General features: G+C 41.8%; 3 protein-coding genes across 7 annotated transcripts; 2 read left to right on the top strand and 1 right to left on the bottom strand.

The window, feature by feature from the left end:
- Window positions 1–4,451: 4,451 nt before the first annotated feature.
- Window positions 4,452–13,274, bottom strand: bmp4 (bone morphogenetic protein 4). Its single transcript, XM_061062821.1, has 4 exons — window positions 12,981–13,274; window positions 8,900–9,022; window positions 7,862–8,226; window positions 4,452–5,649 (listed from the first exon to the last, which is right to left on the bottom strand). Exons 3-4 carry the CDS (start codon window positions 8,217–8,219, stop codon window positions 4,796–4,798), a joined length of 1,212 nt encoding a protein of 403 aa, XP_060918804.1. The 5' UTR covers window positions 8,220–8,226; window positions 8,900–9,022; window positions 12,981–13,274; the 3' UTR covers window positions 4,452–4,795.
- Window positions 13,275–69,695: 56,421 nt separating this feature from the next.
- ddhd1a (DDHD domain containing 1a) lies at window positions 69,696–92,001 on the top strand. 2 transcript variants are annotated; one of them, XM_061063445.1, is made up of 15 exons: window positions 69,696–69,779; window positions 70,192–70,965; window positions 72,716–72,892; window positions 78,208–78,309; window positions 81,662–81,790; window positions 82,624–82,771; window positions 85,727–85,836; window positions 86,607–86,713; window positions 86,800–87,062; window positions 87,678–87,753; window positions 88,772–88,921; window positions 89,222–89,286; window positions 89,389–89,561; window positions 90,188–90,385; window positions 90,477–92,001. In XM_061063445.1, exons 1-15 carry the CDS (start codon window positions 69,743–69,745, stop codon window positions 90,662–90,664), a joined length of 2,697 nt encoding a protein of 898 aa, XP_060919428.1. In that variant the 5' UTR covers window positions 69,696–69,742; the 3' UTR covers window positions 90,665–92,001. The 2 variants fall into 2 exon arrangements, with proteins under 2 accessions (XP_060919428.1, XP_060919429.1); XM_061063446.1 differs by lacking the exon at window positions 78,208–78,309.
- A 4,705-nt stretch (window positions 92,002–96,706) lies between these two features.
- On the top strand, window positions 96,707–135,751 carry fermt2 (FERM domain containing kindlin 2). Of its 4 annotated transcripts, XM_061063450.1 has the most exons (17): window positions 96,707–96,900; window positions 98,641–98,798; window positions 111,980–112,213; window positions 119,412–119,540; window positions 122,076–122,108; window positions 123,799–124,024; window positions 124,172–124,274; window positions 124,667–124,774; window positions 127,250–127,384; window positions 128,220–128,269; window positions 128,860–128,984; window positions 129,123–129,229; window positions 129,316–129,534; window positions 131,762–131,782; window positions 132,903–133,027; window positions 133,160–133,301; window positions 134,160–135,751. In XM_061063450.1, the coding sequence occupies exons 2-17, from the start codon at window positions 98,642–98,644 to the stop codon at window positions 134,331–134,333; spliced, it is 2,088 nt and encodes a 695-aa protein (XP_060919433.1). In that variant the 5' UTR covers window positions 96,707–96,900; window position 98,641; the 3' UTR covers window positions 134,334–135,751. The 4 variants fall into 4 exon arrangements, with proteins under 4 accessions (XP_060919433.1, XP_060919435.1, XP_060919434.1 ...); XM_061063452.1 differs by lacking the exon at window positions 122,076–122,108; XM_061063451.1 differs by lacking the exon at window positions 131,762–131,782.
- The last annotated feature ends 8,428 nt before the right edge of the window (window positions 135,752–144,179 follow it).

Below are 144,179 nucleotides of genomic sequence, written 5' to 3'. Positions count from 1 at the left end.
AGTATGAGTGGGAGAGTGAAACAAGAGGCCGTGACCTGGAGCAGCACTGACATGAGCTTTCATCACAGCAGCCCCTCCTGATTCTCCAACGGACGGAGAGAGCAGAGCACCAGAGCGGAGACTCACTCTTTCCAGTTTGAAGCACAGAGCTGAGTGATGCATGCTGGTCCATGGACACTTGTTTCTATACAACAGAGTATCACTGCTGTTTGCTTGATAATATTGGTGTCGGATGACTCGATCGTTCTGGTTCGTCAGCCAACTTAATGTGATGGAAACGAGCAGAACTTTCTTACTTTGGTGCTCTAGGAAAAAAAAGGGCACCAGTAACAGAATTATGGTCTTATTTTTATTTGGACCTTCTACAGTTGTATCTCAAAACTTTGGCAACCTCCAACATTGTGCATTGCCAAGGTTTGCAGTGAGTTTTTTTTATTTTTTATAATACTCAGTTTGATCTCTGTAGATGAAACCTGCATTTTTTTGAGGGGTTCTAATTGAGATGAAAACACAACAGGTGTTAGGTCACCTTGTTTGGCACATTCATCTGCACAGTTTGAAATGATTATGATTCAATTGTTGGACAGCTGTGATTGCTAAAGTACCTCAATAAGAATCAATGAAATCACTGTTTCAGGCTTGTAAAGTCCCACAGGGTAAACAAATCTATTTAATTAGTGAAGCATGGTGAATTAGGCTTATTAAGGCTGGGTGAAATCAACTGTTTCCCCTCTATTTTAAAGAGTAAAAAAACATGGTTTGATGTGAGTGAGAGAAGATAAAAGATTACTCCATCCAGCTGGGACAAGAAGTGTGATACTTAAAATACTTTGTGAATTAATTTTAGTTTTCTGTCCAGCTTTTCATTTCTGAGGAGTTGCAGCTTATTTCAGTTTGAGCTTGTTTGAATGTGATATCGTCAAATTCAAAGAAGTTGCGTGGTTCGTTCACAGCTGGATACATCAAACAAAATGATGGAGAAATTCCTTGTAAGCAATTTAAAAAAATAGTTTTAGTATTTTTTTGAACCTGGTCTGGGAGAAAGGATGAAACTTTAAACTTGTGTACGGGAATGAAGCAGTTTTAAAAAAGAAGACCTAAAGGAAGAGAGACCTCACATTTGTGTGTTAAAAGAATGAAAACGGCTTCAGGACTTACCAAAGTGTTCCAATCCAGTCTATAAAACTATAAAATATTCAGGATTTTTTCACTCTAAAGTTTAATATATATTTCAGTTCTCTAAAAAAAGTTCAAAGAGGGGGCGGCGGTATCTTAGTGGTAACCTGTGGCTCCGTTCCCATGTTTTGTTCCCCCCTCTCTCTCCCCGGTTTCTCACTCTATCCCCTGTCCTGTCTCTAAATAAAGGCATAAAAAGCCAAAAAAAAAAAAGATCAAGTCAGCTATCTGCTCCAACACTGAGCCCTACCTTTGCTCACAGGACTCATCTTTAAGCTGAACCAAAAGGTAACACGTTTGTGTCTTTGTCCTATGACTTACTGTCGAGCCTCATTCATGGACACAGCCACACAACCCGGCCTCTCACATCTGTTGAGTCTAAAGAAGAAAGGAACCCAGGCAGATTTGAGATAGAGGTATGGAGTGCGCCCACTCAAACAGGGCGATGCAAAGCGAGGATCATCTCCCTTTGTTCCTGAGGGGAGGTTCGCTGTCTATAAACACTCGGCTTTTATGGCACAACGTCCAAATAAAAAGCTTTTTGAAGACTTCCCCCGGTCAATTAGTCGAGCAGTGTCAATAGAGCCGCTGCATAATGACTCACCTGTAATTGCGTGAGAACGAGCACTTGCAGGAGACTGAGTGGCACGTCACATAGGAATGACAAAGCCCTCGATCTGTTTTTAAGGACTCATTCTGTAATTGACCCCAACTCCCCCCCTTCACAGACACTTACTCACTCACACACACACACACATTTATCTTTCTATTTCCTGGAGTTCTTCACCATCACGTGGCTGAGGACAATTTGAGGATTTAAGACTTCAGGTGTGAGGCTCGCTGAGGGATCGATCTCCTCTGCCTCCACACAAACTCTAAAGCCGGATTTTTACTTCTGTGTCTAATCACCGCCGTAGGTTCACTTCCCGTCCTGTACCTGTACGCAGAAGCCTGTGTACGTGCACCTCGTCAAAAAATGTAACAACTCGTCGAAATGAAGCAGATCACGAGCCCTGTGATTGGTCTGGTTAGCGTCGCGATTTCCTGCGTTTACAACATTTCCGTTATTGCCGCCATTTTCAAAATTCTGCAGAAAAAAGAACGCTTGAATGCTACTTCGCCAACATAATACGCTCTGTTCTAGTCGCCATGGTTTCCTGTACACAAACAAGGAGAGAATGAACCCGACACTGGCGATACACTTTGCGTATGTAGTGCTCATGACGGCATAGCTACGGCAAAGATTTATTTTTGGGCTTTTATAGCCTTTATTATAGAGATAAGACAGTGGCCAGAGCGTGAATTCTGGGAATAACATGCAGGTAAGGAGCCGCAGGCTAGACCTGGAGGACTACAGCGTCTGCACATGGTGTGTGCGCACCAAACACTAGGCTACCGGCCGCCCCAGCTATGCCGTAGATTTTGCCGCAGAAGTGTACTCCAGGTTTTTAGTTTTGACTTGAGGCTTGCCAGATGTTTAAATAAAAGGCCGACTCACTTTGTGTCCTGACCTTTTTGTCCCTTTTAATAAACATACATCTTCTCTTCATGTAGGTTAGAGGGATAATGAACAGGCAAGACATTTACAACAACTGGCTGATGTTATCTCAACTTCAAGGGGGGAGATCAGTTGAAAATGTTGTAATTGCACTGTCAAGCTCCTGAGAAACATCCCCCCCCCCCTTTCTCTCAAACACACACACACACACACACACACACACACACACACACACACACACACACACACACACACACACACGTACGTCCCTCCCACCCTCAGCCCCTTCTTCCCTGCCCTCAGCCACTTCAAAATGAAATTCTTCTCCATCTTCTCCCTTGTTTTTGACGCTGATATGCAGGCATCAAAGAGAAGCCCGGCGGCCTTTGGAGGGCCTCGGGGCCCTGCGCAGGCTCCTGTGTAGAGAGCCTGATGTGCCACTAAAAGACAAAGAGTCCCGTCTACAGCTGCTCTTTTTGTAAAGTGTCGTGAGATAACATTTGTCAAGAATTGGCAATCTACAAATAATGATTGATTGGTAAAAGATGTAACTATTTTATAAGACACACCACCCCGAAAAATTGATTTTGCGTAACTTTTTTGGCAAGTGACACCTTTTATATCAAATTGAATTAAGTTTTTAGGCCTTAAATAATCACATTAAAGGGTAAAAAAATCTTTCAAATGCTGATCATACCCTCAGATTTATGTAACTTATATATTTTCCAATGTGATATATTAGTAAGTACATGAGACATGTTGATGTACAGGGCACTCTGTGAAACAATGCACAGGCACCATCCCCCCCAGCAGTTCAAAGGAGTCCCTCTCTCCAAACATTATCATATAATTTGGGACAGCCGTCAGCTTGTAAATAAGTGATGTAGAAGCCTATTGTGTGATGGGGCACAGGTTGGAGACAGGCGTCTTTGCTCTGCCGGCATGAGCCGCTGAAGACAAAGGCAGAGACAGAGCGTCTAACCTTTGATTCTTCTGAGGACTCAGCCGCCTCGTAGCAGGGCAGGACGCATCGGCCACAATCATTCCCCCAGTGTGGGGACGTCAGGAACAATAGAATCACTCTCCCACAGTCAGGCTCAACAAGCCGCCCCGGCTGCAATTGGATTAGTGAGTGTCCAACCACCACATGTTAGCCTAATTGACATAAAAGTGAAATTTGAGAACAATAAGGCTCTAACCTAAAGGCCTGCTAGCTTTCAAAGGCATTGCATTTCTGCAACAGCTTCTGTCTTTGAACATAGGAAGAAGATTGAAAAAGCCACAGAGCAGTAGATGGCAGATCATTTTCAGAATTTGTTTTCTTTGATGTTAATCATCAAAGTCAGTTAGATGTCTTGTAAAAAGTTTTAAGACGAGGTTCAGGGAGATTTCTTCCCTTTTTACTTCTTTTAAAAGACACACATTAAAGATGCCATCGTGGGAAGTACCCAGCTTGGAATTTAAATCCAAATTCATGTTTAAAAGCAGTGAATGGTGACTGCCAATTTTCTTTAAACTTCCTGGTGGAAAATGAAATTACATATATTTTACTGGATGGTTAAAGGGGCTTCTTAAAATAACCAAAATCAATTGTATGATATAAATTTCGGATTATTTTCCCGACCCTAGAAGAAATAATATTGTGACCGATACACACAGCTCTCTTCATTTCCTTTTGCGTGAATGTGCTTGTGGTAAAAAAAATCATGGTTTTATTTTTTTCATAAAAAGACGTCAATAAAAAAATGAAAGCAATAAATATTACCAGTAAATAAACTTTACTTTTTAGATTGTTTTTACTATTTTCTCAATAAAAAACCTTTTACAATCTAATGTACATTATGAAAAGTTGTACAGCTTTTTTTATGTTTAAAATAAGGACTCAATTTATTTTTTATATGTAGATATAAATATATATATTTTGTCAAAATATATGATCATATTGTCAAAGAAACAAAAAAAAGTGAGACAAACATACACCTCAACTTAAAAGTTATAAATAAGGGTCCAAGTGAACATTTTTTGGGAGTAAAGACTTCTGGTTTGTTTAGCGTCCATTTAGCTTCTTTTTTTTTTTTTTCTGGTCGCTAGTCCAAGTCCGAGTTCTCACTAGTCTGTGTGTTAGCGGCAGCCGCAGCCCTCCACCACCATTTCCTGGTAGTTTTTTAGGACCACCTTGTCGTGTTCATCCAGGTAGAGCATGGAGATGGCGCTGAGCTCTGTGGGCACACAGCACGCCTTGGGAATGTTGTTGTTCACAGAGTTCACCAATGTCTGAACAATAGCGTGGTTTGTTGAGTTCAGATGATCTGCCAGGGGAAAGGGACATTCCCCGTGACAGTAATAGGCCTGGTAGCCAGGGGGCGCCACTATCCAGTCATTCCAGCCTACATCGCTGAAGTCCACGTACAGTGCGTGGCGCCGGCAGCTGCGGTTGCGTTTGCGACCCCGCTGCTTTGGGCTGCGCTTGGTCCGGCGGGTCAGCGGATGACCCTTCCCGTCGTGGCCGAAGGTAACCAGCAGGGGGCGTAGCTGCTCCCAGTCCTCACCGGGCTCCTGGTGGAGCGAGCGGCTTATGCGGACATGTTGGCCCTGGTGCTGCAGAGTCTTGTTGAGGTGCAGAACCTCCACCGCCAGCCCGTAGTTCGGGTGGCCTTCGCGAGTCCAGCGCAGCACGGCAGGGCTCACGTCGAAGCTCTCCCAGCGCGACGCGTTATGACGCACAAGCCGCGTATCCAAGAGCTGCGTGATGAGCTGCCCGGGCCGAGGGGGCTTCAGCACCTCGTACACGTTTATCCTGTGGAGCCCCTGGTCGTCCGTCAGGCTGTTGGCGATGGCCTCGTCGATCTGATGACGGTAGAGTCTCAGCTCAGCCGAAGACAGCAGCTCGTCCTCTGGAATGCTGGTGAGGTTAAACAGGAAGCGGAAGGGCGTGGCTTCTCTGTCGTCCAGCTCGTGCACCCTCTCCATGTGCTCTGAAAATGGTAAAGAAGAAAAAATGGGATCGTTGATTAGCTGCAAAATTCCATCCTATTAAAACTTGTGATGTCAGCTGGTGCAATGTGTAGAAAGTAGACTAACAACTTTACATTAGATGTAGATTTTAAACACAAAAACATTCAGTAATTTAATATAATCTCTGGTCCATCCATCTGAATGTGTTCTTTACCCTCAAAAATGTTCATAGCAACAGCTCAGCACTAATGTCACACTGAAACCAAATTATGCCAATGCACACTTTTTAAGGCTTCTTAGGTATTAAGTGAACGTAAATGTATATAAGGTCCATGCTTCCTTATCTCTTTTTAAGGATTACCCAGCTCTTCTCTCAATGCCTTTCCCTGAGCACTTTGCTGAAACACGCATTACAAGGAGGGTGGTGATTATCGTACCACAGCTACAGTATAAACACAGTGGAGGCTCCCTGTTCCACGCTCAGTCTGCAGATTTTCTGGCAAGATCACCATTGTTGGGGAAAGGAATGTTGTGTCTACTATTTTCCTGCTCAATCCACCCCTGTTATTTCACACCCAGGCCCTAATCTTGCCCAGGTGGCTCTCATTATCAAAACCTGCTGTGTTTTTGATTGGCTCTGCAGTTTGTTCACTTAAGACGTTTATCATTTTCATCATGAATAATCATTAAGGAGTCAGACGATACAGAAGAATCTTATTTATCTGAAGCCCATGGGGAAAGGAGGGGGATGAAATGAGTTCAAATCCTTTAACAAGGCTTGTACAAGATTCAAAAGTGCAAGCATGCACACTATGATATCGACTTTGCAGTTTAATTCACAATCAAAGAAAGTAGGGCGATGTCACCAATCATAAACGGCAAACACAAAAAGCCATCTTTCTTTATTGAATTAAAAAATGAATGGCTGCACAGTTAACATGTCTCTTCACTTATGCGTCCATCTGCTACAGAGTGAAAAATCTCTCTTTGTTTTGGCCAGATCAGACAGCTGAATCACACTATTGCACAATAGTGCTTCCATGAAAGCAAAGAACTCCCACTCAAAAGGCCTCAGAACGTATTATTAACATAGTTTAGCGAAGGAGAAGGAGGGTAAACGCCTGCAGAGAGCAGCAGAAATCCGTGCTCAAACACACATTTGTGCACACACATTGCATCACATGCAGTGCTTTTGCTAAGCCTAGCTAACTAGCCTTGGTGCTTTTGCTGTTTGAATGCATGTTTCTGTGTGCTACTGCTAGCAGTGTGTTTGACAATCCCCATTAAGGCTGACTCATCCCTCCTTCCTCACTCCTCCCCCTAAGGGCGGACATGTTCTGTAGCCCCAAAGCTCCCCTGTTTCCCATGTTCTCTGGCAAGATTGCTTCTACCCTTGCTAAATCTGGTGCAACACCTCTCTGCCAAATATTGTTTTCATGCACTTATCGGAAGAGTTTCAGCCAAGCTTTCCATTTTCACCCCACATGAAACAACTCAGTCCAGTTAGTTAAACTTCTTTTGCAGCTAAAACGAAGCAGACTTGAAGCGCATTAAACGGCATTCCAGTCCTTTTATCGCACTAGCTCCTGAGACTGTTTTTTTCCGTCTCTTCAGAGAGCTGCAGTGTCTGCTCTCAGCACCCATATTGTTGGCAGCAGGAGCTTTATTTAGAAGCCTGCAGAGTAGCATTAAAGATAATTGCACGTTGAGGATGGTCCATCTAAAAGAGCCCTCCATATAAAACCGAAGACATGAGACAGAGGAGCACACACTATACGATTCCAGGCCAAGGCCGGGCTTTTTTGAGCCATTCTCTGCTGGGTGGGGTGAGAAGGAGGTTTGCTTTTCCTTCGGCTGCTAACCAAACATGCAGAGTTCTGTCAAATGAGGCTCTGGAGAGCTTGTCTAGCAGAATTTTTAATGCCCCTCTGCAGACAGTGTTTGGTGACCACATCCTTAGATTCCTTGGTTATGGTGAGATGGGTGGAGCTGCCTTACAATCATGTTTCAAGGGTTGTAGGAAATGTTGTTTTACACCCTGAATGCTTAGCAGTCCTCGCCCATTCTAATGAAATACATTACTACCAAAAATATTGGCATGTATTGCAGCTATGACTAATGGGTGCAGAGTTGTGTAACATTTGGGTGTCCTGCTCCTGCTGATGGCTAGACTTTTTCCTGCGTTTTGTTTGTTGTTTTTTTTTTTAGATCCATCCTCCGTTGTTCTCTTACCTTCATGATGGAAGCCCCTCACAGTGTTCGCCCTGCTGGCTGACCTCTCCGGGTACTCAAAAGCGATGTCGTGCGCTCCGACGTCTTCAGCCTCCCCCGACTGTAGTCGGTAGAGGTCCAGCAGGTAGCGCGGCACAGTGGCCGAGCGGCTGGGCCGCGGCCGCCTCTTGAGGCCGAACATGTGCAGCAGCGTGGCCTCGAAGTCCCGCAGTAGTTCATGGCTCTGAGCGGCCGAACGACCCTGCAGGCCTGGTACTTTCTTTTTCCCTTCTTCAGGTATCAGACTAGCATGGTTGCTCTCTCCCAGCAGGACTTGGCATATTAAAATGACCATCAGCATTCGATTACCAGGAATCATGATGTCTCTGAGGGGAGCAGCAGATGGCAAGGAGATAAAAGATTAGAAAAGAGTAAAGGGGAGGAATTACTGAAAGAAGAAAGACGACAAGGCTACAGAAAAGCTTCTTTTTTAACTGACATAAAAGATTTGTCCATGGATTCCCTAGAGTGATCCAGCCTATACATCATCTTCTCATTCATCTCCCTTACTGAAGGAAGACTTTGAATACTCCAGACTGCCTTGTTTACATTGAGGCAGTCCTTAATCAGATAGACCACTTGCAGTTTATCTTTGGGGACATTCTCCAAGTGTAAACAGCTGCTTCAAGAACCAAACTTTCTTGAATGGAATTCGAGGGCCATTTCTCCTCACTATCCCCCCTCCCTCCTCATCTCCTCCCTCCTCCGCTATGATTAGACAAATGAAAGAGGCGGCCCCGGGGTCAGAGCAAATTCTTAACTTGATAAGGAGCCACGGTCCCTGAACAGTCTCCTCTAACCAAAGACTATCTGCCAAACATCTAACTGAAAATCTCTTCGTCGTGCCAGTGCCTTACCCAACACCCACTTGTGACTTTCAGTTTGAGTCTGTAGGATGCCACATAAATCAGTGACTCAATGGGGGAAAAAAATAAATAGTGGGAGATGTTGCAATACGTCACAAGCCACAAATTGAAATGGCATGGTCCACTTACTTACCGACAGAAAATAAAGCATGGGAAAACAGTCCATGTTTGTTGGGAGCGAGCTATGGACACGTTCTTCCAGGAAATGTTAGGTGGTGTTGGGCGGCTGCAGGAGAACGTTGGAGTGACCCTGTTCCTGAAAGACAGAGAAAAAAACACGGGTGGGGATTATAGACTGAGACTGTTACATGTTACCTTAAGAGTGGTAATGTGTGTGTGTGTGTGTGTGTGTGTGCTGGTTAAAGAGAGACGGAGTGTCTCTTTAAGGCTTATCATTTTGGCTCTTAGGCTAAGCTAGCTATTTACTTGTAACTGGAATGTAAGGAGGTATGTGCCACAACACAGACGGCAGGACTATGATGCCTTACACCACAAAAGACAGAAAACACACCTCATTCATTGCACCTACATCTACTCCAAGTACATGATTTAAAAAGCAGATTCTTTTCAATGCTCCCAGCCCTTCCCAGAGAGAAAAAAAAAACCCAACAAAAAAATCAGAAACACTCCTCTCATGTTCAGACCAAAGAGCTGATAACACCGCTTTGATCGGGACTGGTAAAATCCATATCCAAAACAAGAGGGCTGCTTGCTTACAGAACCCGTCTCCAGAGTGAACTCGTCCACCCTTATCCCCCCCCCCCCCCCCCCCCCCCCTTACACAAGAAACTAAACACATCCATCTGAAAAAGGGCCTCATCTCTTGGTTAACACTCCCCCACTTGAGGGATCACACAGGTTGTAGTGACGCTGATGACAGGCCTTCTGCTCTTTGACATCACTGTCATCAGTTGGAGAGGCAAACGCTCGGCGCTCGTGTTTGTTAAAAAAAAAAAGAGAATCTTTGGCTACTACTCTTGTTTTTAATCAGAGCTTGGAAGAATATTCTCTTGGATTATGTACCAGAAGAATAATTTGATTAAAACTGAAAGTTTTTGGAGCATCTTCTCCCTGATTATATTGAAGATTCTGTCTTCGCTGTAACATACTCTTTTCTGTTCTGTCCTTGGGTGGTTTTAACAATTACAGCAATGTGGCTCTAATGATTCACTTCTGTTACACGTCATTTAAAAGTACTAAATGTTGTTGAATCATGCTAATAAAGTTACCGTTTTTTGTTTTTTTTACCACAACAATGGCACTAAATAGGTCTTCGGTCATCGTTTGGATTGGAGCCTGTTCCACTGGAGAACACCCAAACATTACTACACAGTGAAGATGCATTTAAGTAGGAACATTTTCAGTGTGTGCGTGTGTGTGTGTGTGTGTGTGTGTGTGTGTGTGTGTGTGTGTGTGTGTTCAAGCATGTCTGGGATAGTATCTGTGTGATTATCTCGGCCCCTGCATGGCTCACCGTACATGCAATCAAGGACCTTTTTGCTAACAGCATTAGACTTTGACCTACGACTGACCCTCCTTTCTCGGTCATGACACTGGATCCAATGTGTGTGTTTGAAAAGAGGGTGATGTGCAATGAGTGTGTGTGTGTGTGTGTGCATGAGATCAATTGTGTGCATGTACGTGTGCATAAGTGTGTGCCACCGCTCGCATGTTCGTGAGAACTGTGGCACAGAGAGAGGGGAGAGGAGGGTTCAGAACATGATCAGCTCTATTACCCATGGGGTGGGGGGATAACGTGTGTGTGTGTATTTGTGTGTGTGTGTGTGTGAGTGCACATCTCTTACAACAAACGTTCATTGTACAGCGAGGGCCTCTCCCATGATTACAGGGATTCATAGCACTCAAAAACACTGACCATACAGAACATCTTGTAACTGTAACCAGCCACTGACAAAGCTGCAGGCTAAGACATTCAGACACTCAGAGTGGTGCGATGATGATGAAAGAAGATGTAAGGCAGACGGGGAGGAACTTTCAACTCTGGGAAAAGTCACTGCGTTCATTTTTCTGGCCAGTGTCAATAAAAAAAAAAAAAGAAAAGAAAATATTTTGAGCTAGACCAAACTCCATTCATTTTTCAAATGATTTCCTTCACATTTACCGACACTTTGTACTCATTTTAAGCTGCTCGTATATCAAAACATCTGAAGAGGCCGTACACTCGGATCACATTTAAACTGACCGACAGGCTTCTGCAACAACAAATGCAGACCAGGCTGCAATTAGGCCGAAGCAGTCAACTGCCCTTGGCTTTGCTGGATCCCCCTTGGCCTCTCTCTCTGACCAGAGATAATGTGATCAGACTATGCACATGGCTCTTCAGATGTGTTTCCTGAGGAATTTGACAGTGATGGTGGGAGGAAAAACTGAAAGGAGAGAGGGAGGGACGGCGGGTGGGAGGAGGGCAACAGATTACCACAGGAACAGCCAAATTTCTGGCCTGATTTTATCATCTTTAGATTTAAGTTCTCAGTTTAACAAGCCTTTAATACTCATGGGAATTGAAGTACTGAAGGGTAAGTCCTCCTTTGGTTAGCTGGGGAAAGCTTTTTATAATTTTCAGTTTGTATTTATTATTCTAATTGCTACAATAAGAAAGTACATAAAGATGGATTAAAATTAAATTCTTTGTTTACTCCCTAATACAAATTAATTAAAAGAAGCTTAGCGGGATTTTAAATAATAGCATGGAGCTTCACTGCCATTGTGCCCAACAAATCGCAATATCCTCATTTGTATTGACAGAAACAAAACAGAGACCGGCTGTTGTGTTGTTGTCGAGCAGTGCAGGTTTGAGGTTTGATTTGCTCCCAGTGAGCAGCTGAAGAACAGTGAGAACATTCACAGTCAGTGAGATCACTGTAACCAGGTTAATGCTTTTGTTAGCTGTTGTACTTTCTGAGAGACAAGAAGAGGAGTTGTTAACCTTTCAAACATTTTTGAAAAATGTTTTGATCTCTTCCAGAAGTCAGTTTAAAGGGGTTTTACACTTGTCAAAGTGTAATGCTCTGAGCTGGTTAGCAAACCAGTTCAAGAGCATAATATAGCCTAATACAAACATAAAATGTAAAAGAAGAGCCATTCAGTAGAGTTAAAAAAAAGTGTTAGCACCTCCAATATTTACCAAAAGAAAATCGCAAACTTTGAAACTATCAGACGCACGAGATCCAAAAGAATATAATTTAATTTGATTATTTATTGTTTCTGCACTAAAAGTTTAGGCAAATCTTTCCTCCGCATGATGGCAGCGAAACTTGAGTTGAAAAGTAAAGGATTGTGCCAAAGACGCCATGCGCCTGCAGGCCGCAAAAAGTGTCTCTGCTGCAGCGTTTATGTTGCTGTTTAGCCTGACACAGTGATACTCTATTATAACTATTCGTTACCAAATAAGCGAAATGCGTGTGAAAAATCAGAAAAGAAACATCTGAGCTTTTTAATTCCCAATTGAGTAACTGGCATCCCATCTGTAATTTGTTTGCACCAAATGCGTTTACACATCGTGTCACAAGTGGTCAGACATGACAACATTTCACAAATAATAATGCGCAAAAATGTAACTGAAAAACGTGAGTTCCAAGCTGAAATTTAATTAAAACAGTTTTTAGAAAAATTAAAACCATTTTTTTTTTCCTATCCTGGCACGAATTCTGAGCACTGTCATCTCCATCTTTCAACATTACGCACACTGAGGTGACACGAAGGAGATACAGGTGTTGAATCGGGTGAAAAGCCGTGCCAAAGTTCAGCAGAAAGTTACAAATCAAAATGTATAAATATTCAATTTTGCTGAAGAAAGAGAGTGGCATAGAAATCGGACACTGTGTTTGGATATGACCTCACATTGCAGGTTTGTCAGTGCTCATATATCCGGCACAAAAGGCTGTTACGAGCTCCAACACGACCACTTCGCTTTTATTCATCCACACATGCTCTTTTGACGCTTGGTTTCCCTTGCTGTATCAATCTGGTAGGCTGTTTGATTTTAAAAGAAATGTATTATCCACATTTATGGCTTTCATGCTGTCAAAACACCCATTGACGATCTCTGAACGCGCAAAGACACCACAGAACAAAACTTTTAAGTCAACAACTGTCACCGTGGTTCCTCCTGTGTTATTCAACAGGTTGAGTTTGTCAAAGCTGCGCTGCTGGATCTCTATTGTGTGTCAATGTGTGAGCAGATAAGCGCTTACCATCAGTAGAGGTACAGGTATCCTCAAATGAAGTGAATAAGACAGGGAAGGTGTAAGGCAGTCCGGGCGTAAAGCCGAAAAACGCCGAAATGAGCCTTGAAGGAGAAGCTGGGTGCCTTACTGCCTCATTAATCCTTTAGCGACACCTCTGATCTCATCGGACCAGGGGAGACGAGGTCGGAGTGAAGGCCGGTGCTCCGGGTCTGCAGCGAGGTTCCTATCCGTCTCTAGTTCAGCTTGTTAGGGCGACTGGTGCGCAGGACGAACAGACTTTCCAAATGATCCAGCATCTATGGCCCCTTGCAGTTTTTATGTGTCCGCCCAATTTACCCTCCCTGCCTCCTCCTACTCCTTCCCTCCCTCCTCTCCTACCCCCACCTCCCTCATCTGTCTCAAACACCTTGGATAACCCCCCTTCCCTCCTCCTCCTCCACTTTAAATAAAGAGAGCTCATTGCGCGCACTATTTTCTTTCTCATGATTTGAAACTTTGTAATTTGACTTTGAATAACAGCCGACGGGGCCCAATGGCTAAATGCTGCGAATCTGCATTTAAATGCAAGGGCTCCAGACATTAAATGACTTGTTGCAAGGATAACGTCGTGGTACTCTAAATAAAAAGACCCACATACCTGCAGACGCAGACAGCTGTCTGAAGAGAACTTCAGTCATTTACATTCAGCTTGTAATAGAAATTAGAATGACTTTTATATGTACCTAGTAAAACGGACATCATATCAGTATAATAAAAAAAAATCTGATATAAAAACCTGATGCTTTTTTCCACAAATATCTAAATATCTTAATTTTTGCACATGACCCCCTGAGTCTAAACTTGTGGGGGGAACTTGTTTTTTTTCTACATTTATATCTTGTTTTTATTTTTTCCTCAAGCATGGGGGGGAAATCCATTCATTTATTCATATATCTTTAGAGTCAATCATGGGCGTTAATGGGGCCCTTAACAGTCATCACTAATGGAGAGAAGGAGGCAAAATGAAGTAATCACTGTCCTTAACAACTCAACAGCTATTCTCTGAACAAGGCTCCTGTGGTTGTTGTAATCTTTAGCTAACCCTGAACCCAATTGATGGCCGACCGTTATGTTACATTCTTCCTCTTACACCCCAACTAAAATATTTTTGAGTTGTTACAAGTTAAACAGAGCTAGATTAAATGGTTACAAATGTTTTTGTGCTCATTAGAGTGTAAACAAAAAGTTTAGAGAATCCAAAGGAATGACGTTTCATTGCCTTTGTTGACCTAGAGCATTCAGGACAATTATTAAGCTACGCTCTAAACTGCTATTTAAAACAATTAAGTTAATTTTATATAAAACGTTATACTTTAAAAACAATATTACTTGACAGGGATGTCTAAAAATGGCACGTCTAAAAATGATACTTCTCTTGGCTCTGATTTGTGTCTGATACAACAGCCAGAAATATTACAGCATTTCACTATTAAGTCAGTCCTGTTATGTTATAAAATGTACCAAAGAAGGGTTTACATGTTCAATTAATTTATTAAAAAATGTATGAGACCCAGAACGATTCCCTGCGGTACACCATTTTGCGATCATGGAGGCTGTACCAGATTTATTCTAGATAGTTGATCGATACAATATTTATTTCCAAGGGCTTTAATCATTCCCTAAAAATTGTTTATCTTATTCCATAAATGTTTGCTCACTTGAAAATGGATTACCCAGAGGCAGCTTTTTATTGTTGAGAATTTTGTGTAGCTTCAAGCTTCTTGGTATTTCTGTCCTTGCAGTGAGCAGTACAGCTGAAACGGGAACATAAACCGATGACCTTCTTAGTATTGACGAGGATTATCCTCAGGTAACGATTAAATATGGTTCAGATATTTTCTTTTTCTGTCAAAATAGAGCATACAGGGATGAATTGTTTGACATATGAACTTGGGGAAACTACTCACATTAGTTTTCTGAACTTTATGACAATCAGAGAATTAATTTTAATCATCATTATTGATTTTAACTCTGAAAGTCATTGGTTGTGGTGCTTGCCCTATTTGCTCTCAATACAACCAAGTGCATAAGCTAAATAATAATTGACATGTGTGCATTCGTGTGTGCTCATCTGTGCGTGGCATTTGAGATGTTCTCTGTGACTCAGGCCACTTGATGTTCCTCACCTTCTGCTGCATACCTTCTGCATGACTCCTGCCGCTGGATCTCAAGCTGCAGTTGTCTCATCTTAACACTATTTGTAAAAAAAGCCATTTGTGTCTTGTCTCATTGATGGCGACCTTGTCACGCAGTCAAGTCTAGTCGAGGTTACAGACTTTCTTGTGGGATCCGTGTTTCATGTTATTCACTTTCAAGTTCAAAGACTACGACGGCTCATGCCGGTGACCTGCTATTGCACCAGTGTGTCAAAATGGATCCCTTTGTTACAGCCTCTTGAATTGATTAATATCATAGGATTGTTGGAATTATCTTTGATTTAATACAGATGTAGGCTTTAAAAAGGTTTAAAAAGAAGTGACCCACCTCACATGCACATGATGCCAGAAGCTTGATATGTTTAAATGCAGTATTCTTCACAATATTACAGTTTTGACATTACTGCCAACAATCAATAATCTCTGATTATTTTATGTTGTTGATTTCTACTTACTTCCCTTTATTTTAATTTTGCTTGCCAAATACTGACTGGAATATGTGACAGGACAATGCTGCAGTGTTAGAGACGCTGCTCTTTATCACGTCTGTTTTGGGTGAACTAACAACAACGAAATTGTTACATATTTGACTACAGGATGTTTTGAGATGCAGGACAGGAGATATTGCTATAGTACGTCAGCATGTGGACATAAAAGATAACCACACCAGCATTCCCATAAACCACAAGAAGCAAACTGCAGATAAGTCTCAATAACAGTCACATCCCCAAAAACACAAACAGCAGAGTTATGGACTTATTTGTTTTGCACGGATACGATAAAGATCGACCTGCACAATGTGTGTATCAGTTAGAAACAGCTGCTCATGCACACCTCACCTGTCAGGCCTGATGGATGGTGATATGATAGATAACAATGTATTATAGAAATACATATTTTGTCAGATATACCATTCAGATACACACACAAAGATTTATGAGGCATTAAACATGGTAAGTATAGTGTTGGAAATTTCCATTTTACACCACCCCTGTTAAGTGCTTTAAGGCCAATGTAGATATTATCCTGCAGTATTTTTCTAATTGTACTTTGCAACACAGTCTTAATGCAGTGGTTCTAAACTGGTGGGTCAAGACCCAAAAGTGAGTCGCAGAGCCGTTGTCATTGGGACGCGAATATGTGCCTGGAATTATTTTTGTTGTTGTTGACAAGTCTATGAAGAGTTTTTAAAACAAGTTTGCCTTTTTCTGTTTCTTTGTACAGTTTGTGGTCCAAGCTGCACAATATATTCTTTTAATAAATCTGATTGGTGGAAAAATATCAGAAATTTGGGTCATGAAGGAGTTGGTTGTGTGTCCAGAGACTAGACCAGTTGAAAACAACTGGTTTACTGAATCCTGCAGATTTGTCTGCGTCTTTAAGACCAAGTGGCGTTTCTTTAAATAAGTTTAATAATAATAATAATAATAAAGTGCTTAATTTTCATCATTCAAACTGAGAATTCACTCTGACTCTTATGATTCACTGGCTCGAGAGTCTGGCTGTTTTCCTTCCACCAAGAAAGCCTCAGCTTTGTTTTACCAACCTGGCTGCTGGGAGCACTTGAAGATATTCTGTGGATGTCCTTTCCTAGGTGCTGACCAGGCTTAGCCCCTTTGAGCCCCTCCAGTTCCGAAGGGGATTACCAACTGCGGGTGGCTTAGACCCACAGGCCACAGGCAGCCACTGGCAGACTGCTTATGATACGAACCTCTGATCTCACAGCCTTTGACTCTGTGAATGAGAAAAGATACTATCTCATTCAAATCTGCAAATATTTTATGCATCAATAAATCTGTGTAGCCTTTTTTTTGTGTGAGTACAAGTTTAGTTTGAGTTTGACTTTAAAAACCTGAAAGTTCACCTGCCATCACTTTTCTTTGAGCGAGCAGAGCACGGTCACAGAGCTCACTTATCTCCTGACATTTGCCTTTGGCCATTTTTGGGGGAAGAGGTCAGCTGCGTATTTCTGCTTTGACGTTGAGCCGGGAGAATCGGGTGGTTTCACCTCTGCGCCTGTGTGTCACTAAATCCTGCTCGGAGCCGCTCACCTGTGAACGCCAGCCCTTAATCAGCAGAAGGCTCAAAGGTGACCCTGAGCCCGATGTCAAAACACACCTTCATTTTCTCTTTCTTCTCTTTCAGACACTCCGTGAAGTGTTTCGCTAGTGCGGACACGCGTCGCAGCCTCAGCTCTCGCTAATGCTCGGACATCTCGTTGGAACATTCTTCAGCACAGCCGCCTTGTGTTTCTCTGGGTGCAGCGTGCTTGTCCTGTAATCCCCCCCCGCCCCCCCCAACCTAACCCAGCCCTGGGACCCTGAAAGCCTGAAAGTAAGTGGAGTGAGGGGTTTAAGGAGGGAGAAGGACAAAGGAAGCAGAGTTTGAGGATGGATTGGACAAACTATTTTAATCCCTGTAATGGAATTGGCATGTAAACTCATGAACTGAGAAGTAAACAGAGAGAAAATGGAGAAGGATGGATGTTGAATAGGTCTGAGCCTCTCCGGGGGGAGCTGTGTTGAAACTCACATTTGGCCCCCTGTAAACTTCTTGTGAGCCCCTTCACTGGAACAAATATAGGTCCGGTCCTTTCCGGCCCTTCTCCCTCTTTCGACTTCTCTGTTGAGATAAACACTTTCCTTCTATAAGAATGTTTAGATCCAACCGTCACACGGCGGTCTATCTCTTGTTCTGAGGATTCATGAGTCTGGGTTCTTTTAATGATAAGATAAACATATAAGAGTTCAGAATAAAAAAGCAACAATGCCAAGTGGAATATCATCAGACCCCATTAGAGAGAGAGAGAGATCATCAGTGACACTCCGGTGTAAGCGATTGAGGTTCAGTCAGCCCAAATGTGAGTGACAGGACTTCAATGCCCCTCCATCTCCTGCTGCCCCCCTGCCAGATGTTATCAAAGAGAGCCAGCCAAGTGAGTGCTGGAAGGGTGGGTGGGTGGGGGGGGGGGGGGGGGGTGCTTTTTTTAGGCCGTTCTCTCCCGCTGTCAGGGTGCTGGGGAGACACACTCAGCCTTCAACACTGTCCAGACCCAGCCTGAGAGGGGCAACGCCTGATGCTGAGGACTCTGGGGAGGTTACACCAGGAAGGTTTTCTCGATGGATTAAAAAGCTTTTTTATCACCGTTTGGATTGGCACTTGAAGACACTCCTTTAATCTGAGCGGGGGGGGGGGGGGGGGGGGAGGGGGGAGTTGACTTTGTCCCGCACCGCAAGTCCCCAAGAGGCCAGGCTAATAGGCAGCTAAATAAATTCTCCGGCGGTTGTGGTGGTGCCGCTTTGTGATAGAGAACCGCACAAGTGCTGTGTAGTGGTGCTTCAGAGAAAAATAGATTAAAGTTGACTGCATGGAAGTTGACCAGAATAGAACATAATTTAATAAAAGTCAGTGTGGTTAACCCAGGTTCCCTAATTGGATTTCAAGCCATGCACCAATTTATCTAATTCTGACTGAAAGCTGTAAGGTAAAATGTTATCATATTGATACACATGAAACTGCACCTCACAGGACCCAAAGACAACCCAACAAACCACCATGAAGTGAGACATCAACACGACTCTACAGAGGTGGAGACAGTCAAAACATCTGCCCTCATTTCTACCACTCCTCCATATTATATCACTGCATCTCCATTTATTGCCCAAAGCTGTCTTTATCATTACAGGCTATCAATAAGCTCTTAAACGGCTGAGTGTCAACAGCTCATCTTTTAAAAAGCGTGACATTTAATACAGCATGTAAATCACTCCGGGAACCCGTTATTCCTCCAAGAATGTAATTACATACTTTCAAATAAAACTTGAAAGGGCCCAACAAGTTTTAAAACGCAGTGTGTGCTCCCAAGACGGCAGGAAAGAATTCCAAGCAGTTGGAAAATGCTAACATCGCTGTGTGGGCGAACCATGGGCAACAGGAGAGGCAACGAGCGTGTAGAGAGACACAGAAAGGAAACAAAATACTGGACTTGTTGAAAATACAAGGCAGTGAAATTAAGAATTCACCGGGATTATTTAAAACCTGGTTTCAGTGTTGATGAGTTTTGGCTTTGTAGTGACTTAAAGGTATGTAGAATTGTATGACAGTGTTTCAATCCAAATATCTAAATTAATTCAAAATGGACTAAACTCGTATTATGTTTTTTTTGTTGAGTACTTTACCTCAAATATTTCCAAAAGTTATCAAAGCCAGAGAAATACGGAATTCTTTTTCAAACAGGTTGTAATGCCTCATTTCCTATCGTACGGTATCTCATTGTTTTTTGTATCGTATCACATCGTGTAGTACGGCGTCTTATGGCATCGTTTGGTATCGCACCATATAGTACCTTACTACTACTCCAGTCTTGTCTCGTTTTGTATCCTTCCATATCATATGCCTCGTCTTTTATCGTCTTTATCGCATCATACTTTGTATATCGTAATCATGTTTTCATTTCTGGCACTGTAGTAGCTTGTAAGCTGACTTTCTATTGGAGCTTATATTACAGCAGTCGAGCACACTGTCACGTCTGATCTGTTAACTTAAGCTCTCAACTGTTTTTTGTAGTAAGTAGTGCTCTGCTAGCCGTGTCCAAAATACGGAGTACTGATTCAATTAATAAGATTGTATTATCATTTTTTGTGGTTAATTATTGAAGACTTTTAAAGACTTAAGATTGTTTAAATAGTGGGTTAAAAAATTCAGCAGCTCAAGTTGAGCTCATGAATTCGTATTGCTGTTATCTTAAATTAAAAGATTACAGTAAAGCTAAACAACATTTTATACATACTGCAGAAAGGACAACTGGTCAGCAGCCCACAGTCGTGTTTGCTTGGTGAGTTATCTGGACATGTTGACGGATTATGTGCTTGCCTGATACGTCAAAACACTAATAAAACCAACATGATTTGATTTATTAGCAGAGACAACCTTGTTTATCAAACTCAGGGTCTCCAGCTTGGTTATTTGTCAAAGTGAATTTTGTTTGTAAAATCCACACTGAGCAACATCTGGATGCAGAATGGAGGGGAGACTAAAGTTTAAAAAAAAAAAAAGAAGAACATTTTTTGTGATGGACTTAAACATTTCAGGATACACACACAAGTTTCTCCCTCAGTGAAGCAAATAAATCAATTTTTGAAATGCTTGACATTTTATTGGATTTAAGCCCTTTTGGTTAGTATTCATAATGGCACGTTTGATTACTTATGTAGCTATTTCATGGCTCACAGATTTGACTCTAAAATATCTTACGAAACAGTTTTTTCCCCCGTGTGTGTGTAAAAAACTGTTTTCTCCGTCACACTGTCATTGAATGTACGGTAACATTAAAAAACTGACTATTATAGGCTGCCAGGAACGATGAATTTCCCTTCATTGATACGGTTTGTTCATGGACTTAATCCAGTCTGATCAGAGCTCCTGTGTTTGTGAGTATGTAAAGCTGTTTCAGCCCAGGCTCAGTGTCCGATGACTCACTCCTGACGTAATATTTCATGGTGCAGTCGGATGTTACTCTCAGGGGTGTCTGGCCTGCTGCTCGGGATTTGGCATGGAGCGGTAGGTGGTCATGGGATTAGGTCACCACATTTGCACACAGATCCAGGAATGCTGTAACCCAGGTTTTTTTTTTTTTTTTGGGATCCGCCGTGCTTCCGATCCCTCTGTGGGAACCGACATGTTGCATGCTCTACGCCATGGAAAATGCTCTTACACTGAAGCAAAGCCGGGAGAGAGAGAGAGAAGCCTCCAGGTTCCACGCAGCACCACATAATTAAACTAGGAGGGAATTTTACACACTTTAAAGGCAGAACCTCTCCACTTTGCTTTCAGGGCAGGGGCATGTAATTGCTTTTGCTGGAATGGCTGACGCTTTAGGAGTGGTCGGAATATGTTGGCGAGGCCGGTAACAACAAAGCTCTCGTGCTTGGGACGTTTGAGCCTGTTGTGGTTTCTTTGGGAGGAAATTCTAGAAACCTGACCATGATGTGACATATACACACTCAACCGCTGTGTGTTAGTGTGCATGGAAGCTATATAAACTTTTACAAAATCTTATGGAACATGTTTGACATGACGGCATAGCGTTTTAGGAAAAAAAAAAAAAGGGTGGACGACTACTGAAGAATTCCCTTTTGCAGGATTTCCTATGATCTTTTTCTGGATGGCTGACTGAAAAGTTAATTTCTAGCTGGGCTTGTAATTGTAGGTCATTTTGCTCTATGAGTGCAATTGCAGATTTGATAAAAGAGGTCCTCTGGCAGTGCACTGTTTACTTTCAGGGCCTTGATTTGAGAGCTGGAGCTCAGGGGTGGGATACATTTACCCCACATACACTCAGGCAGGCACGCCAACACAACACACTGTACAGTGTGTGCACGCACAGACATGCACATGTGACGGGAGGTCATCCTGTTAAATGCTAAGGCTGTAGTTACTCTGTAGCTACTGTCGCTACAGAAGACATTAAAAAAACGTATTGCAGATGTGCTTTCTTCTTTTAATAAAGGCACAATATTTCCACAAACAACAGGGTTTACTGAAGGTTTCAGTAAACATGACTCAACCACAGAGACTGGAAATATTAATGGACGAAGCCTTAGTGACGTCACATGTCCTGCAGGGGGCTTCAGAGTCCCATCGATGGCGGTCGCCATGCTGGAAATGTTGTCTCACCCTAACTTTCAGTCAACCTAACGACAGGCTGAGAGGTGGAGCTGAGTCGGGTTTAAAGCCTCTTGACAAACCGTTACATCGTGCCCGCCTGTCAATCAGGTCAGTTACGCGCCTTATTATGAATAATGCTTATCCTTCATAAAATCAAAAGAGATGAGTTATTTAAAAAGTCACTCCCGTACAGTGTGAGCTGATCCAGACATGAGCTAGTCAGACCTTTAAAAAAAAAAAAAAAAAACAGGCTGTTAACTTGATTTTTGCTGTAAAATCCAGCGTTTTTGGATGAGGTGTGTTTGTGACTTCCGGGGCTTCTGCAGCCATCCTGAAGCGGACGGTCGACGGACTAGCATAAGATTTTGCATTTCCACACCGGCTTCACTTCAACACCGGATGCCGCTTGCACAACCAGAAGTGAAAAAGCGCTTGGGAACTCTTTACAACCAGAGATTTGTTGTAGTGAGTATTTACAGCTGCAGGATATAGACTATGTGGGATTACTCAAAATAAACTGTTCTCCTTTGCATACTGAAGAAACATGTCACCAATGACGACGGGTGACTCACTTGTGTGGTTTTGATAGTAAAGACGTGGTCAAGGAAACAATTCATTGCTGGTTTAGCTCTCTTTTTTTTTTTTTCAATAAGATTTGTGAACAATTTAACATTGAATCAGAATTCTGATTAAAGTTCATATCAGTGCTTACCTGACTCTGATGTGAATTCATCTCCGGCCTCATTTGAATTCTCTCCAGTTAAAGTAATAGTCTGCACCTGGTGGGCTAAGGCAGATCTTAAATCAGATAGTTACGAGGCCAGATGTAACTCGAGTTGTTGACTGCTGGGAAGCTCTTAAAAGCATGCTTAGTCATATTACCTGTAATTCCTCGTCAAATCAAACGAGCTTTGGAGAATAAAGTCATGCGGATACAGTGACAAGAGTCTCCACGGTTTAGTCCTCAAAGACGCTCAAGCTTTTTAAAAACACAAACAAAATAAATAGGTGTAAAGGTTGGAGGGGAAAACAGTCCGATTTATCCACATTGTAATGGATGCAGCTAACTGAAGCCACATTTCTCTCCCCTGCTCTGCGCTTCATTGCTGGTCCCCGGGGCCCGCTGACATGACACAAACTTTCCGATGGCAATAAAACAAATAAACAAATAAACAGACAAACAAGAAGTTGGCAATTCTACAATGAGTCTGACGCATTTAGAGTTGTTGTTCTTGGGTACTTTTTATTTTACTGCAAGAGCAAACTTGAGGGCAACACACACACACACACACACACACACACACACACACACACACACACACACACACACACACACACACACACACACACACACACCTCGAGGTGTCGCACACCCAATGATGCTCGTGGTAGCAACTAATGGATTCTTTCTTTTCCAACATCTTAAAGTAAAAAAAAAAACGATGCATTCAAGGCCCTTTTCCCACATAGGAAAATGTCATTTATTCTGACTTTGTGTTTATACACACATCAATATCCCTTTATCATGCGGGGAACGTAAATATGCCATTTCTGTGTTGACGCATGCGAACATCGGATCCTGTTCACCAAAACCTAAAACTAAATAATCTCATATCCAAGTCATGGAATAAAAGCTTTTCTGGGCCAAAAGTTAAATAAAGCTACCGCAGTTTTAGAGATATTAGCCAGCATAATGATGCATGTGTCCATGTTATTCCAGTTATTGTTGTCTTTAGTGGTTTGGCTCACGCTAAGTGGCATCTGAGGGCTCATTGGAAAGGTTTTGTTTATTTATATGCGTGGGGATATCCGGGAGCAGGATCTAAAAAAGATACGTATAAACATATTATCCTGAGTTTGATCTTAACCAGAACGCGACTAAAAATACAGAAAGAAAACAGTGCATGTGAGTAAACCTCCCTCCGTCCTCTTTGTTCCTGTTCCAAACACCTCCCATCCCAAGCTGCTCTCTCTCCTCAGGAGTCGTAAGTGTGAAAAACGGGAAGCCCGGGCCGTGCTGCCGGAGTCCCGCTGGTCACCATGGCATCAGCACAAACACACCGGGGGCTGGTGTTGGGTTGGCTGCCAAAAATTTGCTGCGTTATACTCCGTCGGTTTCCCCTTCCAGTTCTCTACTGAACCCCACCCACAGGGAGCCAGAGCCGCAGCAGGGGAGAGGAGGTGAGAACATCGAGGAGCGAGGAGGAGAGAGGAGGAGGCGAACCGGTGACTTCTCAGAGGTCCCCATCCCTCCCCATGCTGCAGAGTCAAATCACATCTCAGCTCTCTATGGTTTCCTGTCCGCATCAATTCATGCTGTGTTTTTATCACATATGACAAAAACATTTTGAAGGGCAGGAGAGCAGGAGGTCGTGGTTTCCAGTGATTGGAAATGATTGTTCGGTCACATCCAGGCGCATTTTACCCTTTCATCTTCTGGGCCAATTTTTCCACCACATTTTTGAAATCCTATATGTATATATATAGAGAGAGAATCCAGGAGGACACCTTAGATTTTTTCTTTAGAAAATACCATTTCATATGTTGACCTAAGTGGTCATTGATTTAATTTATAACACGGCTGCGTTAAACACTTAATTCTCATCAGACGGGGGTGCCAGTAGCCTAGTGGCCCATCTACAGGGGCTGAAGTCCTGGAAAGCAGGTTGGCCGGGGAGTGAATCCAACCACAGCTCCTTTCCTGCATGTCTTCTCCCTCCCTCTCCCCAATTTCTGACACTATCCACTGTCCTGTCTCTCCAATGAAGACGTAAATAACCCCAAATAAATCTTTAATTCTGATCAGCCAATGACGCCATGTAACGGTCTTCTATCCTTCCATACATCACAGTTGTTAAGAAGAACAACCGGTAAGCATGAAAAGAAGTTGCTATCTCATAGCTAGTTGTCTCTAATCACAGACTCTGGATGATTATCTATTATCATATTAAAATAGGAAGAAGTCCGGTTAATTTGATGTCGGTCTGTTTACTGTGAGAAAAAGAGAGAGGAGCCGATAACAACAGAGGAAAGAGGATGAAACTCAAACGCTGTACGCTATGACAGAGAAAACAACACCTTCAGGGTGAGACAAGACCCCCTCCTGTTCACCCTGTGGGGTTCGATTCTGCATTAACAACCTCCTCTCTGTACATTCTCCCTCTACATAATGTTCCTAAGTTATTCCAAGCCTTCACCGAGCTGCCAGATATAAGATAATCCTGGTCAGTCAAACTTTTCTTGGAAAGATATTAAATCAATATTTTCAACTACAAATAAGCCCTAAAACTTTTGGATGAACCAACCTAAGCAGACTCCCTGGATCACACTCAGTGCGCTCTCACTGGTTCATTTAACCACTCACAAACATTTTATTTTAAGCTTTCTGTCTAAACACGGCTGTAGAGGAAACTAGAATGTGACCTTTTCCTGTAATTGGCTGCTTACACTCAGTCAGCTGGAGGCATTCACACCTGCAGGCTTTTTTTTGGTTACTTCTACTGCCGACCACTGAGCAGAAAATGTTATGTGTGCCTTGCTCAAAATCGAAAGCACTCCAGCAGACGTTGCAGAGGACTGAGGGGACACATTTGCCCCCATTATAAAAACCTATGTGAGGTACAGCTGGCTGAGGTGACTCACTGTCGTTTTCTGCTCGTCCACCTGTGTGCTATTTCATCCTGATACCAAACAGGCAACTCCTCTCATGGGGTTGTTGACAAAAGTACAACAAACATTTACAGAAGCTGCTGCACCCTTCTTGGCCAAAACAGGGCCGGAGATGACATCAGAGGAAAACACAGTAATTCACTGTTTACGTGCTTTATTTTTGGGGCTTGATTGTGTGCGAGTCCACTGAGGCTTTAAGAACACTTCTAACCATCGGGGCTGCGGCCGCTGTTATTATTGCCTGCATCTGCTGAAAAACCAAATAATGGCAGGTGGTCACCTCTCATGGTGGAATGATGGGAATGGGTGCATTAAGGTGACACCGCTGTGACATCATTGCTTTTTAAAATCTGTTTTGTGCTCGTTTTTCTAGAGCAGTGAGAGGGAACCATCTGAGCCGGTTAGAGGAGGTCTGGATCATCCAGGGACTAGCAGTGTGTGTGTGTGTGTGTGTTTGTGCAGCTCGGCTTGAGATAGCTTATCCAGTACACGATGAGAGAATTTATCTGAAGCCCATTCTAACTAAACAGTCGTATTTTAAGTTTTTAATTAACTTAATTTATTAACAAGTTGTTTGACCCATTTCAAACTTTTGTTAAGGTAACCCAGGTAAGTTAGATTTAACAAAATTGTCGATCGGTCGATGATTTTGTATTATTAAAACGTTGAGGCTCTTTTTGGACTTGCTGTAGCCTCATAATTAAATTGAGATTATTGAATCTCCGTCACACAGGGCCTCTCTATGTGAAGTTTGCATGCCTCTCTGGGTGCTCGACTTCCTCCCGCAGTCCAAAGACATGCTTCTTAGGTTAATTGGTGACTTTAAAATTGCCCGTGTGGCTGGTTGTCCGTCTGTATACGTCAGCCCTGATGATTGGAGTGTTGCTTGCCTACTCCACATTTAGATGGTGCCCGATAGTGTTATGCTGCTGCCAAAGCGGTCACATTTTAGTCTGCTAAATATTAGAGATAAGTTTCACAACTTCTGAACTTGTTCGTCAGACTAGATTTCCTTCCAGACGGACGTTTGAGTTTTATAGTTTTATAAGGGAAGTCAGATTTTTGTGGAAAATGTCGGTTGTATCCAGAAAACAGAGGGATAACACCGATCGGGAGTTCTTCCCTAAAACTCTCTGACACTCGTCTGGTCCCTTCACCGAGACTTATGCTATTTGTGCAACCCAGCCTACATTAAATGCACGTATGACTGCACATACACACAACCACATACACACAACCACAGACACACACACACACACACACACACACACACACACACACACACACACACACACACACACACACACACACACACACACACTGTTACCCTCTACCGCCACCCTGCCCACACTCTATTTCAGTCTGGACTTTACCGTTCCAGGGACCGCAGGCAGCTCCACATAGAGAGGAGGACTGTGTTAGGCTCTCCAACCCCAGTCGGACCCGGCTGTTCGTTGGGGTGGGGTTTGGGCTGTGTTGGCGGGGAGATGGGGTTAAGGTGGTGGTGGTTCAGGGAGGGGGGGGGGTGGGGGGGGGTCTGTAGTGCTATCTCGCAGCTGTTTTGCTAAGCACGGCGAGGTCTTTCAGCATAAATTTCACTGATATCACCTCCATCAGAGGGCCATAAAGCTGATTTATTATAAATAGGGCTCTGGTGTGTTTACTGTGCGCATTCTTGGGCCTGCAACATCTTTCAAAGTGAGAGCTTGCAGGTGCTCTGGCTCAGTCTCTGTGGGGCAGATTGGAGGAAATCAAGAGGAAAAAGAAGAGGGGAAAAAATAAGGACTGCAGAGGGAGGGAGGAGGGGGCCCGTGGACAGAGGAGGAAGAGAGAAAGGGAGAACTGAGTGAGCTCAGCAAACATGGCAGCCATTACGGTGATGATTAAGTTGAAGGTGATAAGGATAATATGTGATCAAGTTACCTTCTTTCAACGCACTTTCAGCTCCTAAAATAATACATCTGAAAGTAAGATTTCAGATAATCTGCCTCTGCAGAAACAGATCCGATTCTCCTTGTCTCAGGTACTGAGATGTGACAGCCTCATTTCAAAACAAGCAAGCTTAACATTTTCATCTTAACATAGGATAATTAGGATTTTTTTTGACAAATAATCTCAACTCAAAGAACACTTATTAGTTTGGCATGAAGCTTTAGACCGTCTTTAAAAAAAAAAAAAAATGATTTGCTTTCAGGAAAACCAGTTCTTACGACATGTCTTGTTTCAAGTAGAGAAATCAAAAATCTGGAAACAACCCTAAAAATAGACTCGTCAGATCATCATTCATGTTAGTTTATTTTAGTTTGGTTGTCGTCCTGCTGTAGCTTTTAAGTTTAACACTGGCCATGTTTGTATTGACACAAATAATCAGAAAATAAATCAGAAATGCTTAATTTAAACACCTCAATCGGAAAAGAGACAGAGCAGGTCTGACCTATTCTGAAAGACCTTTCATCCCAAATGAGAGGGTAGGGTTATTCCATTCTTTTATCCGATCATTATCCATGTACACACACTTGTTCCGATTGTTTCTTCCTGCTTGGGGTGAATCTATTCTTATTGTGCATGTCTGCCTCTCTCTTCTACTGTGTATATGTCTAAAGAGACCCTCCTGCGCACAGAACAGGAGAAAGACATAGGTACATTTTGAAAAGAAATACAGACATCCAATGTCACAAACAGGAGAGCAGGAGATTGAAATCTTTGCCGCACGGCGAGGGGCAAGCGGAGGAGCAACATCTGGAGGCGTGCAGCGACAGCGGTGTTTGTTTACAACACAGGCAGTCGATTTACACGTCGAATCTGGCCTGCTTACAAAAACCTAGACCGAGAATAAAAACAGAAGGATAAACGCACCCCAGGGCTGTATGAGTTCTACTTGAACTGGATCTCACTCCAGAGAAAAACTTTATTGACACACACCCATTGACGGAAACATGTACCTGTACTACTTGGACTACTATTTTGTCGTCCTCGACGTAGACATCCTAACTAACTGCTTCTGTTCTCAGACAGGCAGTGGGATAAAATCTCCTCCCTCTTCTTTCTGGACATGAATCTGTTGTTGTAAAGCTGCTTTCAGGGAGCATGGGAAAAACATGTATCAGTGATGACATCAAGTGCTCCTTAATCTTGTTTATGAAATAAAGACCTGGCACTGGTGATGTAGCGGTGAGAGAAAATTAACAGTTCTCATGTTACAAATCCTGTTTATTTGAAACACTCATAACACTCATCCAAGCACATAACAGACTTTCCTTTCCTCAATCTTCTTTTTTTTTTTTTTTTTTTATTGGGAAGCGCTGTGACAGAAAGATAACATCTAAAGGAAACAAAATATAGATGAGTGAAACGGGAGTATCCTTCACCGCAGCGCTTTCTCTTGATCTCATTTCAGTTTCCGACAGTGACACAGCAGAAAGGACGAGGGAGGAAAGAAAGGGGGGGGGGGGGGGGGGGGGGGGGGGGGGTGTTGGGATTGGTGCAAAAAAAAAAGGAGATGAGCAATAATTAAAAAGAGAAGAAGAAGAAGGAGAAATGTGAGTCATTCCAAAAATGTGGGAGCTGCTGGCTGCGTGGATACAACGGGAGACTGACAAACCTTTAACACCAGGAAGTGTGAACATAAACACATCTGATGCAAAAGTGAAAGGGAAATAAGAGATTCAAAGGAGAATCTGAAAATGGAAAAAAGAAAAAAAAAAAATCAAAATTATTTGCACATGTCAATGAAATCTTCAACCTGATGGACGCCTTTTTCGCAAATCTGTCAAAGTAAAGTGTGTTCACGTCAGGCCCCAAATCCCCCCCTCAATCTAATGAATCTTTTACCTCATCCCTCCCTTTCTTTAATCGTGAAGCCCTTCAAAATAAAAGCACAGGGAGCAGCTTTGGTAAACAGTCCCGTTAAGCTCCCGTTGTTTTCGGAGCACCTGCTACGCCACGGAGAGCGGTCAGGCTGCAGTATTTATTTGCTACGGCACACACGCACGCACACTCACCAAAACACACGTACAGAAACATGTAAACAAATACCCACAATCGTCCTACCACTGCTCCACAATCTGGCTTGTGTTTGCTTTTCTGCATTTTTTCACGGGGTGGAAATATTTAGCCCTGATGAAACGTGCATTTATCTAGCTTTACTTTTTTTTTCCCCCCCCCTTCCACAACCACAACCTCTAAAATCAAATAAACGAGGGAGCGCTATTCTTTTTTTTCTTTTTTTTTTTTTCTCCACTCCATAAAACCCCATCAAGAGGAATGCTGGGTAATCCATGTCAACTCCTCCATCATGCCTTGTTCCTCTCATTACCAGCCATGTTGTTCCTATTACGCCTCAACATCCTCGGCCTTTATCAAGATAAATGCGCTGAGATATCATTTCATGTTCTCCAGTTTAGCTCATTGGCTGCCCAAACACAGAGCACAGGTTCACTGCCCTGAACTAATTTGCTGCATGGTTGTGGTGTAGGAGGGTTTTCTCTCTCTCTCTCTCTCTCTCTCTCTCTGTGAAAGCTTTCCTGCTAACTTTCCTGGCTGCTCCAATCCTCTTTTTTTTTCTTCTTTAACATAAGGAGATGTTTACTTGGCTCATGTTAAAGATGGAACACAAGCTGCAGAGATTTAAATGAGACCCACGTACTCTCTCTACCTGCATGCAGGGTTAGAAAGAGTACTAGGTAGAGTAAAAGTACAGTCACAGCCTGAAGAAGGTGCAAGCCAACACGGGTTGGTGTTTTTAAAATGTTTCTAATCTTTGGAATTCAAGGCCTTAAAACCATCCTGAGTGTCTGGACCTGGATTTTTTAAACCTATTATTTTAGGGATTTAAGTTTTCCTCAATTTTTTTTAAAAAGTAGTCCCTGCCATGAGCACCGGAGGTTAAAGGGATACCGGAAGCGCTCCTGTTTTCTCTCTTTTTTGATAAAAATTTGACTCAAGTACATTTAAAATAATCAGTCTATGAATCTGCTCGAGCAAAAGTAAAAAGTAATTCATTCTAATTTCACTTCACTGTGTGTGTGCTGAGTTCTTATTTTTTACCTAAGGAGGAGGGTGATATAAAAATTAGATATATCTCTTTTCCTGTCTGTGCAATAAAGGGCGAGAGGATATGAATCTCATACCAGGTTGTGATTTAAATAAATACCTTTTATACATCAAATGCAATGCCACAGCAAATGTTGGCTGTAAATGGTAAACGGACTTGAGCTTATATAGAGCTTTTCTAGTCTTCCGAAGTGCTTTTACACTGCAGGTCACACCCACCCATTCATACCCTTTCACACACTGATGGTAGTGATCGCTATGTACTATCATCCATCAGAAGTAACTAATCCCATTCATACACCGCCACCGAAGCAGCGGGAGCAACTTGGGGTTAAGTGTCTTGCCCAAGGACACATCGGACATGTTGCCCAGCTGGGGATTGAACCCTCGACCTTCTGGTTGAGAGGCCACAGCCGCCCATGTAATGAGGAGTCATCTGGCAAACGGAAAAATAGTCCCTAAGTGTTACGTCCACTTTTTTTTTTCTGACCAGTTCACTCTGGACTTGTTGTGAAGTTGGAGCAGCAGCTGGTCTGTCGCGCACCTGAAGCCAAACCGGTCGCTTCAGCGTGGTCAGAGATTCAATTTGAATGTTCTTTGAAGTTCAATTTCGACTTTTCCCACGGCTTCTTGCTCGGACTTCATTTAGGTATGGCTATTCCTCTTCCAACGTTCATGTTGCAATAAGAGTGTGAGCATGGGTTTTCTTCTTCTCCGTCAGATGTCTGTTCATGAGAGTCAGGTTGTAGACGTCAGCCGATCAGCAGGCCAGTTTCACACAGCGGGTAAACTTTGATTCTTTTTGCTTTTCTTTTTCTTTACAACTCAGTAACAGATGCTTTAGGCTGTAGTTAAGTCAAATAGACGACTTGTCAAGTAAATGTAAAAGGACTGAATTTAAAAAACGACCAGAAAAGTAGAAGTTCACTTCACTTCACTTTCTCTCTGTTCCCACACACACACCTTAAGAGACATGCTGATAGAGCTTTCCAGGCCATAGCTCTTTAAAATTTGCATTTTAAAAGATCAGTTAAAGACACACCTGTTTAAACAGGCATCTGGATAATTATCCATCATCGTTTAAGGTACTTTATACTTAACTGTTTCTTGTATCTGTGGCTCATGTGACAGTCTTGTCTTCTCTTCATTGCTGCTGTTGTTATTGTGGCCATTGAATTATTCTTACTATTTATATTTTCTGTATGTTGTGTCCTCGTAAGGTACTTTGTGGCTGATATCTGTGAAAAGTTCTCTATGAATAATCTTGACTTACTTCCTCTACTTACACTCACTTATAGAAACTTGTGAATGTTTGTTACTTTCCACCCCTGCTTGCTCGATCATCACAAAAAAAAAAAAAAAAAAAACATCAAGGAACAGCTCAGTGTCCATGCATGTTGATGATTCTATACTAAATCTAACCCAGGATTTAGATCTGGATTAGGTATGTTTGCTTGTGTGTCTATTCTATAGTTACGTTTTTGTTTTTTTTTTTTAAATCTACCATATTTTCTGATCTTCCACATCTGGCCTCAGGAGGGCTGCCTTCATGCTCCATCAGTACATACGGTGGACACATCACTGCCGTTCTTGTGCATGCACAAACCCTCCATACTCCTATTGCCCTTTTATAAACCTTTTCTGATGCAAAGATGGAGCTGAATCTGAAGGGGGAAAAAGGTGCAGCTTCCATGTGAGCTGGCCTTGTTACAGATATGTGTTTGGTAAAGGTTGCTAAAACAGAAAAAATTACATAATCATCATTTTCTGTCTTTTTTTTTTAAAATTACAGTCACTGTCTAGACAAATTAAACACCTGGATTAAACCACATATCATCCAGTTGAGCAAGGTTCTGTTGAAAGAGTTCATGTTGAATCAGATTTCCTGACTCCTCGTATAAAACCAGAGACATCCAGTTTCTCTTCAGCTCTCTGCTTTTTTTTCTGTCTTTTATTTTTTTTTCCCTCTCCGCACAAACTGCAGACGTGAGAGAGAGGACGAGACACAAATAGAGACTGAGAGGGAGAGAGAGAGAGAGAGAGAGAGAGAGAGTACAATTAGCCAGTGTGTGAACAAGCTCTTGTTTATTGACTTTCAGGGAGAAACTTTATTAACCTGCCCCGCGCTGAATGGGAGACACCTGCTGTTGGCACTTAGGCTGTCATTACTCTGTTGGAGAACCACAGGGAGGCTCCTCGCCATGCCCAGCGCCGCCTGCTGCTCCATTGTCCAGCACCCCATCATCCTGCAATTGAGTGCTACAACGTTTACAATGAGATTGCCCTTTGTTGGGTATCGTCACTAAGCTGACAGACCTTTTTTCCCCTCTCTTGTCAGCAATCAAATTATGTCGGACGGACCCACCGACTCAGGTTTTGTTCCTTTTGTCTGACGGTAGAAATATGCGCTGCCCTTGATTGACTGTTTTGTTGAGGTTGCCGTTGGTGAAGTAGGTGATTGTGAAAGAATTAAATTCACTACAATGCTGGAAAAAAAAAAACAGTTGGGATGGATAAAGAGGCTAAGTGTGAGACGCTGAGTCATTGTCAGCTAGAAGTGAGCCGATGTGGACACAACAGTAAGACCTGACCGTCTGGTATCACACACTCTGCTGTCAAACAAGGAATTAAAACTCACTGCAGCGCCTGTCATTTACAGTTTCTCTGTCAGGAGCAGCTGTATGAAGCTGATCTATTACACAAACAGTCTTATTTATATATTTCTCTCCATCTTTACTCTCTGTAATGATAACTTTTTACTCACTGAAGTACCTCCTAACATTTCAGGGTTATCGGCATTGCTCCAAAGACATGGAGTAGGGCAAAAAAACAAAACAATGATCAGATATGCTGCAAAGAATTTACCAAGATTATCATAGTGGCAAAGACAATTCTCAGAAATGATACTACAGAAAGTATACATGTAGAATTCTATTGTATTCTTTTTTGTCTTTTCTATTTGCCTTTATTTTTCACCTCCAAACACGTTGAATAGCATTGACAGTGAGTTTGAAACCTGCATGACCGTCTGATACCTTTTCTAAATGTCTAAATTACATTAAGGTAAAGTGAATGATTGTCTTCTTACATTGCACAGGGTGCTTTTACTGTAAGTGAAAGTACTTTCTCATCATCTTGCACATTCCTGCACAGGCTGCACAACTCTTCCAGGACACTTATTGTACAGATTGAATATTATATTGATTTACATTTCTTTTATTTCTTTCATTTCATTTCGGTGACACAAAATGGACTTGAGCTTGTATATCGCTTTTCTAGTCTTCTGACTACTCAGAGCTCTTTTACACTGCAGGTCACACCTACACATTCACACACTGATGGCAGAGGTTTCTATATAAAGTGACCATCAGAAGTAACTAATCCCATTCATACACATTCATTCACCACTCAGGGGGAGCAATTCAAGTGTCTTGCCCAAGGACACATCAGATATGTTACTGCAGGAGCTGGGGATCGAACCCTCAACCCTTTCAGTTGGGAAACAAGTGACTCTACCAACTGAGCCACAGCCCACAAATCTCAGCTCTCTTTCATTTGGTGATCAAATATTGTCTTATCAATAATGGAGGTTAAATTAAATATCACAGTAAATCATTAGACCATGCATACACATCTTCTTTGTCCCTCCATGCTTAAGTCCCCATTCCCTCTCTCGTCCTCTTTATGACACATGCCAACTTAAACCTCAGTATTGAACTTAAAAAATATACAACAAAAAAGTAAAACAACTCAGATATCAGAAGTTTTCACAGTTTCATCCCCGTCCCACTTTGTCATTTTAGCCATCATAGCCAACATTAAGAGAAAAATGAATTATTTCCTCATGCCTCTTCAAAGGGATCTGTGTTCTTCCTAGGGGACATACAAGTGGGCCAGGACTCGGGAGGCAGTTGTTGTCCTCTCAATATTTATTTCTCCTCATATTAACTTCCAAAATCATAGAATAGATTTGCACTCCCAAAGACGTTGAATCTGATTCAGATTTTGATGCTTGCCTTAAATCTCAGACTTCTTTAAAATGAGGCCCCATGTAGCAGCTAACCAAGTTTGATACCATTATTACACAAAGGGAAAATGAAAAAACAACATTAAAAAAAGTTGGATTCGTAGTCTGACACCACAGATTTCCTTTAGCATCTGTTTGGTAGAAACTGAACAAGTTGAGTTCCTGATCCACTCCAAGAGCCCATAATCAAATATGACACAGAGTATAGAAAGTTGTAGCGATCGTAAAAGATTTAATAGCAGTGGCTATCAATACGACTGTGTCTGTATGATGTCTTTATGTTGCTGAAGTCGCTCCAGGAAAGGGGGAACTAACTGTCATGTGGAGACGAGATGGACAGATGGGTCCTCCTACTGAGTGATACTTCCTCTAAAGTGCATGGTGTCAATGGCTGACTTTCAGCAGAGCAGATAAAACCGTGCTATCCTGGCTTTTATCGTCCTTCCCGGGCTCAGGGAGCACTGATACCGCCCATTACAAGGACAGCAGTGAGGCGAGCGTGGATGCGTGGGCTTCGGTATGTCTGCAGCTAAAAGGAGTATCTGTGTGTGTGTGTGTGTACGTGTGTGTGTGCTCGTCTAAAAAGTGAAGTGTATTTAAAAAAAAAAAGAAAAGACGTTGGGGAAGTAGAACTATGGCGATAAAACCAGAGTGCATCTAAAGTCTGTTTTTGTGAGTCGGTATTTATTTATTTGTTCTCATTCAGGATATTAGGTAACTGGAAACCAAGAGCAGTTTACAACCAAACATCCACAAATATACAAGCTGTGTGCATCCCACTGTTTAACCTTACAGGGGCCAGTATGTACTCTGTGGACTCCTCAGGCAAACATTATGTTCGTGATCGCAGTTCAACAAAAATAATGTTACAAATTCAGCTATTGGCTTGTCCTTCCGTTCTCCCCGCGCTCGGCAACAAACTATTCCATTTGTTTATACAATGTTGAGGGGGGGGAAAAAAAAAACCCTGATAGCAGACATTGAGTTTCCGGCTTTTGCTTCTTTGTGTGCGACTCGCTCTCATTCCTGTCAACTGGCCCACAGCTCTGAGTATGTTACGAGGTGATTAGCTGTTGCAAATTCCCAAGGATTACCAGTCAACCAACAGTTACAGGTCAGCCCTGCCTGCCTGCCTGCAGAAATACCAAAAGTATAAACAAGTCAAAGCATGACATAAGCACTTGTTTTGGTCCGGTTTTGCATTCTACTGTAACCCTCAAACACGCCGCTGTATGATTTTAAGTTCAGAAAACGCATTGTGTTGTAAAATGAGGTGAGATGTGTGGAGAGTGTTAATTAGGTGTGGAATGATGACCTTTGCCTGGCCTAAAGGCACCTTTTATGCAGAGCAGCCGCGATGAGATTAATAGATATTGCTAGGCAACACGACCAAGAGGTCTGCACATTCTGCCTCCAGTCATTAAAAACACTTCATTTGGCTGTTGCCGACACTAAAAGCCGCACTCTGCGTTTAGGTGTGGACTTCAAGGCGATGATTTAAGCCATGAAAATGATCTTAATTATTTTTTTTTGCTGATGCTAGGTTACCAGGAATAAGTGACATCTCACTGTTGCTCGTGGCTTCTTGGTGACTAATTTGCTTCCCAAAAAGTCGCTGCATGTTAAACAATGCTAAGATGACAGAGGCAATTTGCGCTTTTGTTCATTGTTTTCTCACTTAGCCTCACGCTCATTATGTCATATATCTCTGAAGCAGGGGGAAGGCTGATTGTTGTCTGTGAATAGAACTGTATTGTCGTCTTGGAAAGGCATGCATTTTGCGTCTCCCAAATCCTCCATTCCATCCTTCTGCAAAAAGCCCGCCGCTCCTTTACCCGACTCCGCTCCTGCTTTTTCAACCCTTTCGGGATTAAAAGCAGGAGGATGCTGCATTTAAAATGGATTTTGTAGCATGAAAAGCCAGGCCACTTTCTCTATTTGTCACGGCTCTTTCTATCTGCTCCCCCTTATGCATTTGAGTGCTGCTGAAGCCACTTTTTGTGGCGCTTTTCAAGAGGAACCCCTTCGAGAGGCAGCTCCTCGGGGACTGGGGACAGGCAGTCGGCCAGCTTCCAGAGTAAACATATAATCATCCCTCGGACAGCTATAATTATATCTGGGACGTGAAGGAACAGAAGGGAGCGAGAGGCAGGCAGATACACAGTAGCTGGGGTAGAAGCAGAAAGCCGTGCTCTTAATTTCTGTTTTCTGTCGTGAAATAAAGCTCAAGTTGTGTTCGGGGGTTGATGGAAAAGTAAAAAAAGGTTTGTGGCTTTTTTTTTCTTTTTTTTTTTGGTGGTGAGTTTTGAGTTTCATTCTGGGCCGTGGCCGTTTTTTGCGAAAGCGTGCATACACAGATGTTGACGTCTGACGTTAAGACACGTCTGCATCCACACACCTTGCATGCACATCTCCACCCACAAACAGTGGAACCGCTCAAGACACAGTGGGTGGTTTCAGGGCTCCCCCGAGGCCTGTTCTTTAATCCAACATCCCTTCAACAGAGCTACTTTAAAGCGGTCTGCTAACTTGTAGGCTTTGCGGTCGACTTCCATTCAACCTAGCCACGCTGAAGAGAATTTGATTACAGCCCCCATCTGGACTTTAAATTCCAGGATTCTTTTTTTTTCTTCTGTAATTAAAAATGAATTTGTCTTTTTTTTCTGAGCAGAAGAAAATGAACCCAGCCGATACCTGTTTTCCTTTGCATCACCTGACTCAGTTTGAAAGCAGCCAAGCCTTCGTCTTTTATGTGAAAGTTCCCCTCTAATTTTCCTTGTCTATGGTGCCCTGAGGCGGGTTGGGTGTATGGGGGTGGGGAAGGGTGACATCACACCATTTAGGCAAATTCCATATGAAAGAAAAAAAGGATTGGTCGAAGCTGTTCACCATAAAACAGTGGAAACACTATAAAGTTATAGGAAGCGATTAGCTGATAATTAAGCAACCTAAACAAACCCCCCCACTGTTCTTACACATCATTACTGCCTCAGAAGAAGAGCACATGTGCGAGGAAACACACACACACATATACACACACACACACACACACACACACACTGTTGAGGGAGGGTGTCTCCAGGGCTGCAGGTTCAGGCATCAGGAGCAGCAGGGACCGTGGAGGGAGGGCCGAGGGAGCGTGCTGCAGCTGGGGTCAGGAGAAGGCACGTTAATCACCGCTATCCTGTCAACAACAAAGAGCGGGCCTCACCCAAATCCTCCGCTCGGTAGCCATAATAACACCACCTAGGTATCACTGTGAGTCAGGCGGAGGTGTCACCAGAGGGCCGAGAAGAAGGAAGTGAAGACATGGTGTGATGATGCAATTACAGGAGAGAAAAAAGGCAGGAGAGGGGAGGTACAGAAACAGCAGAAAAAAATTGGAAAATTATCTAAGTGGTTTCTTTTTCTTGCCCAAGTATCACTTTCAAACACAGAGGGATCTCACACAACCATTAACACCCAATTTAAAATGTCGTAAATTGGCATCATTGACTGGCGTCTGATGTGAATTATTTCTTGTATGCCGACTTGTCCCAACAAAAAGTACAGCTCTTCTCTTCTTCCACACAAAGCACGCTTGAAGTGAATGTCAAACTTAGAACTTGGATGTGTTTTGGAGCAGCAGAGAATAACTGATTTCCAGTCATTTATCACACTTTAATTCCAAAGACCAACAGTGCAGTGCAAAGAGAATGTAACATTAGTCAGAGCGACTCAGACAAGTGAAAACTGTTGTTTCTCTGGTGCTCGGTGGACACAACAGGTTCAGAGCATGGACTGTAAAGAATGGACATTGCAGCTCCGCCTTCCCCTCTTCTACAAAAATGAAGCCAAAATACCCTCTTCAAAGGGAGCCGACGTTTGCACGGTTGGTTATGTCATTTGGAGCCACAGTTGCACAGTGAAGACTCTGCTGCAGTTTCTGTTTCTGTGCAACGTCCACTAATCAAAACACACATTTAATGATGTTCATTTCCTCTCGGCGTTTCTGCTTTACTACGATAATCCTTTTCACACAGCAACGCAGCAGCTGCATTCCTCAACTGAGCTGTCAATCATGGCATTTTATTCTTTTTTATGTTATTAAATAACTCATTATAAAGAAGCTTCTTAACAAAAAGATTGATTGAATATAAATCCGTGTGATAACAATCATAATTAAGTTGAGTTTGAGAAATATTTCTATGACTCTATGATTCTGATTTTATAGTTTGACCTATGAGCCATCTTTTAACATGCAGGATGCAGGGTTTATGACCTCTGCCAGTCAGCAGAGGGAGCTCTAAATAATTGGGCTTACTGCCTGTGAGGAGTTCTGCTGACCGTTTCATTATACAGTCTGTGGTCTGGAGGAGCTGCGTACCCATGTGCTGTTAAAGGTTGCTTTGTTGTTCCTGAGGTTTTTAATGGAAGCCGAATGAAATACAGACCCCTCCTAGTCTCCAAGTCGAACTGATCCAATAATGAAAACTGAAAAACGGCAGCATTGTGTAATGACCGAGCGGCATTCTCCGGTCTTGAAAAAGTGAAGCCTAATGCGGAAGTGCAAAATCCTTCAGTTTGTCGAGGTCACATACACACCACATTCAAAAAAGCCAGATTTTAAAACAGAAGTTAATATGTTTACAGCCTGGTACAAAAAACAAAATAGGTCTGATGTTGTCCTCAACACACGGTATGGGGGGTGAATTTTGTATAATGCATCCGTTTGATTTTATGAACGAGGCATGTAGCTGACCTGATTGGCAGGCGGGGATGATGTAATGGTTTGTCACAAGGTTTAAAACCCTGCCTCAGCTGTCGTTAGGTTGACTGAAAGTCAGACTGAGACTGAGATTTCCAGCATGGCGGCTGTCTCCGATGAGCCTCAGAGCTCCCTGCAGTAACAGACGGCTGACGTCACTCAGGCTTCGTCCTTTAATATTTACAGCCTATAGTGATGACGTTCACTATTGTAATCAAGGCTTATAGTATTTAAGTTATAGGTTATTTTGTAATGAGACATGTTAATGAAAGAAAACACTTACGTACTCTTTCTCTCGCTCATAAACAGAAAAACGTTTTTTTTGGTTAATTATATCAGTCTCCATTGCAGCTACGATCTCAAAGTCTGAGTGGCAAAATAATCAGTTTATTCATTTAAAATGAGATGAGCATGGATGAGGAGAATCGTCACATTCTTGTAGGTTTTTGCTGCAAAGTGTGAGTTTCATTTTCAACATTTTAGTCCCGTGTCATGTGATACTCGCTGCGTGCATGAGACCACAGAGAGATGTTTCTAAGCCACTGTGTGTTCAGTTCACGAGAACCAAAGACAGAATGTTTACTGTCCTACTTGTTTCTTTAGCACTAGGGTCTGTTATCTTTAGGAGTATTCATCTTAAATATGCTTCACAAGACCTCACTCGCATGTAAACTCTTAAGCCCAGCGAATGTGTTGTTTCAAGCCTCGGCGATTGAAATCCAAGCCTTTCCTGCAGTGACCAGACTGCGACCCCACACGGGGTCACATTACTGAGCGATGGACATGTTTAGATTTTTCACTCCAAAAGAAAACATCATTAGGATCAGAGAGTGGATTTCACTTTTCCCTCATGTCCGCAGCTCAGAGGTAAACTCTGCCTCCCCCCCTTAGCAAGGACTGTGGCCTTAGACCTGACCTTCAACCTACTGGCCCTCCACAGTACACAAATACAAACACACACAGACTACACATTTCTGCATTTCTGAATTTTAAAACTGCATTTCCACTCACTGAAGTGCAAACTGTCTCCAATAGATTTTTTTCTCTCTCTCTCTCTCTCTCTCTCTCTCTCTCTCTCTCTCTCTTCCATCTGGACTGTCTCTGCTCCAGCAGTTGTCTGATCTGACACTCAGCCTGATAATAGGGTCGGGCCCAAGTGAAACCAGAAACAATTTGTTTTGGTCTGAGCTATCATTCCATTTCCCATAAGCCATGCCTCTCCCTTTCTCTCCTCTCAGCCCCGCTTTGTATCTCCTGCCAAGAATTAAAAGGAATGACTTTAGACACAGTTACAAAAAGCAGCTGCTGAGTAACTTTCCTCTCAGAAACACACTTCCAGATTTACATATCTTATTCCAAAATCACAAACTGCATGACTGTTTTCGGAGAGAGAGCCCCGAGGCCGAGAGACGAGGCCTTCTGCTCGCTCGCTCGCTCGGATGGATGGAGCAGCCTCTCCTCTGGATTGAATAAGGGAGGAAGTGGAGAGGCCATGTTCCCCCCCTCGGGCAGGAAGTGACATACGCTCGGTGACGCTGGGCAGCAGTTGTTTTGAATCTTGTGAGACAAAAAGAACGTTCTTAAGAGCGAAGTGGAAAAGGAAAAAAAGGTAATTTGATTAGAGTCGTAGCCTACAGCAGCATTCTCAATTCTAAACATGTCCGTCCCGAACTCGCTGATGTAAACACGGCATGCTCTCTGACCTTTGTGATAAACATCTGCGCGTGGGATAGGCTTTCACCCGCACTCGAGCACTGCCTGACATGGCATTGATGAATACGCTTTTAATCACCAAAAGCAACACATAAAATGAATCTTCATTATCTACTTAAGCAAAAAGTAAACACTGCTTTCTTGTGAGGAGCAGAGCCACGAGTAAAGCTGTGCAAGCAAGCTTTATTGATACAACACAACGGACATTTCAAGCTAATCCGTGTGGGTTTACGCAAAGTTTTTAAGCTACAAGTCTTACATCTCAAATCAGTTTGGGTTGAAGAGTGTCAAACGTATTTGTTCAGGACTAACTCCACTTAATCAGACCCAACCACATCAGAAATTAGCACTCTATCTGTCCTCAATCTCATCCAACAGAATGCGCTCCTCATGTTTGTGAAGTCTATCTGAAAACGGAGACGATTTGAGTTTCTTTCCTGGGGAGATAGACGGACACCCCTTGGGAGAAAAAGGAAGACCCTTGAGAGGGCGAGCAGCAGTCGGTGGGTCCGGGGCCTATAGGCCTCGTAAAAAAAAAAAGAGTCGCAGCCGGCTCGGCCGAAGGTGCAGGAAGGAGGCAATTAAAGGAGCTGCAAGTGGCCGGAGCGCTATAACCCTTGCAGCTGACTTTTTATCGTTTCATGGAATAACTAAACAGAAGATGGAGCGAGATAGAGGAAATATAGAAGTTGAGGTGCAGGTTGATGGGCAGCGTGTTGGAGGGGTTGAAGGCTCACAGGCCTGGCCGGACCACCGCTGAGAAAAGGGGCAGGCTATCAAGACAGACGACTTCCTACTGGAGTTTGATTACCCCCCTGAGGCCAAGGGAGAGCCCTGTAAAAGCCTCCTCATTAAGACGGGACCTTTTATGGACGACTTAATGAGTCTAGGCCACTAAGAGAATAGAGGGAACGGGGGACTGATAAAGAGAGTGTCCACTTACTGCTTTGGGGTTCCTGTCTCTGCACCTCCCTGCCCTCAGAGGACTGGTGCAAAAAACAACAACACCACCAGACAAGGAGATCAGACCAAAGGAGAAAAGAGGCAGATTTTAAAAACTATATTTATTTGTGGTCCACATGGTTTTAAGATCATCCTCACCCTTGCAGAATGAACGCTGCTGAATGATGATTTTGGGAAGAATCTTAATCATTTACCATATTGAAGAGAACTTGGTAGTCATTCTTTGTTTGGCAGTGTCTCTAACTTGTTTTCTATTTTTCTTTTTTCAATTCTTTAATGTGAAGACTGATGTCTTGTACATTTCTGTGGTTTTATTTTACCTTTCATATGTCCTCTGGGTGTGGTTAAAGCTGTTAACAGATTACTACCACACCCACACACGTGCTCTTATATTTTCTTAATGTGCCCTGTATTTATATTCCAGTGTTTTAAATAGATAATTAAATAATCAAACTGTTGTGAGTTCAGTTTAAAATACTACTTAAAACAGCCTAATGACTGATTTAAAGAGATTTTTACCGGTGTGACTCTCTGAAGATGAACCTCTCAAACCGGGTTCTGTTTGGGAACAGGTGGGGAGCACTCTGGTCTCAGATATTCATATAAAAACCTTTGAGAGATAGAATAGTGAAATATGGAGGAAGAGCCATGGAGAGTGAGTAGATTTAGAGTTAGGCAGAGTGTAGTGTAGATTTGCAAATAGACATAATGTTATTCTGTTTATTCAGTTTATAAACAAACAGAGGATTCTGTTTTTTTTTTTCTTTTTCGTAAACTGAGGCCGTGATTTTGAAGAAGTAAAGGTCATGAGGTTTTGATGTCATAAGTGTGTGAGTGCGGAAATCTGTCTGCTGTGCTTCCGTTCTAACCTAAAGTGTTGGAATGCATCTAGACCGCCCCCCCCCCCATGACCTTTAATACGATTAAGAAGAAGGATAAATGTGCTACTTCGGTACACACTGGTCTCTTATGTAGAATCCATACTATGGTGTGCAACAGGTTGATGCCGTTTCCCCGTCTATCTTGAAGACACTCGCTTTTCATTTTGATGAATCGTTCTCCAAAGAGCCAGCACAACAACTCACACTTTTTTCCCCCTCTGAGGCAAAAAACTCAACTCGAACAAAGTGACCGCATGGGCCTTCAGCATCTGATAAGTCCTACAGTGCAAACAGAGGGATGACCTCCTAAAGGTCATTCGTCACACCACTCCCCCCCCCCCCCCGTCCAGCTCCGTGCATCCTGGTCACCGCCCTCCACCAGTGAAAAACCCCACTGATGCTATCTGTCGCTATGAGAACAACAAATGCTACATCTTGACACTTTTAAAGTCACTGTGAACACACACACGTTTAATGCACAAACTCACACAGTCCAGAACAACACCCTGCTGTAAGCTTAACTCGAACCTAAGGCGTCTAAGTAAGAAGAGTTTTCAATTTCAACAAAGTGAAAAAGAGAAAAATAACATTCTCATTCACGCCTTATCCGACACCATTCTCGAGAGCACATAGTGAAATCCCTGTCAGACTTATCGTGAAACACTTATAATAGTACAATGCCCATAAAAAAAAGTGCAATAAAAGTGCTGGCAGTAGTCCTGGAATCCTTTCACAGAGCATTTCTAATAAGTGCAGATGGATCCGCCTCTCTGGGTCTTCACTTTGCTCGGTGGCACACTGGGTGTTATTCTCCCCCTCAGGAATAAAGAGGCATGTTGTTCGCTCAGAGAACAGCTACGGCGGTGGTATCAGTGCGCCACTTTGTGCCAAAGCACAGAAAGAAAAAAACATATAAGGAAGAGTTTTTCAGAGAGTGTGTGATTGATGGGCAGTCAGGGAGGGATGAAGGCGCTGCGGTTTAAAAGAGACGATGATCAGAATCCGGCAATTTTAATGAGATAGTTCCCCTCCTGTGGATCCCTTTAGCATTTGAATTCAGGGCATGCCATAATCCCGCGCCACCTCTGTGAAAGGGATATCGTAAAGAGAAAATAGTGTCAGACAATCAGAGAAGAGCTGGACTCAAGAGACCTTCTTTTTTTTTTTTTTTTTTTTTTTTCCTTTTCAGCCAAACCGGGAAGCACCTTGGAGCATGAAATGTGGCTCCAATTGTTTCTCTGTGTGTGTATCCACCCAGAGCGCTGCGGCAGGGTTATTGGCAGGCAAGAGGAGGGGAGTTTCGGGAGGGGATGCTGAGCTGAGAATGCCAGGAATGTCCAGCCCTGTTTACAGCCCGGGCCGGTTCACACCTGCAGGTCAGGGTGCTATCACCAGTCCCCCCCCCCCCCCCACCTCCACCTCCACCTCCACCTCCACCCCCCCTCCTCCTCCTCTCCCTTCTGCCCTCCTCATTACAAGAGGGTCAAGCTCAGAGGTGACCTAATTAGAAGCTCATTACATCACAGACAATCTCCATTAGCATGCCAAGCTGGCCTGTTAATCCATTAGCACCACAGAGGCCCCCCAGGGCAGCCTTTACATTCCTGCCCCTGTGGCCCTCAGTCAGGGCCCCGCGCCACACACACACACACACCCTGTCACACACACACACCCTGGTTTGATGGGAGACACCAAAATGATGCTAATGCTCTAGAAAAACAAACGTGCTAATGCAGTGTTAGCTTTAGCCTTATCAATAACCTTTTTTTTTTTTTTTTGTACCACTTAGCATTAAAGTATTAACCTGATGACTTGTTTGTCAATGTGCATAAAGGTTAGCTACTGTAAAAGGTCAGTCACTTGATTGGCGTTTGAACACATTCATAAAATTCCTGGGAAAAAAATGTCCCAACATTTTTGTGGTGAGTTTGTGTGAACTGAAGCGTCAGACCTTTTTTCACCTGTTCCTCTGACACTGGGAAAAACGTTCTGTCAATGTAGGATCAGACTCTGTCCCTTCGTCCACCATCTTGGATTTCTGCAGCATCTTTTTTTACGTCAAGCCTTGCCCCTGCAAACTTCACACTTTGGGGGACTTATGTAAATCCTCTGAAACTATCAGGAGTCCATGTGCGAATATAGCAGCTTATAAAAATGCTAAATATGTTTTATTGTTTTCTTCATCATGTATTTTCAGAAGGTAATATTTAGGTTCTGGGGTCATCGGAGGAGCTGGAATGCACGGCCTTCTGAATGAGTTGAGGCAGAGGGTGGGGAAATATTTTTTTTTCTGTTCACGCTTGTTTGTCTACTGAGAGAAATGAATGAGGAAATGCACATCCGATATTTTAGCATGTCGGCAAGCAGATTTGTTGGATCGGTTTGTGGCCCACAGCAATTTATCTCACACCACAATACACCACAATACGCCTGTAGCCAATCACAGGGCTTGGGGTCTGTGTCATTCGGATGCATATTTAAGATGGGCAGAGGATGAGGGGTAGTGTCAGATATAATTTTTTTTTAACGGTTTAGTTTAGGCGTTTTATTCCTTTTTTCTAGGCAGGACAATAGAGAAATAAATCAGGGATAGAGAGTGTGCAATCACATGCAGGAAGGGAGCCACAAGTCCGATTCAAACCCGGGCCGCATGCTTGGAGGACTAGAGGACTATTTGCACTAACCATTAGACTAGCAGCGCCCCCCCCCCCCTCCCCCTACTTCTGAGTTTCTGAGAGTTTTGGCTGATGATGGACTCTTTTTAAATCTCTGAAGAAAATGTGCAGCTCCAAGATAAATCCTCTCTCTCCCCCCTTTTGACCATTAGAGAAAAATGAAAACCGAAAGTCATATTTCAGCAAGCTGTTTTTTGGCACCGAGGTTGCAAAGTTACAACCCTCTAAATACTTGAGTGTATTTGCCCAGGGTCTGCTTGTCATTATCCGACACTAATGTTTTAAAGAAGTCAAAAATTACAGATCCTCTCACAGGAAGGTGCCGAGGTGGAGTCAAGCATGTGTCGACGTATTTCCCTGCTCCCTTTTTCCACTGTTTACCCCCAGAAATGAACTTCCCCCTCAGTGTCTTTGTTGGCCTTTAAAGCACCGGGTGCAGCTGTGGGGTTGTGGCCCAGCGCTGAGTACTGAAAGAGTCGGTATCTTTCTCCTCACTGGGGACCTGGGAGACACTGAGCCCCACTGAGCCCCGCTAGCTTCCCTTTGAAACCTCTCCCCTCTGGTGACTGGCAGACCATACAGCGCTCTGAGCTTTGTAAGTGACTCCATTGTCAGGGGCAGATTGAGAGGAAAAAAAGGGGGCTAGCCCTGGGGATAGAAAAGCAAGGTGAAACAAAAAGGTCTGACTCTGTGGTCTGAAGAGGGCAGGACTGGATCAAAGGGCCGGGTGCTGACCTGCGGCCTTTGTCCACCAGACAGCCCTGGCTTCATTTAACCTCTCCTTGGAGGCCGGCAAAGCCCACTGGGATATCGTGCTACACAGAAGCCGTGCCCCATGGGGACATCTCAGTGCCTCCACTGCAACCCCTCCACCCCCCCCCCCCTCCACCTGGGACAATATCACAGGTGAAAGTGGATGGGAGGGGCTGCTCTGTGCTTCGCCCCAACCTGTCAGGGATCCACCACAAAAGGGAGCTGAGCCCTTCTCTCCGGATGCCCGGCGGCCAAGTCTTACCTTACTACACAGCGTTCACATGGCCCCGCTGCCTCCCTGCCTCCGCTCCGCTGGGAGAGCCGAGGAGGCACGGAGGGAGTCAGAACAGAGAGGAGCTCTCAGCCGCTCACCTGGGGATGGTAAACCTCAGCTATGTGGCAGACAAAGGTGAACTTAGTGGATATCTGCGGCATTGTTTAGTCAGGGAAACTTAAATCTTCTAGCCTTAATGAACTGTTGAATAGAGAGGATTTTCTTTGGTTCAAGGGGCCATGTGTGACTTTTAAAAAACCTGTCTGTCATGCTTTCTATAGGTGCGGACCTATCATGCACGCTGTTCACAAAAAAACATTCTTGGATCTGCTCTAAAGAGTCAATTTAAATGGGAAGCTACTGCACCAGAAGTGACCTCTTTGTTTTGAGTGAGCACCTGACTCAACTCAAAAATACTTGGAGGCTAAAAATAGGAGTCTTTTATAATGTCTTTTGTAATGGAATTAGAGCAATGAAAGAGTAAACAAGTAAAAGACATGTTCAGGTTAACTGCATCATTCTGCCATGAAAGGGATCCCTGTGATCAAGGTGTGGAACAGTTCAATCAGTCAATTCATTTTTATTTATATCACAGCGAAATTATCTCATGTTAATTTACATAAAACAGGAAGTACAGATGGAACTCTTTTTTTTATTATTTACAGAAATAACATGAATCCACCTTGAGCAAGTAATGAGCAACAGTAGCAAGAAAAAACATTATTTTAACAGACACAAACCTCGAGCAGAACCAGACTCATTGGTGAACAGCCATGTGCCGTGAGAATTCAAATTTCAAGAATTTCCTTTGGGAATAATACAATTCTATTTTAACTTAATTTAGACAACCTAGACAACTTTATAAATTAACAAAATATAGGTAACAGCATTCAAAGGGGCAGAATGAGAGGGTCAGGTTATGACAGACTGACAGACGGACATGAAGACACAGACAAGAATAATACAGACTAAAATGCAAATAATAATAATTTAAATATGACTAGTATTAGCAATAACAACTTTACTGAGGAAGTGCATGGATGTTAACAATTGTAGCGACGGGACTTGAGCAGATCCATTGTAGCAGGCGGTCCATAGCGACTTCTCCATCAGCTGAAGATGGAGAAGGAAGCAGGGGATGGGAGGCAAATGGCAGCGGAAGAAGTACCTGCGCTGAAACGGGGATGGGGGGTCTAACTATGTTGGGAACGAAAGCGGCCAAATCGTCCTGCTTTCATTAGCGTGCTGAGTGAAGCCTCTGCCGAGGCCTCGATTCCCAAGACTCTCAGATAACAAGTGGCTTCCCACACTGAGGCTTTCTGTTTTCTGTTTCCTCTCCAATAAAACCAGTCGGCGAGCGAGAGAGGGTTAGAGAGAGAGAGAGAGTGAAAGACGGGGGAGCAGGAGTGATAGACGGGTGGGGAAAGGAGAGAGGGGACCCCCTTGGTCTGCTGTTATCTGTCTAACCCAGTCATTTGGGGGCGGGGGGCAGTTTGGTTTATTTTCCCCAAGCCCAATGAATGGCTGCCGACAAGGCATTTCTGATGGCTGTGATAAGATATCCCACCCCCGGTGTCCAGCCCTTCTAGCCCCTGACCAGACCTCCATCCATGGCCTTTCAAGTAACCAGGTTAACTGTCCTTCCAAGAGCTGGTACTGACAGATAAAGTCAGGTGGTCTCTCGCTGAAATGCACAAACGTAGCAGAGTGAGTGAAAGCGGAAAGGAAATGAGTGGAGGTCACTTATATGACCTCCCACACACAGTAATGCACAAGACAAAAGCATTCCTGTGCAATGCCAGCCATCCTGTTAGTGATAGGCTCTAGATAGGATCCATACAGGACTCTAGTCCACACAGCTGGCTGCTGGATTCAGGGAATGTTGTGTTTGTCTGAGGCCCAGCCGTGGTCTTATGGATGCAAACATGATGGATGTACAGAGGTCAGCACCAGTCACTGTTTAATCAGCTGTCAGGTGCTATCGAACCGTACCATCAGTGTGTGTTCTGTATGTGCAGCAGAAAGAGGAATGTAAGCCATCAATGCATCTGTTGTTTGCATCTCTTATTATTTATTATATTTCTGCATGTGAAAGCTGATCTTTTGCACAGGAGTTACATTTCCATCCACATTTCCTTGGAGGGTTACCGTTAAAACATCCCCATGCTTCATAACAAAACCGAATTAACATGACACAAGTCACATAATGCACACATATCCTGCTATGTTTGCATTATTTTAATCGTAATGCAAGTCTTATCAAAGCTAAAGTTTAAACAGAAACTGCTAAGACTTGCATGAATGGAAAAAAAAACAATATTTGTATATATGGTAGCTACATGGACACAGCGTTTCCTCTGCTCTGTTTAGTAATCCTGTTTGAGGCCACATGAAAACAAAGTTAGGAGGAGGCCATGAAGGGAGGGCAGAGATGAAATCCAGCAGGGGCAGTCATATTACTTTCTATCATATACACTATCATTCAGCTGCTCTTATAAATGGTATGGATGGGGAATAGTCAAATACAAATTCATATCAAATTAATTGAAGTGTGAATAGACACACACATACTCAGTCAGAGACACCAGTTTCAAGTCAATTCAGTATTTTCTTTACTGACATGGATGTTATACATATTATTTCAAAAAAGTCAAATTAAAAACAGATTATAAGGAAAATACATTGAACAGCAGCAACATGTGTAATCCATGTTCTTTGATTGTTTTTGAAGTTTCTACAGTTTATGTGTTCCAAGTTGGTCTGTTGTCTATTTATGTGTCTCTTTATGTGTGCATTTCTCTTTGTATTAAATGTTCACTAGAATTTTCACGTCCATGTTTCTTCACAGACAAAAAGCAACTATTAAGGGCTGAAAGCAATAACTTTTTTTTTTAAACTTCTTGGCAGTAGCATCGAGTGTACAAAGGGGGATAAAAAACAAACAAAAAAAACACGCTGAGCATGAGCACAGAAGCTAAACACATGTACGCTAAAACACACAAACACACGGCCACAGCACACTAAGCCAAGCTGCTTCTCATTAAGAGGTTCCACTGCAGAGCATGCACAGTGCACACCACCAAATGGTCCTAATCGAACTCCCCTCACTGATAGCAGCGGGAGGAGGCGGAGGAGGAGGAGGAGGAGGGGGAGGGAGGGACAGCGTACGGGGTGTTTGTGTTGGAGAGGTAGGGTGGCAGGGGTGATAAACTGTGACCTCCTACTCAAACTGCAACATGCCTAATGGCCGCTCTGAGTGCTCCAGCTCAAGGTGTCTGAGCGTCTAAATGGAGGGGTATTTTTATCCACACACACAGACACACACACACACACACACTAACTCGCATATTAGCAAACAACGTGAATTGGTTGTGTGTAGCTGTAGCTGACGTCCGGGTGCACCGCAGGGTGAGCTAGGGGCTGGTGAGTTGGCACGCAGCGCTGGCAGTACTCAAGTTCCTGATAGCTTTCAGGGGCCCTTTGATGTTCTTTGCATCCCACCACTCCATCCCCCCCCCCCAGCCTCCCCCTCGCAGGAAATTGCATTCTGTCCGCTGCCATAGCAGATAAATGAGGCAGGAGAGGGGCTGCACACTGTCACCAGCCGACCTGGCCTGTCTCACACAGCAACCTGCGGTGTGTTAGCCGCGTGTGCTGCTATCTGGCCCTCGGGCAGAGCGAACGCATGTGCACATACATGTAAACACACACGCAAGGCAAACACACAGGCATGCTAAAAACTAAAACAATTACACCGTGTTCACAATCTCATGTCATTTCTCTCCTGTGAGCTTGGAACTCTAGATGCTAGAAAGTGTTTTTCTGAAAGTTCAGCACCATACATGAATAAAATAATGCAGATGGTTAGCATGAACTACAAGCTCTCAATGTTCGGATATATGAAGCAAACACCGCCCCTTTAATATGAATGCATCCATAGAAACTCTGGGTTAACTTATCAGGTTCACAACATGCTTCATGTTTAATGTTTAGCATGATCCGTGCATGTTGAACTCACTTCAAGGCCCCAGAATGGTTCATTTCTATAATATAGTTTCTGTAATCTATGTGTCTATTTTTGTTTCTGGTCTCTTTTGGTCAATAATGGTGTCTGGTAAGGCTGTTTTAATTTATTCATGACGAAATCAAATTCAAATAGCCAATGATCATACAACATAAATCCTCCCTTTATCTCTGTTATTAGCTGTAGTATCAGACAATGAAAACAACACCTTTCACGCTCGCAGCTAGCGTGTCACATCTGATTACATCATGGTGAGATTCCTGCGATCCCTCCACGGACATTGTCTGGGAATGTCGGGGAATAATACTGCTAAAAAGGACTGCTCACGCAATGGGGACCCCAGTGGTACTTACGGGCATGGAGGCGACTAGAAATTTACGGGACGTTGCCTATGAGCATGTGATCATGTGTGCATGTGTGAGATCATGCTTTTTTGGTGTTTGAGATTGTGTGTAAGCGTGCACATGTGTGGCTAAAGACACATGTCTGACATCATGGGCGTATGTGCGAGCCACTAGCCTCAGCCAACAAGTATGTTTGATTAGTGTTGCACTACATGCAGCAGGGTCCGCTGCAGCGAAATGAGTTACAGCTACAAGGTGATGTCAGTCCTGTTGGAACCCAACAAAACAACCCCACCCTGTATGCTATAGGCCTGCTGCATTTATACCAGGGGACCACTGTGTCTGAATGCTAAAAACTAAACTGGTGTTTCAAAAAATACATCAAATATTTTAATCAAATTAAATTTCCAAGTCTTAGTAATGTTATATACAACTGCTGACCTTATCACATATTTTTCCTCAAGATAAAGATGCTCTCTAAACTTAAGAGGGCACTTCTGTATATTGCCAAATGTTATGTTTTGTATGACTCATAGAAGCCATGAGCATTAGTTAGGACTGTCTGTCCTCCTCTTCCTCTTGTGGCCCTTTTCCTTTGCCATGATCAAATTGTAAAAAATGTTTGATGCCATGATGAATCTCTTCTTCTTCCCCAACCTTTGATAGACAAGGCCTTGTTACTACATGTTGTAAAAAACACAGCTGAGACCTAATTTAACTCTTTCAATATAGCCAAACACACCAAAAAAGTTCCCTTTTAACTGACCCTTCTCTTTATGATAGGAGGTCAAAAAGGCTACCTTTCAAAATAAAACCGGATACCTATTATACTTTGCCTGCATTTTAGACCTCATTTAAAACTTTAATCTTGTCCCTTATATAATTTCATGTATTAATAGAATTAATCCATTAAAAAACTTTCATGCAAATCTAAAGAAATTTGAAAAAAAAAAAACACCAATCGATTGATTTCCATCATTTTAGGTAAAAAAGAATGTGCCAACATGACATGAAAATGAATGCATTCTTCAAACATAATATATATATGTTGTAGTCATGTCTCACTGTTTTCCATCTAAAATATCATACATAAAAATGTTTTTATCAAGGGACATTTCATGGCTGATTGGTGACATAGATGTGCACCTGCAATGACTTTCCTCTTCTGCAAGCACATTGTTCTTTAGTTTATTTCACTTTATTTTGGTACAGTGGAGGCATGCACAATGAAAACAGTCCTTTTTTAATGGTTGAGCTGGAAGCAATATCAAGACATTTTGTTTATTCAGCTACGTGCCTTCTCTTTTTTTTTTTTCATGCAGCAGTATTAGTTGTGTCTTGTTTCATTTTTGTTTTAGCAAACTTTCAGCTAATCTTCCCACCTAGTTTACGGCATTTTTAACTTCCTTTATTTCTTACTTCTTCTTCTTAAAGATTCAAAAAAGTTTTCAGATTATATATATTTTTTAGTATATCAACTCCGGACTGTGTTGCAGCCGTAGTTTTGCAAACCAATGAAGATAAAAAAAAAAAAAGATGCATTTTAATTGCAAATACCACCGGTACCTCCTGTACCCTCTTCTCCCCTTCATTTCTTATAAGCAGCAACACCCCCTTCCCTCCAACACTCTTCTGTTGATGGGAGTGATCCTGCATGTGGTGAGTGAGCAGAGCAAGGACACCATGTGGTTCTCTCCTGTGTAACAACCACACACCGCATGCACGTACACACATTCATGTACACACTGATCCCATTACCCAGCAGCACCACCTCCGCAGCTGCCCCACATGACCCTTCATCCTCTCCTGAGCTGTAGCAGAGCGCCCCTACACATCAGCGGGCTTCTGACTGACAGGCCGTGAAGATACACCAACATGGTCTCCATTTAGCTCAAGTACCACACAGCCATCACCTCAAACCCCCCACCCGCCCGCCCTCCTCTCCACGTCCCAGGAGAAAACACACTTGAGCCAAAGTGTTTCAGAGCAGGATGTTTCCTGGGGAGAAAAGGTTTCGTCTCGGGTCAACGTGCACCGCTGCGATGGAGGGTGCTTTTTCACGAGGGTGTGGGAGGGAGGGGGGGGGGGGGGGGGGGGGGGGGGGCGTCAGCTTATGGTGAGAGGATGGAGGGAAAACCAAGAACATGAGGGGGAGTGGGCAAAAAGATGGAAAGAAGGTGTGTGGATGTTTGAAGAAGTGAACCCTGGCATCGGAAGGTTGGCAAGAGTGTGTATGTGAGTGTGTGTGTTTTAAGGTGGAAGTAGGATGAGTGTGTGGTGGTGTAAAGGGGTGTCTGGGGGTTAGAGAGTTTGGAGAGGTGAGGTGGCGGAGGGGGTGCCGAGGGTGTTTGGTCCTGAGAGGAAACATTAGCAAAGCGAGGAGGAAAAGCTGCCAAATTAACTTCTCACCCTTTCAATCACACCCCTGAGAGTTCCTGCCCCACTTTACTTCTGACGATCTGGCTCCACTTCTTGGATGAAGAGGTTGTTTCTTTTTGTATCCTTTTTCTTTTTTTGGCCCTGCACACACTAACACTACTCCAAGTACAACCTTTTGACTGTCTACACTCTTCCCTATTGACAGAGGACCCCAGAAAGAGAAGTTTCCACTTTAGTGGCAAATGGGAAATGGGGATGACATTTTAAGGTTGTAACATATAAACGTTAGAAATCTGATACATTTCTATCATGAAGATGTGTCTAAATTGATCTGCAACTACAAAAAGTATGGATTGTGACCATCCAGAGGAACTTTGGACCATATCAAATAAAAACAACATAGCCTATTTGAAACTGGCTACCCTAAAACAACCAACATTAACATTCCGCTACTTCCTAGCTAATTCGAGTGTTAGCCAAGAAGTGGCTGAATGCTATATATTACCTTTTAAAAGAGTTGAGCGTTGTGATAGGAAAGACCTCGATAGACTTTATTTGTTTAAAACTCATTAGCAAAACCAAGCTAATATTGTTGTTAGCTAGGGAATTTAAGCCTTTCATATCGTACCTACAATAGAAAAGGGAACGTTGCATGGCTACTGTCAGACTAAAACCACTGTTTAACAACCGCCAAGCAAATATTAATGCTAGCTAGGAACTTACTTTATTCCTATCCTATAGCATAATACAATAAAAGGTAATGCTAGCATACAGACACTTCCAAGGTTACAGTAGCCTAATAGTTGGAGTTATTGGACAAATGCTAACTTTTAAGAAGTGTTGTGGGATGAAGTGAAATACATAAAAGACTAAATTTTGTAAAACAACACATTATTACCCATCAGATACTTTCTGGCAACAGCTAACTTAGCACTGAACTAATTCAGAGGTATAAGTTTAAACCTTTCGTATTGTGTAGTAGATTACAAAGCTATTAAAAGGTAATTTAAGGATACAGACGCTTCCTATAACTGATATTATTAAGAAACTGAATGCTAACTTTAGTTTTTTCTGAGCATATAGCTACTGACTCATCAAATATTTTCTTCCATACTAGAATACACATCACTGTATCATTATACCTGCATATGACTTTCCCACTATTAGGGTATGTAAGAGGGAAATGCATGGTTACCATGTGAACGGAGTGACTGCATCTTATCCCTCCCATTGTACCCCTGTGTCACCTATGGGCAAAAACCAAACAATATGAGTTCTACAGCCAATCAGCTTGCAGGACCTTCCTCTTTCTTTCCTAAACTCCAGGAAAGTCGACATACATGACATGTAAACAAAACGTCAGGAGCTGCACATACACACACACACTAAGCCATGCACACACAAACACTGTTCTGCCCACCTAGCTCCACTGTTACACATGCCACGTCTCCCCCCCTGTAATGCCTCTGTTACCTCCGCTGGCGCATCAAGGGCGGAACGACTTCGCCCCATCATTCCCCATCATCAATCCGCCTTCAAGCTTTAGGTTACACATTGCAGATGAGGCGTAACAGGGGCGTAAATATACCGCCTTGACTGGCAATATGTAAGCAACATGGCTTCAACGTGCCAATCCAAAATCATAGTATTGTAGGCCTATAAGAAATATCAGTCATACCTTGTTAAATCCAAACAATCTCAAACTGTAGCCCACAAAACCAATCAAGCTTTGTGGAAAAGATAAAATCCCCTAAAGTATCATATCGGCCAAAGAAGAGAAAAAAGGGCATTAACGTGAGTTAAAAAGATCAGTAAAAGAGTGGAGCAGATGGTCTTTCATGACTGGTGCTTTTGTCAAGACATCCATGTGCATTCAGCTCAACCCGCTCCAGCCTGAGCAACATGGTTTGTAGTGTGGTTAAACAGTTCAGACCTCCTCTCCGCCCGCCCTCCCTGACATTCCTACACTGAACCATTCTGGCCTAATTTGTTTGTGTTTGTGCATTTTTTCCCGCTTTCCCCACTTTGTCTGCTTTCTGTCCTTGCTCGCAGTCTATCATGGAGCAGATTATGTGGTTGGTTCCTCCTCTTTAGTTTCCCTTCAATCTAAAATAGATGATTAGAGTCATTCTGCAAGACAAATTCAACTTTTCTGGACACTCTAAATCTGTTTAGGCACATTTAATAGTGTCAATTATTGAGGGGCCAGACAGGGGACTCAGGCCTTTCTGTAGTCAGGGCCCTTAATAACATTGGTTACAATGAGAAGCAGATGCTGACCTGCTTGGTCCCTTTGAAAAAAGACATTTGAGTAGCTCTGCTTCTAATTTATGAGCCCTCCTCCACATCTGGAATTCTTTATAATTAAAACATAAACCCCAAAGTTCTACTTCCACCTGTCAAACGTTGAGAAGATGAACATAGTAATGGGCTTCTCCTGCATCAGTGGAGAGATGGAGAGACTGCTTTTGCTTATTCTTTTTTTATGGGAGGGGAAAGGGGCAATAAAGGGGTGCAAATAGAGTCCTTCTTTTGTGATTTTTATTTTTTTTGCTTCATGGAAATGGCTGTTGCACTGTGTGACTCTCTCTCTCTGCAAGTTTACCCAAGATGCACACATACAATCCCTCAAGTGAGATTTAAGTAGGGAAAGCTGAACCCACAGATTGGGTTGTGGAAGTGACCAAATCCATATTCAAAGTCTAATCCTTTCTGGGTCAATTAAGGGTGAGAAAAAAAAAGAAAAGAAAAATGTCCTTTGTTTCTTCTGAAGTCTCTTTTTAAGCTACAAAGCGATGCGAGACAAAAGCGTTGTAACGAGACAGAAACAAAGATTTCCGATCACACACTCGAACAGGAAGCATCACGTTTAAGATTTCCCTTTCCTTTGTATTAGCGAGAAATTAAAGCTAAGAAATGGATGTCTGGCAAACAACATAATTGGCCTTAATAGGGATTGTTCCAATAGATCAATAGGACCTACATGAGTGTGTACGTGCCTGCAAAGGTGTGTGAGCACAAAGCCTCTCAGACTTAAAGCCCCCTTCATTAAATCGAATTAAGATCCTGCACCCAGCAGATTAATTTTTTTTTGGTCTTCTTTTTCTTCTCCTTTCTCCCCCTCCTAACACCCTCCTTCTTTTGAGGGCAGCTGTGAGAGTGGGGGGGGGAGGTTGGAGAGTGCAGCTCGTGCAGTTGATCCTGCTGTGAGTATGGCCATGAGGACAGCATTCCTTTCTTTTTTCTCTGCTATTACCAGATCATCGTAATTAAGTCTTTAGTGTTAACGGAGCGACAAGGTCCAAGCAGGGAGTTGATCCACACCCTGCCTCCTGTGGCTACTGCTGGAAATGAGGAGGGGGCACATACATGTATTCCCAAATGCACACCTGTAACACCTGCAATAAGACTCATGGATATATGAGCACACATAAAAATTGCATCCAGACACATAGTTTTTATCCCTGAGTGAGGGTTCAGTATCCTGTAGGTATCATGCGCCTAACGGGGGTCCTCGCAAATCTTCCTCAACCCTCTCCTGAAGAAGACAGCACTCTCTTGCTGCTGTCGACTCGTACTCTCAGCTGTGATGAAGAGAGGCAACGTTTTCTGCAGGTGTGAGGCCGTTAAAACCAGACCAAAGTAGTTCCCAACATGAAATAAAACACAAAGGCCTCAAAGGTGATGTATGCAGGTGTTTTTTTTTTTTTAAAAGGGAGGATTGTTGTCCTGAGGGGGACAAAAGAGAACAGTGTTGGACAGATTTGCAGGGAAAAAAACTGGCTGAGTAACAGGTAAACGAGGCGTAAAGAGAAGAACAGGGTGTACTTTTGGGTTGTGTGCATAAAAAAAAGGGTTTGAAAATAAGAAAAGCAGGGTGAGAGAAGGCAAAGACAAGAGCAAAAAGAAGTGAAGGGGACGCTACCAGGAGGTGGAGGGAGACCGAGCGGGACAGAGGAGGGCCTCTTTGTGGATCATTGACAGATAATGGGCTCATTAGGCCAAACGTAGCTTAAAAAGGCTGCCGCTCTCTAAACAAACAGAGCGGGCGTTGAGGAGACGGACGTGAGGGCCAGGCATGGAGAGAGATATAATGAGGCCCTCTGCCCGGGTCCTGGAAGGCAAAGGGAAGCCTACCAAGCTGCGGCCTGTTCAAAAACATTTATGATCAGCCAACCTGCTACAACCCCAGAAACCCTCTTGTCCTAAAAAAAAAAAAAAATCTATAAACTCCAATCCTCTTTAAAACATTGTCTGTGTTTAGCTTTATAATTTATGTCTCTTTTGGTTTGTTGACAGACGGTCTTATAATAAAAAAAAATATTTTTTTTACTCTTTAAAAACCCTCTGTTAGCACTACCATTTTCAAAAATAGTTTAAGGAAAGTGCTTCGTCATGGTTGGGGTTAGGCCTCGGGTTAGGTTCATGGTTAGGCGTTGCAGAGATAACTGGTTGGAGTTGGGATAGGGTTAGGTCGAGGCTAACCGTCACTGAAAATGACTGGTTGGGGTTAGTGATATATTTGGACTCAGGTTAAGGTAGAGGGAATTAAATTGATGGGGAGAATAGACACCAATTAAATGCTTTATTGGGTAAAGGAAGGGCCATGACCAAGTGCAAAAAGAGACCCATCTTGTGTCGTTATTTGTGGAAACTTTCTCCCCAACTTTATTCCAGATGTTGGACATGCATTGGGCTCTGTTTTCTAGAAGAATGAGAATAAGCAAGTTTTTTTTTTTTTCTTGTTTATGGTATTGCAGTGCAGATAGAAATATTTCCAAAAAAACGAGTCTGGATACACACATTGTTTTGACTATGCTATTTTTGGTGATTAGCCTCAAATACAAACACTTTCCAACTCCCCTCGCTCCACTTAGTGGCCTGGCCCACACACCAGCCTTTACTCACTGACTGTAAGCACGTCTGTTTGTTGATGATGGGGAAATACTCATTTTGACTCATGCATCAAACTGAATCTCCACCACGAAACACCTGGTGTTATTTATTTTTTCAACTTATAAACAGCAAGTCAACATCATTTTGTACACTACCATACTTTGTTATTCAGTCGTTGGCCTTAGAGACCCAACACTCATCCTCGTCCTCATCTTCTCCCCAAGGAGCAATATGACAAAGAAGTAATGCAAATAAAATGTTCCTGAGAAGGAGGAAGAAATGTGAGCTGCAGCGTTTAATGCTTGTGGTAAAAGGTTGCCGTTCCAACAAAGGAGTTTGTGGGGAACTTGAATTCCTCTTTAGCAACTGGGATGTGAGCTGCAATGCCAGAAGGGGGACGGCCTTCACTCAGATGCCACTTACGGTAAAGAACCATCTCCATGCAGCTGATGCTTTGATGAATAAGAAATTCCTTTCGAGGTCTAAATTGACATTGTATGACAGCGCTGTAGCATACTATTAGGTACCCTGGCTGTAAGCAATAACAGAGCAGTTTGCCTCGAACTCCTTTGTAATCAACTCGGGGAAATGTTAACACAAGGCACGACAATCCAACCATTCAAGCTGCCACGAGATTTATAGTGAGAAGAAGTAAAGAGGCTGCAGTCTGGTTCTCCAGGAAACCAAAATATCTTCCTCTCCTCTCCAATTACAGAATGTTTGCCTTTGTTTGCCTTTATTAATACCAATATATTACACTGGGGGGGGGGGGGGGAGGCAGGAGAACATTACTTGGAAGGAGAGAATAAGAAATGGAGGTATTGTAAGGGAGGCCCGGGCGGTTTCTGTTCATCTCCAGCTGCTTCCCTGCTCATCACGCTGAGAACTAACATGAAACACACTCACGCTACGGCCTCCTCTCACACACATCTGACATCCATTAAGGACACTGATGGAGGACCAAGCCTCTGAGGGGACTTGCGGTCCCATCTCTCAGCTCCTCTCAAAGAAAAGAAAAGAAGGGATGGGGGAGGCAAACGAGACTGAGAAGGGGGATATTTTTGATGGCTAAAAACTGATCCACACTTGGGCTGTATTGTATTGTTTTTTTTCTGTTTACCCTTCCCCAGATGAGCACCAAACAGCTTTATCATATGCATTCCTTTTTAAACCATGGCCATATGATAAGACAGCTTCAATGTTTTAGCAACTTTTTATAGAACAAAAAACGTATTTTACCATGTTTTTCTGACTGCCACTGATAATTCCTCAACAACTATTTCTATAATTGCCAGATCAAATCAATTCGGCACTGCATAATGAACTTTCAGGGCACAGGATGAAGCGTAAACAGGAAAGGTTAAGGTATTCTTAACAGATGGGGTACAATAATATGTTACTTTACAAGCGACTATGGCATGTAACCAAACATCACATTGCCCTTTTAAAAATACTGAAGAGACGATAAACATAATGGAACAATGGAAAACAAACACATGCACCACTGAAACTGCTCATAACAAACAGGCAACAGACTAATAGATGCATGCAGTATATATATATAAATGTCTTGCCCATTTTAACAAAGCAGCAGTACTGCAGGATATAGAGCCAACCTGTCTTTGAGGGTCCCCGGGCCATTCTGTAAAAACATTCCTTAGCTGTCTGTGGGACATGTCTATTCCCTGGGAACTTTTCCCCACTCCGATAAGTCAACCCTGACAGTGTGAAACATCATCTGAAAACACAGAGGATTGGCCCAACACATGTAGGTCTCCGAGCAGGGCCACAGAGGTCCTAAGGGCAGAGCACTCACCTTGTAAATGACAGGCAGATCTTACAGAGAAAATGTACTCACAGACAGTGAATTAGTGTGTCGCCTTTGTGCTCCTATAGGGATTGTCTTTTCCTCACTGGGGGTGAGACAAGGCAGCAGTTAGATATCACTCCCATATATGCCCGTTGAATAACTTAGCTCAGCTTAAACCTGAAAACAGGAAAGGGCTGGCCTAGCTCCCATTAAGTACCAAATCGACCTACATGTAACTCTTAAGATTAATACTGAAAGCATCTGAAGTAGAATCTTTAAGCATCCACTTGAATTTAAGTGAAAATATAAACTCTGAACTACAACAAAACTTAGTTAAAAAAAAGTATTTTTTTCTGTTCAGATGATTTCTCAGGAGTAATGGGTGATCACCGTTGTGTTGACATTCAACATAATCATCAACAGCACATATGACATTCAGTCAGAATATAACAGCCAGAAAACAGTAAAACTATTTTCACTTACACATGAAAATTTCTCACAAATTTCAGGACAGCTTGCCCCTGAAATTTTTGCAAAGACATGTCCCCTGACAGTTTAATGTTTTCCCTGCGGACAGGAAGTGGGGAAGTTCAGAAGTTAGGATATGACTCGAAACTGTGTGGAGAGAGTTACGTTAACAAAATATCCAAGATGGCAGGCAAAGCAAAGTCAGACGCCATTAGACAGTTTTTGCCTTTATATCAATTCTACATAGTATTGGCTGTATCCAAGAATCAAAAACACTTGACTAAGGGGCTGGCAGTAAAAATGTAGGATAAAGTTTTTTCCCATTTGCATTTATGCTTACAGGTCAACCTGAAAGATTTTGGGAAATTTTAGCATCTGATGACTAATTCTGTCAAATTGACCAAGAATGGTGAGTAAAGCTATGAAAGCAAAGCTATGTGGAGTTAGCTAGTGCAGTATTGTTACGTAGCCAAACTCCCCAACCCCTGCTGACGCTCAACATTGACTCTGAGAGGAAATCAACAACCTAAACCAAACTCCCGAAGCCAAAAATGGACAACTACAACATGCACTCCTTTCTTAGCCTGGTGATGGTTAACAACAGCTGAATGGCTACCAAGGGAATTGTTAAATGATCAGAAGAATGCAGAATTAGTCATGTAATGAAAAGTCCCGGCAAAACCCAACTTGAAACTTGAACTACGATATAATGACTTTGGAATGAGCTGTTTTTAAACACTTAGTTATGAATATAAGACCCACAAAGGTACAAGGCAATTGCAGGTTTTCTCTTTATGTGCCTGACAATTTCTTTGTGAGGTTCTGATTTTCTGACATTAAAGACAACATAAAACTACGACAATCAAGGTCATCACTGGGTCCTGCCAAGAAATACCCCCACCCCCCTGTGCCATATCTTAATGCTAAGCTTAAGCTAACAGACTGTAGCCTTATTATTAGTTGACATACTGGATGAGTTGTACCAATATTCTCAATTGATTCTTAGACAAACGGAAGTTGAAGGTGGTTTCCAACAAGTGAAACTTTGACTACTTCTGCCAGAGTTAAGCAGGCTAAAAAAAAAAGTAAGCTAAGCTAGCTAAGTGTGTAGATTGACGAGGCTAGCATTGGGAGAAAATGAGCCGAGCGAGGGTGTTTGTCCAAACAAGGTAACACTAGCTCCCTGTTTGATGTGTACAGAGCCGAGTGAGAGGAACATCACCCTGCTGTCTCATCTGTGTGTTTACTTCAGCATGTTACCCCATCGAGCCGCCTCAAACGTATCCCCACACACATCGCACCAACAGCCCGCTCACACAAACAGAGGGATAAAGAGAGGGATGGTGTGAAAGAGAGGAAAGACACACCTCATTAATCTTCCAGGCACTTTCCACTCCGCGGCTGTCTGTTTTACCAGCAAGTTTACTTTTATGTGGAGGTGAAAGTGACTGATACCCAAACGGCTGACCTGAAATCCAAAATGTTCAATATCACCCACAAGTAATAATTTACACAGTTTGTAAATTTGCACACCTTCCTTTTTTCTGAACTCAAACATGCCCTTTGCGTTGCTCTTGTATCTTAATGTTCCTACTATGTTTGGACAAACACTTTCTCCTCCAGGCTGCCATGATTAGGAGTGAGACTAGTCTATTATGACGTGCTGGAGCAAGTAAATCAAAACTTACATGTACAGTTTCTGAGTATTCAAGATTAGTTTCATTGTCTAAAAAGGCCTCTTGTGCAGTGCTGTGAATTACTCACAGCAAGTTATTTTTACTCAAGGGTGGGACTTCTGTCTGCAGACGCATAAGGGCAAGGTGCCACTTGTCCACCGTGTGTAAAGCCTAACTCATCTTATTGTTCTGAAAGCACAAAAAAACAAATCTTTTCAGGAAGTGATGGTGTTAAAAGAAGTGTTACACAACATTTTTGAGAATATGCTTCCTCGTTTACAGCAGGTAAAATGAGAAGACTGCACCGACTCCCTTTACTATTTCCGGACTAACAGGAGGTTTTCATCCAAGAAATCACTGCTCCCGACCAAGACATAGTCTGACATGTAACATTTATTAAAACCGCAACATGTCATTTGAACGCTGTGGGATTTATCAAACAAGATATGACATGTTGATAATCACACTTAATATGTACAGGTAGAACCAGGCAAACTGTATCCTCTGGTTTCTAGTCTTTATGCTAAGCTAAGCTATTAATCTCATGGTCCAGCTTCAATCATTTTTCCTGTGTTGCATCGATCGTTCCATCCTATTCGCTACAAAAAAAAGAAATACCAAGTACTTCATAAAATGTCATGCTGTTCCTTTAACATTGCTTGTGTGCTTTCTTGCAGGCTTATGCTTAGAACACTTTCCTATCTTATATAAAGGAGCAGCATTTCCTTTTGTTCTTTAAAAAAATCTTTCAGGGAAGTGTTAGTCTGGTAGTGTGTTAAAGTAATTTTTTCCTTGACATTTTAGGAAATATGCTTATAAATATGTCCCTTTCATATTTTCAGTCCTTGTTATGAGGCTTCCAGGTAATTAGCAGAAATCCAAGATATCACTGCTCATGGACAGGAATAAGTCTGGCACATGTTATTTATCTTGTCAACTTGCTTTTCAGTGGAGTAAACGAATGAGATACCACATATATATATATATATATACCACATGTTAATTGTTGAGCTTTGAATGTGAAGGCAGGTAGAAGAGCCTTGCAAGTCCTCATGCTAAGCTACATTAACACTCTCCAGGTCCCGGCTTTAAACTGAATGCATTACTCAGGGCTTGTATCACTCTCTTGAGAATTTTTAAAAACTTTTCTTTGTATTTCACAGACAAATTTAAAAAAAACTAACATCTTTGTATGTTTTTTGTTGGCTTCTTTAATAAAAAAAAAGCAAGCAACAGATTAGATTTTGAAGAGATCTCTCCTGTAAGAACAGATTGTAATTAGATAATCACCACATATAAAGACGTATTAGTCTTGACAGGCTCACATTCCCCCACACAAACAAATGTGGGGACAGCAGTCAATCAGTCTGCTGTCCCCACATCAGCCCAGGCCAGGCTCCAGAGCGGAGGGATATCAGACTTGTGAATTGTAGCGAGGAGCCTGAATGACAAAGAGTCTGGTAGCCCTGGAGGAGATCGTTATGTGCAGTGGGACCAGCAAACGGCTGCCGTGTGCTGGAGTCAACAGCCCCAATCACCCACCTGGAACCTGGAGCCCAGACAACCGGGGGGGGGGGGGGGGGGGGGGGTGGAGCCGTTGGCCTTACATCGGCTACAGGCTGCAAGGACAGAGGAGCCCCCATCCCAGACATATCCACCACGTCTGTGATGGCTTTGGCCCCACCCTATTGGTGTCCTGCTTTTGCAACCCCCCCCTCCATTATATTTGCCCCAAACCAGCCTTGTTAAATCCCCAACTTCTCCTATTCCGGACCCTTCGACCACACCCAATCTATCTCCACCTAAAACTGGTGTGCTCCAGTTTAATCACCCACTGGATGTGGGTGGAGGCTGAGGCAAAAACCAAACATTACATCATGTATTTACTTATCCAGGGTAGCTAGCGAGTGACATGGAGAGTGGAGCTCGGGGTGAAAGGTGAAGGATTCAGGAGTAAATGAGTCATGACCAAAACCAAAGGGTTGGAGTCTGGGGGACAAGGTTGCTTAAACACCAAAAGGAACACAACACCTCTACAAAGACACTTACATATCTGTGGTTGGAGCGCAAAAGTCTAAACCTTTTCACCTGATGGGGTTCATGTGATTGCTGCAGACAAATTTCTAAACTAATCCTCGGAGGTTTGCCAGATGTACACGTCTTGAACATAACCCCATAATGTTTCCCAGAATACAGAGTAAGCACTTTGAGATTATTTGCTATTAATGAAAACAATTAGGGGCTCAGGCTTTTTGGTCGCCAGCCAACTACTGTTTCAACATTTTTTCCTTCCTTGCAAGTGGAATTTGAACTCACTAAATTGCTTCCCTTTGGTAACAATGCAGTAAACACCCTCCAATCCCCTCTAAACCATCTGCCTATGGTCAACGTCACCTCAGTAAGTGCTAGTGACATGTGCCGCAGATTGGCCTTGTAGTGCGTCCAACTACCCCACCTTAGCGAGGTGGTGCAGCTCGCAGAAACCAAACAGACCTGGTGAAGTCAATCTGCAGCTTGTTTCACTTACGGAGTGGGATTTTTATTTTTTTTTTCAACGGTGAAATACTACATCCTGAGAAAATCGGTGGCCAAGACGGGAGGAATTACAGGTAAAAAGAAAAATGGAATCAAAGGAAGAAAAATGAAAATACATAAAAAAAAAACAGAATAAGGACAAGAGTGGAGATGTCTGGATGGACCTCCACTAATTCATCTCCCATGTCCAAGCAATCCTCGCCTGTCTGTTGGAGCGGCAATGGCCCGTGCGGAGACATCAAGCACATTCCAAGGGTCGGCCCAATTACGGGCAGATGAGGGGCAGTTCTCTTTGTTTAAGAACAAAGCCAGAAGTGACACAACTGGTCTTTAAAGGGAGCTCTCACAGCCATGGCTTTGGGAGGGGAGAGGGGGGCCATAGTGGGTGGAAGGGTTGGGGTGGGTGGGGGTGGGGGGGTGACCAGCTGGTTATAAATATCTATTTGGTCAGTTACTGGAAGGAAAATTTGCAGTTTGTTTGTCATCCACTCATCCAGGTGGTGGGCCTGGTGGTTGCAAAACATCAGAGAAGAGAGAGGGAGAAAGAGGCCAACCTGTCCGAGCTCTGACTGCCAGAAAAAGAGGAATTTGACTAATTCGTATATGAAAGCCACATGTCATCCTCAAGTGTAAACCTGCAATGAGAGAAAGTTCCTGGCAGGATTTCACTGCATATTTAACCCAGTCATTGTGCTGCTCTTACAAATTAGAAATTATATCAATGTGAATTGGTCTTGGACTCATATTGGCAAAACAAGAAAGCATTTTAATGACAATCACCTGGCAAATACTAATATTACAACATGCATGTTGAGTTGTTTGGGATGCGTAACGGTCTCCACAAGCAACATATAACTAGTAGTAACAAATTAATTAGATCCAACATGTTGTTATTCCTAGTTTCAGACTGTTCTGTTCTACTCTAACAATGATGAAATACAATCTTAAGTTTGCAGGCACTGCTTTTGATTAGTCCTTTTTTATAAGAAACACTCACTCCCCATGGGTCAGAAAGGTACTGGTTAAATGTTTCTTTGTTTTGCAGAGCTTTTAATTAAATCCAGTGCAAAGGTTTCCAAATGTGACAAGTTTTATGGTGTGCAAAACGTAAAGGGAAGCATCCATAACGTATGCAGAACTATCCGCTTATTGTCTGTCCGTGTATAAAGCCACTATGTTCCATACACTCACTGTTTTTCAAAAGTAGAGCATTATTTACGGCTAACACATTGCACTATTGCCCTCAAAATCCAAAGATTCCTGGGGAAGACATGTCCTTCCTTTTGAAAGCCAGCATTTTTTACAACCACTTTTAAAGCCTGCAGGGGGTGCAAATTTGATACTAAAAAGACTGATTTTGGGTGGAGTAACACTTTAATAAAGCACATTGTGCAAGTGGTTGTTGATGGCAAGAAGCATGGAGTTTTGGACTGCAGAGGGGCGGGACGAGTTTAAAGTTTAATTCCCACTCTGCAGTAAATTAGAACACAGCAGGGTAATGTCTGTTTATCCCAAATACAGCTGCCTGGGCCTCTCTGCTATCCCTCTCCTTCTCTCCCCACAGACCACACCAGGAACCCCAGGATCACCTGGACACAGCAGTACACACACACACACACACACACACACACACACACACACACACACACACACACACACACACACACACACACACACACACAAATGGGGCTACACAAAACATGCATTATTCAAACACATGCACTTGCATAAACAAACATACCAGCACATGCATTCATAAACACAAAGATACAAACAGAAACTCACACTAGACTCATACACTCACACACGAAGCTGTAAACACATTGATGGATCCCAAATAGATTCTGGAGTTCGGTGACACAACTGACTTGTATGCTGACCTTTAACTGGAATGCAAATAGTTTTGAGGTACTTGACATATTTTGTTTTCAATTATAGGAAAAATCAGTATCTAAAATTGTTCATCTATGTAATAGTCTATAAATCATACATCAACTATGTAAAAGATTTATTGGTGAAAAAGTCTATGAGTAGGCATTTGTTTTGAGACTGTCTCAGACTGGTGTTTGGTCAGCTTTTAATAAAGTTTTAAGAGATGTTTTTGGTTTGTTTCAGTTATTATGTTTCCCTTTTAACCGTGATTTAGAAGGTGAACTCTTTGAATTCCTGCAAAAGAAGAAGGCCAGCTGTGACTTTGGATTTATTTTTTAAAATAAGTTGACTACTGCTGCCCTCTCGTGACAGGTCAAGGTACTGCGACTTGAGCACTCAAAACATTTTAAAGCTCTCCCACTTACACCTTTATATTTCTTAAAACAGCTCACATATGCAGGGTAACACTAAATTAACACAAAAAAAGGCTGTCACAAACCCACAACTTTCCCATATGTATTACAATGAAGGTTGAGAGTTAACAAATGAGTCACTGTAACCATGCCAGTTTGTTACCGTAAATCCAAGGTGGAAAAAAATATTTAGAAAAGTGTTTGACTCACTGCAGTTTATGAAAGTGTGTTCTCGCCAAACAGTCTTGTTTATCAAGTTTTAATCTTCAAAATAGCTAAACCTTTCCCCCCACCTTCTTTCCCGAAGCTGCCATTGAGTCTCAGGTCTCTAGCTGAATGTTCACCTGATGCAGGTTTCAAGAGTCCAAGGTTATAGATTAAGTTTTTGTAAATCAGCCTTTCTCATGTCACTTTATATTACAGCGGTCTAGACTGTACCTTACCAGTTTCACATAGGAATAAGAACAATTAAAGTTTCATGTTAAGAGAGGAAGAATGAGAATTCAAAGTACAGAGAACAAAAACATAGTTTATCACAACCAAAATACGACAGTAGAAACTAAACTTAGGCCTTTAAAAAAAGTGTTTTTATCACTTTATTTAAATGGCCATAAACAAATCAAATCAAATCAAGTTTATTTGTATAGCACATTTAAAAACAGCTTCATCTGACCAAAGTGCTTTACAGGCAATGCATAAAAGCAAGAAATAAGAAATGTATCTATACATATGCACATACATACATATATACACATATACATGTACATACACGTACATATACATACACATAATACACACACACAAATATATATATATATATATGCACATACATATATACATGCAGCATACATACCCTTATACCTACATGCACATGCATACATACAGATACATACCTAAGCCAAATATATGGGGTCTGTTTCAAAACAGTTACCGCTTCAGAATGCATTTCAATTGTTTGCATATATCTCTTTAAAAAAAAAAAAAGAACACTACCAAAAGGCACATAAAAGAATAAGAAAAGAAGCTAAATTAGAAAGAAAAAAAGTACAAGTTGCCGTAATAAAAGGGGGTGGTAGAGGTTGTTGGGGTTGCCCATTTACACACCTTTAGATTTCATGTAGCTACCTGTACAGCCCATTAAGTCTTTCTTAGGCCGTTTGCAGTAGTATTCTACTGTATATCTTAAGGCAGTGGTGTCCAAACTTTTTTTCTTGTGGGCCAAAATAGTCGTGTTAGAATCCCTCGCGGGCCACAGGTTTTTTTTTTTTTTTTAAATATAGTTGAAAAAATAGTAAGGCTTTGTAGATCAGAATCAAAAGGCTCGCTAAAGAAACCCTTTAATAAAAGATAAATCAAATATTTTGATTTCTTCGTTCTACTTTATTTATTTATTTTTTTCTCAGAATCAAGCCTGTAACGTGGTTCATGTTTTTTTGGAAAAGCTTTCTGCATTTAGCTCAGGTCATTAAATGGTTAAACAACAGTTCGCTTGTTTGCAAAATCTTTGCATACGTTTTTTTCCGTAGTTTACAAAAAAATGTGGAAAATAGTAAAAGCTGTAGATTAAAAAAAAAAAAAAAAAACAACAACATACATGTTACTGAACATTTTCTATTTTAGGAATATTGTTCAGCCCTTGTTAACATGAAAAAGAAAAATAAGATAATGTAACAATCTTAATCAAGGCCTCGGGCCAAAATCTTCTGATTCTTCATTTTTTCAGTTTAAATGTTTTTAACAAATGTATTAAATCATGGCTGAAGGAGAAACAACATTGTTCTCACACCTAAACGCACATGAGCTCGTATATTTTTCTCTCTGTAACTGTATTTTATCCCTGTTGCATTCATAACTGTGATGTATTTATAACTGAACTGTTTTCTTTTTCTTACCCTTTTTATCTTTATCTCTGTTGTTTCTAAAAGCCTCCCGTGGACAGGTGTTGCAAATTAGCATTTTGCTATAAACACTAAGAGCAGTGCATCTGGAACTTGTGCATGGTTAAATGTTACAGCACCAATGTTACTGTGGCAGTAGCTCAGTCTGTAGGGACTTGGGTTGGGAACCGGAGGGTCGCCGGTTTAAGTCCCAGTGCGGACCAAGTATGGCAGTTGGTCTGGTAGCTGGAGAGGACTGAGCACTGACCTGAGCACTGGCGAGGTGCCCTTGACCAAGGCACCAAAGCCGCCTCCCCACCAGGCTGCTCCGTCACTCTGACATCTCTCCATTAGTGCATGTGTGTATATACTTCAGCCTATGTGTGTGTTGCATGAAAAATGTAAAAACTGAAATTTCCCTTTGCGGGGATCAATAAAAGTAAATCTTAATCTTAAACACTAAGAGCAGTGCATCTGGAACTTGTGCATGGTTAAATGTTACAGCACCAATGTTACTGTATGTCCATGTTAAATAAATAAATACATTTGAAGTCACGGGCCGCAAAAAATCCCCTCAAGGGCCGCGAATGGCCCCCGGACCGCACTTTGGACACCCCTGTTTTAAGGCCAAAAAACCATTGGTTGCTATTTGTCCCCATCTAGTGGACGACAAGAAGATTACTTTTCATGAATGTGAGGACAGAGGGGAAAAACTGTCGTCATGTTCGCGCAATTTCTACGTGCGCGTTCACGATGAATCCTGTGATCTATGCGTCAGTTGTCAAGTCACACGCACACGCACACGCGACGGTGCGGTGCTGTCTCTAAGCAAAGATTTTTGTTTGGACCTGGGCAACGAATGACTCGGAAATACCACAGAGACCGGAACACTCAAAGTATGGTGACTGCAATAGTACTCTTATCGAGCTGGACTACTCAGTATCGAGAAGGCGGTTCGACGCAGGTTTATGTCAGTTAAGTGAGAATGAGAAAAGCGGGGAAATAGGTTTTCCAGATTGAACGGTGCAGTGTGTTGCTAGTCGGCTAGCGTCGGAGTTCTCAAACCGGCTTCATTGGCTTAGCTGGCTAGCTAGCGAGCTAACGTAGCTGCGGATCACTGAAGAAAATGCGTTGGAAGTTTTTCTGAAGGTCTTCAATATTGTTTATATTTGTATTCGACCCCTGTCGTGTGTTATATGTTTGATAGCTGTTATTAAGTAGTGAGGTTTTTTTGTTGTTGTTGTGGAGCGACACAGGAGGAAGTAGTGAGGTTGGTTTGTGTAGTTATGACCAGTTTTAATATTTCAGCCAAAACCTCATCGTTGAAATCTTCACTGGGCATTGACGGTGCAGTTTCACCCGTCAGCGTCGACATCACCAACAACAACAAGGAGTGGGATTATGGTAGTGATGTGTTTGCGTGCTGTCATGAGATGAGTCCGATGGACGACGCGATGCAGGCGGGGATGTCCTCCGTGCAGTCGGGACTGGACGGACACCTGCCTCTCCTGCACGCCAGACACCACGGCACCCAGGACGGGCTGATGTTGGACCTGAGCTCGCCGACAGCCTACCTCGACAGCAGCTCGCTGGAGTACAGCGACAGCGACGGGAACAACGCGGGTCCGTTGTTCGAGAGGAGGAAGAGGTCGCGGTCCAACAGCTCCAGGCACCGCTTCAACGAGGTGGTGACGGAGCTGGGTCCGGAAGAGGTGCGCTGGTTTTACAAGGAGGACAAGAAAACGTGGAAAGCCTTTGTGGGACACGACTCGCTGAAAATCGAGCGTATGTTTCGGAAATACTGTGAGCTGAACCCTGGTGCAGCAGGCTCCCAGGACAGCGTTGGAGGAGAAGAGTGCGGTAATAACGGAGTGGAGAGCAGGGGGCTGAACGGGGCAGTGCCCGTGGAAACCAGGACCAGCAGTGTGCACGGAGGTCGGGGGTCCCTGGACACATCCACCGTGTCCTCAGAGGAGAGGGACCCTGACTGCATTGATATCAACGTTGAGCCTGTTTGTGTCCGGGGAGGGCTGTATGAGGTGGACATAAAAGAAAAGGAATGCAACCCTGTGTACTGGAAACGTGAGTATTGTAAACATATGATTAAAGAGTATGAAATAAGTCCCCCCCCCCGCACTACACCACTTGCACATGTAGGTCCTTGTGGCATGTACTTCCTGTTGGGTGCATGTACTTCATACTTGTAATAAAGACGTTTGTATTGCTGCCACAGTGTATAAAGAAAACAGCTCCAACAGGCATAACATGAGTTAACATTTTTATGCAAACAGAAGAGAAAAATGTCATTTTTATTGCATTTATCACCTGTCATCAAACATACGAGCACTACTGTTTGTAAAAAGAATCATAATGATCTAATGCAACCCTGTGTACTGGAAACGTGAGTATTGTAAATATATGATTAACGAGTGTGAAATAAGTTTCCCCCCCTGCACTACACCACTTACACACGTAGGTCCTTGTGGCATGTATCATCAAACTAATGTTTTAGGCACAAATTCCTGTTGGGTGCATATACTATATACTTCATACACGAAAACAGCTCCAACATGCGTAAAATAAGTTAACCTTTTTATGCAAACAGAAGCATAAAATGCCATTTTTATTGCATTTATCACCTGTCGTCAAACATAATGGTTTGAAAAGTATTCATACATCATTCATACTTTCTTACTTTCCCACTTTCTATTCTGCTGTATCATTGCTGACAGCACAAAAGATTAATGACCTCAAGCCACTCACAAGTCAATTCCAGCATCCATCTCGTATCCCATAAATTATACAAACAAGCAACTGTTTATTTATTTCTAGCTGACACTCCTGCGTCCTGCATTGTTTTGCTCTTTTTTTAGTTCATTGAAATATTCCGGGAAAAAGCGAGGGAACAAATGAAGATGGTCACTATAGAAGGCTCGCTCAAACCTGACAACGATGAAAGGGTTCATGGGTAGCTGGTTTTTTTTAACGTTAATGCGAAGGGACACGTAGACAAGCAGTTATTTTACTGAATGTTCATCATGCTGTAGATGTAGGTCCTTTGTAGTCCACTCAGCCCTTGCCTGTGCCTTTTCAGCCTGGTGTAAATGCCTTATTGGGGATGGGGTTGTTTTGTTTTTATTCTGTATAAAGACGCTGTTTTAGCTTTATCTTCTAACATTAAGATTTAACAGAAAGGTGAAATGGTCACTTTTACTTTAATGGGAACTTGAAACAATGTGTTATTTATTTGAAGCATACAGATTTATCTTCTCTGACCAGACATGAACCGCCTTCACAAACGAGTGAATAGTACATCTACTAACTGTGTGTGTGTCTTGTGTGTCTATCTTAGCTGTAGCGTTGTGGTGGGCCTCTTTATCTGTAAATACAAGTTTGCTCATGTGTTTTTATTTTTACAGATGATCAGTCTTACTCTGTACAGGAAGGGGCCTGACTTCTAAAGAGTCGGCCAACATTCAGAACTGCCTGTACATACTTATTCACCAAAGGAACTCTGTTAATAATGTAGAGCAAGACTGTAATCAAAACTGGCCTCATTCCATAAGCCACTGAGACCTGGCCCTCCTGGATTTGGCAGACTTGTTGAGTTGAATGGAAATTATTTAATGTCAAAGGCAAACCACTTGGTTTGTAGAAAGTGAGTGTTATAGCACAGTTATTGTGATGGATTTTTACATAAAGTGACATTAGAAATACACCAAAACCTAGATTTATATCACTTTAAGTTCAGTCTCCCTGCCCCATAATGTCCATCCCCATATCTTAGCCATTCTTTTGTATCTAAATCCATTCTGTTTTGACTGTCTTTCAGAACAAGACCACATTCCAGTCATGAGAGGTCAGTGGTTCATTGACGGTACCTGGCTCCCGTTGGAGGAAGAGGAAAGTGACCTCATCGAGCAGGAGCACCTGAACCATTTCCGTGGGCAACAAGTGCAGGACACCTTCGAGACGGATTTGGTGGTGAAGACTGTCGATAGCAAAGATGGTGAGAGACAGGTGGTGGGAATTTAAGAAATCACTGTAGTTACAGGGCAGACTTCATGGGCAGGCTTGTTAAATCAAACGCAGTTATTTTGTAATGCAATATTGTCAGTCGTTTAAATGTACTGAATCTAACATCATCATTCCTCCACTTCTGACCAACGGGTTATCAAATATGTCTTTTTACCTTTCCAGCCTGATGTCCCTCTGAAATCTCCCTTTAATGCTCTTTTATCTTGCTGATCAATCAGGAAGTGGTGAAATCATTTCCAAATTCCTTAATTTAACAAATAACAACCTGGAACACAACGGAATGAAATTTTGTATAACATCTGAGCTTCCTAGCTTGAGCTTGATGTCAAACAATCGGCTGTGTGAATATGGTTCATGAATTGCTGAAAGCCGTAAATCTAGAAAGCTAAAAACTGTATAAGATCTTGTAGTCAACAAAACGATGACTACTCCATAAACATATTTACAATGTCACTCTAACAACATTTGATGGTGTACAGTATGTTGTCATGGAGTCATAGTGTACTTCAGGGTTAAAACAGAAAGTCAAATCATTATATTATATACTTTTATGCTTCTGAATTCACCCATCATGCAGCATTTTTATTCCAGTTAGGCAGCATGTTGCAAAAGATTACTCTTTTTGTGCTGTATTGGAGCCATGAGGAGATGAAGTGCTCCCTTGGGTGTCGTAAGAGATGCATTCTATTAAAAAGTAAGGTAATGGTCTTCACAATAACGCCAGAACAACAGCATGGTGAGTCAAAAACGGAGCATGATGTGACAGCCCTGCCTGCTCTGGTATCAATCCTCAGTTGAGAGAAATGAATGGAGCAGGTGTCTCTATTCATGTGCGTGTAGGTTTTGTCATGTCATGCTCCCAATGTAAAGCAGGTGCAGCTCGTACATTCTGGCACAAACTCTCTCCCGGAGAGCTGGCTCGGGCAAAATGTAACAGGCTTTAGTTGTGACAGGCAGTGAGAAAGAGGTCCTTTGATTCAGCAGTCTCCTTAAGGCAGTCAGAATCTACAGGACCTTCACTGCTGATGAATGTGTGTGGGTGTTTGAAAGTGGCAGATAAATAGAAAGAAGCAGAGAGAAAAAAAGATACAGACCACTTCTTAAAATAGTGTGAAATGTGTTAAACATTAATTATAAAAACAGAGCAAATATACAAGACAGACTAAATCATGCAGCAAAAACATACTCAACCGAATCCAGACCTAATGACTATATAATCTGTGCTAAATTACTAATAATCACACAAAGTGTCAATCCTGCCTTGTGTCTATTTCACTGCTCTGTTGCTGGAACTTCACAAGTCACCCCCTCCCCCTTTTCAGGATTTATTAAGCCAAATAAAGACACGTACAGAGCAGAGGAAAGTGATTACAGTAGGTTGGCCTTTGTGTCATGTTCTCGTAGCTTCCAGCACTTCCCCAAAGTGAATCAGAGAAGCTTTTAGGACAAAACGGGAAGGTCACTGCTGGTCTGTATGCATTCATTTACATGTAAACATGGTCACTAAAAAAAATCTGTATATGGAAACAGGCATCTGTATATGGAGGCAGGCATATAAACATTCACAGAGGACAGAAGATCATAGACGAGATTAAATGAAAGCCATACAGTATGTGTGAAATATAAAGCAAGCCAAGGGCAAACAAATTGGTTGTGTGACACTTGGAGGCCCCCAGCTCTGCACAGCACATAGATCATGTGACCTTAGCTTGTCCATTCAGCGAGCTGTATTAACGCAAGGCAGAATAGTGCAGTAAAATTCATATTTCCTTGGACAGTATGTGTTATTAAAACTACACGCTTGCTACATTTTTACTTGTTTTTATTACCTCCTTCAATGCATGGACGTTGAAACAGTGAGCATGTGTTTGAAACCCTCCTGCTGCCTTTTGTTGGCACATTGTCTCCCACTCCTATATTTAGCAGCGCGTCAAAGCAAGTGATATAGCCTGCTAATTCACACCATGCTGTTTGTTTTGTTTCAGTTACAGAGAGCCTTTACAGTAGAATATTTTATCAAGGATCTAATAATCTGAAGCTATTGGAGCCATAAGAAGGCTGCATTACGTTTGATAAATGGACCATAAAGCCAGCGAGCCGTGCTCTGACATTACTGCAGTACATACATTTCTCCTGCTATCACTTCTCTTTCCTATCTCCACTCTCATCCTCTTTTCTCCTTGTGTCTGAGACTAAAGGTTAGCAAAGCCGAAGTCATATGGTAGGCATACCGGGCGCTATGCAGGCATGAAACTGCATGTGGGCAGGACTACTGCTGCGTTCAAAAAGGACATGAATGTTCTGATCTCTCGTGATACGAATGTACTTTTCTGCTAATTCCTTATTAAACGTAAAGGAGGGAGGGCAAACAGTAAATGGCTTATTGATACAGAGGATTAGCCAGTTTAAGTGCTGAAGTAATAAACAACAGCAGTTGTTTTCACAGTAGTTCTTTCACAATCTCAGATTTATTAAGGAGTTATTTGATGACTTTTGTGAACTGCATAGTTTGATTTAAGGTGTATACTATTATAAAAGTCTTAAGTTTCTTCTTGCATTATAACTTATACATTTTTGTAGTTTTTTTCTGTTTAACCCTTAACTGTAAAGAGAGCGTGCTGCCATTTGGTCAGTGTTGACTGTTGAGACATATTGTTATTTTAGGCAGTCTCGTGGGCATGGGTACTCATGGCCTTAATTCAGTTATTGAGGATGAAAATGAACACCCACTAGAACATTTGAGTTCATTGATTTAATGAACTCTGTCTCTTTATTGTTTTGATTTTTTTAATCAAGAAAATCAAAACAAAATTTGATTGACTTATAAATCGTTATTACTAAAACAAAAGGAATTTTAAAAAATGTATCAGGAGAGGATCTGTCCATTCACTTTAAGCTTCCCTGAGTTGTGTGTGTATGGGTGTAGTGCAGTGAGTCTATGGTTGAAAGAAACTTTAGGGTGTGTCCCAGTCTGTCTGGCTTCTAAGACGTCAAGGAAAAATAAATCCAGCGGGCTGGGCCACAGGGTCATCTGTCAGCATAACACTTTGATATTTTTTAGGTAGGCAAGGCCCACATGTTTGTTTGTGTTCACTACACTTTCAGCTGAGTATTTATTCAAACCACTAGATGAGGCTGGGAACACACTGAATGATTAATGACAAATGCTTCAAGAGAATTGGACATTTGTCATCTAATGACTGGCTCTCAGGGTTTTAAAAACATGTTTATTTCTTGCCAGAAGTCTGTTAAATGTGTTTGTCATCTGTGCTAAATAGAACAGATATGATTGAAATGATCATCATTTGGGATTGTCATTTACTCATAAATAATGATATTTCCTAAGGATATGGCTCACAGTGACAACAGTAGCTACAATTCTCTCTCCTGATTTTCGAAAAAAGTTCCAATGGTGCCTTTGGATGACTTAAAATCATTTAGTGTTGAACTAAACCCAAAGTATGCCCCCTCACTTCAAACTTCCACACAATGTAATTGACTCTAGGTACTGTACACCCTTATGAGGATTGTGTGCATAGTAGAGATTCCAGTCATAAGGGAATTCCTATTTATGGATGGCTCCATCAGTGCTCTAATGCCCAAATGGACTTTACTAATAGCTTTTAAAGCAAACAAACTTCCTGTGCACTCAGCAGGTCTCTCCTATTTGTCTCCTATCTGCTCAGCCTTTCACCCCTGCTGAAGGACACTCTGCTGACATTTGCAAGTCTGATGTCTGTGTCTTCACAGGATGAATGATTTAGTCAGATGTGAGACTTGTGACGTCTGCTGATTTGATAAACAAATGCAAAGATGGACTTTTTAAAACGCCTGCTCAAGACATCAATATAAAGCAGATTCAGTGATTGAATCAACATGAAGCGGATTTACTTTTATTTTAAACTAGCATATAATTTTAAATATATTTTGACATGTGATTGTACTTATTCAGTAAAATAAATATTCACCAATAATTATGATGTATTCAAAAACATAACCTTTAGTCTCCGCTCATAAGTTGTTGTAGGGGTTTATAACAGCATAGCACACATGATGTTTGACAAATTTGGACTACCAGTAATTTATCACAATAATGCAATTTGTTTATGGCTGCTGAACTCAACCCATACATTACAAGGAATTAACCACCAGTATCATATCAGAGGTATAGTCCAGATAAATGCTGTATGATTATTTCAGTGGTAACTAATCCGTTGATCAATGGAAAATATATCATCCCGGTTTAAAATAAGTGTACTGCCACTTAAATCCTAAGTAGTGCATGTATGCACCATAGAGAGTTGCTGTACAAATATGAGGACTATTCAGCCTTTTTAAATGTATTTATAATAATAATTCCCAGACTTTAACACAGAAACTGGTTGTAAAGTGTTGATATTTCAGGTTACTTTGTTTCCAACGCTGCTTCAATGTGCCTGGGGTTTTTCACGCAGGTGTCAGCTGGTGTCTGCTGGTGTCTGCGTATAACACCAATCAAAAAACCTCACGTTCATAATGTAACAGCCTGCTGAAGTCTGTAGCTGCAAACTTAAACAAACTCTGATACAGAGCGCTGTGTTCACTCCACAGACTGAAGAATGGACGGTGTGCGTTTGTTACGTGTTCACATTGTCAAAGTTGCTATCGCATCATTCTGTGGGAATCACTGAATAATATAAATAACTTTTTAAATGAAATTGAAACATAAGCACTCCTTACTGCTGTCAGGTATCTGAGGTTTTGTGTTATTTGTCTTTTTTTTGCAATAAGTTTTGAAATGTTAACTGGTTTGCAGTCTTGTGCCACCTTCTACAGTATACCGTATTATTGCTACTTTATTTCAGTCATGTGTACACAATACATGACTCAAGTAAGGAAAATTTCAACTTTCAACTATATTTAAGCATTTCACAATCATGATATTTTTCTAACCATTCTGCTAAGTTTGTATTACACGTACACAAATCTTCAGGATTTTAAAGAAATAGTGGTTGACTTTGTAAAACAGATCCTATCTCAGTCATCTTAGGCAAATGTGAAGCAGCGCTGCAACTTCAGCTGTAGGCTCCTCTGTTTCCCAAACTACTACCAAGTCATTGTTTGGGGATATTTTCATGATCCAGGCTTTCAGTTTCTGTCAGTAACCATTACAAGAACTGTGTCCCGGGCCTTGAACCTGATAGCAGCGCTGCTTGATAAATTGCCTTGTTCAAGAATGATGACAGCGGTAGTCTCTGTGATTGACTCAAGGGTAATGGTAATTACTCATTCTCTCTTGGTTGTTAGTTCTCTCCCACCTGCCCCCTTTCTACCTCCCTTTTCTGTTCAAATGGAGTGGATATCAGACGAGTGCTAAAACTACATGTCACAAGCGCAAACGCTGCCAAGGTACTGTAAAATGCCAAGTTCTTTTTGTTTTTTCTTTACCTCTGCTGTTTTAGATCTGCTAGCTTGAACCCTCTCTCCTAGTAGATCCTAGGTCCTTATGGAACTAGATCATCCTCTTTGTTGTGGTGAACACCTGTTCAATCTTCTGTTTAGGGCTAGGCTCTGTTTGAAATGGTTGTATTAAAATGGATCTATGCTGCTCTCCCAGTTCTCCATTGCAGCCGTAACTGGGCCTAGTTTCTAGAACTTCCCCCTTTGTGCTGTGACCCAGAGTTTGGTAGAACTGCTATCATTGCTTTTTGAGGAAGCATTTTGTGTCTCTTATCTTCTTGCTGAGATAGTGAGCCAAAAAACTCTGCGGAAAGACCCCTTAAACCAGAGGATAAATAAGTTAGTCCTCAGAAACCCACCCTTTGTTTTACCCTTTTTCCCTCCGGCCTCGACTCCCACTTTCTCTCTCATCTCTTTCTGTCTCTCATTCCTTGTGGCAGTATGACCATCATTAATGAACCACCAACTCCAGCTCTCGCTCTGAGAGCAATGAACAAAGCTCTCTGTTGAGAGCCAGGCATAAGTGATGAGCTGAACAGAGGAGCCATTGTGGCTGTTTACTACGGCCCCCTAACCAGTTGTCGAGTGGTCAAACACTGTCCTAGATCTGAGTTTATTGACCCTCATCGTAAAAACTGCTCAACAGAGAGATATCCTGATAACTAGAGAGACTAATTATTGTCCTTCCTAACATACATTATTATAAAACATGATGTAGAATTTATTTTTTCTATATTACATCAATATACTACAAGTTTTGGATTTGAATCATCAGTCCAAAGGACCACTTATTTACAAGATTTACCCTACTAGCGATGGCTTTTACCCAAATTGATTTCTATCAGATTTTACTTTTAATAATTGGTGTCCTACCTACACCATCCAGAAGCACCTTTTAAGCCGCAAGACGAGCTACAGCTAACTTCGGCATGAATATTTTCGTTTCTCTCAAAAACTGTACTTAAAGTGCATCTTGCATGAATAACATGAGACTTGTATAGGTTGTTGGTTTGGCACTAAACTGAAAAAAAATCAAATAATTAGTAGTCTGTGTTTTGTAATTGACAACCACTCCAAACAACACACTGTATCCTAAATGGGGTACAGTACGATACGTAACATTACACCAGTGTTCTGTTTGTACAAGACATGCAAAACCTTATTAAAGTATTTTATTTAGCTATAGCCAAGAAAAGGTTCTAGAGTGACTGCTACCTCACCACTCTTACAACTTAATAGTTCAAGTCCAGCATCCTCTTGTTTCCCAAATCCAGCACCCAATTTCCTTGTTTCCCATGTATCTCAACAGTATAACCAGTACCCCCTCACTTTACTGTTCATATTATTGTCCCTGATCCCTTACTTTTCAACCCTATTCTTCTTCCTGTGCCCCACAGTAATTCACTTCTGCAGTGTTAGAGAACTCCCTCAGTAGATTCTTTAATACTCTAGGTTGACAGCCAGCTCCTCCGTCCACTTTGATCCCCATTCTTTCCCCTTCTTTCACAATGCATCGTCTTCCATTGTAAAACAGGAAGTGTCCAAAAGCATCACGCCATCATACTTTATGTTTTTCAAACAAAATAACATTTAATTATTATTACATAAAATCAATGTAACTGGAAAAGTTCAGACCATTCTCTGTTCTAGCTGGACAAAAACAACCTCCTGTTTTACAGTGTCATTTGCAACAAGTTAAGCTCAACAATCTGAAGTGGCTTCACCCTCCTCCCTATGAAGACAGTGTGTAGGTCTTGTGACACCTACCACCATCCTCTTCTCCTTTGTCCTCACTAGTAAGTTAATAAACTCGATGAGGAAAGGAGGCCACTTTAAACTGATTGAGTTGAAGCCAACATAGAGAGTGAACGTTTCTCTTCTTGGAGCTGTTGGTTGTTTCCGTTTGCTGCTGCTGTCGTCTTATAGTGGGTTAGTGATTTTCTATGTGGTGGTAGTTGTAAGCATAGGATTGCTTTGCTTGGGAGTGGGTTAATTTCAATATCTGCCGACATAAATGGAAACATGTGACAGAAGAAACTGTTAACAACTAAGTCCCTACGTCCCATTCTACAGAACATGAGCTTTATTGTTTTATCTGGATTTAAAAAAATAATGTCCTCCCCTTTGTGATTACACATTTAGCTTATTCCCTTCACTCCAACACTTCTCTTCCTTGATACAGTATGTTAACTGAAGTGTTAAAACTGCTTGTCCTCACATTACCCAAAGATGCAATCATGCTGGTTGGATGTAGAAATGAGCCTGCCTGCAGCAGAGACCCATCTTAGGTCCACCATGTGACACACATGAGACTTGGTGGAAATAACCCGTGTCTACCTTATATTTCCCTGTAGACATAGATAGGGCATTACCAAGATTACTCCTCCCTTCTTTTTGAGTTAAATTAAATATGTACAAAAGATTAAGTATTAGTATTAGGTTTTCAGTTTGCTTTCTCAACACCCAGGGTAATACATTAATAACACGTCTTGTAGCATTTCATTTTGGACTGTTTATGTGACTATATCGGCCCAGATTGCAAGATTGCGAAAAAGGTCATTTGGAACATTTTATTCCACCAAGTTCCTTACATTTGGCAGGCTTAATCCCCAGATTGGTTCAGACCAGTATAAGGAGCCATGACTGTGCACTGGACCTGCGCCAAAGTCTTCCGCCTATTTTATCCACATGAACTTGACTGCACAGGACATTTTAAAGGGCACGCTGCAGAGACATGAATAAATCCCTCAAGTCAACCAGTTTCATTTATCACTCCTAGTTTCTGTAGCAAACGGCCTCTCCTCTATAGCCATACCTCTGCTCTCACTTGCTCTTGTCACTGCATTTCACTGTGTAGCATCAACATAGAGAACATTTGAACTGAATTTGTAAATGAGCTGATAAAATGTCAGACTGATTACATGTGAGCAGGACAGACAAGCAAGAGCTGAACTATGCAATCACGGTGAGATAGTTTGACGTGTTTTCTTTCCAACTGCAGATCAATGCTCCAGAGTGAGTTTGATTGAGCTGTGTGAATAGATTGATGCTAGTTTTTGTGCTGCATTTATCACAACTGGGTGTAATTCTGACAGTTTCTTAAATCTCTCTCCCTCTGCTCTCGCTCCGAAGTGTGTAATCACACTTTTGTGTCAGTGAACCTTTCTCCCCTTCCCCTCTTTCCCTGGTTCTCTGCCCCTTTTTCCTTTGCTCTATTTCCCCACACCATCTGCCAATGCCCTCGTCTTTTTGGCTCTGTCCATTCATTCTCTCACTCCTCTCTCCCTGCCCTCCCATACAGCCATCCACAGCCTGAAACTGAGTCGGACCCACGTGGATTGGCACAGCGTGGATGAGGTGTACCTCTACAGCGACGCCACCACATCCAAAATAGCACGCACAGTCACACAGAAACTGGGCTTTTCAAAAGGTCTGTATGTGCAAAATGTCACTGCCATTCCATTTATTAATACATCTACCAGTTAAGATATTTCAGGCTATACCAAAGTGAACTGGCTGACAATGAGACCTAGTTAGAGCTGCTGTAAGTAACCATTGCCCACTTCCTGCACATCTAAGGCACCCGTTACTTACAGCTGCATTCACAGTGTGCCGCCATTTTTATTTTAATTGGATTATCTTAGAAAATCACGCAATGTCCATGTGCTATTTTCAGGGACTAGGCTTGATTAAATGGCCCAAGTGTAACCAAAAATATGGCATTTGCTCTTTAGCCCCCTGACCCACATGTCTGATTTATTGAATTGTTGTAATCTAATTTAGTGTCACGTAACTTCGGTAGCTTTTCATCTCCTGCTCAAAGATTATGAGAGGAGTTGGCATTAGCTATTTCAGTTTTCTTCAAAAAACAAACACTCTTTGAGGCTTAATCTACTTGGGCTATCTAGACAGCAAATTCCATTGGCTGCTATCAGCTGGCTGCACTGCACATGACTGTGTGTCCCTATATATAATCTATAGTCTTGTGCACTTTAATCCTCGAGGCACAATACAAGTGTTGCCAAAGAGTCTTAGTCATGGGCTTTGTGTCTCACCTACTGGCCCCTTTGGACTCAGAACAGCATGTACTTAAATACCATCAATTAGATATTTATAGCCCTCAGGTGAACTCAGTGGCCGTGTGTATATTTGGCAATACAGTACAAAGAACATAGTGCAAGGTGTAAAAATGTCCCTTTCTTTCAGTACAAGAACCAAACGGCTAGGCACAAGCATCCAACCATGTTCTCTGTCTTCTTGCAGCCTCCAGCAGTGGAACGCGGCTCCATCGAGGTTTTGTTGAGGAGGCCTCGCCTGAGGACAGACCCCCTCAGACTACGCACATTGTCTTTGTGGTTCATGGGATAGGACAGAAGATGGACCAGGGTCGCATAATTAAAAACACTGGAATGTGAGTCACTTGCTTGTATGTTGTTGTTTTGCTTGTCAGTAATGCTTGGTTCAGACTAGATCATATTTCTCTGTTAAGGTGCTCAATGTGTCAGATGAAGCTATTACAGAGTCATGATGTCATCCCATGACTGTGTTTAGAGGAATGACAGACATCATCTCTAACAGACAAGAGAACGCAAACCATTCAGATTGGTCGTTTGACGACTTGTGCGATACGGCTGGTCTATGTGTCCGGATGTAATCTGGCAGATTTCATGTAGTATGAAACCAGCACAGATTTTTTTTTTAGATCTTTTTAAAAGGGCTTAAGCCTGGCCAGCAATAAAGGTTTTCAAAATTTGGACTGATGTTGACATTGTGAGGGACCCCACACACGAGGGCAAATAATGATAGATTTAACAGTTTTGTCCCTATGGTGTTTGGAGAGTAACGATATGACTAAAACGGCACACCACAAACTCACAGGTTCTATTAACAAACAATCAAATTTAGAGAAAACAAACATGGCAAACAATGGGCAGCTGGGCGAAACAGGCCTGATTATCTGGTAGTGTGCTGTGTACCCTGCATTAGCCATGTTTTCAGGTGTTGACTCACTAACTAAATCTAAGCTATTTTCAAAATCACCCTTGGAGGATGTGATTTTTGAACAGCCAAGAAGTTTGTTCTCCGTTGCTTTTATTTTCCTTTCCAAACTCAGTCTGTCTTTTCCAGGTATCAGTCAGCCCTTAAATCTTTTAACATTTTACGCTGTCTGTCATGAAAGAGCAACAAAAGAGTGATTATATCTTGTTCCTTTCAGGTATTATGAATTGTGCTTGTACATTGTTTATTTGTTCCCTTCCTGGTGACCAAGCAGAAGCTGTATGTTGTGCTTATTTACGGGTATGAGGGGTTTCTGACATACAGGTTACAGGTTAGTTAATTCCAGATATTTCTTGTTCAGGACCAGGACAAATGGCATATTACTTAAACTAAATCAGCAATCACTGTTATTCTTTCTCTGTATTTACCTTGAGCAACCCATAATTACAACAGTTGAAGTTATTTCAAGCGTTTCCCTGTTCACCTCCCCTCCACTCAACATTTTCCCACTCTTTGTCTTCTCCTGCTGTTCTTTTACTTTGTGTATGAAATTGCCTGCAGTAAGCCAAGGGAGCAGAATGCACCGAAACCTGAGTAAACACAAAGGAGCGTTTACTAAGGCTTAGCTGCATGGGCAAATGCAGCTAGAAAAACCAGGAAATATAAAACCTGTTTACATCCTAATTTTGTGTAAAAATCTAGATAAAAAGATATCAACTTTGACTGATGTTATCTTTGAGTTAAAACTTAAACTGCAGCCAACAAGGATCCATCCCATCCCAGACCCTTTGTCGATGTCGTCTCCTCTCTTTTCTCCTTGTATTCCCTGGCTCTCTTTAGCACTCCTATCCAATTAAAAGCAATCTTGGCCAAAACAAGCCAATCTCAGCCATTACAACATCATCTGTTGTGATGGTCCATATGCCAAAAAAATCAAAATCTACATTTTAGATGTTCCAAGCAGCACAAACATCATTTTATTACCTCCCAATTTATGGTGTTATGGCTGCTGTTGATGCATTTTTTTAGTACCTCACAGCCTTTGAGAATCAAATCAAAACAAATCCACTGGCTATTTTTTACCGTCCCCGTTTGTCTTGGGAAGTAGCAGTTCCAGGGTGTTACAGTTACATCCGCCTTTTAAAACATGATAAAGCAAATCATTAGTGTTGTTCAGACACCCGTGAAGCGGATACAGTTTGAATTATCACCTGAGCTTAGTTCAGTCCCTTTCCTTTCTGTGTGTTCACTGTTCATGTGATGGGCTGTGCAACGACATTATCTGACCGTAAATGACATTTCTTTACGTACTGGCCCTGGACCATGACCATTACAGGAAGCAGTGAACCGGGGCCATGTGTGTCTCCATGTCACATAGTTAGCGTGAGGCTATGTCGGCAGCTTAGGTCAGCTAAGCAGGTAAAGTAGACCATGTCAGGCTGCAGAGCACCTTAAGCTTCACTCCCAGCTCCCTCTGGATTACAGCATATATGCTTTTCTTAGCCAGGAAGAAAAGATCAACCTGACATGTCTAGAATGTTCATTGTTTTTTTCGGGTTGTTTTTAGAATGTGAATTAGTTTTTCAGCTCTGTGCATTTTATACGTGTCATCAAAAGATGTAAAAGAAATGCAGGGTCTTAGGGCATTTGAAGTTTGGCAACAAGACCTGTCTCTGCTAAACCATTGTGGGTGCAGCACAGAAAGCTCAAAAATGCTTGGCACCGTCTTGTGAGCATTTAGGCTCTCCTGCAGACGCCCCAGACTTCTTACAGTCCTGTCAAAACCTGCATTAGGTTTAGGTTCCCCACCCACTATCAAACCAGCGTCCTAAAAGCCTCTCTCAGCCATCCATTAACCCAAGTCAACACCCTTCTCCCCCCCACTTTCTCTTTGTGTATTAAGTATATCCTGTGAGCTAATGCTGCCCCATATACGACCAGTAGAATTGCAGCCATTGCATGTATGTGTGTGTGTGTGTGTGTGTGTGTGTGTGTGTGTGTGTGTGTGTGTGTGTGTGTGTGTGTGTGTGTGTGTGTGTGTGTGTGTGAGTGCTGCGTGAGTGAAGCTGCTGCATCATTGAGCAGCAAAATAGGCGTCTTTCCTTTTTTTTCCCCCAGACAGTCATTAAGGTCTTCGAGAGAACAAGTGCAAACACAGACTCTTAAGTCAGTCTGCCCCAGGACCAACTGAACATGAAGGATGTTTAGCAAACATTTATTATAATAGGCTGCTGCCCAACACTGGGATGATGAAATAATATCTGAAAGTTCTGGCCAACATTTACCCAATATACTCTTAAAGAAACAGAGCTGTGTTGCAGCATTATCCTCATATGCTCTATGGTCCATTTGCTTTGTGTTTATCCAGGCTGAGGGAGGGTGTGAGGAAGATGGAGGAGAAGCACTTTTCAGAGCACAACGAAGAGCACGTGGAGTTCCTGCCCGTCGAGTGGCGCTCCAAACTTGCACTGGACGGAGGTCTGTCTGCCATTTTTAGGGTTTACTACTATTTGTGTTCTGTGTTTGCTTAAGTGTGGGCACTTTCGATTTATTTAGTTAATTATGTACTAGGTCTGTTTATTTCTCGTGTGTAGTTTTCAATAAAGCATTACAGGAGTCATGCCCAACAGCACTGTGAGTGTGTGGACAGCAGGTAACAGTAACCTCATGACCTGCACATGTCCTAACTATCTTCATTTCCTGAATTTTGATGGAGGAGCATGTTGAGATCAGATCAGAACATATTTGATAAAATGTTGTGTTTACTCAGTACTAGTACTACAAATAGTTTGAATTGTCTGTTTATTATTATCCAAAATTTTGTCGTCTTTATAATGCCCTTAAATTTCTTGTTTTGCCCCCCTGATACATACCCTGAGCTAAAACTCAGCCTCTGTAAAGCACGCTTCATTCACAGTTATAAACACAGTAATACTACTCTAACAGTGTTGATCAAAACAGAACTCTACCAAAAAATAAAACGGATACCTTCTTCAAGACAGGATCCAAAGAAAATACTGGCGCACACAAATCACTTAAGGCAAATTTGAATAAAAATGCAAAGGACTAACGATTCGACACAGTTCATCTTCCTCATAGTCATCAAAACCTCAAATTTACCAACGCTTTGGATAAAAGCGTCTGCTAAGTGAAAAGTAACATTGTAACATTGTAACATAAATACAGGCACTATCATGTGTATTTTAATTTGTTTTTATTAATGTGGTATTGGTGCTTTGTTTTTGTAGATACGGTAGACTCAATAACACCGGACAAAGTGAGAGGACTGAGGGATCTTCTTAACAGCAGTGCCATGGACATCATGTACTACAACAGTCCACTTTACCGGGATGAGGTGAGAGTCCCACAATTCTTTAAACCAGAAACAGAAATTCTTTGTGAATCCTTTTAACTTCCCTTAAACTCTTTTTTTCCCTCCAGATTACCAAGGGCCTAACACAGGAGCTTAACAGACTGTACTCACTTTTCTGCTCCCGGAACCCTGAGTTTGAGGAGCAAGGGGGTAAAGTGTCCATCGTGTCCCACTCCCTCGGCTGCGTCATCACCTATGACATCATGACGGGATGGGATCCTGTGCGCTTCTGTCTGCAGGAGCATCACGCTGTGGAGGAGGAGCTCGACCTGCGCTGGATGTCCTACGAGGAGCGGCATCTTCTAGAGCAGCTACGGCACACAAGGAATAGGTATCTTGCCTACGTAGATATTTTGTGACTCCTTGCAAGGCCTCATGTATAGCTGTGAGAATTCTCGATAGATGACTTCTGATTAACTGTATTTCTTTTAGTATTTTTTTTATGTGGTAGGGAATATGGGTTCATGTAGCAGCAGAATACAAAAAAGAAACAGGCTGAATGTTTAGAACCCTAAACCACCAAGCCTTGCTTTCTTTCTTTCTTTTTGGCACACATTATACAGTGTGTGTGCTGCAAGCTGCTCATTAACTCCATTGTCAGGTGGCAAGTTGTGTTTGCTTTTTGTTTTTTGTGAGGCAGCTGGGTATACAAAGGGAGGGGTAGAGGCTTTTAAAATATCTCCTGCCTCGCCCAACAGATCCCTGTGTATTTAGTATCATTTAGTGTGTGCAAGATTACATTTGCTTAATAAGAAGCAGCTGGAAGAGATGTTTATGCTGCTGACTTGAAGACTGATATTTTCCATGTCTATGTAACTAAATGTTTTCATAATTCAGTAAGGTGATTTTAAAAATGAGTGTGATAGGTCCGATTTGAAAGCTTTGGCATCAGAGAAGCTTTTCATACTCAGTGAATTGACGCTGATTTTTTCCCTGCTTCTAACAGGTTAAGAGAACTGGAAACACAACTACAAACACTTGAGGCCTCTAAACCGTCAGCACCACCAGCCCTCAGATTTAAGGTATTGTACAATCTTATGAGAACTTTACTGTATGTGTACCATAAACTGTATAAAGAATAGACTGCACAAGAGAGAGAATGAGAGAGAGGTGAATCCAAAAGATTTAGAACTGCCCCTACTGACTGGCTACTGTATAGGTAATTAAACCACATCTCCATGTGGAAAGATAGAACATTAGGCAAACTTTAAAATTAAAAATATACACATTTTTCTGTCTTCATAGTTAGTTGTTATCATGCTGATATATATACATATATATATATATATATATATATATATATATATTACAGTAATCACTTCTTGACAATTTTACTTAAAATGTGTTTTTTGATTTGAAGAAGATCGGCTGTAATGTCTTAATTGAAAGCTCTGTTGACAAATGCGGTTCCTGCAGTGTTTCTTTTTACCAGATTAGCATTAGAGTAGAGAAAGAACAGTGAGAGGAAACATTATGAACACAAGAGTCATTAAACTATCTGTAAGTGAGTGTCTGCTTCAAATTGACACAAGAATCTATGCTGTGTGGACTGTACCGACTTCAGGGATCTTTGCTGTTTTTATCCGTAAGCTTTGTTGGCGGAAGAGGCGGGGCTTAAATTCCACAGCTCCACCAGCCAGATCCTTTCTGCATGTCTTGGCTCCAAATGAAATGATATCACTGGTATTATATGTCAGTGCCCTACATGGTGTATTTTGGCTTTAATTTTGTACAACTAAAGGAAATGGAGACGTGTTGTCCATATTTATGTACAATCTATTGTGTGTACAATTACAATATAAAGATAAGAAATTGTTTAAGTTAGAAATTGTGCTAAAAAGACTGAACAACTTCAATTACTGCCAAAACACTAAATGTTGCATCGTTGCTCATGTAAATGTTTACCAAAGTAATTTGTACTTTGTTATCAGAAAGATAAAACAGAAAAACATATTGGCTTCTGTTTCATTGTGCTAACTATGTCAAAACCAAAGACACCCTGTGGGACATTTTAGCATCTTTACACCTCATGTCTCTCAGGTGGAAAACTTTTTCTGCATGGGTTCTCCTCTGGCGGTGTTCTTGGCCCTGAGGGGGATCCGACCCGGCTCCAGCTGCCACCAGGACCACATCCTGCCCACCTCCATCTGCAGCAGGCTCTTCAATGTCTTCCATCCTACAGATCCTGTGGTCAGTCTACCTCATTTGCCCCGTCCCATACGAATGATCTCTCTCTCTCTTACTCAGGGTTATGACAACAATTGAAGACTTTTTGTATTGTTTTCTTAACTCTTTTTGAATCAGACCACACACATTTAGGGTGTGATATAAGAAGGTTTCTGCTGTTTTTCTGGACTTTCCTTTTTCCATTGTGCACTGCTAATAGCAACTAGCCATATGTTTGAATTAATAATGTACACTGACAGCACTTAAAAACTTAATTTGTAATGTATTTGTACTGTAAGCTACTGTATATATCACTCTGTGCAGGCCTACAGACTGGAGCCCCTCATCCTTAAACACTACAGCAATATTGCTCCTGTTCAGATACACTGGTAAGAACGTAATTCTAATAACATTTGAGCGTACCCTTTGATGGTACACGATGTTTTAGGGTTTCTTTGTTCTAAATATCTGTGGTTTATTTTCTCCTTTAGGTTTAGTGCCACTAACCCGACATCCTATGAAGAGGTCCGGCCGACCTTCTTGAACCCAGTCAAAGACCCCACATCTGACACTGAGAGCATCCCCAGCCCGAGCACTTCTCCAGTCCTGGCACGCAGGCACTATGGAGAGTCCATCACAAACCTGGGCAAGGCCAGCATACTGGGTGAGACACTGCTGTTCCTTCTTGAAAATACATTCAATAAGCTCGCATTTACGTGGCTCAAATCATATATTAAATTTTGTAAAAGGTTTTAAATCTACCCTCATTTTGAAGAACAGTTCCTCAAGATATTAAGACTAAAACTGTTTTAATACATTTATTATCGGATCATAATGTTAACTTTCAACAAATGTGTGAGTTAGACTTCTTTAGAGAGGAGAGTTATTTGACTTTAAATGGGCAGTCTTTTACGTTTTCTTTTAAAGCCTACTTAGGGAAATACAAAGAGTTCAGACAGCAAAGGGAAGCTCAGAGAGAGAACTGAGCTAATTAAAATTTCACTCTGGAGATGGCACTTAGTCTGTAGGTGAAAGGCCCTCTCTCCTGTGAGGTTCGATATTTTTAAGTAATGCAAGATGCTCTCATGGACTAAAGAACTATGACAACAGTGCCACCATGTGGAGAGTTTGGAAATGGGCTCATACACTGTCCTTTCTTCTCTTTGAAATATTTAAATCAAAACATAAAGAAAAGCATTCAGACTATTCTTTTTTTGATTTGTTAAGCACCACATCCTTCCTGAAGTTTTTTTTTTTTTTTTTAATGTCTCCCTTCCTCACTTGATGTAGGAGCGGCAAGCATAGGGAAAGGCATCGGAGGCATCCTCTTCTCCCGTTTCTCCCGATCCAACAGCCAGCCCTCCGTGTCTTTAGGCCTTGAAGGAATTGCAAACCCTGAGGAAGAGGAGCAGAAGCGAACAGAAAGCCAGTCGGCGTATGGCCTCTCCACTCTGACACGGCCAACCTCACCCACAGCTGACACATCATGTTAGTTCACCTCTGACAATGTTAAAGAGAGAGTCTCAATTGTGTTGTTTCATTGGCAGGATGTTGAAATACCTCATTTTCTGTCTTCCAGTGGAGCTGGAGCGACGGATCGACTTTGAGCTGCGAGAAGGTCTGGTGGAGAGTCGCTATTGGTCAGCAGTGACGTCACACACGGGCTACTGGTGCTCACACGACATCGCACTCTTCTTGTTGACCTTCATATACAAGCAGAAGATGAATCCCTCTGACCCAGAAGAGGATGCTCCAGATCCCGACTGAGGCAGCACATTCATGACAACACGTAAACACTTGAAAGGTGTCTTATGACTCCTAGAGGGGCGGGGTCACGAAAGACACAAAAATAAACCTCTTTAATTAACTTGCACACAAACTGCTAAAGTCAAGTCATCATCTATATTTTTTTCCTACATCTCCCTGTAATTCAGCTCCTTGAAAACTTGGGAATCATTACTAACCGACCTCATTCCAAGACGTGCATTCTTCTGTTGTTTTTTTTTGTGTGTGTGTGTTTGTCGTTAGGACACAATTGTGCACCCTAAGGGTGACAGTGTTGGACCAAGAACCCCTAAGGAGGTGCACCCTTTTGCCAGTATGACCACAGGATACATATGTTCCTGGAGTAGGAGATTTATAAGTTTGATGCACCTAGGTTCTAATTTCATTCCCGAGTTTTGACCTTAAACAGCTGTAGCCTGTTGATAAAGTTCCCATACAGTTCTTGTCGTTACAATCTAGCCTCCCCCTCCTGTAGATCCAGTCTGGAGCCTGCTGATACTCCCATGACCCTCTGTAACCACGGCTTCCTGTCCTGTGTCTGTGCTTTTAAACTCTTTTTTTAATTTATATATATATATATGAGGGAGAGAGATATATATTTGTCAGAAAAATACTTTTATCTTTACATCAAACGTTTCGTTAATCCATCTCAAAAAGTTGCTAACAAACAAACTGCAATGCCTTCAAAAAATTTAAGCCAAACTCGTACAGATTCTTTCTGTTTAGCTTTCCAAACAATTTTAGGGCATTATCCCTTTAATAGTTGAAGTATGAAGAAGAAAAAATCACCTCTTTTATTTGTTATATATTGTATAAATTCACCTCCTTTATATTATAGTTTGACACTCAACATAGATCCACACCCTTTAAATCATGAGCAAAGCTCCACTTTTATATCCTACATAATCAACTTAAAGATCATTTTCTCTTGAGTTTAGAATTCTCCATCTTAACTGCACCAGAGACAAAATGTCTTCTACTAACAAAACAATTAAGCTGAACATCCCACTGGATCATTAGTGAGACCCTCCCGGGGTTTAAGAACACGTCAGATGTGACGTTTATATTAACTTTCTTAAGCGCGGTTTGGCTTTAAAGTCTCTTAACGTTGTCATCAGTTGAGAGGTTTCATAAAAGTAATCCATTCAATCAGACTCATTTCCATGCTTCTACACTGAGGATGACTGACGGGGAGAATTTATTTCTGAGCTATATCTTTATTTTAATATGTAGATGAAATCAGTCAAGAAGATGTATTTTGTCTTAAAAAAAAATAACAAAAGAAATATTTTTCCTAGAAAAAATCTTTTAGGCTCTTGTGAATAAAACCCAGATCTCACATTAGGGAATGGGCGAGTCAAACTTGCGGCCAAATAACATTTATGTCTCTCGCTTGTTAGCTGCTTGGCCTTAGCATTCCTCATGCTAAATCAGACTAAAAAATAACTTGATGAAAGTAGCTTGATTTTTTTATTTGGAGGCTTTTGTGATACATTGCACACGAAATGAACTATCTTCTTTGCCTTTTTTTGTGACCAATCAATACTTTCCCAATTTGGATATGTCAGCTTGTCTTTTTTTGTGTTGAAAAAAAAATAATTTTCCAGCCACTAAGCATGTGTCAACACCTAACCGACACAACTTACAACTTAACTGGAAATGTGGATTGGGTAACTGGAGACGGCAAATCGTGATTTTTGTTGTCTAAAAAGGAGACTTCTGCTGCGTATCATGACTGTTGCCTTAGGTTTGTCCTCAGCAGCTATAAAAAGACAAATGACTCCTGTTATGATGAATCATATGCCTGTCAGATGTGGTCCTTTTTTTAGAGACACACCCAGTTCTAGGTATGCAGAAGTTACAGAAACGTAGTCCTGTTGCATGGCGTCATTTTAAAAATAGTTAATGGAACAAGAAGACATCGCAGAGAGTGCCAACAAACATCTTAAGAAAATGCTTTGTGTTCTTTATTAAGGAGAAAACCACTCGTGATTGTTTATGGGTTTCTATTTAAATCATTCAGAGGACATTTGCCATGGATGAAGTAATGGAAGAACCCTCAGATCTAATGTTTACAGGGTTAGTTACATATGACAGGCTTGATTACTGTCAGAGTCTTTGTGTCCTGCTTGTTACAATGTTAGCAAAGCGCTTGTTTTCATTTGCAGACGCTTTACTGTTGCACACAATCAAAAGCTGTTGTTGACCGGTCCACCACTTAAAGACAAACCCATATACTGGCATTAATATGTGTTTTTTTATGCAAAGGCTTACTGACTGAAACCTGGCTGCCTTTCAGATGACCAGCCAGGTGGCTAGGTGAGATAAATTAGAAGCATGGAAAAAAATAAGGGAGAGGGATATGAATGATATTTTATTTCATGGTATAATCAGCTATGAATTGCACAGAATTTACGAAATCAACATCCCATTTCTATTTTTTCTAATTCATTTCCTGAGCCTATTACATTTTCTTAACGCAACTCTGGCAGCGAGCATGCACGTTACCTTGGAGATCTTAGACATGTAATGCAAACACAAAGTTCAATTGTTGCCTCTGCATTTGGAATCACTCAGTGGGGGGCTCAGACGCAGCAAATATGTAATGAAGAGTGTCGATGGACTCCTCTGCCAGTGTCTGTGGTCTTCACTGTTTCTCCAAAAATATTCTTGATTCAAGCACAGATTTCCAACGGTATCCACTCTGCCTGCTATCAAGGAAAAACTAGCAACTGGACTGGAGGACTTTAAAAAATTACATTGTACTTAATGAGCATTTAATGCACAGCATTTTTGAATGATGACAGTATATATTTTTTTCTTGTTAAAGGCACCACAATCATCAGGGAAATGTCTACTGTTCAATATTTTGTAGATTCAACACCATTGTTGACACCAGTTTGAAGCCATTGAGTTGAAGAATCTGGATGTTTTTCGTCAGACTTTAAAAATGTTTCTTGGTTTATAAGAGAGTTCCTGCAGCCACGTTAACGGTCACTTGGTGGGAAAGAGAGGGGGAAAAAGCGTTGAAATTAACCTGGGATGTGATGAACGAGATGTGACATTTGTGTCAGGTACCACTGTTACTCTAACTTCGAATGGATGTCTGAAAAAGTGTTTTTGTCTGTCCTTAGAGCTGTGCAATAACCCATGCCTGTAATGGATTCTGACTGCCATCCAAAGCACTGTATTTATTTCCTTTTATTAAAGCATTTTCTTTTTTTGGACACAATGACTGCTTCTTGATTCTCTCACTTCCCACAGATGATGGCAGGGAAAAAAAATATTGAACTTGGATTCTGTTTCTCGCTCCTGCTGCTGCGTAGGAGAATAAAGGAGGTTGATATTTCCAGAGGAAGATGGTCTCATTGCTCATTTCCAGACTGATTTTGTTGGACAATGAAGCGGTTTGTTCATCTGAAACTGAGATTCTTTCCACGGCAGCAAGCCCCCCTGATGTGAATAACAAAGCTGATTTATAGATCATGAATAGGCCACATTGTAATCCACAAGCAGGCATGGCTTCCACATGAGTTGCTCGGGCTTTAATGCTGTGAAGCAGCATCTGCAGAGGCATAGAGCCACAGATGGGAGCGGTTGGATCAGAGGTGACTCTCTTAAATAATGCATTTGGGACTGCTGTACTGCGTTTGGCCAGGAGAGGTCAGTCATCTATAGGTAATGCTGGAACAAAGACCCCCATTGACCATCTGTTGTCCTGTGACCTTTCTGCTTTCCTGCTTCGGTTTATTGCCCTAAACTAAATGAGCTATTTTGACAGTTGTTAACACTCTCTTTTCATTGTGTGACCTTTTTTTTTTAAATTATTATTATTGTTTTAAATTAGAATCATCTATATAGACTGGCTTTGGCTGCAGAGACCAAATGGCTTTCATTTTAAAAAACTGGATTAATTTTGAAGATGGCTCATGCACACATTGTAAACTTCTTGAAACCCTCCCCTCCTCCTCTTCCTCCCCCCTCTCCATCCACATCATCACCAGCCAGCCAGTTCACTATCTGCCTCTCCTGCTCTGCATCTGACCGACTCCAATGTTTACTCTGCAATTAAAACACAGCCTATAAAAGGCAACAGGTTCGAGTGCCAGACACTGACGAAGGAGGAGGAGGTGGGGGGACGGAGCTGCAGGGAGAGTTTATAAATCCCTTTGATGCATACTGGAGGGTCTGAAGGCCCAGATTCCTGAGCTGGAGGATTGGAGCTGAGTTAGCCAGAAACCCTGAAGATTCATGGGTCTTTAGTGGAGAGTGTGTATTGTGCAGCTGCTTTGGAAAGAAAAGGAGAAGAGCAGATTTTCTCTATTCTTGTCAGTTGTATGAAATTTGATTGAATGCACGTACACAATACTATAACTCACCTGCAGCTGAGGAGACGTGAGCAACAACCTGCTGAGGATATTGTTGTAGGTATCTATGTGTGGCAATAAAGCTGACTTTCACACACAAACTTTAAATCCGTGCTGTCATATTAGATACTGATGGCAACATTTTTTTAACTTGTTGCATGTGCAAAATTTAGCATTTAAAATGTGATGATTTACCTGCACAAGAATAGTTACAGAGCTATATTGGGAAGGTTCTGCAAACAGTTTTAGAATCTATAGACTTTGGGTATCAGTAATTCATTCTGTTTCTCATGCAGTTCAATGTGTCATGTGAGAGCTTTTGTTTGCTAAAGAGGAAGTAAATGTGAGTGTCCTTTATGAGTTTCATAAATTGATTTACTTTTGGCACTCAACTGCGGTTTTGAAATACAGGTGCTATCCTTTCTAATCCATCTGGCTGAGAAATGGTGTTTTTATTCCATAATGATACATCTGAAAGGTAAATACTGCACTTTTATTACCTGTGTTCAGCTGTGCATACTTTCTGCGCTCCAGACTGAGATTTTATTACAGATAAAATCATGAATTATAACAGATTTCATCATTTTATTACCTCAAAGAGTATTTCAACTTTGACATCCCTCCAAATAGCCCAACTACATCATTACAATAAAATGATCCTTAAATATATGTGTCAGGTATGATAGCAGATGTTTGAATACACTGGCTAATTCTGACATGTCACAGTCTTATAAGGGGTGTTATCAGTCAAAATGAATTGTTTAAAATGGAGATTTTTAAGTGAAAAACAACAAAAAGCTCTGTTATTTTGTGCTCATACTCCCGGAGTTATAAAGACCCATGGGTCCCTGGATGCTGCTGCAAGGCTCAGCCGCATTATAACCATAAAAGGCAGCTTGAGATCTTAACTGCACCTCCATTTCTCCTGACACAAACTGTTGAATTTTGCACCATGAAAGGTAGAAAAAACCTGAAAAAAAACACACTAAAACCTGCTTTATTGTTCACACTTTTATGCTCTATCGCTAACGATTGTATTTATTATTTTAATGTTTTAATGAATATAGATGATAAAACCTAAAAATTCACTTGAATATTTTCTTTTTTGAAGACTTTTAATATTTTATTACTCTGCAACTTAATTCAGCAGTTTCTCTCAAGAGTAAGAATTAATGTAAGGTTTAATTTTATATATTTTTTTGCAGAATGTGGAGTAATAAGGAACAGAAACACAAAACTGAACAGATAAAAATCACATGGTAAGCTGTTTCTTTTCTTTTGTTTTGTTCGTGGGAGGAAACATGTGAAACATTTAGGAGATTGTCAGATTGTTCGTTACTGTTTTTTAAAAATGTGTTAAAGCTTGAACTAAAATATAAAATATAAAATATAAAAATACTATTTCAACAATTATGAAGCGTCGCTTGTGTTTATATTATATTTCTAAAAAAAATAGGGGGGAGCTTTTGTTGGGTTTGAAAGAAAGAATTTACCTAAAAATACACTAGTCCTGTAAAAGTGTTTTTGAGTGTATTATAAATGTCTATGTGTGAGGTGACAGGGGGGACCAGTAGGCGACCAGCGAAGCTCCCAGTATGAAAGGAAAAGTGGGATTGGAGCAGTGACGTGATCCGCTGGAAAGAGGGAGGGAGGAGGAGGGACGGCTGGACTCCATTAAGCCGAAGCCTGCAGGAAAACTGTTTGGGATACTTCACTTCTTGAGCGAGTTCTTGTGGGATTTCTTTCTGTTTTTGTCGTCAGAAAAACTCTCCATACATGATTTAAAGAGGGGGAACCTGTTCTGAACCGTGTAGTAGACTGTTTTAGTGGTTTTTTTTCGTCTTTGTGAAGGTGAGTATACACATTTTAATGTTCGTCCTCAAAGCTTGGCTCGTTCGCCGCTATGAAATATGAAAATGGGTTTTTTGTTTGTTGTGCCGCCCCTGTGGCGTTAACCAAAGCTCCTTTTAAGTAACATTTTGCTGATTTAAGCGGTTTTCTTGCCTTTGGTAACACTTTTTAGTGAACTTACTCCTTCAATGACCGACTAAACGAGTATGCATGCAGCCGGAGAGCTGGTGAACAGACCCGTCTTACATAATTAACCCCTCTGTCTATTTGTAAGAGTGCCTTTACCGTTATTTTGAACAGGTGAAGTGGCACTTTAGCGCAGATAAAAGCCTTCAGAGGTCCTTGTCGAACTTGTACCTGCGGGCCTATTGCCTTTGTTCTGCCGTGTTTATCGATTAGACTGCTGTTTTGATCGCCAGGCCACTCGAAGTCGGCTATTGGACAACCTAAGATCAAAGAATTGACACATTGACTGTAATGTAACTTTTTGGCAGAGAGCTCACGCGACAGACAGGGCGCGACTTTTTCCAAGCGGGGAGCACGAGGAGAGTCACAGATGACAAGTGGTTGTTTTTTTTTTGTCTTTCTGATTATGATCAATCCCCGAGGTCAAATAAAATGCCCCATATTGAGTTTAATCAAATTTGTAACTATTGAAGCATTCCCATAACAGGGAGCTAAATCTGGGAATGTAGGCTATCTTGAACTCTGACACCTTCTAGCTTAAGTCCTGAAATCAAAATTGCAATGAGTAAGCAGCAAATATTGTTAAAATACCATGTATAAATATTTAATGTTTCAGTGCTTGGGATGAAGTCTGAAAGTTGATTGAATATCTTAAAATCCTTTCTTATGTTATATCAAAATATCATTTGGAGCATCAGTAAATAACACTAAATGGAAATGTCATGAACATATCATATTCAGTGTAGCCTATTGAAGATTTGCCAAATTGAAAATTTTGATGCAAAAATCATTCTAAATTCACTGTTTTGCAGACAATTTAGTTTTGTAAGTAAGCCACACCTCCTCCAATGTGTAACACAGACACATTCTAGTTAAAATCTTTGTCCCCCGATGACATCACTATGACAACATTAGGGTTACTTTTTCAGACTTTGGCAAGCTCTTTCAATGAAAAAGAAGAGATTATGCAACATTTGTTACAGGTTTAGTAGTAGGGTAACTATTGAAGTCAATTGGCTGTATATGTGAGATTCCTTTTATAAGAAAAAAAACAAGCATATCTTCCCTGACGTAGCTTAGTTTACCAGGGTAAAACCACTGATGACTCTTCTAATTCATACTGTCAATGTCTGTGTTTCAAAGTATTGAGGCATTCATTTATAAGCACTTATGCAATGGCAAATCATGTTTAGATGGTGCCCATTCAAATTACATTTTGTACCATTGGCTTCTTTAAAGAAATGCCTTGTTTGATGAACTAATCACATATTTCACGGAAAATCTTAATCTATGAAAACCCCAACTAAAGATGTGAGATACTGTAAATGCATTGGAATATGAATGAATGAACTTTGCTCTAGAACAGTAATCAAGTGAATCTACAAAGACAACGTGGAACATGGTATGGTTCTCTCTCTAGAAATTGCATGCACGGGCTTTGCTTCACATCTTTCCCTTACCTGAGCTTCAGTTGGATTATTTCACTTAAGTGTGACGGAAGTTTAATTTGACCATTTTTCGCATTCCTGACTGTGGCTCTTTTTTTTTTGGCAGGATGGCACTGGACGGGATCCGGATGCCCGATGGCTGTTACGCCGACGGGACGTGGGAGCTGAAGATGCATGTAACTGACCTCCACAGGGACGTGTCTTTGAGGGTCACTGGGGAAATCCATATCGGAGGAGTAATGCTCAAACTCGTGGAGAAACTAGGTATGTATTTGCAAACTGTTGTTATCTGCCAGAGCAGTGCACTGCAGATTATTTTAACTGTATTAAACTGACTTGAGTTTATGCTAGCAATCTTCTGCATTCCACTAGTCATAGTTCGTATATGGTTGTCTGTTATGAAAACCCTTTTTCTTTGACCTCTGAACCTGTATCATCCTGCTGAAGGATTTCAGTGTGTCTGTCACTGGTTGACTTGCGTTATCTGTCTATATAAGTTGGGCAATAAATACCTCTTCAAAGTATTTACCGCTCTGAGAAGTGAGATTCCACTGAGTATACACACTACTTTTATACATAAACTTGCAAGACATTTCTGAAAACTGGCCAGAGTTTAAGAACACAAATTTGTCTTGGAACTCCAAAATGCTTTCTGCAAGAAACATGGCGAAGAAATGTATGAAACAAGAAGTTTTGACAGGCTACACAGATAGAAATGAGGAATGAAACATGTCTTTCTTGGCACCTTTGTTGCATGAAATCAGCTTTTGTGAAGTTTTGTGAACTTGCCTTTCAAGGGTTAATATCCCTCTTTGTTACCCTGCAGTGTATATGGGTCAGTAACCCAAGGTATAAAGAAACCATACACAGCTTCCCTCCCCCCTCTGTATTATCCACTGTTCTGTATCTTCAGCTTTGCACTGGACAAGTTTGGGTGCAAGTAAGAATAAGAGTCCTCTGTTCCAGCCACTTGAACACTGCCCTGCTTCATGAAGGCTGCAGGAGGAAGTTCAGTGGCCGTGGCACCGCGATTTGGGAGTGACAGTGTGTTGTGTGTCGATTGTGCTCGAATGCTCGGCATTCCTGCTGCGCTCCAAGGTTTTATTCCGTGCCCATGGTCCTGTTTTTAGCTCTCCTGTTAGGGCTCCACATAATTGAGGTCTTTGTTCTCTGTGGTCGTCTGAGCTGCTTGTGCAGCATCTATGCGAGGCGTGTGTTCAGTGTTTATGCCGCGTGTTTGACGACATGAATTCATTGGTCCTCCCACCCGGGCTCCACTCAAGACCTGGCCTTATTCATTGTTTGAGCTGTGTTTGCGCTTTTTGTGGAGATCTGGTTGAAGGGTATGATTTTTTCTCGATTTGGCTTTGTCACTCTTGTGCAGAGTGCGGTCCTTCAGTCCGGGCGATTTGTGTGATTGAAGATCAGTAGACGAGTTATAAAAGATTAGTAACTTTGTGATACATTTGATTGTTAATCACATCGAAATTGACTCGACAGGTTGCATATTTCATTAATTTTTAAACAGTAATCTCAAGTTGTATTCGGACTTGCAATCATCAAATATACAATGTTTTTTTTTTTTACTGTTCCTAGTTCTGTTTTCCTTTCTTTAACTATGTGGCTGTTTTGTTCATGGCTTTCCATTTTTATCTGCTCAGGATTCTGTTGGCTTGAGGTTTTCACATCAGCACACCACGATAAGGTTGATTTGTTGAACATGGTTGCTGCTTGTTGTTTTGCCAAAGTTGGTAAGATGGGTGTCGATGTTTGTTTGTGACAGTTTTATAAGAAAGAGTTACTGCTCTTTTTCGGTCATGCTGCTAGCACAATTACTGCAGTGAATTAAGCTCACTGAAGCATGCTTCAAGCTAAGTGAGGTTCTTACTGAGAACTCTTGCAGTGACATTTAACTGCTCTTTGAGTGTTTATATTTGCACCTCCTGACTGGTTTCACACAGTGAGTGTGGGGGCATTTCATTTGGCTGCCATCTCCCCCCTACCCTCAGTCAAAAGTTGTGTGTTTGGATAGTAATCATTAACCTGTACACATGATAGGTTTTCCACATGGCCACACACTACAAACTACACATTATCCAGTGTGAGGCACATGTTTTTGTGTTAAGATATTCATTTGATTGTTTAGAAAATATGTTTTTGGTTAGTAATCATAAGGGGACAGGCCACTTAAATGTGTTCTTCTTGTTATAATCAACACCAAGCTATAAAATTGAGTTATTGTACTGAAAGAAAAAACAGATTCAGTTAAAGAGTGACATTAATGAATAAAAAAAGTAAGCAGTAAGCAAACTGTGGGAAAGATATTGAGCTCTTTTATGTTCACCTCTCAGCGTCTGCAGCGCTGAGTATTCTCACTGAACACCTCTTAAGTGCTGTCACATATCCACTGCTGGATTTGCTGATTGCTTGGATGCTTTGGTTATACATAGATACAGTACATGTGTAACAGTACATACATGCACACATGGTGCTATGAGAAGTGACACGTAGCTGCCGCAGAGTTTTGGTCTCACTTTGAGAGGACGTCCTGTCGCAGTGACAAAGCTCTATCTCTGTCTTTTCCCTGCCTCTTTCTTTTGGTCTCTAAATATGCAGACGTCAGCGGTTTTCTTCTCAAAGGCCAGTGTTCTCATTTGTAGTATTCTTGCATGTTTCCACACGTGAGTCAGGGTTGTGTGTTGGTGTTGGTGGGTGTGCCTAGTCCTCCACATGCATCCTGCTTCCATCTTTCAAACTTTTCCTGCGAGCCTGCAGCTCTCGAACCACCGCTGCAGGCTCAGACGGCATTCGATAATGGATTAAATAGACAAATGCCAGGAAGGCACTCAGCTATTGATCACAGTAGTGAACGCTGCTTCCATTTCCTCTTCAACCTTGCAGGAGAGCAGTATTTAAAGCTAGCTGATTGACCACCCTCTGGTCCCTTGCTCCTGTACGCCTTTCATCCTACCAATCTTTGCCATCATTGCAGCTATCTGACTTTGTTGATGTTTTCCAAAGAGTGCAGCCCTCCTCTCTAAAAGCTAATATTGTGCCATTTAGAAAGATTACACAAACAATATTAGCTTGCGGGAATGTAATGGTTTTGAAAGGGATTGTACCCATGTTACAAAGCTTTTAGGTCCGGTAAACAATGTCTAACAGTAATCGCTAAATCTATAAATATTACAGGCAAATGCATGCTCTTAAGATGTTTTGTTGCAATATTTTCCAGATACTCATTTTGATATAGAGACTTATTTGCCCATACAGCGTCCTCCTGTTATTTAAAAAATATACCTAATATTGTTGGAGAAGTGGGATTGCTGGCATTCTGCTTTCTTTCACTAATATTGCATTCTCTAATATCACTGCACTGTTGTTGTCTGTATTCATTGCATGATGATTGACCTGAATCCAGCTGGTTTTTGGTCATGTTATCAGAATTGGTGAATTGGCTGGCACACTAGTGAATACTTGATACTGCATTTGAGGCAACATCCAAGGCTAATACTGTCATTTTACACGCTGCAATTCTGCAACAGCACCACAAAAAAAAGTTGCCCTGTCGTTACATTTCTTTTAATTGCACGTTGTGGCATCAACGGCGTAACAGAGGTGTCCCAGAGTGAGATTTCACAATGTGTTACAGCCACATGAAGTAGACCTGCCAGCTCCAAGTTAAACATTGTCTGCCGTCTCGTCCCTGTTACTCTGTCACTACCCTCTCTGATTGCGGATCAATGGCGGGTCACCTATGCCCCACTGTTCCCCCTCTGTCCAGATACATTACAGACGAGGAGTAGCAGTGGTGCAAATACCCCGTCTTGACCTGGCAATGTGTAAAGTGCTACTATTACTTTTATTGGTGGCAGAAAAGCTATTTTTTTCAACAAGCAAAAGGTGGTAATGACATCATTTTTTTTTAGAGATAATGGTATAATGGAGTCATGGTACTGGACTAAGGACTGTCAAGCCTATAGACAAGAAAGACATATATAGGCAACCAAGTGAAATGATGATGTTCAAGTAAAGGAATTAATAGCCTCAGCTAGCAAATGTTGAGAATGTTGTTACACTACTAGAGGCATCCTGGTTGTATTGGCACTGCTAAGCTTAAAAAAGACAGCTGAGGAGCGAGAGACAGGATGTAGAAAAAATGGGAGGGAAAGAAAGTTGGTGGAGGGAGGTGTGTGGAGTGAGTTCGTCTCTCCTCTCGTCATGACGTTATCCATGCCGCTAGAATTCCATAAAAGTCTTCGATGAAGCAGGAAATGACTTCTAGGGTTTGGCATGTTGTTCTCTGGTCGCCGACGTCATTGCTGGATTCTCTGCTGCCTGTTTCATCCCCCTCCCTCGCTCCGTGTCAACCCTCCCTCTTTTCCATTCTCTCCCTCTTAGTCTTTAAATATATTTGTGATAAATATTTGTCTCCCTTTTTTAAATTCCGGCAGCCATGATTTTCCGTTTGACAACATCCACTCCTTCAGTCCCGTCGCAAAGCTTTATAATCGATTAAAAAAAAAAACATGAAAGTACACATTGTTCACTTTCTCCTGGTTTCTGACCCACGTTCCTGTTCTGTGAAATGTTCCATAAATAGAACTAATTGGCCTTGTGTGACTCTGATAGTTCATGTGGTGGTTTTCCAATGAGGGGCCTGCACTCTTTGGCTGCTGTTGCTCCAAACAGGCACAGAGAAGTTTCCCTGCAAATGTGTGTTTTGTATTTGTGATGACCTACATAATTTAAAAAATCAAATGAATCCTCATCCAACATTTTCAACATCCAACACTTTTTTTTTTTTTTTTGATGCGTCTACCCCTCTGTTAAACGAAGCCAATTCTTGAAATGTTAAACCACAACAGACATAGAAGGAACTAGATCGATTCTTTGTCGCACCTTTTCTTTTACGAGACAATGCTCTAGTTTTTCCAGCTACTTCAGTGAACTCTTTAAAATGCCAAGAAGCTGTCTGCTGGACATTTTGCTGACCGTAAGGGAGATGGCCTCAGTTTGACAATGGAGTGCATGTTGCATTAGGAAACAGACGCGATTGAACACAGGATGCTGAACTTCCTCTGTGCTCTTTTTGTGTGACCTCTCTCTCGTGCCTTCCTTGCATTCCTGCCTTCCTGCCCCCCCCCCCCCCCCAGTGTCCCATCTCAAAGAGAGAGAGGATGGGTCTTTAGTCCCTGCAGAGAGAGAGAGCAAGATAAAGCCTTGAGATACTGTTGTCATATCTGTCTTGAAGATGTGAGAGCTACAGTCGCTCATATCTTTACAATCAATATTTAACACAAGGTCAGCAGACGATTCATTTGATGTAGGAGGCCATGCACTTAATTTTATTCATATCATGTTTCCATGACGTATGGTCCAGAAATATCACCATGCGTAATGAGTCTCGTTGATTGGGATTGTGGAGCAATTCTAAATGCGCAAGCACTACAAAGTGAGAAACGGCCTGCCAGCCTCTGTGATTGTCCTGCTTGCTAATCTCTCTCACAGGAAGTAGTTAGTATAAGTAGCGGTCCTGCCCAGGCCAGAGCCTTCCTGTTCCACTTGCAAGATGCTGCAGTGATTGTGCGTTTCTGTGCTCACATATAGGCCTACATACATTGTGTGAGCTGCTAAAATGAACCCTTACATTTAGGAACACAAAGAAACCCGTCCAAAGACTTAAAGATTAATAAATCATATCCGTATATGTTAGGCATTTTTTTCTTTTCTATAATCAGTTTTGCTTTGCAGAAAGTCGGTCTAATGAAGAGTTTGTCATAGGGTCACATGGGATCCATATGGATGGGAAAAAATGTCCTTCATGATAAATCCTTGACTGATGCTTTAGTACCAAGATAAAATAATCAAAAGAAGATGTTAAGGGAAGGAATCCACTTATTTAATCCATGCTACACTTCCTAGTTGATCACTAACACACTGCACAAATAAAAAAAATATTATGGCACTTTATATCACATAATGCTAAACCGGCTATAAGAGTTAAACACATTTTAAAAGCACAGTATAATCATATTGCAATATTTGAAATGCCCCATATTGTCCCTTTGGCCATTACCACGCACAGACTGCTGTGCTTGTTAAGGATGATTTAATTACTTATGTTAGGCATGTTAAATATGCAGCAGAAAAAACTTTCATACCTCCTCGGGGAATGATTGTTTGCTTTTTGTCCCTCTCATCTTCCTGTATTTGCAGGCAGCGCAGAAGTTCCAGTGGCAGGAAATGTTAGAGCAGCACATTGTTGTTGTAACGCCACACACCTGTGGGTCATGGAGTAAGCTGATCTGGAGTATTTTGTGTAGGTTCACACAGCCCACATTTCATTCATTTAAAGTCGTCCCCGCCTCACAGTCTGTCTCTGCACTCTCTCTTTCAGAGAGGAACGAGAGGTGTTTGATTCCATAACCAAGGAATGAGGCTTCTTTACATAAGGGCATTTTGGACAGAGAAAATATTTTCACTACAGCTTAACATGAAAACTAAGTCAATGCCTTCACTTTTATCCCTTACAAGTATTTTTTATTTTGTCAACAGTAGGTGCATGTATGTCTGAAAAATGTCTTGATTTTCGTAGTTGAATATTTTCCACTTAGTGTATTTTTACTTAAATGTTTTTTTTAATTATCAGTGTAGTCTGTTCATTTATTAGTTTATACATCAAGTAATCGGAACAGCGCCACTATAGATTTGAATATTGCATATTGAGGTTCAGGTAGCCTAGCAGTTATCCATGAAGGCATAAAAAAGCCCCGTAAAATGAATCTTAAAAAGAGGATCTGACTATTTAACCTGGAAGCCTTTGCTCTTGAGGTGCCTCAAGTCTTCACTTAAAGAATCAGTGTATGCCTCTGATACTGTATTAAATACAGTAGTGCATATTGTTAGTCCAGTCAAAGCAGTGATCTGTTACTACAATGTTTAAGCTCCTGAAAAAAACAGGGAATAGGAAAATTGAATGGTATAGAGATACGTGGTCAGCCAATAGTCAAGTCAAAAATTAGTATCAAGAAGGAAAAATGTTATTGCAGCATCTTTAGCATTCGGACGTGTCACTCTAAATACTAGAGAGGGTTTTAGAGAAATTCAGCTTAATGTTTCTGAGCAACAGATGTATCATTTGGGTGGTTTATCACAGTCCTGAAGGGAGATCTTGCAGGAAGAACTCATGGATAGAAACACAGATGACTACAGCCTATCTGCTCCATTGATCTGACTCCTGGAGTTTCTTTGTAATATCATTATTTCACCGGGTCTCTGAACTCTTAATTGTATCAGGCTGTGTCAGGGAGGCGCGGGATTACCCCCAGTGTTTTGCTGTGTTTTGAAAATGACATAAATGGATACAAACTATCCGTCTCTAAGGAGGTTTCCTCTAAAAGCCCTCCTGGCCTCTTCTAATGCATCCAAGCCAGCACTGTTGCTCTCTCGTCTTACTGTAGCAAGCTGCCAGGATGCTCCTTAATATCCTGTTAAGATTTCAGACTCACTGCATGCTGAGGTAAAGTTCTTTTTGTCTTTTACTGAGCCTGGTTTGGCCTCAACGCATATTCTGTGGACCTAAGTTTTTGGTAATGCGATGCACTGAAGCTTCAATGATGAGTGAACTCAAAGGGAATGTCTGAGTCTGAGAAACTTGTGAAATACCTATAAGCATAAGCTGAGCTTGTCCTTTATTCTCTGGGCTATAGATGGGTGATAAGACAGGAACTTCTACTCTTAAAAAAACTCAGTTACCTCGACTCTGTCTTTGTGTGTATGTGGAGGATAAGTAGTGCCAATGCGCCACTGACTTGGATCAATATCTGTCAGAGTCCCTGGACTCCTTTTAGGCCAGCCATGACCTTAATGGATCTCTCTCTTAAGTGAGCTGTGTATCACTGACACAGGTCACAACCTTGATGAACCTTTGTCTCTTATATCTGCAGCCTAAAAAGCTTTAATGGCAGCATTAAGAGTCCCTTTGTCTAAATGCTTTGTCAGGTAACTTTGGCTGCTTAAAAGTGTTCAGGCAATGGCTGCCAGCAGAAAAGGGCTTTGTACTGCACATTTAATGCCTTTTTATAAATGGCCTGTTGGATTGATTATTGGCAGGAAGAAAGGCAGATGTATTGTATAACTGACTGTTGTAAGCTCAGCTAACCTTACTCAATTTCAGTTGCTAAGGGAAAACTCTTGGAAAAATTCTGGATTCATTAGCATCAAGAAAATCTAGAGGGACCCCCAAACATTTTCCAATTTAAAACAAAAGACAGCAGTGATATTAAAGTATGAAAGGGTGAGTATCTTGTAAACAGTAATGTTAGAAATGAATTGGTTGGATGTGGAGGTTAGTTTTTGTGACTCAGAGAGACAATACATAATGATACCATTATAACTATTTGTCGCGTTCCCTACATACACATCTTTTTCATTCCTGGCACAAAGTACATTATGACATTATTTGAGCTTTCCACCCTGGTCTTGACATTAGAGGAGAGTAGCTGCTGCTTAAAAGTGGTCAAATGTAAAGTAAATGCCCAAGCAAGGCAGCAAGAAGTGATCAAAATATGAATCAATTATTTAAACTTTACAGGTGTCAGAGTTCAGCAAAGTGATGTTTCCAGTATTACGTACCAGATAGAACAACAGATACTTTTTCATGTAGGCTAATCTTTTAATCATATGTCACAAGCTCATCTGTCTTCTTGCTGCCTCTTCTGCTACTGAAATAAAGGATAAGAGCTCCGTGACGCTGCTTGCATTGTCTTCCAAAAAAAGCCACAAGGTTTGATGGATTTGCTGTATCACGTCAATCTTCCACTGCGAACATGTCTGAGTCACTATCTCATGTCTACCGTGCAGATATTGTCATCACCTGTCTCTCTCAGACTTGTTAAGTATCTGATGTTAATGCTATCTAGCTTGACTACACACGCAAAGGGAGTGCCTAAAGGCCATTTACAGTAGATCTAATTTAAGGGTGGCACAGAACAGTTGCTTCCTGTATCTTTGCTTGTCGATATCGGCCTTCAACCTGCTACTGATGAGAAATATAGAGACAGGCTTTCATGTTGTAGAGGGGGAGAAACGATGTTACTGTGTGTGAAAGGTAATAAGGCCGACAAACCTGCAGCTTTCTTTGTTGTGTATGAAAACAAGTTGTCGCCTCGCACCACTGCCCCTGCGGCGTCTGCCACGTGTCTCCAAGGAAACAGCGTGACCAGCCTCACCCAGCTGTAATGTTTTTATCAGATGATGGCCCAAATGACAAAGCCTTGCACTGCATGGCCTTGGTTTCTACTGTTCGCTCAAAGCCTGGCTCCCGGAGACTATGAAATACATTTTCAGAGAAAAGCCATTAAGTGCGTCCGCTCTTAAATCACCTCCAACAATGACGCTAGAGATGAGCCTGGATTTCGCTTTAGGCATCAGCTGACTGTTGCTTTGCGGGTTAAATTAAATAGGAGCCTTTCTGTGTACATCCAACAGCATGGCTCCCTGGCACATCTTGAGCAGCAAGATGCAACAGTTACTTTTTGAGTCAAAGGACAGACATTTATCATGTAAGAGACAAAAATCAAAACAAATTTGTTGGGATTTGTTGCTGTTTAAACTCTTCAGTCAGTATGTTCTGTGCTTAATTAATCTTAATTCCACATTATCATTTCCATGTGTTTTTATTGAAATGTTTTTTTTTTAACAGAACCACCAAAGTCACAATGAATTATGTTGTTCAGCAACGAAGAAAACATGGCAAATGGCTCAATACATATTATTCCCTTGGCTACTGTATGTGTGTGTGTTTGTGTCGAATCTCTTCTTCCTTTTTTGTGTCCAAATTCTTAATGTAGTGTATGGCTAAAGTTGTAGATATCATTTATGTGTTTTGTGTTTTAGGCTCGTAGACTTTAATTTTGACTTTCAACTTCCTCCAGCCCGCTCCGTCTCTTAATTTTGTGTCCTCAGTCAGAGCTCCTCCCTTGTCCTCTGTTCATCCTCCTCGTCTCTCCTTTACTTCTATGCACCGTCTCCTCTGTCGTCCCGTCCCTTCCCTTCCCCCTCACAGACAGGACTCCATAAACATAGCTACCTCCTAATGTAAACACCAAAGATTCTCTGACTAGGAGCGGAGGGATGGAGAGAGAAAAGAGTGATGGAAAGAGAGGGTAGGAGGTCCAGTTTAGTTTTCTGTATTATTCAAATGAAATCCATTAAAACTCGGTGCTTACATCCTTGACTGTGCAACATTTTGAGTACAATTTAATTCATATCAGTTTCAGCTTCAAGGCTTTGTAGAAAATTAAGTTTGAACCCAATGCAGTATTCTTTTTATCTGGTGCACAAAGCAGAGGAAGTGGTCTTGGTGGAGAGCCGTCATGGTGACGGTGGTGGACTAAAATAATTCTGTTTGACAGAATTTATGGATTAATTTAGCTTGTTAAAGCACACACACGCACAAACATCAAACTAATGTAGTTAATGGATGGATAAGAACACCCTGCCTTCTACAAATCCCTGAACCAGTGCGCACACACACCATCTCTGTATCATCTTTCACGTCCTGCAGAGGTCATAAAACATGGTTTTCCCATTCAGTTTCCCCTCCCCTTGTCTTTCAAGCCCTCCTTGTGTGCATACACACACACACACACACACACACACACACTTACACACTCACACACATATATTACTCTACTGCGGGGCTGTGGGTCCACATTTAATGCACCCAATTACTTAGGCCCTCGCTCCTCTGGCTGCTGCATTACGTCAGGCTTGGCAGGCTGTATTTTTAGCTTGGAGATGCCATTGGCCCCCTCTCCCTCCCTCTCTCCAGATTGAGTTACCACCTTGTTGCTGAAAGAACCCAATGGACGCCTACCCGAGCTGCCCCTCATCCAATCACAACACATCGAACCACTGCGTAATGACAAAAGGAGGCATAAGGAAAGACTATGTCCATTTAGTTTTTTGACGGTGGGCGGTAACAAGAAAACAGTGGTGCAGGGGCCATTGAGAGCAAGTTGTGCAGCCAAGACATACATTCAGACTGTATAGTGGTCATGCATGCTGAGTATCAGGACATTTCTATAGCTTGTGGTCTGAGGTGAAGACCTAAGAGCCAAACCTTAATGCTAGTCCTTCTGCATTTCTCCCAGGCATTAGAAATTACAAGGTTTTAAGAGGAAAAACTGTGTATGCAGTTATGAAAATACATCCAGGTCTATTTTCAATTTTCCTCTCTCCTTGCTCCCTCTCGTTTTTACTGCTGTTAATAACTGCAGTGTACTTAAGGGAGACGTTTCTCTGAAATTAGCAATGAAGTTGTGTCCTGCACAGCTGAGGCATCCAAAGTGGAGCGATGACAGCTAGACCCCATGCTGCTAGAGAAACTCACAGAGGGTCTCAGAAAGAAAGCCTGGAATGTTTTCTCTCAAGTACCAAGTGTTTCCCCCCGGAGTAAACAGTATAAAACCAAACAGCTTGACAAACAACCCCCCCCCCGCCTCCCCCACCAACCCCAAATCAATTCACACAGTCCCAGGCCTTCACACTGGGATGCTGGTAGCCCCTCTTCGTTCCTCCCGATCTTCAATCACCAGTGTAATCTCTTCCTCATTCCAGTTTGCTTTACTCACATCACAGCAGTCCTGTTTCCTGGTTCTTCTAAGACGCCCAATCCGTTGTTTCACCTACTCACCCACTAATCCCGATCATTCAGCTTTTAGACTGAGATCAGCGGGAGAGCGTCAACAATGCGAACGGGTGCCCCTGTGTAAAGTTAAGGTCAGGGGGAAACAAAAGCAGCACATGGAAGCAGAAGGCCACTCAAGGTTTCGGTTACCATGGCACCAAGCTGCTTGACAGAAGGAGGATGTCAGTGCAGGGATAACATTCAGGATAGAAAACCTTCCTTCTACCATTGTTACCATAATCAGAATGAGCAGGAGCAATGTGCATGTGTCAGTGTTTTGTTACGATGAAACATGTTTTTGGTATGCATGTCGCTGAAGTACAACTGATTTCCTATTTGTAGTGTTTTTCCTTATCGTTAGGAAAGGCTTTATCACACACACATATTTATACTATCATTGTAAATAGCTGACTGTTTTCATCAGTTTGCTATCTTTATGCTTTGGTCATGATGCTGCAATGCATGACAAAACAATGTTTTTATCTGGGCATATGCCTTGTGACCGTTTCGCAGACACAACAGTAAATACATACGACTGACGTTTGTTCAAGGATGACTTAGCAGACTTTTCGGCCGTGACTGGACTCACTGACTCTGAGAGGAGAGAGAGAGAGACGAAGAGTGAGACAGAGCATAGGCTGGAGAAGCGATGATGGTGTGTGTGTGGGTGGAGGAAATGAGACACTGCTTTGGGAAGTGCCTTCCTGGACTAATGCCGGTGTAATGACATCACTGCTTGGGGGGGGGGGGGGTATAAAAAAAAGAAAGTATAATGGGCTTAAAACTATGGACCAAATAACTCTTATCTCAAGCAGCAAAGACTGCTAAGGCCATTACACATGATGAACACTTTAACATAAAAGTGTTATGTCGTGTTTGGGGTACAAAAGCACAAAAACAAGTTACATTTTTAACACTTTTAAAAGGGCAGAGACACAAGTGCTTTAACTAGTTGACCTGCTGTTTATTTTGTCCTGCTACATAGAGATAAGTATGAAGTGACTGTCTTCTAGATGTGATACATTGTTAAGAAATGGATGCAAAGAAATGTTGACTCTCTCTTTTAGTGTGCTGTATGTTGCCCCTTCCCTTTAAATTACACTTTGAAGCGATTAGCAGCTTCAGCACCATCCTCGTGGGCTGCTCGTATGCAAACTAGAGCAGGGATCTACAAAAACAGCTGCTTTGAGTTCCCTTAAATCCCTGCGGTTTTCACCTTCCCCTTGAAGTCAGACACAAACACCGTGAATCCTCAGGTTGGTCCCTATTGTGCTGGGCCCCTGTTGAGTGAAAGCCTTGGAGCCAGGTGGGGTTTTAGGTGGCTTGTGTGTGCTTTAGAGGGATAACAGTTTGACTTGGGAACAAAGAGGAAGGCACGAACCTGATATCCCCGCACTGTCACACAAACAGCCACGTCTTTCACACACTCGGCCGTCTCCTCCCTCCTCACTTTTGACTTCACCGCCCCAGTGCAAACACTTTCTGTGCCCCCCCGTCTCACCTCAAATGTGACCCTGGAGGGACATATTGGGTAAGCTCGGGTCAGTACAGTGAGATGGGAGAGACTGAGCGCTCGAGTTACACAAGTTATTTTGCAAACAATATTTTCACTCTGCTGTTAGTTTCAAAGTAGTTATCAGGGAATGCAATTAAAAAAATACAACATTTAGTCTTTTGCTGGGTTAAGGTCTTTTACAGTATTTGCAGCGTATCTAAAGCTCATCCTCTACTCTTTCCTCCCCCTCTGTAGATGTAAAGAAGGACTGGTCGGACCATGCTTTGTGGTGGGAGAAGAAGAAGACATGGCTGTTAAAAACCCACTGGACGTTGGACAAGTACGGCATCCAAGCCGACGCCAGGCTGCTTTTCACGCCGCAGCACAAGCTCCTGCGCCTCCAGCTGCCCAACATGAAGCACATGAAGGTCAAGGTCAACTTCTCGGACCGCGTCTTCAAGGCTGTGTCCGACATCTGCAAAACCTTCAGTAAGTGGAACCATCGACTCATTTGGAGGAGAGAGAGAGAGAGAGATCAGAGCAGCATTGATACTTTCAGCCGAGATGTGGAGAACAGTCTGAATGCGAACGTGAGAGTTGGTGTGACTGATTGGAAATGCTCTGCGTCAAACTAAGTTAATCATGTCCTTCCTCTCACTTTGTTTTGATCCCTCGAAATGTGTTGTTTATTAAACATCCCCTGAGCTCTGCAGGCTGGAGTCACGTCTCCTCACCGGTAGTCCACCCGTAACGCTGGACTCGTGTCCTCAAACCTGGGCTCCATCGGTCTCACAGGAATGTTTAGTAAACAGAGATTATCAATCCGGCTCAGGCTTATAACACAATCCCACACTGAAGGCTGAAATCCTACTCATAAATATCTTGTACTCATGCTTACCTACCATCTTTTCATTAATATGATCTCCAGAAATCTAAATTTAACAGCCCCCCCCCCCCCCCTTGGTGTAACACAGACACACTATCAATATTTTACTGGCACCACCTTATCCTGTCATATATGTGGAAGAGGTCACAGAGTGGACCCCTGTGACCTCTGACCAGCTAACGCCCACTTTTCCTCGCCTCAGACCTTGCCCTTTGCCCCTACCTCCTAGAGTCCTGAAACCTGCAAACTCTACGGAGACAGTGACTGAGTAATATAAGTCCTTTCATCAGTCAGTCTCGTAGGACACCTGTTGAGTCTTTGTCACTGGACTGTCGGGTTGTCAATGTGTTCAATACTTTGTGTCTTATCATTTTAAAACATGTGGAAACAAAAAGTATCAAAGACTATATATCTTCCAATCCTTATTTTAATGATCAGTATTAGCAAAAAGTACTGAAACCTCTAAAAACAGATAATCAGTTTTATTTTACCCAAAGTCTCAAGGTTTCCTCCACTTTTTTTAAAATGTACCTTTCCGTGAGCACTGGTGGTTTGATGAATACTAGAAGCGCTCCTGTTCTTTTTCACAGGTATCTATATGGTTTAGTTATTAGGTAGGATTTAAAATTCTGGTACCCTGACAGCCCCGCTGGACTTTGTTCCCGGGGGAGAATCAGGGGCTGCAGAGGCAGCTCGTGTGTTTTTCTTGGCTTCTTCGGGTAGCACTCTGTGTTCTCGATGGAGCTTTTATTTTTATTTTTCAGAAGGCTACAGGGTAAGCAGAGCAATTTTGTAAAACAAAAATAACAAGTACGACTTATCATCAAGTGGAAATATATTTAGAGGCTGCTTTTGATAGCATAGTCAGAAAGACAGCGGATAAGCAGGCCTGTAGTCCTCCTCTCAGCCAGGCCTTGTTAGGAATGTGTCTGCTGCCTCTGTAATAAATCTATTTTCTCTCCGCACAATTTCAGGACAAATTGCTTTTGGCTGACATTGCGTGTACAAGGGTAATGCAAGACGTAGCACGGTAGCTCTATCTGGCCCTTCAGTGTGACATGATCTACTGTTTTTTTTTTGTATCACTGTGCGTTTTTGCATACAAAAAAACAGAACTTTTGCATCAACCATGGTTCACTTATCTGAGTTTCAGCTGATCTGGCCTGGAAGTATTTAATTATTTTATCATCTGGGCGACTTTTACAATTTCCTGTGCATATTTTCTGCGGACTCTCTTTGACTTGATAAGCATTGAGAATCAGAGGAGCAGCAAGAGAAGAGGCCTGTGCAACTGGCCTCAGTGCCAGACAACAGAAAAGGAGAGACAGAGATACTGGAAGATTGAAGGTGAAACTAAGTTAAGATTTTTTTTGTTTCCTGCAATGTTAAACTCCCTAATGTCTCCAGCTCCAGCTTTTTTCTCATACTAATTCATTTGGAGGGTATTTCTCCTCTGGCGTGTCCGGTCAATCGCTTTAACAGAAGCTATTTCCTGCCCCAAAAACAAGTTCTCAATTCTCCAGTGAAGAATTTGGCCGTTTTAACCCTAACCCCTCTGCTGTTGACTTTTTCTTGTTACACTCTGTAACTATTTTGTCTCTTAAATATCAACAAACAGTATATTTCTACCTCAAACTTCCTTTTTGTCTGCTTTCCACTTTAAACTCTCACAGCAACAACCCATGTACTGGAGAAGTATAGAAAATCAACATAACACTCAAAGTTAAAAGTATCAAATGAATTATCACCGCTGTATTTCTCCCATGTCCATGGCAGCTGTGTCCTGCCGCAGACACAGTCCAGCTGGACTCAGCAAAAGGTTGATGCACTGTGATACACAAAATTGTCTCAGTTTCACTCCTGTTTTGACCGCTGATTGCATTTGGCAGCTTCTACTTCCTGTACTGAGTAAATGCCCGGGGGTTTTCCATTTTTAGTCGCAAGATAAGATTTGAACTCTGAACAATTTTTGCACATGCGTTTGTGTGTTTTTTGACATCCGAAGAATGTCTTAGTTCTTGTATGTGATGCTGAAACTGTAGACATTCTGCACGGCTGCAACAAATTGTAATTTTTCTTATTGATTTATCTGCCTTCTTTTCGTTCAAAATATGTAAAAAAAAGATTTAGTGAAGAATTTCTAGCTTTGTACAGCCCATATTGGCATGTTTAAACTGCTGTTTAATCAAATTACAATATATTTAATTTGAAGTAAAATCTTTATATTTCAGAAGTTGTAACCAACAAGTATTTGAAATCTTTACTTGAGAGATGACCTAAATGATTAATAGTTTATACAATTTGTTTTCTGGTGCCAACACCCTAAAATGCTCAATGAAATGTCAAAAGTTGTGTCTGTATTCGTGGGGGAGGAGGTGAATTGCTGTGAACTACCTCCTAAGTCTTTCTTAAAGGTTAATTTGCTCAGTGGAGAGTTACAGTCAAACATGAGCTTGTCCCGTCTAGACAATCTGGATTTACTTCCAACACTTTAAACACACACACACATACACCTCCTCCTCCCGCTGACAGGAGGCTTTTTTAACCGTAAGCCAGCGGACAAAACGTACTCCTCACTACTGACTAACACATGACTGTGGACCTGGAAGCCTGAGGTGGGACAAAAATTAGACTGCTTCTCTCAGCGAAGCTTCCATTTCTCAGTAACAGGAGTCAGGCTGCTCCACTTAAGCCCTGTGGAGTTTTTTTTTTTTTTTTTCAGCAAGAAGAACTATTTTGCTACCTTGTGTGGTCAAACTGACAAACAAAAACATACTCTGGAAAACCCAGGAGGCAGCAATACTTTTAAGTATCTAGTTTCATTTTTAAAAAAATGGTGGACGTTTTTAAATTAGTCCAATAAATCATAACAGAAATGGACGATCTGGGCGTAAGAGAAATCTCCCAGAAAGGAGGATGAGTTTGAAGAAGGATGTTGACCCTCTCATAGACAGTGGAGCGTTTGGTGGAGCGCTTCGTCCTCCAGAAACCTTTTTAGATTTGTGTGGGACTGTTGCTTCATCGTTCCGGTCCAGCAGATTTACCGCCCATCAACCTGTGGTCTGCTGGGCTGTCCCAAGTGTGCCGGCCCTGTTGTCATAACACAGGAGGAGTGCAGTGTGAGCAAAGCTCAGTCCTTTATATTAAAGTGCATTATTATCCTTTTGAGCTGCCTTTTAGCACCTTTTTTAAGCCTCCAGTCTGACGGATAAAGAGAGAATCTGACACACTCTTATAAATAGCTGAGGTTAGCTTTTTAATTCTTAAAGTAAGAGCAAAAAAAAGTGCTGCATTTGTGGCCCTCTTGTAATGAGTAATAGCATTGTTCAGCTCACTACAATGCCAAAATCTAACTTTACAGTACTTGTCATTAGATACATTCTTTAAACATAAATAATCCAGAGCATATGCATTTTTATTTGTAGTTTCCAAACCGAGTGAGACTGAACGTGAGTAATCTTCTACTCCTGGTTTTTATTGAGTTTTTCCTGGAAGTGAAGCTTGATTTATTGCGCCTGAGTATTGATCAGTCATCCTTGCAGCCCAACACTGAGAAGTATGCAGGGGGGGGGGGGGGAAACAGAACGTGAAATCACACGTCCTACATTTTTTTTGTCCTTGTAGGGTCTTAAACTGTTTGTACGGTAAACTTTAGTGCTGTAAAATTAGAATGTGACGGTGTTTGTGATTCTTCTGTGGCTGGCCTTACTCACTGCAGTGAATCATGTCTTCCAAGGAGTCGATCTTGGAAGCCCAGCTGGCTCCCAGTCAACCCCTCTCCCTCTAGGTCTGGCTCCAGGCCCGGTTACTGCCACAAGTCTACAGGATGGAAGATTGGAGTTGTATTGTCTGAGGTGTCATTTCTGCTAATGGAAATCAACCAAGCTTTTGTGAGCAAGTCTAGCCATCACTCACGCTTCCTCCTCCTTCTCCATCTCCTGACAGCAGCAAGTATGCGGTGAGCGTAGGAGCAGGCTTTCCCACCAGATCAGGATCCTTAAATTCTTACTATAAACATACAATTCAACACTCAAACGACTATGTCAGCAGAAACAGACTGAAATGCTGGCCTGTATTTTACCCTTTGGCCCGATATAGTCATTTTTATCTCTATTTTTTTGGTGATATTCATACTTCTGCATACATGGGATCTCTATAATATCAATCACACTTCCACTCCCTTCATTGTAGTGTTGAAAAGTGCATATCTGTCCATTTATTCACCCCTCCCACCCAATATCCACAAGTAAGGTTTCCAAGCACGTAGGCAAAACTGTTTCAAAGAGGTGCCTTAAATCTTACTTTTGCAGGAGCTTGTTTGTTCCTCCTCTGATTATTGATCCTAAACCTTTTACAGAGAAATCATTTTTAACAAATTGAGTAATGGTTTGATGCTGATTTTAAGGTCACAATACCGGCTGACTGTGGTACTATTTCTTTCATTCTGTTACCTGAACTTCCATGTTAGCTGTTACGGAGTAACAATCAAATACCAGATGTTTTTAAAAAATATCTATATATTTCTATATTTAAAGTCGTATTCTCGATATTAGTTGACAGCTGTTGCATGGAATTGAGAAGACTTTCCATTCTCAGAGAGTATTCGACCTCTGCAGATGATAAAAATGGAAGATGAACTCTGGAGGCATCCTAATCATGAAACAAGCCGAGCTAACAGTAGCTTGAAAATGCTAAAAGACAACACCAGAGGTTGATATTATGACTAATTATGAATGACCCGAAGTCAATTATTCAATGGCATTTGTTGCCAATGCATTCATCATACATCCATTTTTGCTACACAACACATTTTCTGTGTTGGCTTTGGTCAGTAGAGCAGTGAAAGAGAACCAATTATTGTGATGTAAATATTATTAACAACAGAAAAACAGATTTTTCTGTGATCTAAGTAGATTTTTGATGCTTGTAATTGTAATTGGTAGTACGTAGACGTGCGTACCTGCCAATTTTCAATCAAGAATTTTTGGCTATATTGGAAGCCTTTCAGGTCATCAGTATCAGAACACATTTTTTTTACTTTTTAAAATGTTGAATACTTTAATAATCCTAGAGGGGATGCTTCTCACACGCAAAGACCTGGACTAAACACAGGGAGCACGTCAGAGCTGTTGGGGGTTCAGTGCCTTGCTCAAGGGCACATCAGCAGTACTCTGGACAGAGCAACGAGACCAACTTCCCTATTTTGGTACACAGGGACTTGAACCGGCAACTCTCCGGTTCCCAACTCAATTCCCGACAGACTGAGGTTTTGCCGTCCCTTAACGTACAAAGTGTTCAGACGATTGCAAGTTTTTATGACGAAAAAGTTAAAAGGCAATAATTGATGATTGTTGGTTATAGTTAACATGTTATTTAGGTATCGCTGCTTAAAAGATGTTTAATATTTCATAGGTTCTAGGTTTTGGTAAGAGGATCATTAAATGAATGCTGGATGTGACACCATAGTAAAAAAACATGCAGAACAAAAAAACACAGTCAGTCCCATCCACATACACACAGTTTAATACACACGCCCCTATGTGTGTTTGACTCCTCGCACAGCTCAGTGGGGTTAAGGCTCGGCAGCACGCCTGCAACTCACATGGCTGTATAAGGGCACAGGGATTGTGCTTCATCGCTGCAATGGAGCGAGAATGAAGGAGGAGGGAGGTAGAGAGAGAGGGAGAGAGAGGGTGAGCTCCCATCTGGTAGTTCTTAAAACTCCTGGAATGCTTTTGCTTTAGTAACACAAACCAAACAAGCTTTCTCACCAGGCCAAGACGTTCACTCTCCCGCCCCGGTTCTTGCTCGCGCTCTCCTCAACACCCTAGGGAACCTCTTCAATCAGCGTGCAACACCTTCCCAATCCTTTATCTTTAGGTTAAGAGAGATTTATATCAGTGGATGTGAGAAAAACGAATCCTTCAACAGCGATGAACAAAGTGGACACAACTAGATGAAGCTCCTTACTTAATTATAGTGAAAGGTTGAAAAATCTACATCCAACTGAGGATCCAGATGTGCTTAAGTTTTGACTACCACCATTTATTCACATCCTTGCAAACTCTGGGCCATGCATGTCTCGACTACATCAGAAGCATCCTGAGCTAATCTTAAAACATTACTGCTGCTCCTGCTGAGTGATGGTTCCCTGGCCTCCAAGTCCAAGGGAACAAGGGAGGAAAAGAAAGGAGAGGGCTGATCTGTTTTACACATTATACTCAATGTGGTGTCCTGGCTGTCTGATGGGGATCCTGCACATTTCTCTAACATAGTGAAGATGCAGTTATTTTAACGATTATCTGTATGGTAACAACTTAAAGGTTGAATTTGAGGTGTTTTGTGAAACCTGTGCTTAAAAAAACTGAATGTGTTTATGTGTGTAAGAGGAAAAGTGAGAGAAAGGAGGGTGAAATAGAGATGGAGGTTGTGTCTGCCCTGTCTCAGTCAGGGATTACAGTTAAAGCAAGATTTGCTAGGGCCCTGAGAAAAGGGATTTGCAATTTTCCACCCCTCTTGCACACAGCTGTCTACAATTCTTGTCCATCTACTCAGCCTTTTTGCCTTCCTTTATTGTCCTAACCTTTTTTTAATTAAGGTTGGCTTAATGTTGCTGTAAACACATTATATTACTGGTTTTTCACATTGTCTGTGTGCCTAATGAGAGGTGATGTGGTTTATTTGAAGCCTGTAGTTGGAACAACACAAATGACTTGATGTTTTTTGGTGACTAAGCGACTCGTGTGAGGCCAGGTTATGTTTATGTGACATTAAAGGAACTTTCTTGCTCTCTCCTTCTAGATATCCGCCACCCAGAGGAGCTCTCTCTACTGCGCAAGCCCCGTGATCCCAAGAAGAAGAAGAAGAAGTTGGAGGAGGCAGAGGAGGACGATCTGGAGCTGGAGGGTCCGCTGCTAACCCCTGGATCAGGTGAGCTGAGGAAGGAAACTGTTACATGGAGCTAAAAGAACCTGTGGCTCACAACAGCGAAATTAATCTAATACATACTCTTTCCAAAAAGTAGCAACACGTTTCAATGTTACATTTAATGTGTTATACTGAATCTAAAGATAATTGGCTTTAACTGAAGTCTGTGTATGCAGTCTTTTAGTTTGAAGTTGTACTTCGAAGTAATTACATAGCATGGGGTTCTATCTTTGTACATCATTGTGAAGAGTAAACATCTGGTGTCCCTCAAGCAGCAGGTTGAATAGCAGGTTTCACTTGCCGCTGTTTAGCGTCTTCCATTCTTTTCAAAACCACTAAGATAAGTCCAGACTGTTGCACCCTGCCTCTAGTGACCAAATATGAATGTTTGGATTTGAGGCCTGCATGGGATCTACAGCCTCTGCTCCCTACTCCTTGGCAGGGAGGTCGAAGAATGGTTGAGATTCCACACATAGTTGGTCACGCTGCCATTTTAAACCCAAACCAGGCTACATGACTGCAGTTATACAGGCCCTCCTCCCTCCCTCCCTCCCTCCCCTGCTGCTGTCAGTGATGGGAGAGTTACAGCCATGTGAGCAGGGAGGTGCAGAACAAAACAGGCTGTGCTGCTGTCACAAGAGTTACCATTTAGCAAAAGTGCTAACAGTGGGAGACAGGGTGAATGAGGCTCTTTGTGTGGTTTGAGTCTCTTCTGCCGTGGCCTCTTCTCTGCTCTGTTCTCTGGCTCCTCAGACTCAACGTGCATTTATACACTCCCATGTGAGTAGACAGACAGCTGAGAGATAATTATGATCTGCGTGAACTATATACATTTTCACAAGAAAGAATGAAGTAGAAAAAAACGTATTCTGCTGACGTGTTGATGAGCGATATAGAATGCAAAAATTGCAACTTCTGATTTCTATAAACTGCACATGATCACACCCAAAGTTGCATCATATGTCAAAATGAGACGCCCTATTAGGTGGTGCAGCGAAACAGAGTTTAAACAGGAATGTGTTTACTGTCACCGCTCTCCCTGTGTGTGTGTGTGTGTGTGTGTGTGCCGTTTGTGTCCTAGTGCAAATACACACCCACACACACTCACTCCCTGTGTCCTCCCTATTAGACCACATGCTAAAGTCGGAGCATATTTCATGGCCTAGTGGTAAGGCATTATTCTGTCCCTTGTGGAGAAGGGCAGACCTCTCAGCTTAGGTCTCCTGATTGGAATCACAAGGTTTAGCAGACGGGCAGCGATGCAATCAGAACCTTTCTCCTGTGCAGCTAAGATGCTTCAGTACGCTCCAAGCCAGAGTGGGAATGAACGAAAGGATGATCTGACTTTAGTGAGCGAAGAAAGCTCAATCAGAAATGCTGTTATGATATTTAACCTGCAATGAGTAGATCAAGAGAATATTAATCTGCAACCAGTTTGATAATCATCCAATCATTTTTTTAAAGCATAGAAATTGGGGAAATGAATGTAAATCATAAGATTTTCTTGTCACCTTAAATAGTAGGCATATCAATTTTAGGGCTTTCAATAGTTGGTTGGACAAGTAAAATATAATCTGTATAAATCTGTATCATCACAATTTCCTCACTTATGTATCCTAGTAACCATGGAGTATTTTACCTTTGCCTAGTTATCTAATGAGTATTATTGGCACCACATGTCAAACAATTGGACAATAAAAAAATATTCTTTGGATAGTAGGAAGGAACAAATACTGCAGAGAACGTTTACTGCCCGTTTAAGTTCACGCTGACCTCATGGGTGGTGAGCACTTACAGTAAGCTATAGATAGTACACAAGCAATTATTTCTACTTTTAAGATGGGCAATCCTTTACTCAAACCTCAACCTCTCCCCTAGGATGTACCATCTAGGAAACTCTATGCACCATGTCTGTCTGCACACTCATGTTAAGTGCCCACGCTGATTGGTCATTTTCTTATTAAAAACAAAAACAAATTGTTAATTCTTCTCTGTTGCCATGACTCAGACTGAGAGCCATGTTGGCCTTGATGCCAGTCCATCCAGTCCCTCTCTGCCCACCACATCTTGATGGTCCCTTGTTGTATCTAATTATCTCTCCCGTCAGCGTGGAGAATGACATCCCTCAGGCAGCCACTACTTTCTATTTGTGCTGTCGTGTCTACATGCAGGGCTGGGTCACGTTGACCAACGCCTCGCCTGTGTTTTCAATCAGTCATGCCATGTTGGATATAGCTATGAATGTGTGGATGGAAACGACAGAGGCGTTGGTAGTCATTCAGGGTGATCTCGCTCTATGAAGAGGGTGAACTGAGTCATCCACTCTGAGGCCAGACGTTGGCATTGCCCCTGGAAACCCAGCTATGATACCAATTCTTGTATTTCTCTACGTTTTTTTCTCTCTCTTTGTTTCCTCCTGTCCTTGCAGAGTTTTTCAGTGTCTTAAATCTGTCCACTTGTTTGTTCCCTTTTCACGTCTTCCTGCCACCTTCCTTTCCTGTCTTTCCCTCTTTCTCACTCGTTCTCTTTTCATCCTAGCCTCTGAGATAATATACATCGGACCTGTCAAAGGTAAGTTTTCCCTCTTCCTCTGTCCTTTACTCTTCAGCACTGCTTCCTCACTCTCGCCTTCCCCTTCCTCCCAAGCCTCCGCCCCCCCCCCCACCCCCAAACCACAGCTGGAGTGTTGAGTTCACATAACCTTTGGGACAAGCAGTCGAGTCACCTGACTGCTCCTGCAAAGAGAAGTCAGCTGATTCAAGGAGGGTCACATGACAAAAGCTTTGCCTCTCATTAAATTAGCTCAAATGCACTTTTTCTTAAAGCTACTCCAGGCCTGCTTACTGCGCCGGATTTTTGAAACTTTTTTTGGAAGTTTCTGAGATGGTTTTGAATTGTAATTTGAATTTTATAGCTCTCACTTAAAAAAAAAAAGATTAGCTTTTGCTCCTTACACATAACACAAAAAACAGCCCTCCCGGAGTTTTTGTGTTTAACAAATCAAAACATTGAGAGGCACTTACATTTATTGACAACCCTGTCTAGTTTTACTCCTAGTCCTCGCAGCTCATGGTGGTCCAGCTCATCCATCTAAGCCTCTATGAATCCCCAGTGTGTGGGAGCATTAGGGAGTCAAGTCATGTTAACATTCTTTAAGCTTTTTTTCGCCTGTATTTGAGAGTCAGTAAACAGGATGGAGGAGGCCTTGTTGTGTTTTTAATGGGCTGCCAGCTTCCACCTTCTTCGCATCTCTGGATATTTGGGATTCCTCAGGAGACCCTATGGGAGATGGGAGTACTCTCCTTGACCCGATGAACTCGGCATTTGGGGAAAAAACCTTGAAAGAACCAGTGAAAAACACCCTCCCCCACATAAGGGGATGGGTGGTCACAGCCAGCACCCTGTTCTCATGACCTCAGCTCGCAAACACAAACACACACGTGCACACTCACAAACACAAACCAAACCTACTTCCTGATTTCAGAAGGGGTTTAGTGGTTTAGCCAGTGTTGCTTCTTGACCTGCGTCTCACAGAGGGAGAGAGGGAATGGGGGGGGGGGGGGGGATCAGGCCAAAAATACTCCCACAAGGCTAGCCAACAGGAAGTCAAACAGATTCAGTTTTGTGGCTTGCTTATTTTTGTAGACAAACATTAGACTAATTAAAAACTAAAGCAAAATATACAGTTTTTCTTTTATTATTAAATTATTTCAACCCTTCATTTGTTGAAGATTCAAAAACAATACGTTGGAATTTTTTTTTTTTAAAGCCTTACATGTTTCATTGATCTCCCCCACTCCTCTCTGTGGCGTTTTGTGCAGTAGTTTGCTGTGTGCAATGCATTCCTGCAGTTTTTTTGACTGTGAGTAAGTAGGTGAACCCCTGATCATGTTCTGCAACATCTGCATGCTGATCCACATCAATCCCACCGTTCAGCAGGAAAACATTGTTGAAGCCACTCATCTGCAAAGCGTGGGCTAGTAGTCACATGGTGTTGTTGACCGCTTGCTGGCCCAGCTAGGCTCCAACTGTGTGTGTGTGCGTGTGTGCTTTTTGAAAAGTGTTCACTGGTTTTTCACTGATGCCACATTACCAATGTACAGTATTAGTGAATGTGCACTTCTTTACTTTGAAGTGTGAGACAACAATGATTTAAAAACTTGTTGTATGTACAGTAATGTTATTCCTTTTAATGAGTAGAACTTTCCTCTCTGGACTTCAGTGCATTAAAAGGGACTAACTGATGATTGTGTGTTTGCAGGGAGCATCTACTCCAGTCCAGGCTTGTACAGTAAGACTATGACCCCGACCTATGACTCCAGAGATGGCAGCCCACTGTCACCAACCACTGCCTGGTTCGGGGATAGCCCCCTTTCCGAGGGAAACCCCAGCATCCTTGCTGTCAGTCAGCCAATCTCCTCACCTGACATCCTGGTCAAACTCTACAAGCCCCAGTCCCTACTGGACAAAGCCAAAATCAACCAGGGGTGAGATGAACTTTGTTTAGTTGCTAAAATTGCTCATTAGTCAGACATACTTTACTGGGTGGTTTATTTGCAGCATATTTAAAACAGATGTACGAATCCGCAGAGAGATTGTGATCATTAAACAGTATTTTCTCTCTCTCTGTACAGGTGGTTGGATTCGTCCAGGTCTCTGATGGAGCAGGATGTGAAGGAGAACGAGGTGCTGCTACTGAGGTTTAAATACCACAGTTTCTTTGACCTGAACCCTAAGGTACATCCCACAGACAATGCACAACCATTTTAACTTGAAATAAATGCTCTGAAGACTTTGTTTGGATTATGGTGTGCAAGAAGGAAATTTACCATTTAATCTGCATCATGTTGCATAATAGTGATCCTAACTAAATCTCCAGATTGAGCACAACCAGCACAGATTATTAAACAGGTGGGTTAGTTAGAGTGATGTTTGGGACAGTTTCTTATTCGTTTGAGAGATTTTAGCCTGTAGGGAGCGCTCATAGAGGATGACCATCAATTTAAATTAAAACATTGTGATCTTCTAAGCAGAGAATGTTCCATGAACAGCATTCAACAAGGGCCTGGCCCAAATTAGTGTATCAGAGTGTGTTTGCGTGTTAACCTCTGAGACAAACCTCTCCACAGTACGATGCCATCCGAGTGAACCAGCTCTATGAACAGTCCAAGTGGGCCATCCTGCTGGAGGAAATTGAGTGCACAGAAGAGGAAATGATGATGTTTGCTGCCCTGCAGGTAAAGAGACTGTGTGTGTTTGTGTGTGTGTCTGCTCTCATTTTTCCTGCTTCAGCATTGTTTTGCTGGGGAATAGCTGGAAGACCTGCAGTCCTCTTTTCATTGGGCACTGGGCACTTTGCCTTCTAAACCACAGGCTAATGAATTGGATGGGCTTCGAGCCCAGAGCTCAGCCACATGGCCGCCAGTTCTGCTGCAGCATGCATACTAAAACCTGACTATTGTACACTGATGCAGCATAAGTTAATGAGGTCATTATCACATATATTCCCCCTGGGCTTCTTAATATACTTCAATATCAATCAATTCCTTTAAGTAGTGACTCATCATCATCGATAGAATTAGTCATTTGGCTTTTGAGCAAAATACCTTTTATAAATTAATTTAATTTAAACATATTGAAAGTTTAACTAAATTGGGCAAAATCAAGTTTATCTTCTCTTAAATTGAATCCTATGTTGTTGCTGTATAATAACATGGAGATTTGTAGTTTTCAAACATCAAATTCTGTGAACAATAAAGGACTCGGATCATGTTTGTTTTTTTTGTTGCCATATTTAATCATTCTTATGTAATAGAGTAACACAAGTTAAATGGGAGATCAAGAGGATGAGATAAAAGGAGTAGTGGAAGTGATGTACATGCGTAAACCCCTTTACTCCCCTCAGGTCGCCCCCTGTAGTTTGCGGGTGGTGCCCCTTCTATTTCTGACCCTCATAAACCGTGAGTGCCAAGACCTGAGGACGCCACCCTGTCCTCACCCCGGGGGTAATTATAGAGCGTCTTGGGGCCACAGGACCCCAGTACCTCTGCTTGGACCACCCAACCCCAATACGACACTGTCATGATCATCATCGTAGACCTGCTCACATTCTTCTGAAGCCCTCTAACACTCTTAGGTGTTAGGTGTGTTCCATCAGACCGGTTATAATTACACTTAACGGGTTTCTTGTTACTCTTCCTGACAGAGATGCTAATCTGAGCTGGCAGTGAAGACTGGCGGCTAATCTGTTACTACCTGTCTGTTAGCACTTTGGTAGCTACTACTATGTGTCACCGGGGTAGTATGATCGCCGGGGTTTTTGGCTGAGGTTTCCCTGGTGAGAGTAGATACACAGGTTCTAAAATAAGAGCAATGATTGTCTACATTCAGTATGTTACTGACGCATAACACCTGCATGTTTTCGCTTCAGAAAGCGATGAGGTGACTGAGCTATTTTCATCAACATAGGGCACAGGTTGTGCTTTAACCTCCACAAATAAACACTCTGCAGTGGGCCATGCTACACACAAACAGGAAACACCCCACCCCCCCAGTGTTGCCGTTTTTAAAACTCACTGACGGAGGAGAGTAGGAAGAGAAAAGGAGCGTCATTGCGAACCCTTTGTCCCACATTCTGTAACCCTAGCCAGCTAAAGCCTCACATATCTCTCTCAAACTCTGCCTCTGTATCTCTCACTCTCTCCACAGCTGTTCATTCATATGTTGGTAGGGGGTTGGTGATGGGTTGACATTATAAATACCATTTGTCAACAGGTTGTATTTAGTGTCTGTGACTCGCACTACAAGGGAAACACGGTCAGGTTTTTTAATAATGGTCCCATCCTGATTAATTGGTTAAAAGAACACATGGTCTCTTTTTGGCCCCATCGCACATGTGTTCCTAGTAAAACGCATTTTCATTGCCTGTAACTGTTCAAAGTGTACCGGGAACACATTGTTCAAACCGCACCACTTATTGTTCTCAGTGAATCATCATAATCACCAGACGCTCATCCTCTTCTTCTCCTGAAATCCTCATCTCCTGCATATATAAAAGTCCCTTTTCCCCCTCACAGCTTAACTCGTACAGTAGGTGCAATACTGGCAGCACCTGCTTATATGAATGCCAACACATCTTAAAATATTTAAGTGCTAATTATGAAAGACCGATTTACGTTTATAGGACAGAGTTGGAACGTTTATGCAGCGGTAGCAAACATTGCAGGAAACTTTATAGAAAAAGAGCAAAACTGTTGACGAAGGTGTTAGAACAGAAACCAGCTGTTTTTTCTCAAGGAAGGTTTCAACAAATCTGACAAATAGAAACGATCTGTAGCTCAGATATTTTAGGTTTAAACAGGATGATGAGACTTCAGACCTTGCATACAGAACCACAGACTCCATGACCATGCTTACACACAAAATGAGTGTTGATAAAATCATTATTTTATTCCTCTGTAAATGATTACTAGATTACTCCATGTCTATTGTTTTATAAACTAGTCTATTTTTTAACCATACTATGATGTTTGTACTGTAGGTCTCACCGTTTGTTACAGCTACTAAAAGTCTTGGATTATAATGTGTTTTCAAAATCAAAGACATGTAGCAACCTTCATTTTAGATGGAACAATAAACAATAAATAGATTACTGTAAAAGTTCAATTAAGAAAGATGGAAAACTAACCACGGGTTCTTTTCTCCCCCCTCAGTACCACATCAACAAGCTGTCAATCATGTCTTCAGACAACCACATGAATAACAGTGAGAAGGAGGTGGATGAGGTGGATGCAGCCCTCTCAGACCTGGAGATTACTTTGGAGGGAGGGAAGACGTCCAACACACTGGTATGACATCACTGACGCAGGCTCTCTTCAGAGTGCGATTTGGCAACAGCGCCAGAATGACGCAGCTCAGTCATGAATTCTTTGTACATTAGGTTTCAGGCCTAATATTGGTGTCTCAGTCTGTGAATTTACATTGATAAAGAAACCGCCTGAGCACCACACACACACACACACACACACACACACACACACACACACACTCGGACTTTCACACACAAAAGGCTGTTCCAATCCTGTCTAGCCTCTGTTACTACCTCCGATGGCGGTACAGAGGTGGGGTCACTTTGTTCCAGGGAGATTCCACAGCTACAGCTTCACTGTCACTACAGGAAATATATTTTGGTTGTGTCATCCTTTTTTTTTTCCCAAACCTCATCATGTGAATTTATTTTCCCAGAAGGCAGTGTTTTTGGTCGCTTGCTTCTGATAAAGTCTCTTTTCCTAGTTTGTGTTTAACAGGAATTGAAACCTTCACTGTAAATTAAAGAGAAAAAGGAAATTAAAGTTCAAATGAATTTCACACAATATATCAAACGCATGTGAGGCCTCATTTTACAAAAGACAAACCCAACAATCTCCACGTATCTCTCCTCCTATCAATCTCCTGTTGTTCCTTTTTTACGGCACAGCAGTCCCACAATATGAACTTGCTATGTTTATCCAGCTTATCAGGGGAAAGTGCATTACGTAAGAAGGGTTGTTTTTAGCACACTGTTGAGCAATGATAGTGAAAATGTACAAAGTTGAGCCTGAGGTCATTGGTTTGTTATTATTTGATATTAGTATCTTCCAGGTTTATACTAACAATGTTTTTTTTTTCTTCTTTTTTTCCTAGGGTGACATCACGTCTATTCCTGAGCTAGCAGACTACGTCAAAGTCTTCAAGTAAGGCCGCACGCATTCCCAAGGTTATCCAAAGACTGAAAAAACAGTTGTGCACGAGTGTGTGTGAAGATTGCATTTGTCCAAAAATATTTTTGAACCATTCAGGGAACAATAAATTCACTTTTATTTCTGGCTAAATTGGAGAGATGCTGCCTGGTTTGCATCAGTGTAGAAGGCTGAACATTGTTTCGCCAAAGGACATTTGCAGACTAAGCATCCGTTAGAAGTGATTACAGTTGGATCGAGCAGATTTTGAACCATCTTCACTTTTGGCTTAATTCCTCTGCTGACAGGCAGGTAGCCCTGGGGGAGATTGTCTCGTAAAATGCATAAACCAGGGGAAGAGAATGATTTGAAGAGGCATTCCTCTTTAATGATTCTCTGCTAATGTCCACCTCCAGTGCTGGCCACTCTCCCCTTCACCTTGATGACTTTTCACTTGACAAATTGTCTCGTTCTCCCCCTCCTTTATGTTTTCCCCTCCCCTACAGTCCCTCTTGACCACTAATAAAGAAAATGGTTTGTTTTTTTCCATTTGAGGTCTGACATGTCTTTCTCCCCTCTATTTCTGTCATATATATATTTTCCAGACCCAAGAAACTGACACTGAAGGGCTATAAGCAGTACTGGTGCACATTCAAGGATATCACAATTTCCTGTTACAAGAGTAAAGAGGAATCACACGGGACGCCTGCTCACCAAATGAATCTTAGAGGTGAAAAAACAGGAAAAGATGTCACACAATGCCCACGCAATAAATGACTGCTCCATTTTTCAGCTTCAAATATGCTTTTGTGTGTGATATTAACGTGACATTTGGCCTCTTCCTCTGCACTTTTGCCTCCATGTGTAGGTTGTGAGGTAACTCCAGATGTTAACATCTCGGGTCAGAAATTCAACATCAAGCTGTTAATCCCCGTGGCTGATGGCATGAATGAGATCTGGCTTCGGTGTGACACAGTAAGACAGTCCATCAGAGCATGTTTTACAATAACTCCTGACTTTTGAACCGATCTTGACCGTTAGCGTTTGACCTTCTTCACCAGGAGAAACAGTACGCCCACTGGATGGCTGCCTGTCGCCTGGCCTCCAAAGGAAAGACCATGGCCGACAGCTCTTACAACCTAGAGGTCCAGAACATTTTGTCCTTCCTCAAGATGCAGCACATGAACCCTGACCCTCAGTTCATCGAGCCAATCACCACTGACATCAACCCGGAGTGCCTGGTGTCCCCACGCTATCTTAAGAAGTACAAGAACAAGCAGGTAAGTCCTGGAAGTTAAATATCTGGTCTGATGTGTATTTTGTGGGAGGTTGTTTACTCGTTTGATGAGTCCGTTGTGGACTTAGACGGAGCAGCGTTTGATGCTTCCCAGATGGGCGCCTTCTGGCATCAGGCTTGTCTTGCACTGGAATGTAGCCTCCCCTCTAACTCCCCCTTCTTCACTCTCCTCCTCTTCCCTCTGTTTCCTCTCCCCGCCCCCACCCTCAGTCCGAGGGGAAACCAGGACAGGAGACTTCCAAAACCACTCCACATATGTACAGTAGAGAGTAGCTCATGACAGACTATAATGGACACTTTCTCTTCTCACAGCCTTTTGTGCTTGCAGACAAAAGTGGAGAGATTCCAGGCACTGGATTTTGAGGAGCTTGATTACTCGGGTAACAAAACCCGGTATCTAAACCAACAGATGGACTGTTTTTTTTTATTCTGGACATCAAGCATCTTATGACCAGCTTTAACATATAAGCAGTTTAAATATACTGACTGTCTTGTGAGTGTTGGTTGAAGTCTACTATGTATCCAAGAGATTTGCATGTGAGCTACTGGCGGGTGTGTGTACAGTGGAACAGCTGAGCACACGGCTGCCATGGCTATGTTAGTTGGGGACGGCCGATGGGGTTGCCGGGTTCGGAGAGGGGTTGCTCCATCACAGCTTACTCACCCAATCTGCTTTTGTTTAGCTTGCGTTAGAAAAATACAATGTTGCTAGGGGGTTAACAGGAAGTCGAGAGGGTGTCTGTATAGTACAGTAAGTGATGACTCAGAAAGGGTCTGGGCCACAGCCCGAAATCGACTGAATGACTAGAGGTGGAGTTCTTCCAGTGGGCCACAATACAAACCAGGCTTGTTCTTCTGCTTTTTGATAGAGAAGTATGGATTGTCTCTGGTGACCTCATGCTTTAGCCCTTTTATGTCAGACTGCGGTGATCTTTGGATTTTGTTCTGCAGAAACTCGAGCTCCACACACAGCGCTGCTCAAAATGAGCCTTCCCCTAAAATTACAGAAGTGTCAAATAATAGTTTCATTTAAAATGTTCTAGATTCTTATTGTTAAGACTATTCATGAAACACCTTAAAGTTGATTTTGTAAATGCCTCTTTAACTGATATAGAGTAGCCATTTACACAGGTACAGGGCAGTGCAGGTATGTTGTTTCTTTCCATGTGCATTGCTCCTAGAATCAGGCTTACAGAATTACCATAATCATCTTTCATCTGGAATTTTTTCCCCCCTGCAATACTTTGTAAAGTTTTTAGAAGTATTAGCTCAGTATGATGTGTGTCTGTCAGGGTTCATGCTTCTACTTGGCCTGGCTCCAGTCTCACCCACAATCCCACTGTGATAGCGGGTGTCCCCAGGCGCAACATGAAAGACTCATAACCTATGTAGAGTGTGTGTGTGTGTGCACTTCCACATGAGTACTCACATAGTGGGCGTGGGGCTGCGAGGAAATGAGCCGTGCCTGGAAATGCTGCGCGGGAAAATCTGTCTGGGAAAAGCCCGTTCGCTCTCAGTCAGCTGCGACCCCTCCCCATCGCCCTCAAACTGGACTTCCTGTTGCAGAGTAGTCCAAAGAGACTTCCGTGCTGCAGCTCCCAGCGGACGCACACACTCGAGAATTTATAGATAATTGGGAGGAGTTTGGTCTCTGGGCAAATCTATACATAAACATATGAGAATACAAACATGAAAGGCACAGATATGACCCCCTGGTGATTGGAGACATGGCACTCCTACATTTTACTTCCATTGCATCCACAAGAGTCATTTAGGTAAATACTGCCCTCTGGTGGATGAAATGGGAATTACAAAACAAGCTGTGTGAGGACCTTTAAATACCTACCTGTTGTTGAAGCCTGTTTATCATAGACACAGATTATCTAGATCTTAATGTCCAGTCCCTTCTCTTTTAATGTGAACCCACATAAATGTTGTGTAAACTTCCTCCTGTCTCTTATAAATGGAAGTGTCTTGACTCCTGCTGTACTCTATCGCCCTCTTGTGACTGAAAACTGCATGACTCCAATACCAACCTGTGCCTTTCCTCACTTTATACTCTCCTTTTGTTGTTTTGGATCTTTCCTCCCTCGACATTGATCTTACCTGCTTGTTCTCTTTGTCCTTTTTTTTTCTTTCTTTTCTCTCCTCTTGTATGCACCTCCTTCATTCCTCTGTGTCCTCCTCCCATCCCCACCTCCCATCTTCAGCCAGGCTATATCAGGGACTTGGTAAGTCGAGTTATGTGTTCACTGGGTGCCTCTTAAACCGTAGATACTTGTGTGTGCATGTATAAACTCTGACTATGTTTGTAGTCTGGGTTTTCTCCCCTAATCAACAGTAACACGGCTGTAAGTATATCTTTAGAATAGATATAATCATAGATATAACCCTTATTCATCGTTAGTATGTAACCATCATTAATATGTTACATGTACATTAATGTTCTTAGGACATAACAACAAAAACACCAGCCATATCCCAACACAAGTGTTTATTCAACACAAGTGCATTTTTTGTCAATGTGGACAAATAGTTCCATTCACTGCCAAGTAAGAAAAACAGGCTTTTTATTTTTGTTTAGGGAAGCTTTAAAGGTTTTTGAAAGATGCGTTTTATTTTGTCTGTATAAAAGAATGAAAAACCAGACACCATAAACTTGCTGAGCGGAAGTCATCCATCATTCTTCAGCTCCTGTACTTTATTGTTGTACTACTGAATCATTGTTGTTGCTTCCTAGGCATATAAAAAGATCGGGCCAAACCCCTAAGCTCTCAGCAAGACTGTTCTTCTTAAATCATTTCCAACACCCATACGTTATTCTTACTTTCTATTTCCAAATTTCAGATTCTTCCAATGTAGCTCATCTCAACAATGCAAATCAATAACTGAATTGAACATTAAACATATTGGGTTTACTGAAAGTTTACTCAGAAAATGTCTGGTTGTTTTATAACCTGGTTCTCTAAATGACCTAAAGAACCTTAATCATGCTTCAGATGTCAGAATACACAGATCTGAAGCTTCCTGTAGCTCATTAACTGTAGACCGTCTCCTCAGAGGCCTCTTAGAGTCATATTAGTTTAGTCTGTGTTGTGTGAAGTCATCGTTTACTGTGACGGCTCTCTGGTAATTGGCTGACACTGTGTGTGTGCTGATGGCTGAGTCGGCCACAGCCTGTTTACACGTTGGGTAAATGTGTTGTTTTTGGTGCATTGGTTGGTTTCAGTGTGGTGATGGGATGTTTTGTGTTAACAGCCGGAGGTGCGGTAGTGTTTGTAGTAACTCATAATGGTGGAAGCGTGCCAAAAAGAAACATGTATCAAATGTGTGTGATTTTGTATTTGGCAGATTTCAGCCCGGATCCTTGAGGCCCACCAGAATGTGGCTCAGATGAGTCTCATCGAGGCCAAGATGCGCTTCATCCAGGCATGGCAGTCCCTGCCCGAGTTTGGAATCACTCATTTCCTCGCCAAGTAAGTTTAAACACAGTCGAGTCGGAATCGGTCAAAAAAAACAAACTATTTAATGTTCTGACACTGACTCATGTTGTTATTTGATCCAGACATTTTTATTTCACAGTCCATTCTCTTCTTCTTCTTCTGCAGGTTTCAGGGTGGAAAGCGGGAAGAGCTGATAGGCATCACTTATAACCGTTTGATCCGGATGGATGCCGGAACTGGAGATGCTATCAAGACCTGGCGCTTCAGCAACATGAAACAGTGGAACGTCAACTGGGAGATCAAGATGGTAAGGATTGGGAACCCACTGAGTATTACTAATAACTTTTACCAAATGAGTGTTTTTTAAATCTTAAACATTTCAGTTCTTGGTGAAGTTACATGCAGCCTGTGTGTTGGATTTAAATGTTTGATCCAGGGCCAGATTTCTCATGTTGAAGTCATTTTTCAGACCTTGGCTGTAATACTCAGTAAGAACCTTATATATATATTTTTTTTTTTAATGAAGTGAGTTCAGAGTGAGAAAGAAGTAGCTCAGCAGACCTCTGTAGTCTCTTCATCATCACTGCTTAGACTAGCTGCATAATGCTGCATTACGGGTAACGTGGCCCTATTGTAGTGTTTGACCATGAAGATCAAAATCACAAGCCTATGAACATTTCTGTTGGGGGTCAAATTAAGTGGTTGAAGTTATATTCTAAATGTCAGAGATGAGTCTTTTTAAGCAAGAACACTGTTTTTATTGAGCAAAAATAATGATTTTTTAGACACACATTACATTTCTTTGGATTTGGACTGATGGTCAGAAATTCATTCAAATCATTTGCTTTACTCTGACATGTTCACAAACCAAACAATCCACTGATTTTTCTATAAACTCAAGGTCTTATTGATTGATAGAGACAATAATCATTTGAACGTAGCACTTAAAGCCGTGAGGATCGTAGAAAGCTGCCCCAGTCAGGCGGTAAAATCTGCAGAAGCAATCCTATCAATTTGAACTACAGTCATTTAAATACTGCTTAATTAGTATGAACAAAAAGATCCGTCTAGTTTATTATTTACAATTCTAGACTTTCTTTCTAAGTACGATGTAGATGTTGTGCACAGCCTGGCGTGTCTGACCTGCTTGTCTCCTTTCCCTCAGGTAACGGTGGAGTTTGCAGACGAGCCCAGTCTGTCGTTCATCTGTGCCGAGGTGGACTGTAAAGTGGTGCACGAGTTCATCGGGGGCTACATCTTCCTGTCAACGCGCGCCAAGGACCAGAATGAGTCTCTAGACGAGGAGATGTTCTATAAGCTGACTAGTGGCTGGGTCTGAGCGGCTCTAAAGCGGAAAATAAATGAAGTATAAACGGGGTCAACGCTTGCCGGTCACGGCCAAGGAGGGGAGCATCCGGCTCGTGTAAGGGGGGGGGTTTATTTTATTCTACTATCTCTGTGTTTTTATTGTTTGGAGCTGTGAGTCCAGAACAGCACTACTATTGCCATGGCTGACACTATTTTATGATTATATATATATATATATATATATATATATAATGTTGCATTAATGCTGACAAATCATTTGTTACATGACTTTAATTGTGGTGCAGTCCAGATGAAATGAAGGAGTCAAACTCCTGTGGTTAAGAAGAAGCCTTACAGAAAACCTTGAGTTTCCCTACGACCAGCTGGACTGACAGCCATCAACCTAACGTCCATAGCAACCCTTTAAAACCAATCAAAGCCCAGATTTAATCCCAAAGATATTTTTTTCTCCGTCTTTTTTAATCTCTTCTAAAACTAAAGGAGCTGACATCAAACTGACTTTATGTCCTTAACTTTATTTATCCTAAGACAGATTTCATAACAGAATCGAATGAGACGGTGTTTGGAGACAGCTCTACCTGTCCACTCTTCTCCGCTCTATGAAGGGTTAAATCTCTTTGAAGTCACATGGAAGCACTTCTACACTAAACAGTCCTCTTTTTGAATAAGCTGATGGTGACATTTTTCTTCTGCGTCAATGTCTTTTCTTTTTTTTTTTTTTCGTCTTTGTTTCAAAGTTTTGTTTTCTTTTTAATGGTGAGCATTTCTGAAAACACACTACACTTCAGTGCACTGGGACGACAGTCCTGTTGGTTTCATGAATCTTTCCCAGCTGATGTAAATGACCTCGCTGCAAAAAATGCTCACGCTAAAAAGTCAATAATTCCAGTGTCCTCGTCTTGTCTAATGACCTCTAATAGAAATGTCAGTAGATCTAATGAGTCCATGTGTATTTAAAACATACCATCCTCTGTTTTTGAAAACTGAATATGAAGCTATGTTACTCTTCAGGATGATCCATTTCCTTTGCCATACTCATACTCTCATCTTCTGACCTGGTGCACGTCTAAAAGTGCCAACGTGCATTCATTCTGTCCCTTAACATGTCTGTTAATGGCTGCTAAATGTCTCATTCAATCTCAACAGCATGTTTAAAATTGCATCCAGAGATTTGAAACCCATTATAACATCTCACTGCATGAACATGAAAAAAAACCAGGAGGGATTGTTACTCCCTTTTCCACCGTTACCTTTTAATGGCCATTCTGTTCCTCACACCATATAGTATTATTATTATTATTATTATTGTCATCATTTTTATCATTACACACCAGCAAAAAGGTCACCAAGTTTGAAGAATGAATATGCAATGTTTTTTTTTTTTTGTGTGTCTGTCCTGAGTATGAAGGATCAGTAAATGAAGTATTATTTTTTTTTTTGTAACTAATGTAAAAACACAAACGTTTTATAGAATTGTACAGTTTTTGTCTCTGCTTTTCCGGGGGGGGGGTTGGACGTTTTTTTTCCTTTCAAAATAAGAGGGGGAGGTGGGGGGGAAGAACATCTGTCAACATGTGTACTATTCAAAAATTGCGCCGGTTTAAGATGAAGATATGTATGAATATATATGAAGATAACACTAGTCTCAAACTCCAGGTTTGTTTAAGATATTTGTGGAGAACATATATATATATTTTAAATATACAGACACATGTTTTTCAGTTTGCTCTTTTTTTTCTTTGTTGCGTTTCGGCTTCATTTCATTGATTTTTCTTTCTGCTTGGGGATCACAAATCTCCGTCTGTGTCACTGTGTTCTGCTTTTATCTCATTCTTTAGACCGGCAGTGATACACAACGTGATCGTCAGATGCGCCTATTATAAATACTTCACTAATTTGTCTCGTATTGTCACAGCTGAAGTGTGCCGATTGACATTGTCCAAGGGTTGGAGGGGTGGGGTGGGGAAGGCACAATTTTAAGACCCTGGAGTTTGAGACAAATCGGCAGAAGTGAACCCAGATAAGAGAAAACTAAGCCCAGCCTGTGTTTATTTTCTTTGATGTTTTTGTTTGCCTCCAGTGTCGGGAGCAGCAGTGCATGTCCTGCTTCTCTGTTTTCTGACTGTAAAAAATGCATTTATTTTAAAAAATAAAGTAATTTTTATTTAAAAACACAGACTCTCTGTCTTTCATCTTCACTCACCACATCGAATGAACACGCAGAAACAAACAATGTATTTCAGAGTTTTGATTCAACCCTTTTAAGTATGATGTGACCTAAAACTGCAGATCTGCTTAAGGTGTAAACATTTCATATACAGATGAAAAGATTGAGTTTTCTTCTCTCTTTAGTTCCTAAAAAGTTCAATTCAATGTTTTTTTTGTCGTGGAAGTTCTAAAGACAATGCCTAAACAGGGGAATACAGTTGTCTAAACCAGTGGTCTTCAACTGGGCCAGCTTCAGGACCCACCACCAACTCATTCATGAAAAATCTTGACCCAATTTTCTGATTTTCTTTTTTACCAAACAGATTAATTGAATGACAAAAAACGCAGTTTGGACTTAAAAACAGAACAAAACAAACATGTTTAAAAAGCACTTCATTTACTTTTTTCAACAGATTCTTTTTTTCTAGGCACCCATTCATGACCCACTGACAATGGCTACACGACCAAGTTTCGGATCCTGACCCACTAGTTGAGAACCCGACGTCACATAGAAACAGTGACGTGAACTTTCTTACAGGATTTGGCATCATACTGTACAATCAAGTAGAACAAGGATTGCTTAATCCAATGGGACAATACTTACACTCTTTATTATAAAGATGTAAAAAAAAAAACATCCAAATCGTATTTTATTGTGTTTAAAAAAAAGCCTGTTCTGTGCATATCTACATTCACATCCTGCTTGAGTATTACATCTGCATTGGTTAGGTTTCTCCACTAGAGGGAGACGTAGAACTGTCAGTATCTCACATCTCAACCTTTACCAAACTTTTCCATACGTGTCTTTACCTAAACTGGCATTTACCTTCATTTTCCTTTCTTGTAACATGTTACTGTTACCATGACAGTGATATTTATGAATAAATCCATTGCACAAAATAGTACAAAACCTACCTTGTGGTTGGTAGGATGATGATGGCCTTGAAAGCCTTTTAATCCAAACAGAAAATGTACATCAACCTTTCTATCTTAAACATTTCATCTATTGACTTATCTATGTAGCATGTCGACTTTTGCATCATGCGTCTCTGCCTCTTTAATGGCCGCCACTTGGTTTAAACGGCCTGTGAGATTGTATCCACCCTTCACTCAGTTGTGAGATCAGATGAGGTGTGGAGCTATGAAGTGGGAACAATGAATTGAATTCAGCGAGAACATCCTGTTCTTGTGGAAGCTGGGTCTCCGTCCAGCACTTACGCTGCCAGTTTGAACGGCAATCATTTTCCAAAAAAAAAAGCTTTTGAAGCTCAAGATCCGTTTTGCAGACGGTGATTTCAACGTGGAAGTGAACCTATTTGGAACTGTTGTCTGAGGTATCTGGTGTCTCCTGTTAGTCCATTACTTTAATGACATGTGAATGGTGTTAGTTTTATGTGTGGAAAGTGGAAAAAAAGGGTCCAGAGGATGGCTCCACCTCGAGACATCGAATTCCTTAGAGAGTGGAACAATGGCCTTGACGTTGCCGTAGAAAACATCAGACTTGAGGGATGACATTTATACATTGTGTCGCTCACAAACAATAACAATGCGGGAGGTCATAGCATAAAAGAGGTAACACAAAGTAACACCTGTTGCCATTCAACGCAGCAGCTTCCTGGTTGAATCACGGCTCAGATTCGAGGAAGTCGTTCTCTGCTTTCCTCATTCCTGAAGTTCACATTCTGTTAGAGTTATTGTTAATGTCATGGGGATATCTCTCTCTCTCTCTCTCTCTCTCTCTCTCTCTCTCTCTCTTATAAAGTCTGTCGGACATTCAGCCCTTTTGGCCCGCAGTGCAGCAGAGCTTCAGATAATGTCAGCCGGGACAGCAGACGTGCTGATTAGCTGGCTTCAGAAATTTCCTTGAATAAACTTGTTCTTTTCTCTCCAGACCAGAGTCCTGACCTCGTCTGGGTCAGTTGATTTTTAGTCTCTTTTGCTAACTGCTGTCACAGACTGTAGAGACAAAGCGTATATTACAGCTGGAGGTTAAAGTAGTCACTCCAAATGTTAGAGAGTGAGAAGAATCTGCACGTTTTAAACCTTTCATGGTCATTGATTTTTCAATAGAGGGTCATTCTTACTCTCTTTGGTAATCCCTGGACTTTACATGTAGTGCTATGTTGACATCGCTTAGTTTTTGTAAGAATTTTGACACCTGTTCTTTGGGTTGTCATGAAATGCTGCCACTTAGCTCCATGTTCCTCTGAGGATGAATCGTAGGAAAACTGGTGTTCCTCTGTCTTTTTGTGCGGCGCCATTAGCTGGTAACTTATAAAGTGAAATACCGTATCTCTTTATGTACACCATGGATTGGCTGAACGTGTTTTACAACTATTGACTGAATCGTTCAGACTTTTATGAGCCTGTCATGTATAAGTCTGGTTTAATTGTGTGTTTTATTTGTATTTGGATATTCAATCTTATTTTAATTTGTCCCACACTTCCCTCTTGTGTTGCTGTACATCCGGCCTTTGTGTGCTCAGCCCTTGATATTTTTCCCCCTGCCTTGTTGGTCTGACTATCCTATGTGTATTAAGTCTCGCTTTCTGCCATCATTCAACTTTTGCTGGACTTTTTTGTTTGTCCGTTGGGATTTTTTTTAACTTCAGTTTGTTCTTTTACTCAATATCCATATTGTTTTTCCTTTCTGTTTGTTCCATTCAATATTTGAAATCTGCATCTGGGTCCTTTCCCTCCTTGACTAAACCAATCGGGACAGTACTCTTTATTTTCCCTCTACCACCACCATCATGAGGTTAGTATATGTGTCTTCACAGCATTGGATGGGTTAAAGTGTAATGTGATAGAATTCTGATGACTCCTGACTCCCTGACTCTTTATCTCAGGTCATCATCAGGTCCACACTAACAATAACATTCCCATCAGCTCCACCTGAACCTCTATTTCCAGAGTCTGCATCGACTGAATTTTGGTATCAGAAGTGTTCTGATTTCTGAGTGAGGAGTATTGTCCACTTGCATTTCAGCTGCACTCGCTGTGTGCAGGACAACAGTCTGTCTGAAGAGCAAAAGATGCAACGGATCGACCAAAATGCAGTAATAAAACAACTATTTGGCTGAAATGAAAATGTTTAAACAGATATCTGCATGCAAAAAAATCTGCATTTAGATGTTGCCTCTTAACTCCAGCTGCATTCTTTATTCCCAAGTTTCTAGCCAGACAGTAAAAAGATGAAACACTAAAAGAGGAAGTCTGGGCTAGAAGTTCTTCATTTCTTCATGAAAGCCCTGAAAAGTTGCACATGGCTCCCAGAGGCATAGACGCTCCCCAACATGACAGCTTAAACATCAACTTAGCATGACTACCTGTTAAACTAAAAAAAACTGGACATGCTAAATATTCTGTTAAAAATCACTTCATTAGCATCATCATAGTGAACACAGAGGCGGGCTCATGCCAACACCCTGTGCTTAAGTCCAGCCTCTCAGAGCTGCCAGTAGGGCTGTGCACTTGTTTTGTTTTGCTATGATGCTTCACTTAAATGTGCTTTGAATATCAATAGAACTTAATCTAAATATTTTTCTTAATCAACACCACAACTGAATTTTATTAATTCAGCATAATTGAGAGTCTTGGAAGCTTTAGTTTGTGATTAATGTCTTAAACTATACCCACTAACAAGTCTGATGTTTTTTGCACAATGTGTGCTGCATTATTTCCCTGATGAGATATTTCCCCCCGAGCCAAATCGTTTTAGAAGCCAGCGCAGCAACACATGTTTCCCCCTTTTTGTTGGATTAATGAGTTTTATGATAATAAACATGCTGAAAAGTCCACCTCCATGAAAGGAAAAATACTTGTAAACAATGAAGGATTCATTAATTTTAAAGACCCTGACTATCCATGTGCACAGTTTGTGGGATTGACCTCTTGGATTCACTTAATAAAGCATCAATAAAATCCACCCAAAGAAATACACTCACATAATGCTCACATATGTCATTCCCATTATCCCGAACACCTCAGTGTAGATACGTTTCCATGGAAAAGCCCCCGTCTGAACTAAACACTAACGACTGCCAAGACTCTTATCTTGATGTCATCAGTTAGCAAACTGAGTCAAGTCAAACCCAATGTTCTAGTGGCAGCTTTTCATGCTTCAGATGCTTAAAAATCAGTTCTCCAAACTTGCAGATTAACTTTAATTTTTGGCATAAACTAATTCATGTGAAGTTTTTAGTGTGTGTGTGTCTGTTTGGGATTGGTGTATTGTTGCCTGTCGACGGATGTGACAGACCTTTTTAGATATCCTTTGGGATTCTATTTTCAGACAATTGAATGACGTTGACTTTTTTGGCCCTTGTCCTAAGGTCTTTGTCATTGACTCGTACACTTCAAGAGGTGTCTCATTTTATTTCTCCAAAAAAAGAGATTACCAGTCTAGCTGCTCTCGTCATAATTGAACATGAAAACAGTCTTTAAAAACTGATCCGTAATGTAATTACTTGAAGCCTTTGGGTCATCCACCTTCTTAGTGTTTGCCTTTGCACGTCACGTGTGGAGCTGCAGAAGTTGTAAGCGTGTCATTAAAAGTCTCAGAGAGGATCCGGAGGGTGTCCTCTCAGCTGATGAGGTCATGTCACATGGCGTTTGGAGAGATGAGATGGAGTTGTTGTGAGCCGAGACGCTTGCATCATCGCTTTCTGCAGCACGCAACAACTGAACGGTCAGGCGTGCGTACAGTGAACAACCAGACACAGTGTGCTGCAAATTCAATCTAAAGCTACAGATGGTGTGCTCTCCAAACTGGTGTAAAATGTCAAGTCAAACCTCTCTTGGTCTATTTGCTATGGGAGTCCTCTCTGATGTGTCCCTCAGGGGTCTTTTTGGCTTTAACCACTGCTGCACAAATTTGGCTTATTTACAAAGCGGCCCTAAATAAAACCTGTTTTGTTTGGCTGAATTTCTTCTTTTCAGACGAGTTAATACAATTTAAAGAGCTGTCGTTGTTAGGGAATACATTTGGAATAAACAGACAAGTGTTGGATTGCTTTATTTAAAAGAGCCTCGTCTTTGCCTGGGGGGCACGACAGGAGCATGAATCTGCTGACTCGTCTGACAAGAAAGAAATAGAAGCGTCCTGGGAGGTGTTTCTCAGAATCACTACACTACAAGTAGCAATAGGAATCTTGTGCTTCAAATTAAGACAGCAAGGTGAACAGGGGCTCAAATGGGTCTTCTGGGCATTTTGTATTGTATGAACTATACGGCTTATTGGGAAATACATATCGAGACAACGCAGGTTCTTATTAATCGACCTTTGGATCAATAGTATTAAAAAGGCCTCCAAATCCATCACCTTTAAGGGCCTCATTGGTGCCTTCTCCACAAAGACTCTTAATATTAAGCTTCTCCCACATTGACATCTTAAAGAGATATTTGTAAGTGGGGTTGTACTGTATCAGGTACTTGTCAATAGTAGGTGTATTAACCTCAGGAGATGCAGGTCATCTTTTCCTCGGCTGCAGTGCTGCAGGCATGGAAGCTACGCTACATATCACTGCAGACGGGGTCGTTAGCACCACATAATTAAGCTTTTTATTTATTGAAAAACGCTATTTTAAGCAAGCCACTTTGTTTGAGCACTACATCAGCGCACCACAAACTTGCTCTTCCGTCTGGAGCATATGGGGTCTAAAGTGTTTGAATCAACTTGGATTATACCAACAGACTGATAGTTGTATTCTGTGAATTTTGATTTCACTGCTTCTTTGTTTGAGAATCTATTCTTGTTGGTATTCTTTTTTTTTTTTTTTTTTTAGATTTATTTTTGGGCTTTTTGTGCCTTTAATGGAGAGACAGGACAGTGGATAGAGTTGGAAATCAGGGAGAGAGAGAGAGAGTAGGGAATTACATGCGGTAAAGGAGCCACAGGCCGGATTCGAACCTGAGCCGCCCGGCTTAGAGGACCATGGCCTCCATACATGGGGCGCGTGCAATAACCACTGAGCCACCAGTGTTGGTATTCTAGCTCATTTACCCAGCTGAAACAGCATATTATATGGACCATGGGTTGTGTCATTATCCAAAAACATGTGAGGTGAAAAACTGACTTTAAAGACATATTTCAGGAATTTTGAAGAAGGTCCCTAAAACATCAGCGTTCAGTACAGCAGGGAACTCTGGATGGAGAGCGACGCAGCCTGCAGACATGTGTGAGCCGCTGGTTTTCTTCTGATTCAGAAAGGCAATGAAATATGGTTTTCACCAAATTCCAATAGCTCTGTGGGCTCACAGTTTACAAACTTGCATCGCCAGGTAACTTGGGATCTCTCCTGTCCTCCGGTTCCCAAAGAAGCCCCCCCCGCCTCCTTTTCTCTCTTTCTGACCTGTTAAGTCCCCAGCTGAAGAAATTTCTCCTATAAGTACTCTGGCACCAACAAGTATCCTCTTGTATCCACAGTAAACGGCATATCAGGGACAAAGAAACAATATAAGTTGGTGATGATCCCAATAACTCAGTGCCCTCCATGCCCACCTCTATCTCCACATTATCTTCCGGTGGTGTTATGTGGAGGCCACTACTTGTCCTGCTGCCAAAAAAAGAGAGACCAACTCATACTTGTGAAATGAAATCAGATGATTGGCTTTTTGTGTTACCCAGAGGGCCCTGCTCAGTGATCGGCTAAATTGGCTTATTTTGACTGGCGATAAAATGATGCTGGGAGGAGAGCGAGTGTGTTGCTGGCTGCCAGGGACAGAGGAGAGAGGACTCAGGCAGAAAGACTGGTACACAATATAAAAGATGGTTACTGTTAAAACACAAACCTTTGTGTTCACTGATATATAAGGTAATGGGCTTATCCCACAGCATATCCAGATAAAGATTGAGGTGAGCAAAAGACAATGGGGTCACTTTAAAGTACTTCTTGAATATAATTAGATTTAGAGACTGTAATGATGGAGCTGGCTTGATGGATTGAAGAATGATTCGACTCCCACCCCAACAACCACAGCACATGCATACCCACAATCCATACTCTCTGCATACCCATCATTCAGCTGTCCGACTGCCAGGATGGAGATGGATTTAGTTTGTGGTGTGTAATGATGTGTGGCTCCATTACAGACTCTTTTGCCCACTGAGTTGCCCTGAAATCTGACATCAGCACACCCCAGAGCATTAACTTTGATTCTGGGTGGATTCCTCTTCTTGTAAAAAAAAAACCCAACCTGTTTTCACTCCTGAGTTAAGCTGCTGCCTGTGAGCAACATGAGATAATAAGGTTTCTCCAGTGTTGACACGACGGATGATGGCAGGCAAGGCGAGGGGGAAGGGGAAGACTGACAGAAACACATCTCACAGTCATGAGCTGTTTCGTCTTCCACTTTGTAAATCCTCTGTGCGCTGTAGTGAAGCAGCCGTAGTCGCACAATAAGTCGTTTCAGGAGTTACTATGAAATCACAATTCTTCTTTTGCAACAACCCAGATTTGAAAATTGATCCACAGACACAGCATATCTGCCACATGTATCTTTTGCACGTCACTCTCGATAACCTTCAAAGGCTTTGTACTAGAGGCGACACATCATGAGTCTAATGCTTTTATTTATTGTCGGGGGCAAAGGGTAAAGCGTATGTGACTTCAGGATAAAGATATGTAGGTTAAAAAAAGTGGAGTCT

The sequence above is a fragment of the Labrus mixtus genome, chromosome 18, assembly GCF_963584025.1.
Source record: "Labrus mixtus chromosome 18, fLabMix1.1, whole genome shotgun sequence".
NCBI lineage: Eukaryota > Metazoa > Chordata > Actinopteri > Labriformes > Labridae > Labrus > Labrus mixtus.
The sequence above is the reverse complement of the archived record's forward strand: the minus strand, read 5'-3'. Positions and strand labels throughout refer to the sequence as shown.

Excerpts from the sequence above, each read along its gene's own strand:
- ddhd1a (XM_061063445.1), top strand. The coding sequence starts at position 69,743 with ATGACTCGGAAATACCACAGAGACCGGAACACTCAAA. Across the intron at positions 70,966-72,715 it reads CAACCCTGTGTACTGGAAAC|AACAAGACCACATTCCAGTC; the intron begins GTGAGTATTGTA and ends ACTGTCTTTCAG. Across the intron at positions 88,922-89,221 it reads TCCATCCTACAGATCCTGTG|GCCTACAGACTGGAGCCCCT; the intron begins GTCAGTCTACCT and ends CACTCTGTGCAG.
- fermt2 (XM_061063450.1), top strand. The coding sequence starts at position 98,642 with ATGGCACTGGACGGGATCCGGATGCCCGATGGCTGTTACGCCGACGGG. Across the intron at positions 124,025-124,171 it reads AAAGCCAAAATCAACCAGGG|GTGGTTGGATTCGTCCAGGT; the intron begins GTGAGATGAACT and ends CTCTCTGTACAG. Across the intron at positions 127,385-128,219 it reads GGAAGACGTCCAACACACTG|GGTGACATCACGTCTATTCC; the intron begins GTATGACATCAC and ends TTTTTTTCCTAG.
- bmp4 (XM_061062821.1), bottom strand. The coding sequence starts at position 8,219 with ATGATTCCTGGTAATCGAATGCTGATGGTCATTTTAATATGCCAAGTC. Across the intron at positions 5,650-7,861 it reads GAGGGGCTTCCATCATGAAG|AGCACATGGAGAGGGTGCAC; the intron begins GTAAGAGAACAA and ends TACCATTTTCAG.